This window comes from Micromys minutus (genome assembly GCF_963924665.1).
Source record: "Micromys minutus genome assembly, chromosome: 3".
Lineage (NCBI taxonomy): Eukaryota > Metazoa > Chordata > Mammalia > Rodentia > Muridae > Micromys > Micromys minutus.
In genome coordinates, this window is record NC_137972.1 from 25,102,246 (window position 1) to 25,246,126 (window position 143,881).

Genomic DNA, 143,881 nt, shown 5'->3' on the forward strand with positions numbered 1-143,881 from the left:
CTCTATATTGGACAGAACTCCTCTAGCTATAAACTCTAAACAGAGGGACACACATCTAGCCAGGAATGAAGGAAAAGAATTAGCAAAGCAGAGAAAGGATCTCTAGGTGGCCTGGCAGGGTAAGGGTGCAGAGTCAACACCAGCAACACACCGTTAATAATCCTCTTACATGGAACAAGCCACGTGGACGGTGCCAAGGTCTGTTTGCAGAAAACCAACAGTCCATGGAAGGTGTTTTCCTCAAATTCCCCGCATGAGCACCAAGCTCTACTCACAGAGGGTCAATCAATCAATTATGTTCTTCCTACTCTAACGAAGTACTGATGGAAGCAATTCAGGGGCAGGAAGTGTATTTCAGTTCATAGTCCCAGGGATACAGCCCAATGAAGTTTGAGGCATCTGGTTACATTGTACCTACAGTCAGGAAGCACAGAGGGATGAATGCTGGTCTGAAGGTAATTGTCTCTGTTTCCCACTTTATTCAGCCACCTTATTGAGACTTTACTCACTCCAGTACATGGAATGGTACCATATACAACCAGGGTGACTCTTCCTTCACAGACATAGTGTGTCTCCTTTGTGATAGACTGCACATGCTCTCAAATTGATAACCAAAATAACCATAGCAGCTTAGAAGCAGATCCTTGCCCAAGTAAGCCCCAGATTAGGAGCCTGCTCCGGATTAGTATCTGCAGTATGTTCACAAGGTTAGGTAACAATTACCACTGGATGAACCCAAAACCTGGTTTGATTTTTGAGACAATGTCTTGCTATATGTCTAAGGGTGACCTGGAACTTGCTATGTAACCCAGGCTGGTCTCAAAGTTATAAAACTCCTCTCCTCAGCCTCTAGAGGGTCAGGATCACAGGTATATGGCACTATATTCTGTCCCCAAAGCTTGCCATTACAGATTTTCCCCCCCTACCAGCTCCTAGAAACTACACTCAACTTTCTTTCTTATGGACATCTTTATTTAAGCCATAACAAGGACCTGGATAAGCCACAATCCATCTCCTGACCTATACAGAAACTGTGAGAAATAAATATGTGTGACTTTTAGCCTCTACTTTTGTGGTAAAATCAATACAAGGCAGCAAACATAGAATCTAGATTCAGTCTTTCTGCCCTTACAATATGGCACAACCTTGGAGCTGTGCAGGGGCTGGAAGATTTTTATCTTGTGTATTTATAGGCATTTGGGCATAGAGTCTCAGCTATATAGTTCAGTTGGTCGCAAACTCATGATAAACCTGACCCAGAAGTCCAGTGGTCATGAGTTGCCGAGTCTTCCTTCACCATGGGACAGTGTATTCATTACATTCCTTATTGCTGTGTAACTATCAAGGATCAATTAAAGGGGAAATGGAAATGGGCTCATATTAGCTCACAGTTCCATACCAGGAGAGGCCTGGCTCTGTGTCAGTGTATGGGAGATGGGAGCCGGTCAGATACCCACAGTAGATAAGAAGTCGAGAGACATTCCTACCAAGAACCAGAACCAGAACCAGATCCAGTATAACTTGATCAGCCTGTGCCCAGTGACCCACTTCAGTTAGCCAGGCATGAACTTTTAAAGGCTCCATGATCTCCGGAACAGTGCCACAGATAGGGACCTAGTATTTAAAAAGAAGTGCCTATGCCGGCCATTTTCTGTTAAAAGCATTACAGTGGCTTACAAGTGTATACATCGTGCAGGCTGTGGGAAGGAGGGTAGTGGAGAAAGCCTAGATCATCAGGCCAACCTGGATTTGTCAGCCTTAAGGGATTGACAATTTTAATAGAAGCTGGATGGGGTAAGGGGGTGGGGTGGGGACGATTCCTGTTAGGTAGAAGCAGAAAGCTTAAAAAAGGTGAGAATCTGGCCCTTTAAGGGATAAATTAGTGGCAAAGCTAAAGAGCAGTGTTGAAGGTGCTACCTGATTTCTGGGTTTGTTAATTATGATGTGAGAGGACAGAGACAAATTGAGGGGGAAACTGATTTTCAAGATTTTTTAAAAAGAGAAATCAGGACATAACGATTTTGAAAATCCTCTGGCTTCCCACGTGACAAAAGGTGCTCAGATTAAGAAACCGGCTCTGAGCATATGACGTGGAGAGAAACCCTGCTCCCAGCAGTTGTAAAATCTGTTAAACCACGTGTGGATCAAAGGCCGGAAGGATGCTGAGCCACACAAAGGTCTGCTTCAAGAGACTAAGTTCATGCCAGCTCCTCGCTGTGAATGAAGAGATGTGCAAAGGCAGACTTATACCACTGAACTCCCCAATCTGGGAGCTAGAAAGGGAAGCTTCTGCTTTTACTCTTCAGGAAGGCTTTCTGAGGAGCAACTTTAGGACCTGCTATTGTTAGTTGGACTCAGTTGAGATCTAGAATCACTTGGAACTATGGGCCTCCAGGCATGCCTGTGAAATGGGCAGATCTGTCTACTATGGGTGGTACCATTCCCTGAGCCAGGACCCTGGACTAGAGCCCTGGAGGAAGGAGCTGAGCCTGAGCATCAGTTGTTCTGTTTCTTAATGGTGGGTGCCATGTGACCAGCTGCCTCAAGTTCCTGCTGCTGTCACTTCCACATCATGATGAACTGTAACACTGAAATATGGACCCAAACACACCCTTTCTCCCTTAAGTGGCTTTAGTCAAGGTGCTTTTATCACAGCAACAAGAAAATAACTAAGTGAGGAACTGTCAGTCTTCTACAGTGAGAGGCAGGAGTGCATGCCACCACCAGTTACCCTATCCCTGGGGAGCCTTCTTCATAGAAAGGAAATTAGCATTTCTAGGCTGGCCAGAGAGAGGTAGTAAGTGAGCTGCATCCTCCCCCATGCTAGAGGCCCCCCCCCCCTGTGATAACACAAAAGGGTGAGAAATACTAGCCCTTGGAAGAGAGGGTCCTTGGAAGGTACTAGGCAATGCAATAAACCACAGTGACTCCTAGGTTTCTCAGCCTAGCCTTGGTGTGTGTCTCCTTCTGTCTGTTATTCTTTCTTCATGCTGGCTTTCTCCTCTGCTCTCTGTCCCCACTTCCCAGGCTCCTGCATTGTTCTCCCTTATCTTTCTGTATTCCCTGGTCCCTTTGATGTGAGTCTCTGCCCTGGTTTCTATACTTCTCACCCCCCCCTTTTGTTCTCTCTGCTCCTCTTTTTCCCATCATTCTCAGTCTCTTCTCCAGTTCCTCTCTACCATATTCCAGAACCTACTGGGGCCTCTGAAGACCTTCCATCAACTCTATGAGAATATGAGTAGATTGGAATATTTCAGGACTCCTGGCTAGGTCATTAGGAGGGAAGCCTACACCAAGACCCCAGCCAAGAATGCTTAGAGGTCAGGTCTCCAACAAGAGGAAAATCAATTGACTTTATCAGTTTCCCACAGTCTACTTGCAAGTTAGCTGTGTGGCCTTGGGCAAGTTGCCTAAACTCTCAGTGCCTCACAATTATGTGCACAATGGGAATAATAATGCCCACCTTGTGGGGGCTATTTAAAGATTCCTCCAAGAAGAAGAAGCACTCCCTCGGGGATTCCAGTGTGCCTGGCACAGAGCTGCACACAGAGAAAAACAAAGATGACTGAGATGTGCTCCCAACACCCAAGACAGCTGGGAGAGAGTGACATTTGAATTAACCTTTATTCAAGCAGAATGAAATGTGCTAGGAGTGGTGTATGCAAATGCACTGTGTGCACAGAGGACTTGGTGATGAGCTCTGATTGGGGGAGAAGCTGGAGGGTTTCAAACAGGTGTTTGCCAAATAGATCTGCAACGGGGTGGGGGGGGAGGAAAGAAGGTACTAGAAAGACAAAGGCTGAGAAAGGGGCCCATGTAGAGGAAGTAGGGAGTTAGTAGGGATGCTCTGGGCAGTCAGGATGAAGGATGTGGGGTGCAGGGGCACAGCAGGAAAGGTACATGATGCTTGTCATAGAAATAGTCTGTGGACTTGCAGTCCTTCCCATGATCCACAACAAAAAGTGCCCATTGCATTTCTGTCATGCACATATGGAAACCTGAGGATATTATGGCTATGAGGTGTAGAAGCCTTCTCATAATGGGGCTGGGGAGTGGAGAGACTTCATGGGGGACAGACACACTCTGCTCTTTGCTTTGTTCTTTTCTTCTATTTCAGAATTTTAACTTTTCCCTTCTACAGTTTTTACTACTCCATCCACTACCGCCAAATATTGCAGAGCACACCCGGGGAATTAGGAAGTGCTGGCAGGCTCCTAAAGTGGTGCGCAAAGCTTCCTGCCTGGTCTTGGGGTAATGTGGAACAAAACCTGGCTGGAAGGCAGAGGAAGCTGGTGTGAGTCTGAGGAACCAGCCCTGGGGAACAATCAGGTAATGCACGCTGGGGCTGATCAAAGGGGCCAGAGCTAGGAAAGGCTTTTGGGTGTAGTTGTCCTCAGGGCTTCTTGAGTTCTAAAGCATCCAGGGCCTTGTCAAAGTCACATGCAGCTTGGAAGAGTGCACGATTTCCCCCTTAAAACTGGTCTGACTTTGGTTCTCTAGTGTCTGGTAAGACCAAGACAACTCCCCAATCAAAGCCAAACCACTTTTTGCAGGTGACTCCTTTGGATCAGGGGAGTGAGGAGAAAAAGAATGTGGCTGGCTCAGGAAAATAAACAATTGGTACCATGGTCCTTATCTATACTCGGCCATCAAAGTGCCTCTATGGTTGAGTGACCAAGGAGCCTCACCTTCATACAGAGCCCAGCACAAAGTTGGTTAGACTCAGGCCCAGCCCACAAAGCCACCTGCTTGGCTACCACACTCAGCCCCAGGTCAGGCCTGGTTGATGGAAGGAACTTCAAACTAATATTGCCTCAGTCCCCTCCTCAGCTTTTCTCAGTACTGTAACAGCAAGAGGAAGTCATTTCCTGTCTCTAAGCCGATATCTTCCCACAGGTGATATAAGAATAATTCAGGAATAACAATATCTTGCACCTGCTGCTAAGATTCACAGCCTCAAGTTCTCTTCCCTGTCATTAAATAAATCTCTTAAAAATATTTCCTTGAAGTATAATATACCACAGGGAAAGTTCACACATTTTCATGGGCGTTAACAAGTACATCAAGCCTTATAACCATGCCGTCCAAGGTGCGGACAGACCCAACACTTCTCTCTAGTGACAAGTCTGGAACTTTGGTTTTCATAAAAATCATAGAAATGCTATAAGAATGTGCTTTTTTTTTTCTCTTCCTCTTCTTCCTCTTCCTCTTCTTTTTCTTTTTCTCCTCCTCCTTCTCCTTCTCCTCCTCCTTCTCTTTCTCCTGCTTCTCCTCCCTCCTCTCTTGTCCCTCCTCCCTCCTCCCTCCTCCTTCTTCTTAATCCCAGGTGTGAGAATATGGGGTCACTTTGAACTATCTGTAGCAGCTATGATTTGCCTCATGCTCTTGCAGAGGCCTGGTTTTGCCAGCTGTAGGTAGTTTCTGCGATTGTGTGACATTTAAAATTCTGGGAATTTTTCAGAGGGCATATAAATGCTGGGGCCCTGAGAGGTGGAGTTGGTGATTGTTGATCGTTCAGTGGGGTTGGTTGTAGTTTGTTAGCAGTCATCCTCAAAGAAGAAACAAAAGGAAAGAAATTAGACTCCGTGATCTTTCTCCCTCTCCCTCCTATCTATCCTTCTTTCTCTCCTAACTAGTGTTAGGAGGTGATAACTGGGTGGGTGGGCATGGGGGAGACATAAAAGAATGGGAAAAATGGATCCCACAAAGTAGCAAGACCAGCAACTATACTTCTCAAAAATTCAAACCAACCCAACCTTTTTGCAATCACCCACCACATCTCTGTCCCCAGGAAACTCTGACCTGATTTCTATCTCTACATATTAGTTTTGTTCATTCTAGAATGTGATCTAACTTTGTGCACAATCAGAACAATCCAGGCTTGAATAATAAAAACTAAAGCCCGAGGGTAGAGGATGCCCTAAGACCAAAGTTGGGTGTGCACACCAAGACAGAAGGAAGTTCCTGTGCTAGGCTGAACCAAAGTGGGCTGTAGCCTCCAAGAAGTTACTTGGCCTTTCTCAAAACCATTAGCATTCACAACATTGGTTAAGAAATGGGTCCACTGTCAATCACTGGCAAACTATGCTCAGATAATGTTCTTCATTTGTCCTGTGAGGTTTGGATACATCTCAGGGTCACCCAGAGGGGGAAATGACAGTTACAGGCAAGATTGCTATAGTCACAATGCCAAACTGGTACTCTTCAATCTGGTGTTTTTAGCCCATAAACACACTAATGGCGTTCTTGTCACACGTACCAGCAGTTTGCTTCTTTTAATTGGAACAGCATTTTGCCGCATGAACACACCAGAATTAGTTATTCTACCTGTAATTGAGGCATATCCCAGTGTTTCTGGTGGGAAGTTATGATAAGGATGTTTGCAGCGAATATTATGTTACAGGGCTCTTGTGGGATGGGAGCTTTTGTTTTTCTTGGGTAAGTGTCTAAGAGTGTATAGCTGGGCTATGTGACAAGGGTGTTTAATTTCTGCAAAACCTGTCTGCCTGTTCTCCAGAATGGTTGTACAACCTGGTCTGTCCATCAGGAACGGGTCAGGGCTCTGGAAATCCTGCATGCTAACCAACATTTAGAGTCAGTCCTTTCAAATGCTATCCGTTCTAGTGTGAAATGGAATCTCATGGCGCTTTTAATTTGCATTCTATTGCTGGCAAATGAAGTTGAGTACTTACATAGTTATTGGCCATTTCGATAATCTATTCTGTGAAGAGCCCATTTAATTCATTTGCATGGCTATAGTTTTTATAAGCAACTTTATTTCTTCTATCCAATCCTTGCTTCTGGTCAACACACCAACGGCATTCTCACCACCTCCTTAGATATCTCAAAGGGATCACAACTGAAGAGGAAAGCAAACTCATAGTCTCCCCTCAGTCTCTGTACTGTCATGGGAACTTAGCTTCCATTACTGACACACTCTTAAAGCGGTGACCCCTTTGTACACACAGAGGCACAGACCAGACACTGGAGAGGGCTTTCTGATTCTTCCCCAGTCTCCTCTCCCGATCCAAACCACTTCGCTTCCTCTTTAATCCGTGTGACTCTCTACTCCTGCCTTCACTAAAGCCAGCACCAAACTTCAAATAGATTGTCATTATCACCTCCATTCTGACTCATCTTATTCCCCTCGGTCTGTTGTACATGGAACAGAGTCAGAGCTCATAAAATCACAGGCTTGATCACATTGCTCTGCCACTTAAGATCTCAACGGTTTCCAATAACTTTCAGGATAAGGATGAATTCTTAAAGTTTCTAAGACTGGTGCCTGCTCTAGCATACTGATTTCCTCTTAGCTGTAATTCCAGGCTTTCTCTTGCCCCAGTGCCTTTGCACATACTGAACCCTCTGCTTGGAACTTTCTTTCCTTCCTATTCACCTTACTATTGCCACGTTTTTCTTCAGTTGAGATGTCACTTCCTCAGGGGAGTCTTCCCTGATCCTGAGAGTTGATTAGGTTTTACCATCAAGGGACCTCAAAGAGCCCTATAATTGTTCTTGTATAATCCTTGTCATATTATATACACCAGGAGTACTCCATTGCATATCTGTCATTTCCAGGAGGAAAGGGGCTGTTGTGTTTACCACGTGACCTAAATATCTAACACCACAGATGGATACATAGCCTATGGAGCACAGTGAAAATGAAATGAGTCTGAAGACTAAGGGGAAAAAGCATCAATGGGTCTAAAATATTCAGCCTCTTCTTCTTCTTCTTCTTCTTCTTCTTCTTCTTCTTCTTCTTCTTCTTCTTCTTCTTCTTCTTCTTCTTCTTCTTCTTCCTCCTCCTCCTCCTCTTCTTCTTCTCTTCCTCCTCCTCCTCCTCCTCCTCCTTTTCCTCCGTCTCCCTCTCTCTCTCTCTCTCTCTCTCTCTCTCTCTCTCTCTCTCTCTCTCTCTCTTACACACACACACACACACACACACACCCTCTCTCTTCTTCCCTTCCTTTCTCCCCCTCCCTCCATTCTTATGATAGTATCTTTATTTCCTTGCTCATTTTTTATTATATGTATAACAAGTTGTTAGTAGAACAGAAGCTTTTGGCTCATGTAGAACCACCCCAAACACAGAATTCACATTCCATAGCTAATATATGCACACACATCTTGTTCTTCCAGAACAGTGGAGACACTGCTCAAAGCTAATCCGGCTGTTTTTATTTCATTCCTGGATGCCCACACATTCCACTCACACTTCCACCTCTGGGTTACCAAGGAGGAAGGAAGGGCTAACAGGGAAGGAACCAGAGGCCTCCTCTCCCCAATCCACCTATGGTCTCATGGTTTTGGCAAAGACATACCTGGAGGCATTGCAGGCTCATTTCCAGACCACTGCAACAAAGTAAGTACAACAATTCAGCACACCACATGAAATCTCTGGTTTCCCACAGCATCTGCAAGCTATGCTTACACTCTCGTAGTCTAAGTGTGCGATTATGCTATATGTCTAAACCGTATCCCAAGAGCTCATGTGTACAAACCTGGATCTCCAGCTTGTGGTGCTATTTGGACTTAGATCTTATTACAACTAAGCCATCTCTCCTGCCCCCAGTCACAGACATTTTGACCCAACAGAAATTTAACACAATAAAAATTATATTTTAGAATTTCTGTATCTTAATTTAAAAGTGTTACTAAAATGCTAATGGCCATCTGACCTGCCAGGAAAGTAGTGTCTGTACACTAAATGCAAAGAAGCTACAGTAAAAATACACTTAGTAAAGGATAAGAAACCAGGATGTAAGTGGGTGTGGTGGTGGCACACCCCTGCAAATCACAGTGCTTAGGAAGTAAAGGCAAGATTGGGAGTTCAAAGCCAGGCTGCACTATGTTGGAAGTTCCAGGCCAGCCTGAGTTACAAAACAAGGTGGAGGCTAACTGCTGTTACATGGTAAGACATGTCCCTGTGAAAATGTTGGTTAATGGAGGAAGAAAGGCTAGTGGAATGTGTGACCTCCCCGCTGTCTGGGTCCCCACTCAGTCATAGGCCTAGTGATCTTGCTGTGCACTTGAAATGAGTCTTCTTCAACTCCCTCATTTGTGATCACCCCCGGAGTTCTGTCCTCATGGCTCATTGGGAAGGTTGTATGTGAGTAGTAATGAATGGTAGCCACCCACACTCTGTGTCTCCTCAGTCCGGGTACATGCTTCATTGTCCCACCACAAGTCAGTTGTGAAATACAAAAGGACAGCGACTAGTACTAATCACTTCAAGGTGGTGACAGCACAGTATGCGCAGAGGTCAGGGAACTTGAGTGTAAGGCTCTGTGGGACCATACAGACCACTCTGTGATGATGGCCATGGCGTTACAGTAAACACTCACTAAGTAGATGATATGTGAATGAAAAGTTGTCACGCAATGTAAGATAAGCAGTCATTTCTGGCTTGTTTTTGGCTTTGTTTTGTCTGTTATTTGAGATCTGGTCTCATTATGTAGCCCAGGCTAGCCTCAAGCTCATTCTTCTTTGAGGGCTGGGATCACAGGTATGTGTCACCACATCTCAACAAGCTCACGTGGTTTTGATACATGCTGAAAGCCTCCTGCTCAGTCACCTGGGAAATCCACATATGCTTCACAGGAGTATCCTTGCCTGGATAGTCTATCCTGGGGTGAGACACTTCCTTAAATATTTCAGAGTAAGAGTGGGAGGAGGGTGGAGAAGCTAATGAATCAATCTACCACACTTTGCATAATCTTTGTAGCCTAAATTTTTTAGAAAAATAGTTTTTATCAATTCTTTGAGAATTTCATACTGTTTTGATCGTACTCATCCCAACTCCTCCCCATAACTCCTCCCAGATCCGCCCTTCACCTCCTTACTACCTCCCAACTTTGTATTCTCTTTGTTAAAAGAAAGCTCACTGAGTTCAATTAGAGCTATAGGTATTCTCCTACAATCATCACTGGGGTGTGGCAGACATACCAGGGGGCACACTCTTAGAGAAAATTGACTCTTTTTTTCTTCAAAAGCCATTAACTGTCAACAGCTCCTCAGAGTGAAGGATATGAACTTCTGCCTCTTCTAGTGAGAATGTCTTCTAGCACTGAGCTTTTTATTTAGCAGTCTGGAATGAGCACTCTTTCCTATGTATGACAATTCCAATTAAACTCTCTTCTATAAATATAGATAGGTAGATAGTAGATAAATGATAGATAGATAGATAGATTGATTGATTGATTGATTGATTGATTGACGGACAGACGGACAGATAAATGTGATAGACAAAGCTTATAGAATAATAGGTTTCCATGTAACTTTCTCAAACATCCATGATGCTACCTATCCTACCTTCTGCCCTCCTCAGGCCTCCTCTTCCATCCCTCTTCCCCTTCACAGCATGACTTAAGTGTGAACTAAGCATCTTGGCTCACTACTTTGGTCCACTTTCACCCTTCTCCTAAAGAGACCTGGCACCCTGCCTCATCAGCATGCAACCTGTGAGATCCACTCTGGTGGAGATGAGGCACATGAGCTCAGCCAAGGTCAGTTCTGCAGGCTACTGGGCATGCTCCAAATCCTTGTCCCTGGCCTGATGCCCAGTCTACAGCTCAGCAGGTGCAGAAAGTCTTCTGTGAGTCACAAAAGCCACGAATCAGAAAGCCTCTCCTCGAAAGGTAATCTTTACAGTGCCATGCCTCTCTATGACTTCAGTCAAGCAATGTCCAGTTTCCAACTCTCGTCAAATGAAAAACAAAATGGGAGAGGAAAGTGTCCTCATCCTAAAGTTAAGTTCCTCAAAACTGTAATAATCTCAGGACCTAAACTAGTAGGGGCAGAGGAGAATCTCCCCAAGTTCCATCATCAGTAGAAAGAACTTAATAACTGAGTGGCACTATAGAGCACATATACAGAGAACTCAACTCTATAGGGGTAACCTTCACCCTTCATGTGTATCAGTCCAAGCAGCAGTTACAATGTTCCTACAGGACGGCCTTAAAGTGCCTATTTTCAGATGAGGAAACAGGTTATGTGACTTTTTCTGGGTAACATACCATTAAAACGGTCTAGGAGAGATTTGAACCCGTGTAGTCTATACAAATCCTTAACTATGCTGGCATTTAATTCGCTTCTCCATTAACTTATCCACCCATCCTTCCAGCAGAATTCCATGTAAGTTTGCCTAGCAGTGACTAAAACATAAAAGAGCGTAGACAACCACTCAATATTACTACTGAAAGTGGAGCAGGGTGTGTCTTAGTCAGGGTCTCTATTCCTGCACAAACTTCAAGACCAAGAAGCAAGTTGGGGAGGAAAGGGTTTATTCAGCTTACACTTCCATATCACTGTTCACCAGAGGAAGTCAGGACTGGAATCCAAGCAGGTCAGGAAGCAGGAGCTGATGCAGAGGCCATGGAGGGATGTTACTTACTGGCTTGCTTCCCCTGGCTTGCTCATCCTGCTTTCTTATAGAACCCAGGTCTACCAGCCCAGGGATGGCACCACCCACAATGGGCTGGGCCCTCCTCCCTTGATCACTAGTTGAGAAAATGCCTTACAGCTGGATCTCATAGAGGCATTTTCTCAACTGAGGCTCCTTTCTCTGTGATTAATTCCAGCTTGTGTCAAGCTCACACAAAACCAGCCAGTACAGGTGGGGTGTTGGGGCTGCTTCCAACTTCCTGGGTCACCCTTAGGGTAGCTTCTGTGTGCATAGGTTAGGAAGCTCAGGCAGCACTCAGAACAAAAGACTATTTTAGAAGTACTTGTCAAACACGGCAGCCCACAGATTCTGTGTGCAGACAGGTGAGACATAAGATGCTCAGGCAGCTGGATCAGGCCTCCTCCTCCCTTCCCTAACCCATCATAACTCTTTTCTTCTCAGAAGGCAGAGGTGGAGAGGTGGTTTGGTGAGATCTCAGAGGATTGAACTGGGTACAACAGGGAGCAGAAGGGAAATGGTGGTCACTGCTCAATGTAAAGATAAAAAGGTCAGCTTACCATTTGTTACCCTCACGGTTGATAGACACGTGGAAGGCAAACATTTGTTTGCCCTGAGAGGTTATGAGCTAATCAGGGTTATCAACACTGAGTGGTTTCCTGTGCCTGGGAGAGCACACAAGAGGAGGTAGTTTCTTGGTCCCCAGAACAGCAGAATAATGCTCCCAGAAGTCATAGTTGTTTTGTTTTTAATCTCAGTGCCAGGTGTGGGATCGCTTCCTTTTGAGTTGTGGGCCTGAGTAGCTTTCTAAACAATACATGCTGTTGCCATTGCTTTGATTGCCAGTGGTGAGCTGAACTAAGAACTGCTGCTCAAGATACCACCCGCTTTAGTTACAGGGCACGGAAGTCAACCCGGAACTAAGTTGGAAGTTCCCTCCGTGATGCTAACTTTCCTAGTGCAGAAAGGTACTGAGCAGGTTGGTAGGAAAGAAAGACTCAGCCTTGGCCCACCAATGGACCCAGAATTCTATAATACTATCCTGCCAGGCAAGAGATGCCCACTGATCCAGTAGGCTATCTGAGAGATAACCAACCGCTTTCTCAGGGGAGAACAGTAGGGGGAGAAGGAGTGGAGAGGAAAAGAAGGAGAAGGAAGAGTAGAGGAGGGAGAGGAGGAAGAGGAAGAGAAAGACTGTTGAATACTCAGTCTTCATCCCAGCCCAGGAAACATCACATAAGAAGGAAAAACTGGAAAATGTAATAACCAGAGCACTGAAAGAAGTGCTATGAAATCCAGCCCACTAGGTACCACAATCAACAACACACCGCAGCTGAGGGTACCCACACAAGACCCACATGAGATGGAGCCCCATCCCATCCTGGGAGCTATTGGGGGGGTTGGGGTACCACTTTCTTCAGTAGTGTAACCCCTGGTAAGTTGTCCGTGCTCCAGCTTCTCACCCAAGCACATATAAATAGTCCAACTGAAACACAGCCAGTAAAAAAGAAATAAAACAAGACATGGAAAAAGAGGAGGTGAGCTATTTGGTGAGAGGAAGGGATTTAGAGAGAGGAGCAGGAGGATAAGAAGGGGCAGTGGGAGTGGCTACTCACTATATATATGCATGTTAAAAATAATGAAGAGGCAGCATCTTTTGCTTTTTCCTCCTAGGTTCTGTGATACACTCACACTGGATTCCACAGTGCAATTCTTTAGGCCAAGAGGAGGCCTATTTCCATTCCAGCACACATAGCTACAAGGTCAGGGGCCAGGTCAATTAACTTGGGTTCTCTGACCAACCTGGGGCTCCAGCTAAATCTTCCCCAAACACACTTAATGCAACTCCACAGATCCCCTTCCAAGCTCAGCATTTAAGGGGGTGGAAATGTTTCCCCATGCTGTTCTGCATGGCTTGCTGAGTTTTCAGTGTGTCCTTCTCAGAGTCTTCCTGCCTTCTGCAAAGTCAATGTAGGCTATCAGTTGGGGCAGAAGGTGTGGGGACAGCAGGCTGTGATGTTCCTACCTCTCTCTGGTCAGAAGGCACTCTTTGATCTGGGTTTGCTTCCCAAACTGTTTGCCATGTAGAACAGAAACAGATGGGAGCCAAGGGGATTTCGACATATTTCCTGATGTGTTCAGAGGCTAGGATTGGGTGAAGTTCAGGTTGTACAACTGCAGGACAGACTTGGACTTATTATTACAGTAAATCTTCCTACCCCTGCAAAGTTGAGTTCGTTACATACCTGGTGTATGCTCCCAGTAAGCCTGTGACACCATTGTCCAGGACAGGAACCTGGGAGAAGTTATGTGGCTGAAGAGGAAGAGAGTGGATATTAAAACCCATCTGCCTTTCACAAACTATGTATTATTTTCCATGATTCAATTCTACCCCCAACTTCAGAATTAACAAACAAACAAAAAAAAAAAATGACAAGTGGCAGGGTGGGTGAGTGTTATACCCAAGCCACAGGCGCCTGGCTGCTTCAAGATGGGGAGAGGGCCTGAACCAGGCAAGGTGGCATTGATCCATCCAGCAGGCAATTAGGGATGAGTAGGGCTTCCCAGTGAGATGCACTGACTGATAAGGTGTCCGCTCCAAGGACCATGCTGTGAAGTGTATCCCCCAGTGAAGTGCATCCCCCAGCTAGCACAGGCTGCAGGAGATGCAGAGGAAGCTCCCTGAGAGAAAGGAGGGCGGAGAGGGATTTCTGTCTATGCTATGCTTGAGCTTCAGGTGAGCTACTATGTCCCCCTCTGCCTCTGTTCCCGTTTCTGTATGATGAGACTGATGGTAATAACCCATGGACGTTGGGTGAAGAATGAAAGAGGTGCACGTCTGAGAGAGCACACTGCTGAGAAGGAAGAGCGAGAGAATCCAAATCCATCTGCCTTCACAGAACCCGTATCCTTTCCATCCGGACAGCATTACCCTCTCAGCAGTGAAGCTGCTCTCTACCTGCTCCACACTTCATTAGATCTTCTTCCGAGTGTATCACACTCATGATCACACACGTAAACTTAGAGGAATTGCCATCCTCTTCCAGATTCTCTATGTTAGAGTCCATTGTTATAAGTACCAGAGGTAATCAGGTCAAAGGGGAGAGGCTTCTTTGTTGCTCGCTCCTTTCTTTCTTTCTTTCTTTCTTTCTTTCTTTCTTTCTTTCTTTCTTTATTTCTTTCTTTCTTTCATTCTTTCTTTCTTCCTTCCTTCCTATCTTTTCTTTCTTTCTTTCTCTCTTTTTCTTTCTCCCTCTCTCATTCTTCCTTCTCTCCTTCCTTCCTTCTTTCTTTCTCCCTCTTTCTTTCTCTCTTTCTTCATTCTCTTCTTCCTTCCTTCTTTTCTCCTTTCCTTTCTTCCTTCTTTCTGTCTTTCTTTCTCCCTCCCCTCTCCCTCCCTTCCTCCCTCTCTCCCCCCCCCTCTTTCTTTCTGTGTTAGGTCCCTCTTACCTCAGCTTCCCGAGTGCTGGGATGACAAGTGTGACCTACACTCTTCTTCTATATTCCTTAATCAGAAGTTTCTATCCATGATTGATTGGCTCTTGTCTCTGGCCTCATTTGGCACATCATGATGGGAACACATGGTCAAAAAAGCCACACCTCAATATAAGACAAAGAAAGAGGAGGAGCCAAAGTTCTAACCCCTCTTTCATAGGCATGCCCCTAAGCGAGCTAATTTCTTTCCCCAGGCCCCATTTCTAAAATGTCCTACTACCTCGCAGTGGTGCCATAGGCTGAGCTTTGAACAACACTGGGAACTCAGGATGGCTTCGAACTCCAAGCTGTTATTCTCCACATATATGATACATATGTGGTGTGGAGCAAGAGGAGCAGAGGCTAAGAAATGGAGACTGGGGTTTGGGTGTTTTTGTTGGTTTTTTTAGGGTTTTTTTCTTTATTTGTTTAAATTTTAAATTTTAGTTATTGCCTTTGATTTTTTGTTTTGTTTTTGTTTTGTTTTGGTTTTTTTTTTTTTTTTTTTTTTTTTTTTTGGCTGTAAAACTTTTAAAAAGCCAGTAATCGCCTTTGAGCCTCGTTTAACACTTATGAAAACCAGAAGTGGGACAGAGCATGGCTCACCGAGAAGCGAAGGACTATGAACGCATCTCACTCCCATGGTCCCTTTACTCTATGATGGGTTTATGTGAACTCAAGTCATCACGCCCATTTTATAGGAGACAGAACTGATTGAGCCTTGAGAGGAAATAAAGATGCTGACTAGGACCAATGACCTTTTCATCACATGCCAGTCAAGCAAGCGCCCACAGAGAGCAGAGCCAGCCACTCCCAGGAAAGGCTGCCTGCTTCAGTCTCCCAAAGCTGACAGCCGCATTAGTTCTAACTCAGCCAACAGAATCCTCATTAAGCTGTGTGATCCGGAAGTTCTGGTTGTGTTTCGGGGGAGAGGGATTAGCTGATGTTTTCTCCAGAGGCTGGAGACTAAGAGAGATGACCCCTGGTCACCCATTCTAGCTGTCTAGCATCCATCAGATCTTCTGAGCTGAAGCAGATGTTGCCAATGTCTCCGCCACAGCTGCATCTGCTGGCCTACAGCCAAATGACCCCAGGTGAGAATCCCAGGGTCTCCTGTGCTATCATGAGAATACTTATTTTCAGATGGTGCCCTGTGGGTGGGCTGGCTGGCCACAGGGATAGGAAGGGACATATGGTTGATACTCAGTTAGTGGACCAGGACAACCAAAAAGCATATAGTCTTTACCCATCTAAGCTGTTACAATACCCCTGTTGCACTATCTTATTACTGCGGAACTATTACTTTTAATATGCACATTTGTTGCTTTTCGATTGTTTGGTTAAAATACCCTGACAAAAGCAACTTAAGGAAGAAGGGTTTATATTGTCTCTGTTTAAAGACATAGTTCATCTTTAGCAGGGAAGTCAAGACGACAGAACCTTGAGGCAAGGTCCCCGGTTCACGTGCAGGAAACGGGGAGTGCTGGGGGGCAGTGGTTGGTTTGCTTTCTCTGTTTATTCAGCCCAGGACCCCAGTCTGGTGCTGCTGAAATTCAACCAACCTAATGGAGATAATCCCTCACAGGCAATATTTGAAACATCTCATTGCCAGTCACGCATGCACATCTCTTCGCTGACTCTAAATCCAATCAAGTTCACAGTTAACATTAAGCAACACGGCATGTAGTATCACAGCAGAGAGGGCGCCTAGAAATGACCTGTTCTACAATCTCATTCTTTAAATTAGTTCTCTTGGCATCTCATATAATCTGTACCATGTTCACCCCACTCCAACCTCTCCCAGGTCCACCCCTCCCCTACCTATCCACCTTTTTGTATCCGCTCACCTCCCCCTCTTATACCCGTCAGATTCCATTCAAACTGCTCAGATGTGGGGCATTCCACTGCAGCATGGTCATCTTATAAGGAGATGCAATCTTAGGGAAAATTGTTTCTTCATCTCCCAGCAGTTATCAATTGCTGATAGCTTCTTGGCTAGCGGTGAGACTTCATGCCAGTCTCCTCTCTCCATGTTGGGATTTTGTCTGGCTGCAGCTTTCATTGGTCCTGTGCATGCAGTCATCTCCTGTAAGGTCGTGTGTGCAACTGCCCTCTGCATCCACAAAACTGTTTAGCTGTAGTCATCTGTCACCCTGCCTTACTCTATTTCTGCTCCTCCTCTGCAAAAATTCCTGAGCCTTAGGAGGAGGGAATATGATATAGATGTCCCATTTAGGACTGGGAATTCCACAGTACAGACATGGAAAATTAGAGCTTTTTTGCACATTAACCAATTGTGGACTCTCTGAGTTAATCACCATTTACTGCAAACAGAAGCTTCTCTGATAAGAGGAGAAGCGATAATCTATAGATATAACAATAACTCATTAAATGTTGATTAAATACTATGTCTATTAAACAGAATACTAGTGATGGGTTCTCTCCTAGGGCCTATGACCTATCTAGTCAAATATTCTTGATTTTGAAATATCTTATTGTCAATTATATATATGTGTGTGTGTGTGTGTGTGTGTGTAAAATATAAAGTATATGTTTCTGTGAATGTAATATATGTGATACCTATACATATACGTGTGATATGTATATATTTGCACACATAATTTATTCGAATATGATTATCATTTTACTTTTCTTACTTTCTTATCTATTCATTTTGCCACCCTGGAGATGAAGTCCAGGGCTTCTTGCATTGTTTGCAAGGTGATCAACATTTAAATACACTTCCTGTCCCTAAAATGCTATTTTAGAGAGTGAGACATCCAGTGCACAGTTTGGAGTGCCATTTCATACAGCTGCATTCTTATCCACAACCAAAAGAGATTGTTTATTTTCTTTTGTCTTTTCATCTCAGCAGCTTTTACTACCTCATAATGTTATTGAACGTATTATTTGAGCATCTTTTGTGCCCAAAGCCTTGGACCCGGGCAGGATGGAGTAATAAGTAGGTACCCATATTCATGAGACATTCATAAAGAGTTTACTGTCTCACAGGGGGAGACAGCACCACAATTAACTGTGCAGCAGAGAGAACAGTGACAGCCAAGGAGAGCTAGAGACAACATGAGAATCCCCAGGAAGAAGGGGCATTGAAAGCTACCCATGGATGGCAAAGGGGCTTTGGTGTGGATTTGAACATGTAAGGATTTGAGATAAGAAAGATCACTTTAGACAGAGTAGGAAACACTGGGAAGGTAGAAGAGGTGGTTGACTTTGGGAAAGAGTAAATGGTCCAATTTGGTTGGAACCAGTTGGACCATTTGGATGGAATCATTAGGAGAAAGGCTAGACTTCTACAGCACTGAATGAGAAGTCTGAAGTAAGGCAGAGAAAGACAGAAAGCAGCAGAACATCCAGGAGCCACCATTCACAGCATGGAAGGGAATCCCAAGTTCATAACGAAGCTGTTCTTCCAGGATTCCTCACTCCTCACAGTATCTAGGAAAGCTGAACATTAGATTCTAAAGCCTTGAGATCCAGTTCCCACAGCGCTGCCTTGACTGTGAAAGTCAACATGACCTTCAAACTCAAATGTTATGTCCAGGATGAGCATATGGCTCAGTGAGAGAGCACTTGCCAAGTGTGCAACAGACCCTGGCTTCTACTCCTGGTACTGTAAACAAACAAACAAACAAACAAACAAACAAGTGGGTGATAGTATCCTAAGAAGAGCTAATACTCCTTCACCTGCCCCACTCAGAGCATGAAGATGGAGGTGTGCTTCATATCCTTGACAGGGCTCATTGCCCATTAGACCAGGTGTGTCCACTTAGGGAGCATCCAAATCATCAGGGAATGTAACTAACATGTAGGTCTGAGTTTTACGAAATAATACATTGCCCATGAGCCAAGACCCGAGACTGTACTTGCCATTCTGCTACTGACCATCAGAAAAACATATCTAGTATTGCACATATGTTTAAAAACACTTTTCAGGATAGCAGCTCAAAGTTATGTATGGTTTCTGAAAAAGCCTAGCAGAGTAGGTGGTCCTACCATCACCTTGACAGTCTGGTTGAAGAACCATTAAGGGTGTAATGATGGAGCAAATTAAAGCAGAATGCATGAGTTTCTCTGGGGTAAGAATACACAGCGTGGCATGGGGTAGGTGCAGGGTAGAGAGGCAGTATGTTGAACTCACTGGAATGTACCATCAAGCGCAAGTGAAGAGAGAACTAGGTGTGCTGTTCAGTATTTTGTCGACTTGACAAAAAAAACCTACAGTTATCTGTGAAGAAGGAACCTCAGTTGAGAAAATGTCTCCATTAGACTGGCCTGTAGGCAGGTCTGTGAGACATCTTCTTGATTAATCATTGATGTGGGAGGACCCAGCCCAATGTCAGTAGTGCTGCCTGTGGGCAGGTAGCCCTAGCTTATATAAGAAAACAGGTAGAGCAAGCTACAGAGAGCCAATCATCAAACAGTATCGCTCGGTGGCCTTTGCTTCTTTCTTGCCTCCAGGTTCCTGCCTCACTTCCTTTCACAATATACTATAACTGTAGAATGAACTAAACCCTTTTCTCCACATGCTGTGTGTGGTCCTGATGCTTAGCTCATCAATATAAAGCAAACTAGGACAGTAGTAAGGGAAGACCTCCAGAAATTGAAGCATCCTCTTTGAATGGGCTGACAAATGTCAACACTACCAGGACCAGAGACACAGGTCCATGCTGTCTCGTGACAGCCAGAGGAGTTCATTCGCTGTCTTAGGGAATGCAACTCAAATAAACTGATCCTTGGTTAGACTGCAGAAAAGAATTTCAAGGCAAACCAGTATGAGGCAGAGCTGGAGTTCACTGAAACACAAGCAGAAAACCAAACCAAAAAAAAAAAAGCCCTAAGATGCTCCGGGAAAGAATAGAATACACCCAAGAGAGAGCATGGGTGTGGTGAGAGAGCCTGGGTGGGGACTTCTTAGGGGAAGGTTACATTTTACTAAATGACATTTTTTCTAAGATTCTAAGCACAATGACTAAGAGAAAGAGACATTTTCTCTGGGGAAAGAAGACATACTCAAGTGTGGGCATGGGCTTCTAAAGAGAAGCCTGCAGTGGAAAGCAACTATCTCCCTCTAACGTTTTGTCTGAGATACCGTGACTCTGCTATCGTGTCTAGAGTAATCATTAGAGTTAAGTAGTTGTTTTCCACAACAGAAGTCATAATTGTCTTAAAATTAACTATATAGACCATGCTGGTAACTCTCAAGCTACATTTTTTTTTTTTGGTAAGTGAAATTATGGGGTGGCTCTGGAAGTATCTTAGATGGGGTTATAATCTGGAAAGGGTGACCCAGGAGTCACTGGAACTGCACCAGGGTTTTGGAAGATACTTTTTAACTGTAGAAGGGATTTCTGACAAGATTTCTACAAATTTTCAAATTTCTATCTGGAAAGAGAACAGCCTTTATGAAACTCCAACTCCTTGGGTTGGAGTCCGTGATTCTCAGTTGACTAAAAGCTTCAACAGGGTTCCTAGGTGAGGAGTTCCTTTCACCCCTCACGTTCTATCTTCCTATCCCGCATCATGGTTACTACCCTGAAATGCACACAATAGGACTCCATAACATGGAGCATAGTAGGATCACTCTGAGCACCACTGGGCTATGAGCCGAACACTTTAAACTCGCACACACTGGAAGAGATGACACAGAGATCAGCCCTTAGTAGGAAAGATGAATCAGCTCTAGAGTGAGCGGTCATCATCCTAGACTTGACCTACCAAAGATCAAAGCAAAGCCGGCCCCCAAGGGACGTACCTATCGCTACGACAACAGACAGCGCTCTTAAAGGAGAAATAACAAAATAAGGACTTAGTGAAGTCACAATCAAAATGTAAAAAAATTTACAACATATGTAAAAGGACAGGAAAAGAAAAACCTAAAATAAGAGAAAATGACCACAGCAGAGAAAGAAATTGGAAAGAACATTAAAAAACAGAAATAGATGAAATTTATACTCTCGAATCTTCAGAATGTAACATAGAAAATTTAAAAAACTGGGAAAATGACACCAGAGACTCAATGACCTATAGAGAAACATCAGCCAATCTAGACAGGTTATGTTTGCTCTCACTGATGCTTAAAACTTCTGCAATATGTGTCTGCTGGGAATCCCAGCCAGTACAAATTTCATTTTAGATATTACATTCCTCGGGGGCGGGGGGAACACTGTTTAGAAATTCCATTTAGTTATTTTTTAAAATCACATTTCTTGCTCCAGTGTGTTCATATATATCTTTAAACCCTTCAACATATTTAGAGCAGCTGTCTCCAGACCGCGCCTGTGAATTCCACTCCCCATCACTCACTGTGTTCCTGCTTTTCTTCTTTGAAGCTATGACAGGACTAAAAATGGTCATAGACTTCTTGTCGAAAGGATGCAAGCCAAGGACCCGGGAACTGCACTTGTTAGTACTGAAAGAAAATAAAAGTCTGCCTAGAACTAAACCCAGAGGAAAGAAGCCCCAGCGAGGAGACAAACTGGAGGCCTCAGCGCTGCTGCTGGGAACCAAAGGAAGTAACACCCACCATTGCAAAGTTTCATCTAGAGTAAAACCTGCATTTCAAACAATCCAGAATCCCAATTCTAGATTGTTACTCTGGACAAAGCCTGCCCTTTACTAACGATTGCAGCTTATTTGTCACACTCATTATTTGTCACACTCAGAGCAGACAAATACTGACAGCCATGTTTTATTACTACCCAGCCCATCTTCCCTGGGCAGGGAACCCAGTGAACTTTTCTCTCTTAAAATAAGAGCACAGCTCCTCTGTTCTCATGTAATGCATGTAATGTTCATGCCTGGGTGACCTGTGATTTGGAGCCTTTCTTCTTTTTCTGAGTGTTAAAAGTTAATGGATACATTTGCAGATGCTGAACTGTGACTTTATGTGTGCATTGTGCTTTACGGTGACAGTTATGTGCGTTTGTGTGGTTTCTTTTCTTTTTTCTTTTTCTTTAGGAAACATAATGGGTCTGAGGAAAATAATAAAAAGGCTTTTGATTATGTATTATTTTATAACAAGAAAGTGTGTAACCAATAAAAGACTGAAGTGAACTCAGAGAGAGGGAGAGAGAGAGAACCAAAAGCTGTCTTGGGGCTCAGCTTCAGAACAAGTGAGTCATTTGTCAGTTTGCACCTGCCCCCCCCAAACCATCAACAGCATCAGCAAGTAGATGAAGAAAAAATCTACGTGTGTTGTTGACACCACCCTGAAATAAAAAGATATTAATGATGCTTGTAAAAGAATGGATGGATCACAGGCACATCAGACACAAGCGAGTATACATTATGTGACTTCGTTAATATTAAATTCCGCAGCAGGTGAAACTGATGTGTGTTTAGGGGAAACAGACGAGTGCTTAGCTGGGGCTGGGGACAAGAAGTTGAACAGAGAGGATGTATGCTTATTACATATGGCAGTTTTGTTTGTAGTGATGACTGGTTGGTTGTTTACTGTCAAAATCCACGGAGCTGGGTAGTCAGAATGAGTACAGATTGTTTCTTGTGAATTAAAACTTCAAATGCCCTGAGACCTCATTTTAGAGAAAGTCCAGCACTAGCAGCCTTCCTACCTTAATTTTCCTTCTGGCTGACCTACTATAGTGCTGCGTTCAGTGGGTGTTACATATGTAAATACTGTAGAAATGAACAGATAAGTCCACGTGGATTCATGTCTCTGAGCTTCCGGGAAACCCTCCCCTCCTCAAATGTTAATTCTTCCAAGGAGCATTTCCAGATCCCCAGACTGGTGACTCCCAGAACACTCTGGTCACAACTCTGTCTTGCTGCCACCTTTCAAAATTAAGTATTAAGTCTTTTGACCACTGCTTTAAGTTACAAGAAGCCAACAAATCCATCCTGATAGGTTGTATTATACCACCTCCTAGTCCAGCGTTTACTAATTGCACGCTTCCTACATGTCAAACAGAATGGTCGCTTTAGAAGGTTCTGGAAGCCTCAAAGGCCCTGTTCTATTTAGTTTCTGTTCCTGTTAGAGCGGTCCGAAGAGCCATGAGATCTCATTTCTAGAGAAAGTTCCTGCATGAGCAGCTTTCCTGCCTTAATTTACCCCTGCCAGGGCTAAGCAACAGACACAGGCGTTGTTTTGTAGGGTCTCTTAACTGTTCACGGACATCCCACAAAACAAATTGTTGAGCATCAAAAAGGCAGGTGTGTCTTCTTAGAAGGTCTTAAAAATGGGCCCTGCCTCTAGGAAAATGTGTTTGCGACCTTTTCGAGCTGGGTGCCTATATTTCTCTCTTTGTGCCAGCATCCGTTTATTTTTCCTCTTTCTCTGGCGGCTTCCTTTTTGTCTTAGTTCCGTAGCACTTTCCCAGCGCTTCTACTTGGGCTGGCTCTTCCTTCTTCCCCGGTAGAACTGATCTCCATCCTGGGTTCTCAAAGAGTATCAACCCAGCCTCTTCCCCTTTGCTCCCCCGCCCCCGCCTCCCTGGTGCCCCCGCGGGAAGCAGAGTTCCTCACGAAACCCAGGGGTGGGAGGTGGGCCCTGGCGCCGGTCCGCCCCTCGGTGCGTGTGCGACTGCCTGTGTGGCGGTGACGCGCAGGCGACGGCGGGAAGGGGAGGGAGAGAGAAGAAGGGAGGCCACCGACCGCCAGAGCTGCTGGGCTGCTGGGCTTCTGCGCGCTCACGCTCCCCGCCGCCCGCCTAGGCGCTGGCAGGGCGCAGGCGGCGGCGGGCGGCATGGAGAGCCTGCTGGAGAACCCGGTGCGCGCCGTGCTCTACCTCAAGGAGCTCACGGCCATCGTGCAGAACCAGCAAAGCCTCATCCATACCCAGCGCCAGCGTATCGATGAGCTGGAGCGGCGTCTAGACGAGCTGAGCGCGGAGAACCGCAGCCTGTGGGAACACCAGCAGCTGCTGCAAGCCCAGCCTCCGCCTGGGCTGGTTCCCCCGCTGTCTGCCCCACTGCCAGTTCCTGCAGCCACTGCTCCGGCCGCCGCTGCGGCCCAGGAACCGCTTCAGGACCACGGACAGCTCATAGCAGCCACGCCGGACCCGCCGCTTCAGCACCACGGACAGCCCCTGGCGCAGCCCCAGCCGGCTCCCAGCAGCAGGGTTCAGACTCCCCAGCACCAGGTGCTATCTGGGGCCATAGCTGACAAGGAGAAGGAGCGTCCCTCGAGTTGTACTGCCGCGGGAGCCCTCCTTCAGCACGCATCCCCCGCCGCCCTAGGCAAGGGCGTCCTGAGCAGGAGACCCGAGTGAGTGGGGACGAGGAGGTGGGAGAAGCAAGTGGGTGTGAGGAAATAGGGGGAAATCTGAGTGAAGGAGTGAAGGACTGGAGTACTGGGAAGTGAAGCAGGCAAAAATGCCTTGGTTAAAAATGTGTCAAGGAGAGTCCCGCAAAGGAGGGCTTGAGATCCGTGTTGGAAGGTTTGTGGTGGCTGAAATGACAGGAATGAGCTTTAACTGGTTGTGGATATTGTTAACTTCCAGGAATTAAAGGAGATAAAATTGGGAGGAAGTTGGGGAGCAAAAATTAAGCCAAAGCAGGGGACCATTGAAGGATTTAAGCTAGGAAAAAATTCGGAATGGAGTTTGCATAGTACAACTGTTTAAATTAAGAGTGAGATGCCAAGACAGGCTTGATCAGGTTTAAAAGCTTTATAGAAGCTGGGGTCCAGCAGCAAGGATTAGAGTGGGTAGGATAAATCAAAGGACTGGAGAAATGTGAACAGGCAGGGGAGCTGGATACAGGAAGATGAATAGTGGGAGACAGCGCTGCCCAGGGGAAGGAGCTGTCTCTTTATCTGATGCAGTGGTAGTCAAAGCCAGGAGTGGCTCACTTGGGGAAGCTTTCTCCCTTCTGACCCAAGTGAACATCTTTACTCTGAGTCCCTCCAGTGCCAAATCCAGGCTTCACAGAAACAACCCTCCAGACTCCTGGATGTTTCTGATACAGCTTGAGGACTCACCTGGCTGGAGCTCTCCACTGACTCAGAAGCTTGTCTGGGTTCAGATCATGGGAAGAGAACAATAGGTCGGAGACAGCTGGAAAGCAGTATCTTGAATGTCGTGCCTCTATAAATCTCTGTTGTGGCCTTCTTATGGCGAGCCCTATTCCCTTTTGGTTATTAGGAAACCTCATCTTGGATTCCAGGAGAATGTTAATTGTCCCCACGCAGAGTCTTTGGGCCTCGAGATTTTATTTGTGAGGTCCATGGTATAAGAACGTGGGAGGAGGAGATGAAGGGGCTAGAACATTTTCTCCTCTGTATTAGGAGAGCTTAGTGATTCTGTCAGTGTTGCTTCCTTTGTGACAAGTGAGGGAAGAACAGCCCTGTGGCAATCAGTACCTGGTCAGCACAGCCTTGATGATGTGATGCTACAGGAGAGGGAGGGGCAACTGAGGGGGAACCAAGTACCTCATCTCTACTCACACCTGCTTTATGTCTGGAAGGCACTAGTGAAGACTGGCTTCATTACTTAAAAGCTCACCTCTTCTCTGCCCCCTACCTCACTTTCCTCTCCCATCTAGGTGGAGTTAGAAAGATGGGCCAGGCATGTTTGATTACAGGGTAGGTTTGGCCAGAAGCACAAGAGCTCAGGGGTGAAGAACTAGGATGACCTGGCTTGGTAGACCTGAAGCATCTGATTCAAGACCCATGAAAATCTGTGGCCTATACATCTTTCCGTTTTATACCTGTCTTTTTTCCTCTGGCCTGAAAACCAGAGAGTTGGGTTTTCCTCAATGCCTACATCTCAGCTAAAGGCAACATTCTTCCAAGATATTATATGGCCTTTCCCCACAACAGAGAGAACAATTCTTCCTGGGGGCAGATGTAGACTGGCACTTAGAATTCTTCACTTAAATTCTCTCCTCACGATATCTGGTGTCCTCTTTCTCTCCTATTACAGCCTCAGTATCTTTGCAACTTGTTGGGAAGCTGTGATTGATAGGAGCCGATGTCAGATCTTGTTCTTAGAGGACTTCTCTTTGGCCCCCAAAGGGTCCTAGAGAGATGATGTCATCTATCCAAATGCTCCTGCTAGGAGTCCAGAGGTTGAGGAACCGTCTGGAATCCTTTCCAGACTCTCATGTCAATACCATGTGACATCCTTGTCGATCTGTCTTCTCTACCCTGTTTCTGCTTTCCCATGGAGCAAAAATAAGCAACCAGCGTGGCAGAAGGCAGTGGAAGCTTCTGGGAACATTTTACGAGGAAACTTGTGTCAGGCACTAAGGGGTTCACCATACCATTGACTTCTCCAGAGTCTCCAGCCTTTCCCCTTCTCCCAAGGCCTAGATGCCCAGAAACAACAAGAGTGAGACCATAGTTACCTCACTTCCCTGAAATTTTCTTCCTTTCTTTGTGAAGTAAAGTACACAGATGTCCAGAGACCCCATTGAAAACTGTTCCTCCCCCATTTTTGCCTGACTTCAACCGACGTTTCCCCATAGAACTCAGGAATGAATCACTGTAGCTCATTAACTATGTAGCTCACTCTGTCCTCTCCCCATGGCCTCATGGATGCTTATTCTTTGTGCATAACATATTCCACAGGGCTGGGCTAGATGGAGCCGGAAGCAGAGAGAGACCTCCATGTATAGGGTGAGGGAAGGGGAAGGGACCAGAACCAGCAGTTATGCTCTGAGCCCTACCTGGTCTCTACTCCATGCTTCTGCCACGTCCTGCTCTGCTGTGCAGAGGGAGAAGAAATGGAAGAGGTAAATATTCAGATCACAAAAAAAAAAAAAATATTCAGATCACAAGTGTTCTGCAAAGCTTTGCTTATTCCCCCTCTGTTCTCACCAGAAGGAGAATGTGGATCTATGTAGGTGACTACAGATGGGTAAAAGGTTCAAGTTGTCAGACACTATTAGATACCATCTACACACACACACACACACACACACACACACACACACACACACACAACCAACCACATAGTCTATTCTCTCCTAAAGTCCACTTCTTGCCCAACACTGAGAAGGAGTTCAGTGGTTCAGGAGCTCAGGATCTGGGAAATGATGGACCATTCAGTGATCATCTGATGGGTATTAATGTGTAGCCTGGCCTCTCTCCCTCCTTCAGCTTGGGGACACACAAAGGGGTTGGCCTTGGGATCAAGGCTAAGAAAGCAGCAGTGTGGAGACAGGAGAGAACAGCCATGTTGCAGAAACCCTAGGGGTGAGCATCCTTTCTCTGCCTGCTTCCCACTCCTGCTAACACAACACCCCTCTCCCCGTTTATGCTATTTAGTGGAATCAGCAAACAGAGCTTCTTCCTCTTTGTTTTTTTTTTTTTTTTTACAATCAAGGCCTATGGAATTATTATCTTCTTCCTGACTGGAGCTAGGTCTCAGCCTGACGTGGAAAAGACCTCTTGCCATGGAAGCATATGGCCCTGTGCTACCTTTGTGACCGTAGCTTCTATTACAGCATCCTTGCCCACATGCCCAATCACGTTCTCAGTTGGGATCCCAGGGCTTGCCTGTGTCTCCAGTCCTAGAGGCAGGTAATTATTCACATTGAGGTAAGGTCTGGGCATTGTGCTTCAAATTCATCTTTTTCTCCAAGCTCCCTGACTTCATATGAAAGTCCAAGTGCCCTGAGTACTTACTGTGGCTTTGTCTTTTCCTCTCTCAGCCTCCTGGAACACCCTTCCCTTCATTACTTTCTTCCCTTCTCTCTTCTCCCCCCTTCTTGAATGTTCTTTGTCTTCCTCCCTTTTTCCTCTGTTCACCCTTTTTTCTCTTAAAGGAGATCGTGCCCATGGCTTTATACATGCTAAGCACACGTTTTAGTCTCGAGCCCCCACCTCCAGCACCATATGAAACACACTGTCAGTCATTTCTAAAGCTCCTTAGTATCATGGTGCCTAGGGCGTGGGGACAGCTCAATGATTTATGCATATTCCTTTTAGCCTGAGTTGTCTAGAATGCTGATTGGAGAAAATATCTCTACTGTTGAGTGAGGGTGATCTTCCTGAAGGTAGCAAGTATCTGGCTGGCTCACCCTGAAAGCTCTCCAGAGTGTGGAGTTCTATCCGTGAGCTAAATGTATCAGGTGTTTGGTCCATTTAAAAGCTTGAATTCTGTGCTGTGGGAAAACAGGAAGCAAGTGGTCCTTACATGACATATAACGAGACACATCTAGAAATGCGAGAAATGTTTAAGCAAGTGTAAGCATACTGCAGCTGCCTAGAGCTGTCTTCCCTCTGAATATTACAGAGTAAAAATACTGGGCATATGCAGAAATTTGGAACCAGATGGAAGGGTTTCTTGACTAGAGGTGAGGGTTTATGTCAGAAAACAGTTAAGAGCCAAAGATAGCCAGAAAGGAAACTGTCTATCAGATTCAGTCCTGGGATACATCTGTGTTACATGCAGACATCACTCCTTTCTCTGACAGAGCACTGCTGCCTGAACCATGTCAGTGGGCAGGGGCAGTCTCAGCATGTCTTGAGTCTAGACACACTTTGTTGCCAAAGCCCACTCCTTTGTCTAACCACACCCTGTCCATCTTCTGCCATCAACAGACAGAGGATTCTGAGCAAACTAGTTAGAAAGTGGGGTATGAGGAAGGTTCACACGAGGAGGGAGTGAAACCCTTTCCTCATTCCTGGAAGCTGGTACAGAGCAGATCTTTATAAAATTTGCATGGACCTTTGCAAAGCTCCAGACTGACCCTCCTTCTGCCCTTCAATCCAGAAACAAACAGCAAAACCCCACAGTTTTCAAGACTCAAGCCATCTCCCACCCCATGCCTCATGTCTTCCTTCTCGCCCCCATCTCTTCCCATATTGTGCGGGCAACACCACAGGGCCCCACAGAGCCATCCTGGCACAGGTCCCTCTTGGCCCCAACCCAAGAAAGAGGCACAGCAGTTGGTACTGCTGATTCAGCAAGTCTCTGTGCAGCCTGAATACCAAAGGTTGCTTCCTGGGAAGGTGAGAGAGAGAGAGTGGGCTAGGGATGGGTGGGGAGGGAAAAAGAGGGGTTGTGACATGAAAAAAAAAAAAAGAGCAAACTAGGACCCATAGCTGGGACCTAGGTCTAAAAGGAAACTCAACTCTTGAATTTAAACCCCACTTATTAGGAAGCCAGAACAATCCCCCTACACAGGGGTCCACGCATAAACTTTGTGGCCCAGGACACAGCAAGGCATCAGCTTCATAAAAGATTCTGGGGACACTCTTTACACTGGCAGGTTCTCAACCAGGAGAGCTCTGGCAGGCTTCCAAGCTCAGGACACTGCAGCAACTTTCTGCTTCTCTCTGGAAAAGCACCAAGTACTGGTCTCTATAGGAGCTGCAAAGGGCTCTCTCATGTGTGCAGGAAAGAGACAGCTGGGCTTCACTGCTGGTTCTGAAAGCTTTCATGAAAAGAAGCAGACAAGAGTGTGCTGAGGAGACAAGCTGGGGCTCTCAGCTGGAAAGCCAGGGAACCATGAAGCCCAGAACACTTAGGGTCCAGGTGTCTGAGAATCTGGGATCTCAGATGCACACAAAGTCAGGAGCCCAGTCTCATTGCTGGGGTACCTCACCTCATCCCACTTTCTTCTTTCAGTCCTTAAGAACTCCGAACTATCACTCACACAGCACTATTCTGGGCTTTTATTAAGCACTTAATACAGCACAGTATTTCAGTGTATAAAGACCAAGGAAGGATAAAGGCATCATCTACTCTCACATAACATCAATAGACCAGAATCCACACTCAGGTTCCTTCTGGTCTATTAGGTCACCTCTGGACATGTGTCCCCTTGTTCAAATTTTATTCCTCTACCACCAGGCAACACAAACCCAGAGTATTTCAGAGCTGTGAGTATCGGCTCGACCTTGTCAAGCAGCCTGGCAGGACAAAGCCACTGTGGCCTGTGATCTCTATGAGATGTGACAATTTCACAGCTTGAAAATGCATCTCATGCCAGCTGCAAGCTCTCCTGCAGCACTTTAAAACTGTCTGCCCTTCTCTCAAGATATCAGAGGCATGTGGGTTGTCACCATGCCCTCTGGTGAGAAGAAGGAACTCTGCCATCTTTCCTAAAATGGGAAGAAGCCACAGTCTCCTCAAGGAAAAGGCAAAGTGACCTGCCAGGGAGAACAGTGACCTGTGAGGATAGAACCTGGGAGATTCCTTCCACGTTCCGAAAAAAGCAGGACCAGTGAGTCCTTTCTGCAGACTGTGCCTACTGGGGATGGAAGGTAGACCTTCTCCCTGGAACCCCCACGGGGTGGAGAGAAAGCAGGGAGATACCACAAAGACAAGAGGCCCTTATGATGCTAAATGATGCGAGGGAACTGTGGGGACCCTACTCTCTCCTGTCAGACCTAAAGGAGACTTCTCTCAGATATTTTTCTTAAATGAGGTACTCCTAGAAAAAAGAAAACACATAAAAGATTCTCAGATTTTCTCACAAGTACCTGTGGCTACAAAGCTCCTAATGCCAAGTGTTTGTGTGTGTGTGTGTGTGTGTGTGTGTGTGTGTGTGTGTGTGTGTTTGTATGTATGTCTGTGTTGTGTGTGTTTGTATGTCTGTGTTGTGTGTGTGTGTGTGTGTGTGTGTGTGTGTGTGTGTGTGTGTGTTGGGATTCTGGGTGCTCTGGGAACACACTGTTTTTGTTGTTCTTCTTTGCTGGGATCAGGAGGGTTATGTAACTAAGGCCAATGCTGTGCTGCTGTGTGGTACCTGTCTCCCCTCCCCCCCCTCCGGGCAGGCTGCTATAAACAGAGGGTACTCAGAGTCCCTTCCCCAGGAAGGCCCCTTGCTCTGTGCTGCCATCAGGTTATTTCCAGAGCTACAAGGACTAGAGGACTTCATGGAGTCCTCTGGGGAATAAAGCAAATGTCATCACTAGAGGATGCTTGAAGGCCACCTGGTCCAGGTCTGCTCCACAAAGGAGAAAAATGAAAGTCAGGGAGAAGTGTCTAGCACTTCCAAACTAGTTAGTCACAGGACTGGGTTTAGAGCTTACTCTTTCTTTTTTTCACTAATTTATTTATTAATTAACCTTACATCCCAATTGTCACCTTCTTCATCTCCTGCAAGTCCCACCTCTGTAAATTCCATCCCCCCACTACCTTCTCCCTTAACTCTTAACCCTCTGGCTTTTCATGGTGACAGATTAGAAGAACCCATCTGGATGGTCCCATGGTGCTCAGAAACAAACTTGTAGCTACTTCCTGGGGGCTCAGAGGGCTGTGGAAGGTCCACGGCTGCTCTCCAGAATCTCTTCCCTCATGCCTCAGTTCCACAGAGACTGTTTTGAAGGTTTCCAGGTTATATCTCCTTTGTTAAAATGCCCCTTCTAGGTCAGGATAAAAAACATCCACACAGCTTTATCAGTCTTTTCCGCTTGCACGAAGAAGTGTGTTTGTGGACAATTCCCAAGGCAGTACTAGTCTGAGTGGAAGCAACATGAAGGCATTGGTTGCCTGAAGGTCAGGGCAGGAGGCTCAGAGGCATAAAGGGACTTAAAGAGTTTGCTGAGGACCTAAGCATCTCCTTGTCTTCTATACTGTGTCCTAAGAGTTGGGACCGCTTGAGGGGAGGAGGGAGGGCACAAAGCTCACTCCCAAGGGTGATTCTGTTATATGTGGGCTATAGAGAACAGCCTCCTCTGTGAGGTCATCTTTGGAAGGACTGGAGAAGCATCAGGGTGCTGGGAAAGCTCTTGCTCTTTCTAAGGATCTCGAGATAATGTTTGGGGTGGTAAAATGTCCGATGACCACGTGAGACATGGCTACAGAGCAGGAAGTATGGACTAGCAGCAAACGGGTTGATTGACGGTCTGTGAAACCAAAGATGTGGGAGACAAGAGCGCTGAGTACCCGATGAAAGGATGTATGTTTTTTAAAAACTTGCCAGTCTGTAGAGACAAGAGGGTTTTTGGCTACTGGAGTGGACGGAGGAAGAGCTGACCAGAAGACAAACCCCTCTCCCCATAGTTCACAGTTATCCAGAGAGCACTGAGCTTCTTTTCCCTCATCTGAGCATGTGCAAAGAGCAGATCTGGGGGCTCAGCACTCCAGGCTGGTATGGAAATGAGGTGTACAGTAGACAGCACTTGTCCGTCTGTGATGGATCCCACTGTTCCTGTCTATGAGCAAGAGGAGTTCACCTCTCCCTTCATTCCGGGCCTCTGACTAGTCTCCCAGCCCAGGAAACGCACCAATAAGCAAGCATAAGAAAAGATGCTAATGAATGTCTTAGTCACACACATACCCGTGGAGGGTGAAAGAGCAATCGAAAATGTCTACAGGATGGAGTCCTGAAGTAGGCCTTATCTCTGAAAGTAGAGAAAGACAGGGATGTGACTCATGGTAGATAGCACACAGGAAGCTCTAGGTTCCATTCTTCACCCCCGGGAGGAGGGAGGGAGGCAGAGGAGAAACAGAGTTGGAAGATGAAGTGAGGGTTCACCATTCTGTCTGGGACACAATAGGAACCCTCTAGTCCTGCTCCTCAGCCAGGAAGTCCTTGAAGCATCTCTTAGGCCATGTTAAGGTACCGACGGAGAGTGGTGGACATGCACCTAGTGTGTGTGTGTGTGTGTGTGTGTGTGTGTGTGTGTGTGTGTGTGTATGAGGCTAGGTGAATGTGTTACTGAACAGGGCTTGAAGGTGTACCCAGGGCTATGCTGGCCTAGCAGTGAGGCAGCTGCCATCTCCCTATCCACCCCAGTCCCCAAGTGAGTCCTGTCTGGTCAACTCAGTACCATCAGAAAGCTATCTTTATAGTAAGTCTCCTCCCTTTCTCTCCTCCCCCCACCAGCTAGCTGGTTCTTTCTCACCTCACCTCTGTAAATCCTCTGTAAAACTGGTCCTCCACACCCATCCCCCTGTCACTGGTATTCTATCTGGGAAAGGCTGGACTCCTAGACACACCCCCACCCCGGAAGAGTAAAGCTCTGGGAGGCAGGCCCCCTAGAAAGTGGGCGGTGCTGCAGGTGAGCTGCCTTCGGGAGTTCTCTGTATAGAGACGCAGAGCCCCAATGTTACCTACAGGGAAATACACTAGAGAGAAACCTGTATGATGTTCTCCGCAGACTCTCCCCATTTTCCCTGTGACCAGGGACTGGCACTCACTGGATGCCCCCTCTTTTGACTTGCAGCTCAAACCAGTCCCCAGCTTCCAACAGTCAGGAATGCACTCCAGTCCCATCCCGGGCACAGGCAGGGAACTCCACAATTTCCTCCCTGATGAATGAATGGTTCCAATCTACCACAATTTTCAATCAGTCAGTCCTAAAATTTAACACAATGATTATTTAAAAACAACAGAAACAAAAAACTCTGCGAAGCATTTGGGAATTGTTTAGTTAGGTCTAGTATCAGGATTTCCCTTGCAGAGCTACTGCATACAAGAGGCCCTGCCCAGCAGCTTTGACTATTGACACCGCCACCACCACCACACCAACTCCGAACTCCCACCCCCAGGACTTCCGGAGGCAGGTACAGGCAGTGGGACTGACAGCACTGTCCTTTTACACAACTGCATTCTGACCCTACAGCCAAGATGCCAGTCCTCCCTCACAGACCCAGGTACAGCCTTGCCGCAAACCCTCCCCTTTGCCTGGGCCGTGATTTCTGTCTTACTTCACTGGGCCAATCATTTCCTCCCTTGGCCTGTACTGTACCTTCAACTCACCAAGAATAACGAAGGAGGGCCTTTAATGGGAAAGACAGACACTTCAAGGCAAGAGCCTGGGAAGGTAGCCCGACTAAATGCTCTCCCCGCCCCCTCTCTCTCTCTCCTTCCCTCCCTCCCTCCCTCCCTCCCTCCCTCCCTCCCTCCCTCCCTCCCTCCCTCCCTCCCTCCCTCCCTCCCTCCTCTCTCTCTCTCTCTCTCTCTCTCTCTCTCTCTCTCTCTCTCTCTCTCTCTCTCTTCAGAGTAGGGGAACTGTGGCTGGTGAACCTCCGCAGTGGAATGAAGGGGAATCCCTAAGAGGCTTCCAGAGCAAAGAACCCCGTTCATTTCCATTGGGTCCCCTGTGGCCATCAAAGCTTAAACCTAAAGAGCTGCAGGAGGGGGCTTTGCAGCCAGCCAGTCGGCCTCCGGTGCCTAGAGACTCAGCCCCCTCCCCCACTACTTGCCAGACCCCCATAGGCTGCTTGGTCTCCAAGCCACAGGCAAATCCAGGAAAGCCCTTCCTCCTCCACCCACTCCAGGGACTCCCGGCTGGGGGCGAGAGCTTGGGGGAGGCCGGGCCTGGGAGTGTGGGCGTCTGGCTTGCTGACAACAGCACAGGATCTCCCGGCCCACACGCCCCCTCTGCGCGCCAGCGTCACGCTCCCTCGCGGGGGCGGGCACCCCAGGCTCGGGGAAGCCGCGCGCCCCCACCGCCCCGCGCGCCCGCTGCTGAGTCACGCGCGTGGGGAAGAACCGGATCCCCCCTACACACTGCGCCCCTTGCCGGGCCCTCAACTGCCCCGAGGTCCCTCCATACTTTACTAAGGCCCCAGGCTTGCCAGCCAGCCTTCTCTCCCTCCCCCACCAACCTCCACATCCCACACTTGCTCTCCATCCGTTCATAAACCTCCACCACTGCATGGTGGCCTGCACCTCCTCAGAATTGGCAGTAGGTGTGGGGGCAGGGTCGTCTGGTGCTCAGAGTGCCCTTGCCTAGCCTTGAAGTCTAGCGTAGGTCGGCCTAGGGATTCTCTTCGGAGAATGGGAAGTAAAGGCAGGTACAGGGTCTTGGGTGAAGATGGTTTTGCCAAAGTTGAGATTTCTCCTCAGCAGCTCAGCATTCTCATTCATTCGTTCGTTCATTCATTCATTCATTCTCTCTCTCATCCTTTTCCCCTCCCCCTCACCTTTCTCCCTCACCTCTCTCTCTCTCTCTCTCTCTCTCTCTCTCTCTCTCTCTCTCTCTCTCTCTCTCACACACACACACACACACACACACACACACACACACAGAGTCTTCTTGTGCCCAACACTCCTGCAGGAGAATCCCAGCCTTCATGCTATACGGTGGAACTGCAGTCCTAGAATCCCAAAGGGCCTCCTGGCTGGAGCTAAAATGTTAGGTGATTTGGGTTCAGGATCGAGTTCGAATCCTGACTTGGTGATTGTGACCACTGACTATGGGTACTGCCCTGGTATTTTGCTCTGAGCAGGGGATGGTGATTAGACTGGCAGGCCAACCATGGACCTACTGAGAACTCCCAATGTGGTGCTGGTACTTCCTGTTAACTGGGGACACTTCCAGTGACAAAAACATAGAAAGGAAGTGCTTTTGGGGGAGTACCTTGCTTGTCCACATCCTGAATAATCGAGAAGGCTCAGAACAGGGCTCTCCCCTCCCTCTTATATTTGACAGCCCCTCAAATATCTGAGGACAGTTTGTTTCATCCCCACCTCACCCCTCATTTCACACCATCACCCTCTTCTCTCAGACTGACTGCATCCTAGAATTTCCTCCCACGCTTGCCTTTGAGATGACTTTGCCTTGCCCCAGTCATGCCCCAGCACAGAACAAGAATAGAGCCTGAAGGCAAGAGGGCACATGGTCACATAGCTTGGGCACAAGCAGGCCCTCCTCAGGCTCTGTTCCAATGCCACAGAGTCTGGGAACTGCTAAGCTTGGGTGGTGGGCCTGAGAACCCACTAACCTTCCCAGCTCTTGACGGCAGACAAGACCACCAACCACACTCAAGTGTCAGGGTGCTCTAGCTCTGGGCTTTTGGCCACCTCTACTTGTGCAAGGTACTTTGCCCTCCCCTCCAATGTTTGGACTTTTCATACAGCCCTGCTAAATTACATTCCATCAGTCTAGTTATGTCCTTTAATTGCTTTTAATTTGTTTTTTTTAAATACATAGTACATTGATGTCATTTTTTTTTAGAAATTGAGAAGGATATACAGTTTGATGGAGTATCTTCCCCACCACTTCACCTTACGCCCACCTTACAGCATCTGGTATGAGCAATTTTCTCATACATACATACTTCTTTTTACACAGATTGTAGTAACTAGCTGCTGTTCTGTACTCCCCCCCCCCCATTTGCTATCAGTAGCTTCTGAGTTCATTGCACAGCCATGAATCTTAGCTCCTCAGAGCCTGCTGGTCATTTTGGAAGGCAAATTTTGGACAGCTTGCCTCTGTGTGGTCATTTGTCGTATGCTTTCCTGTTAGCAAGAGAGGTGAAAGACAGGCAGCCGTTATTGAGGGCCTCCATTTGAAATGCCCCGCCTCATCTCTTATGCTATGAACATTGGTAAGTTGCAGTTGAAGATCCAGGGAGACTTGGTTTCTTGGGTGAAAAGAAAACTCTGGTTTAGCATGCTTTTGTTCATTGGGGCTCTCTTTGCTCTCAAGGTTGGAGAAGTACCCCAAATAAAATGAGGAAAACTCACACTGTATCTGGTGAGTTAGCTGCTCTAGAGAAAGGGCAAGTAGAGAAGACTAAAATTAAGAAATGTGGGACATGAACAGATGTTGGGAAGTTCCCACAGGTAAGGTAATCTTTACACAAAGAGCTAGAGAAAGGAGGTAGCTTCTTGGGGTACAACCAGACCAGAGCCTACGCATGCAAAGAGCATAGCCTGAGGCAAAATCAGAGAGCTTGGTGGCTGTCTTAGTTCTGGTACTGTGATATAAATACCCTGGCAAAAGCAACTTAGAAGAGAAAGAGTTTATTTTAGCTCGGGCTTTCGGGTTACATTCCATCCTTGTGGGAAATCTAGAGAGCAGGAAGCAGCTCTTCACACTACATCCATAGTCAAGGAGCAGACAGGAATGAATTAATACATTGTATCCATGTGCCAAGCTCACCTTGTCCAGTCTTACAGAGTTCAAGATCCTCTGCCTAGGGAATGGTGCCACCCAACAGTGTCCTTCCCCTTTCAATTAAGGACATCAAAATAATCCCTCACAGACCAGTCTGATTTAGACAATCTAGGTCTCACTGAAACTGCCTTCCCATGAGAACATAGACTGTACCAAGTTGACAAAAAAAAAAAAAAAAAGAAAAAGAAAAACATCGTCACAGGGAGGGTGAAAGGTGTAGCAGATCTGTTAAGAGATTCTCGACTAAGATTCTACTCTATTCCAGTCAGTTTTGGAAATGCATATGGACTTCCCAGGCCTTTAAGTGGCTGACAGACTTGCTGGAAGATAATATCCCTGCCTTTAGTGGGTCAAGGTCCCCTGTGGATGCATCCCCCACAAGATGCGGTGGAGCATTCTGCAGTGCCCAGTGCAGCCTACCTAATGAAGACCTCTGCCGACGATACCAGGGAATTAAGGCCTATCGTGAAGTGTTGAGAAAAATGGACCCATAGGATAATTTTGAGCAAAGAATCCTTATAGGGAACTTCGAATATTGAGAAGATATTGGAGAGAAGACAGAAACAGGGAAATTAGGTAGGAGGTTTGCAAGCATCCAAGAAGAGTGTGGCGGTAGTAAGAGGACTGAGGCAGTGGCAGTAAACGTGGTGCTGGGCTGTCCAGTGAGTAGATTAAAGACTAATCTAAAAAAGTAATTAGTGTGGTTTAGGTCAGGAGCTATTGTCTTACAGACCTGGCACACCCCTTGCAGCCAGCTCCTCTATAGGTGCTGTTGCTCATTTGACAGACCACCTCCTGTAGGCTGTGATCTTCACAATGGTCTCCCTGAGGAAGAAAAGGAATCACAGGCAACCAAAGTTGTAGGCACTAAAGTCAGTTAGATACTTACTATGTGGCATTGGATCCTCAGAAACCTGAAAAAAAAATCAAATCAAAATAAAACAAAACAAAACAAAACAAAAAAAAACAAAAAAAAAAAAAACAAAAGAACAACCTCACTTGCACTGGAGGAACTGAAAGCTCTTCAGACCCTGAAAGGGCTGGCTGCCTCTCTATAGTATTAGTAATTTCCCACTCTTTTACCCCAAATGACAATACAGCCCCGTGCCCTTCTTAAACCTCACCTTACAGCGTGCACCTGAGAGAGATGGAGGTTCGGAATGAGTTCAGTGGTGGAGCCAAGGTCATCAGAAGGGCAGGTGTTAAAATTCACTCAGGTGAAAGTTGAGAGGCCCAGCAGACTGTTGAGTGGGCCTCTGGGTGGTCTAGAAACAGAAACTTGAGTCAGCTTTTAAGTCTTTGAGACTAAGCAATACCATACTGGTAACTAAATAAGGGGGGTGGCTAAAGAGGACCTGGTGGGGGGCAGAATCCTGGCACACACCAGTGCTGGGAAGTGGGAAGGAGCCGAGATACCATTGCCAAATGTGGGTAAGAAAAGTTCCAAATGCCAGGAATTGCAGCAGAGGCTGTTGCTGCTGACATGGCCATGCCTAGTCAGAGAAGGAACTGACCAATGCCTTCAGCAATATTTAAGCAAACCTGACCTTGAAAGAGGGAGGGTGATGGCAAGGATAACTGGGGTGAGCTTAAGGGAGAAAGGAGAGGGGCTTAAGAGAAAAAGCAAACCCAATGTAACACACGGGCCTGATTTCATCTTGATTTAAATGAAGCAACTGGAAAGTGACATTTTTTTTAAGGCAACCAGGGAAATTTACATGCAGACAAGGTATTAGAGATTAGAGAATTACCATTAATTTAAGTAGGTGTGATAATGATACTGTTATTATATCTTTGAAAAGTTCTCACCTGTTAGAGATGCATGCTGAATAAGATGATGTTATTTCTGGGGTTTGTTTTAAGGGAAAAAAAATTACTGCACCAAAATACAGGGGTGAAGATTATCTAGCGGTGTTTGAAGTTTCCCCGGGAAGGAGTGTGAAAGGAAAACAGACTGTAGAGGATTGCATAGGGCGTGTGAAGTGATCTCTTTGATGAATTTTTGACGTAGAGAAGCTGTGAAAACTGGGATGACAGAGGGCCTGCTCTTTAAAATGGAGGAAAGCGTGCTCTGTTCGGCGTATGCCAGCCAGCTCGGTGTACCCGCCACCCGCTGCAGGAAAACTCCTAAGCACTGCAAAGCAATCAGCAAAGACTCCCGGAGGAAAGTAATGGTTTAATCACTGTAAGTGCACAGGAAATGTGAGCATGCACTTACCACGGGGTGGGCGCTGTAGAAATGCCCCACAGATTTTCTCTTAATATGTCCCTAGTAAAACATAATGAGTCTGCTCCATTCCACAACCCAAGCCCCATGGGGTTGCTTTTCGAATTGAAACCCAGGCAGCAGCTCTGGTCTTGAGAGCCTCTCTTCTCCCCTGCCTCCCGTGGATGACCACAGTCGCAAGCATCCAAGCCCCCCAGAGAAGGTTTTACAAAATGCTCCTCTCTGGGTATCTGTCCTGGACTCCGTCACAAGGGAATGCTTATAGAAAGGGCTCAAATTAACCTCTAGGATTCTGCTTACAAATCATTAGTCTAGATCAGCCCAATGCATTCATTTGCCAGCACAAACTCCCTAATTCCATGAGTGGAACAGAGGATGGAAACCCAGTGCATTGCTGAACTGGAAAAGGGAGCAGGAGAAGGAACAGAGGGTATTTTGGCTGGGGACAGACACTTTTATTTACATTCCCCATGGAGGAGTCTACAGGAGGTAGACTGTATCTGCTGAGCAGGTTCTGCTGCCACCATTGTCACTGGAAACTCATCAGCAGACCAAAGAGCCTGCTGTTGTGTATAGCACGTATCTCCTCGTGGTGAGGAGATGAACAATAAATATAACAAGGAAACTTAGATGTTGCCATCTAAGCTCAGAAGAAGGGGAAGAGGATTAAAGGGAGGCTGGTAAGAGAGCTGTGCTGCTAGGCAGGACTCCCCGGGGAGGTGACATTTGAGCAGAGAGAAATTTAAACCTACAGGAGAAAACAGGTGCCTGGTTTGGCTGACAGCATTAGGACGCCCTGGGCTTGAATCCGCACAAACCCTGGGCTCTAAGACAACCGTGTGCTCTAAGGAAACAAGAAAGGGAGGAGAGTATGGAGACCTGGATAGGTAACAGCAGCAAAGATGAATGGAACCGGGCTTGGGAAGGGATTTCCAGAGTAGCTGGTGGGTGGAAGACTCATGAGAAGTCAAGGGGCCGCTGAGCAGAGGAATGATGTCATCCAATAGCACGTTAAACAGATGAAGGGCTAAGAGCCAAAAAGAGAGGTCGCTCACTGCTCTTCCGGATTCATCCTGAAGTAGTTAATTTCTGTTGTGCATGACATTGATGGGCATTTATTACCTCGTTTATCCACATGGTCCTGGTGGTAATGTATCACTATCCCTATTCCACAGAGGTAGAATTTGACAGACAGAGAAATTAGGGTGACCTATCCAAGGCCATAGAGAATAAAAGATCAGAGCCATCTTTTGGCCCTGCACACAAGTTCTACAGTCTGTTAAATCCTGATGCAGCTGTCTCAGACTTGGGGAAGAGTCCCTCTTCCCCAAGCAAAGCCCAGTCTGGGACATAAACCAGTGTTTAGGGACAAAAAGGCCGGTGGTGCCACGCTCATATGACAGTTGTGCATGATGTCATAGCTGTGAACTTGGCCGTTGGCCAGCTCATCTCTGTCATGCCAGGCGGCAGGACTGGTGAATGTTACCCACATGTAGCCGCGGGGTGATGGCTTACAGGTCATCACAGAACTTTGACTATGTCCATGGTGTGTATGATCGAGAAGGTTCATGTAGGTGATAAAACATCCTTGGTTCAACCTCAGTGCACACAGATAACACATATGTACATATGATGCTGTGTGTGAAAATGTGGACAAGGAGGGCTACATGTCCGTGTGTGTGTGTGTGTGTGTGTGTGTGTGTTCGTATGTGTGAATCTTTGCCCACCTAAACAGGTGTACACAAGTATGTTGAGTGTTACATTTTGACTGATTGATCAGAAAAAAGTAGGTGTTCTGTGAGCCTACAAGTTTGATGTGTTATGTGAGCACTCAGAGGTTGGCTAAAACTATGAGAGAGGTTGGTTGAGGTCCAATGTTTTTGTCTAATTCTAGAGCTTTTTCTATGGAAGTCATAATAAAGACACTTCCATTCACTGCCCAGAAGCCACTCACCCCACCCCTCATCCCCCATAAAGGCCTGGAGTAGAAGAGTGGAATCTAATGGATACCAAAGGCCGTGTGAGGTTATGCAAAAGGCACAGCTGAAGTCTTAGCCATGGCTCCTTGGGCAGTTATCAGACCCCTCTTAACTCTGGTTTTCCATCGTCCAAATGACACCAGTGCGTAGTTATAGGTATTAACATAATGTATTAACCAGGCTGCGCTATTAAGAATATATTAGGCACAGAGCTCTTCTTAGGACAAGACTGGGAGGCAGGAACACTGCACAAACACAGGTCTTATCATTGGCCCGACCTGACCATTTCTGACGACATGAGCACAATTGAAAGAGGGTGAATTTTAGGTTCCTGAAGCTCTGGTGCTAAGCAGCAGGGTTCAGGGTGAGGCAGCCTCTGGAGCTGTCACTGGCTTGATGGCCCTGATTCACCCTATTAAGTCATCTTTGCTGGGCAGCCGGGCTTGAGTCTGCCAAGTAATGAAGAGGTATCTTTTGAGGGAATCTGGCGAGATAAGGTGAAGGCTCAGCTCTGTAACCCGTGCTGCTGCCATACCAGAACTGGAAGGCCACCTAGCTCCTGGGGCCCACATTAAACCAGACTTTGAGCTGGACAGCTGACTGCCTGGGCTTGCAAAGTAGAAGCAGAGAAGACAGCATGAGCCCTGGTCTTCTGAGGGCTAGGGTAGATTTTGAGAAGGGAGAAGGAAAGGTAGGTGAGAGTTGGTGGCTTACTCAACTTGCAAACCGACTTTCTGTTCTGAGTAAATCTCCCCAAAGCCTTCCAGGTGAGTATAAAGTGGGGGTTATACTCAGGTGACATATGGAAAGGGATTAATATGCCTTGAGCCTGTGGTAGCAATGATGAATAGGTCCATATGTCTAGAGCATGCACTGGTGCTTTCATTTGTAAGTGTGTGTGTGTGTGTGTGTGTGTGTGTGTGTGTGTGTGTATGTGTGTGTGTGTGTGTGTGTGTGCGCGCGCGCACGTGTGCACATAAACTCTATTGATTCCCCCATTGCTTTCCAGTCCCTCAGGAGCTAGGATTTATTTATGGATTCTGTGACAAGTAGCGGCTGCTCTATCATGTGCCTGGCCATGTCCTGCACTGGATGTGGAAATGAATTGGCCGCAGCAGTGGCTCTGGAAAACTCATTCGCGGGTAGGGAGCTGTGCAATGCATATAAACTCTAGCAATGCACCAGGAAAAAAACTGGATGCTGCAGGCAGTTAGTCATCAGAAGCGCCACTGAGAGCTCGCAGGTACGTGCTTCAGGTCGTCTCTTTAACAGCTGAGCAACTGGGGCTCAAAGAGGTCAGAGAAGCTGCTTGTGAATCCAAAGCCATCTCAGTAAGAAGACAACCTCTGAAGGCAGGTCTCACAAATCTATAGCCTACTGCTGTTCTTGGAACCATGCCTTCTGCTATGATTTTAGACAAGGCCTCTGTGAAATCTCTCTCCCCATGAATGAGTGGCCCCCCTCTCAGCATCCCATAACTGGAAACCCACAGCCACGCCATGGTGTGAGGCTGGTGTCTTAAAACCGAGCCCCAAACTCAGCATGCCATGAAGTCTCTACTTTAACAAAAACTGCAACATGTCCAGAGCTTGGAGACAGTTCTCTTCCGTCTCACAGAGCCTGAATGCCTGAATGAGAGAGGTCTGGCTGGCTGTGACAGCGAGCCTTGTCTCTAGGGTAGTCAGCAAATGGCTGGCAGCTGAGGCTGGTTGGTGGTTCCTTTCTTGATGGGTCTCTGCAGCAGCTGCTTGGACTTCCTCCCGGTGCTGGTTACCTGTCGTTGCGTTTTTTTTAAAAAAAGGACCAGAAAGCAAAATAGCTCACTCCTCTGCCAAGGAGAGCATGAATGGAGGATGTGTAGGAGTCTCTGACCACTGACTACTGCTGGAGCCGAGACCACTGGGAGCTGGACCATTCCCTCATTTTGGCAATGAAGTCATTGGGAATTCCCATGGGAAGGTACTGCTGAGGGTCTGAGAAAGACCTCAGACTCCAGCGGGTGGACAAGAGAGGAAAGGGGAGGGGGGGCTCCTTTAGAATCCACTCTTCCGGGAGCTAGCCAAGGAAGAAAGGAGAGTTGACTAGTATAGAAACCATGGGTTTGTGCTGAAGGTCAGTTCACAATATATCTCAATATATAAAATCTGAAGGTGGTGTGACCTTTAGGAGGTGGAACTTAATGGGAAATGATTGGGTCATGAGCTTTAAGAGATTAACGCCAGTCTCCAAGCAATAAATTAATTCCCACAAGAGCAGATTAAGTCCCACAAGGGTGGCCTGCCATAACTTCGCACGGCCTCTCTCAGCTCTCTTGTCCTCATACCATATGAGCTCTGTCACACACACACACACACACACACACACACACACATCTTGTGCCAGCTGCCATGTTTGGTACAATTAGGGAGACCCTCCCATAGCCACACTGGCTTGGACTTTCCAACTTCTAAAATCCTGAGCCTGGACTGTTTGTTTGTTTGTTTGTGATACATGCAGCATCAGGAAATTGATGACAATAACAGAAAACAGACTGAAGTGATTTCACATCCCTTACTAATTCCTTCCACCATGAGGAAATGGATGTAAAGTCCACAGCATTAGGAAGGACTGAACATTCATAAAGACTCTCTGTACGCAGGGAGCAGTGAGGTGGGGTGGACTGCCAAGGGACTCAGCAGGCATCTCCTCTCTACAGGAGCGGGGCTGAATGAGATGGGGCTAGGTTTCTTAGTGACAATCAAGAACTTTGGATTGGAACGTTTAGGTGTTTCACTTAAGAAAGTAGAGTTGACTTTTGACACAGAGTCTTGCTCTGCAGCTCATCTGTCCAGGAAGTCACCGCTTACCTCATCTCTAAGCAGTGGTTTTTCTACCCATGAGTCATTGGGTCATGACCCCTTTGGGCGTCGCATATCAGATATTTACACTGCCATCTGTAACAGTAGAAAATAATTTTAAAGATGGGGTCACTGCAACACGAGGAACTGTATCAAGGGTCACAGCATTAGGAAGGTGGAGAACCACCAGTCTGGGGTGTTCAGATTGCAGGTGTAAAACTCCCAAATTGCTTTTGTTTTTGTTTCTGCCCCATGGAGGAAACTCCCCTTCCCCAAATTAAAGCTAGTAAGCAGCTCTGATGCATAAACAGAGCATATCATACTTTCATGCAACAGAAGGCTTATGATCTTCCTTCTCCACTTTGCTCTTAAGTTTGATGTTCCAGGAGTGGCTGATGGGTTGCCAGGAGACCAGCCTCCTCCTCATGAGGACATGATAAGCTGCAGGGTACTCTCAAGAAAGTCTGTCTAAAGGGGACAGGCAGATGCCTTCTACCCAATACTCTGTCAGCCATCTTTCCTGGTGGCCAGAGTAGGAAGATCTGAGGTTACCTCAAAGGAAAGTGAGAAAGCATCAGGGGCTCCAGGTAGAGATGCCAGGCCCTGGAGCAGAGACTAGTGATATTAGCTGTAGTCATCAGAAGAGTCTGGCCCTACACGGGGCTTAACTTCCTCTCGTGGTGATTTCCCATCTAGAGTCAAATCCCTACCACTCAGTGAAACAATTCGGGGACAGGAGCCTCGTTTACAACTATCATTGCATCCCAAACAATGCATCCCAGAGTGAGCGATGGATGCATGCAGGTGTCCAACTTCATTCAACTCAGGTAGTTTCTGCCACACATCCCAGGAATTCTCAGGCCCAGCTCCCAGGGACTCTCAAGCCTTGAGCCCATCTCCCTAGTTTCTCCCATCCAACTATCCTACCCCTAGGTTTCTCATTGTCCCATTTTCTGGCCCCTGCACTCCTCCAGCTCAGTGATGAGCCATCTGGTCTCTGCAAAAGCAATCTAGCAGGAGGAAGCAGGGAATACGGCATCTCCTCCTACAGCTGGGAAGGAGGTTAATACTCAAGTGACCTGGGGTTGTGGGTAGATGGAGGATTTAATGATGAAATGGCTTAATAGCCTCTGGAAAAGAGTAAGAAGGGAGAAGGGGGGAACACAGATTTTTGTCTTTTTCTCTTTTAAAGTCAGTTCTCCTCGGATGCAGCTATATACAACGAAATCCACTCACTCTAAGGGCATGAGCTGATATGCCCCGACAGACATCTGCCGCTGTGTAACTGCTGTCATTATCAAGATGTAGAGCATTTCCATAGCCCCAGATAACCTGTGTTCCTTCTGTGTCAGGAATTTCCTGTGTCTGGCAGAAACAGACCCTCTGCCTTTTCTAGACTGGCCTTGGTTTACTGGAACATGTTGGAAATCCATCCATATTGGCGCGTGTCGGCTGGTTCTCCCCTACACAGCATGTATTCTGCCATACAGATATATTACAACTTGGTTGACCCTTTAGCAGATAAATCGGCATCCAAACTGTTCCTTTTTCTCCCCTACTATGTGTCTCTGCTGCTATGAATAGTTTTGTGACCCTATGTGTTTTTATCTTGAGTAAAAACAGTTGTGGGGGCATATGGCAAGAGTGTATGTGACTTCATAGGAGACTGCCAGACTGCCTTTTTGCCTTCCCACCAGAAGTGTGGAACTTCCAGGAACTGCGCAACCATGCCGACACTTGGCACCGTGGTCAGGAATGAAGGGCCCACCTACATGGCCTTTCCCCTCATGATGTGCCTTTCTATTTACTTGCTGTACTTGTTTCTCTTAAAAGCCCTCCAAGGCCAGATGTTGCTGTTGGCCTGGTAAAATCATTTGAGAACAAATAAGTGGCTCATGAATGCATAGGGATGTGGGGACTTACAAATGCCTGGTGGCTGTACCACAAGCCAGCAGGAATAGGATGACGGCAAGACCTTGGGTCAGGAAGAAATGCTATTTGGATTCAAAGGCATATGGACTATACTCAGGAACATGGACCCTTCACATGGACAGGCTGGAGTGATCTGACCTAAAACAGCCTTGGGCTGGTACCCCAAGAAACCCCAGGATCAAACCTGCTATTCCTTTCTTCCTGTCTCTTGGGTTCCCTCACAGCCTCTGGAATGCAGTTCCTTCAGGTGGAGATGGTTCTCCAGAAGGGTGGGAAGCGAAGTAGGAAGAGAGAAAAAGGAGAGAGAAGCTGTGTCCTGTTGATTAGGGAACCAGGTACAGACCCTAGGACAATGTCAGGGTAAGCATCAGACCTGAACAGACAAGATCACGTGAGGCTGTAATTCCTAAGCCTACTCATGGTTTCCTTCTCAGGCACAACTACAACGGAGCCTTAGCCTTTGCCAATGTACTGAGAGCCAGGCTTGTGCCAGGCACAGATTTCAATTTCTCAAAAGGGCCAAGGACACGATCTCTTTACCAGCCTGTTGAGCTGCTGTTGTACCTACGATATCGCCAGCCTTGTGACTGTATTCGCCACTTTTCCTGTTGCCCTGACCCAATACTGATGCAATCTACTTATGGGAGGAAGTGTTTATTTTGACTTATGTTTTCAGTGAAGGAGGGGTCGGTCCATCACTCAGGTGGGAGGATGCAGTGGTTAGGTCGGCTGGGTTAGTGTCAGCAGGAGTGTGTGGTAGGGCTCCTCACATGACAGGCAGACCAGGAAGCAGGAATCTCTGGTTTGAACCAGAACTGAGTAGACTCTTCTTCACAGGCTGGACTTCATGTCTAAAGGGTCTACAGACTTCCCAAACACGATGGTTACTAGCTAGGGAAGCAAATGATCAAGCACATGGCCCTGGGGGATTTTATGCTGTGATAAGTTTGGGCAAGTCTATTACCCCTTTCTGGTTGTAGGAAAGGGGCTGTAGTTGCACACCATGAAGAGTCAAGGAAAGGAAACATGTGTAAACTTGACACACCACTGGCAATTCACAAACACAAGATGCCTCTGTTTCTTTCTCTACTGAGGGAGTTCTGTTGGGGGATAGGGGTTTTGTAAAGATGAACAATCGTATGTGTAACAAACCGTTTAGGAGCAGCATAAAGTGATAAGACACGGTTGCTGGTGTTTTCTTCCACTTTGAACCATCGTGTCTGTTGTCTGACACTTATTAGTTAGTTACCTACCGTCCATCCTGATCACTCAGACCTGTGCTCTCCTGGCTTTTCCACTGATGTTCCTTGCGTGGTCCAGGCACTCTGTGTCAGTGGGAACTGGGGCTTGCAAGGTTGTCATTCCTGAAATGCCATCCCTTGGCTGGGCAATGGGCTGCTTGTCTGCCTTTGTGCTTGATGGCCCTGCCAGGAAAGCTAAGCCTCCTATGGACATAGCAAAGGCTGATGGGCTGGGATTGGAAGTAGGGGAGGCTTTGCCTGCATACTCGGTTTACAGGTCTCACCTCCCTCCATTGCTGGGACACTGCACTCCCCACTGCTTCCTGCAAGACTCCTTCCTCCGACTCCCTTTTCAAGCCTGGAAGTTCTGCATATTATTACAATGCCTTTTGGTTCCAGACAGTTTTCTATAAAGTTTCTGATTTGTCCCAGAAAGCCAAAGCTGAAGGTGAAAGGGGCGGGGGGGGGTGCTGGAAGACTGGTCATAGGACAATTCTAGAGACAATGATTCTACATCCTGGGTCTCGGTTCTCATCTGTGGACAAATGGTTAGAGCCAGATATTTAGTTTTCCTCCTCCTCCTTCTCACTATTATTACTGGTTCTCCCCATCCCTCTCTCTGTAGGGGGTACGTGTTCACATGTGCATGTCCCCATGCACGTGGAAGTCAGAGTTGACATTGGATATCTTCCTCCATGGATTCCCTTTTGGTTTTTTGTGGGTGGTTAGAAGCAGGTTTGTTGGGGGTAGATTGGAAGCAGATTCTGATTGAACATTGGCTGGAAAGCTTTTGGGGATCCTCCTATCTCTGTGTCCCGGCAGCTGGGAACCTGAACTCAGGTCCTCGTGTTTGGGTGACAAGCACCTAACTCCTGAGCCACCCTCCCAGCCCCAATTATGTCTTTTTAACTTATTCTTTGTCCATATTAGACATTGAATTCATGCCCTTAGGCATGCTTTGTTCTCTCACTGAGCAATGCCTTTACCCCTTGCCCTTTTATAATGCCATATTAGTTGAATAACAAATTAACAAATCTAGAGTCATGGGCTGTATCTTAACCTATAGTTGACAATCTTTTAAACTAGAAAATTAAAGACAAAACCCATATGGGACTCTTGAAGTGACATCTGTATTCATGTTGGTTTCTGACAACCTCTGTTTCCATCTAAGTATACATTTAGTTTTAATGTATTTACAGTAGTAACATAAACATAAATTTATAGTTGATTTTTTTGGTCACTGTCACACCAAGCATTGCTTTTTCTCTTGTACTTCTGAACTCCCCCTCCTCTTCTTTTATCAGCTTCATCTACTACAGGAACCAAAGTTAACATCTTTTGTCTGCACATAAAACATGGAGTGCACACATGTAGAATTCACATTTGGGGATGTCCTAGTTTGCATTCTGTTGCTGTGATAACCACCATGACCAAAGGCAACTTGAGAAAGAAAGGGTTTACTTGGCTACACTTCAATATAACAGTTCAACACTGGGGGAAGTCAGAGCAGGAACTCAAAAAGGAGCCTGGAAGCAGGAGCAAGGCAGTGCCATGCACTGGTTTGCATCTTGTGGCTTACTCAGCTTGCGTTTTTATACAACCCAGGACCATCTGCCCAAGAGTGATGCTGCCCCCAGTAGCCTGGACCCTCCCACGTCAATGATTAACCAAGAAAATGCCTCAAACAGACTTCCCTACAGGTCAAGCATTTTCTCAATTGAGGTTTCCAGATTTCCCCTGATTTTCCAATTTAGCCCTAAGCATGGACATCTATTCACAGATAAAGTGATGGTGTTTTTGGACAGGCATGTAATTACAAGGTATGGATGAAGGTTCCACAGGTATATCACCCATTCCTTGCTGCCTGGAGAATTGTTCCTAGCTGTTCTTTCTTCCCACAAAGTAATGCTCCCTTAAACATTTGGAATAAATACCTTTTTGAGAAATATTTGAATCCTTGCAAGTATAAAATCCCAGAAGTGGTATTTCTGGATGGGAAGACATGTCCTTTCTAATCCCCCCAAGCAGCTTTAAGAATTCAGGCAGAGCAGAGAGCCCCCATCTCCTTCAGCCTTATAACACTGGGAGTTAGCAATCTTGTTAATGTCTGCTCATCTGATGGATGGGCTAAGGTACCTCAGTGCTAGCTTAATTTGCATTTTTGCCAGTTACAAAGCTATGTGGAACATCTCTCCATTTATCTATTGGCTCCTTAGATTTTCTCTTCTTCCAAGAACTATTTCCATACCTTTCTCCCCTGGCTTTGTTTTTCCCTTGTGGATGCATTGGAGCTCAGTGTAAGAAGACTATTAACTTGACAGAATAACCGAGAGAAGAAACTTAAGGCACAAGACTCTCATCTTAGCAGTTTTAGAAGTCACAGTTCAGCATGGCAGGGAAGACATGGGGACTGGAGCAGCCTAGACCTTGGTGGTGGGAATCACAGTCTGTGGTAGTGTATAGATTTGCAGCGTGGCTTTATTCATATGCGAGAAGCTCAGGCAGCAAAAGACAGGACCAGAAAGAGCTCCCAGGTACCCACTTCTGTCAGCAATGCCTCTTATCCTAAAGGCTCAACATCCTTCCCAAACAGCAGCAACAGTGAGACCAAGTGTTCAAATATGGGAAATATCAGACTCAAGTCTTAACACCTTCTGTTCACCTTCCCAGTCTATTGTCTTTGACTTGTAATAGCATTGGCTTATGACAATAGGGTTTTACTACATAGGGTTAGCTAGCTTTGAACAAGTCATATGGCTCAGGCCAGCCTCAAACTGATCCATCTATCTTAGCTTCTGACATACTCCAATGCCAGCCCCCCCCCCCATAGCATCTCTGTCTTCTGTTTTGTTCAAAAAACCTCTCCAACTCATACACTATAGTTCTGTTTCCTTCTGAGTCTTTCTTGTTTGAACATGTACTCTCTGTGTGGTTATGTTTATTTATTTAAGGTAGGCCCCATTATTCCCTTCTTCCATGGATATAGCTGAAGGTTGTGTCCTGTATAGATCTCTGATCTCAGACCTTGGGGACTTTTACGAGGTGCCTGGGTGGCAGATTCCAAAATTGGGTCTGAGGGGGGAGCTAGGGTCTGCTTCTCTGTTCCCTGAAGACATAACTGTCCCTCTTCGTTGTTCTACAAAATGTGCTTTAAGTAAAGTGTTGGTTTGGACAAGGTACTCTGGAGCAAAAGGAGGTCTGAACCCTCTTTTAGATGACACCGGATCCATCTAGACTTAAGAAAGGAGTGTTGACAACAGGACAAGGTAACTTGACCAACAAGTGTAGTATTAGCTCCAAGTTGGCTCAAAGCAGGTACCAGAGTCACAGTGTGTTAGCCAGGAGGGGACAGTGGCAGCCTGCAGTTTATATAGGGACCTGGTGCTTGTACACCCGTCAGACCACATGATCAGAGTCTCTGGGGTGCAGAACCTAGGTACTGGTATATTTAAAACTCTGCTGGCTCTAATAGTCTGCTAGGGTTGAGAATCACTTTCCCCAGTTCAACTTCCTGATCTCAGTAAAAGTGCAAGTTGTCTCAATAGAGGAGGCCGATGGAGGCCCACAGAAGTGAAACGTGAACACAGCTGGTCATCCAGAGTTCCAGTGAGAACCCACACTTCTACCCTCTCGCCTCCACCAAGCATCTTGCTGACATCTCTCACCAAGCAGCACACCCCAAACTTCTAGGAGGCAACATGGAACGCATTCATTCGGTGGGCTTCTACAGTGGTTTACAGATGCCAAGTCCTCATGTTTAGACCTTGTTACAGAACTTCTGAGGAACAGAATCATAGGAACTAGAATAAAAGAGGGCTCCGTGAACACTCTCGGGTGAGAGCCTCCTGTAGCAGTGCACACGGCAGTATAAGAGCAGGAGACCAGAGAGACTGTGCTAAGGGCCTCGTGATTGAATCGGCCCAGGAATGATTGGGGAAACTTGGATGAAAAGACAATGTGTTCTGTACACTCTTCCAGAGTGTATGGGGTGGGGTGAGGGAGGGGGTGATTCAGGTAAAGATGCTGAGGGGGGAAGATGCTGAGGGGTCTTTCGAGCTGTGCTTCGCCCGCCTTACACTCTGACTTTCTCCCCGTCTCTGCCTACAGGAATGAGACCGTGCTGCACCAATTCTGCTGCCCCGCCGCTGACACCGAGCAGAAGCCTGCCTGCTCCGACCTGGCTTCCCAAAGGTGCGAACTGGACCTTCCTCTGCTCCCTGCCACCCTCCTTTCTGTCTGAGCTCAGCCTCCAACACTAGCTGCTTTGGCCTCCTGTTAGTCTTGTGTGGTCTGTTCGCTGCTTTTCTCTGCCTTCCCATCCTCCCATTTCTCTTTCCTTCCTCTGGGCCTACGTGAGCGATTCCTTCTCTTCGAGGTCATTATACCCCATTGCTCTACCCCCAGCCATGTTCCTTCCTTCTGATCAGCTTGTGAAAATTATGGATTCGGCAAACAAGAGGAATGATTTTGACCGGGTGGCTGGACTCAGTAGGTGTTCAACCCATGCACTCTGCCTGGCCTTCCTGTGGCAGATTCAGTTTTCCTACCGATCTTTCTCCTTCCAAAAAGGGGCCAAGGAGACTGACTTTAATTGTAAGGATTTCTCAACCCTCGCTGGGCTGGCTGACAACCTGGAGAGGAAGGGCAGTGGAGACACAGCCGGGCTTGGTGTCACTGCCCTGTGCTGTCCTCATTCTGTCTAGGCCAATCACACTCCCTCTTGTCTCAGTCACCTTTGCTTGTGGTTGTCAGGCTTTCACCACACCCCGTCTGTGCGTCTCTCCCTCCCTGCCTTTTATCGGCCCTCCTCTTCCTCCTCTTCCTCCTCTTCCCTCCTCACCCACACTGTCATCACACCTGTCCTTCATCTTCTTGAAGTCTCTGCCAATCTCTCACGTTTCTCTCTCCTTCACTCCACATGTATCCCAGCCCCATCTCGAATCTCCAGACGTGGAAATTACATTAATTCTTTAAGATCCCTGGCCCTTAGTTCCCTCATCGGTATAGTAAGTAGGGGGCTGGGTCTGTCTGGAGAGTAGTGTTTACATGTAACGTCACTGATCTCCGAGTAGCTCCATGAGGCAGAGCACAGGTGGAGAGGGAGAGGATGATTCATGGACAGTCCACAGTCATAGGTAGTCAGTACCAACACCTGGGCTGGAACTTGGGATCTTGAACTCTCAGTACTTATAGTTTTCATATTTGAGATTTCATGATTCTATACTTGTGTCCCTTTTACTCCTTAGAAAACAACAATATATATATCACATACATACACATGTACCACACACACACACACACACACACACACACACACACACACACACCAAAAGGCATTGCTACTCAGATGTCCTTAAGAGGAGTAATAGAAAAAGACAAGACTCTGAGGCAGATACTAGGGCCAAACAGAGGGACACATAGTCTGGGTTCTTAAATCCAAGACTTAGGGAGAGGTGGGGGTTCCCTGAAGCTGGCCAGGATGGAGAAGGAGAAACAAAATGGAAGGGCTAAGTGTGTTCCATTTCGCATGGTCTCTCCCAAGTTTGGGACATAAGACACACAAGGCTTTCTTGGTCCCTTGAGAAGTCCTTTGCTTCCATCCAGAAGGACATAGGGATAAGACCAAAGTGGAAACAGCTCATCAGGAAGTGAGAAAGAAGAGCAATGGAAGACACAGAGGAAGGGAGGAGAGGAAAGAGGAGAGGAGTTCTACGGGATTTGGAGTAGGGGACAGGTGACACCACAGGATGAGAGGGCACTGGCTCCTTCCTTTGGATGGTCACTGTTAGTTGGCAGAGGAGAAGTGGCCTCCTGCCCAAGCCTCAATGCCATCTTCAGTGGACATTGTGCCGCTACTATCTAAGCACAAGACTCCCTTGGGAAGGGTGAACAGGGATGCTAAGGCCCAGGTGGGGCAGACTCTTTCTCATCTTCCAACCTCATGGTCTTCTGCGTCCTGCTGCAAGGCTCCCCTGGACCCACCGTGTCCAACAGTATCAGGAAGGAGTGCAGTGCCCTGTAAGGTGAAGGTTTTCAAGGCTCGGAATGGATGGTAGGAAAACCCTTCCCTTCCAAAGGTTTGTGTGTCTCTGCTAGAAGTTCAGGCAGTAGGCTTCGAGACTGGAAGTGCTGGAGGAGGAAGAATGAGAAGTCAGATACTCCCAGGAATGTTTCAGGAGGACCTCTCAGGCTCCTTCATGGACCAGGGCATCATTTTTTTGCATGAGACAGGCAGACATCCCAGCTCAGTGCCCTGTCTCCAGATTTCAGCTATGGTCCTGTGTGTCTGGTTTATAGTTTCCTACAGTCTGTTTTATCTATTGGTCTGATGCCAGCTTCTTGGATACTTTAGGAGGACAGCTCAACAACTCATGTGTCTGTTGGTTTCTGGGAAAACTCTAAAATAAGACAAATTTTCTCCCACTAGAATCCCAACATCTGCTCCTGAGCCTTACATGGCCTTTTGTCCCTTTCCTTGGACCAGGCATCCCAACTCCAGGGACAATAGACTAAAGTTCCAGAAAGCTCATTAAGAAGACCATGTCAAAACCAAAGACTAGACTAAGAAGCTGGTACAGCTATGCCAGAGCCTCCGGACCACCCTTAAACTCCTTTCCATGGCCAGACTGGTTTCCTACCTTCTCTGTCAGTCTCCAGACAGAGGATGTCTGCAGATAAACTTAACTGGTCTCAACAGAAGACTTTGAGTGACAAAGAATCCAAAACCAGTCAGTAAGCTCTTTTATCTAATTCTGAAAGTTCCTTCTCTTCTTTTCTCTGCGTTCCAGCTGAGGTCAAGGTCAACACAAGTTCGTAGCATATCATTCTCCTATTGCAGGGCTGAGTTAGGGACCTACCTGTTTCTTAATCCTTGGACTCTTAGGGGACGCAGGAGCTTACCTATCTATTCAATTGTGTTATCTTGAGGCCAACACTGTAGACAGAAAGTCACGGGGTTCTAGAGGGACCCACATTGGCTCCCAAAGAAGCAGAGAAGCCCAGTCATAGGGAAGAGAGGAGAGCCTCCCAGGGTCCCCAGCTGGTAGCTGTGTCAGGAATGACTCTCTCTAGACCTAGAGCCTGCCAGTGAGTGCTGTCTGTTGGGGAAGGAAGAGCTGAAAATGAGTACATCTGAAAGCTTGTCTGTGAGGAGGGACGGGGACAGGCACCAAGGAGCCAGGTGCAAAGGAGCTGTTGTGGACTGGCAGAGGGTGCGGAAGCAAGATGAAGTGGCAATGGTGCAGTGGGAGCCAATAAGACTGACTCCCACGCAGTTTGGGCAAATGGCCTATGCCTGCTAGCCAGGAAAGCGAACCCTCAAGTGGGAGCTTGGGGAGCTAGAGGAGCCTCACTCTGGATCATCATCTCATTGCATCCCTTTGACCAGGCAGGAAACAGCAGCTACGAGCCAGCTTCTCCCTCTCTCCCCAACACTGGCTGGGGACCTGGTGCTGGCCCCCTTCCTTCCTCCCTTCCCCCTCACTACTCTGAAAACAGGGCTGTGCTCTGGGAGCTGAATAAGCTCGTAATTGCAGCTACCAGTGACATTCAGAACAATGGATGACCCAAGAGCAGGCCAGCCGCCTCTCAGCAGCTCTCAGAATGGCAGCCCACTTCTCTCTGTGGGTGGTAATGGGACTGAGGTGAGGACGGTTGGCTTCCATTAGAGTAATGGGAAGTGGGTGGCAGGGCTGGCTTGGGGCACAGGAAACCCAGCAGGAGGAAGAGGAATCCACAGCTGGAAAGCCTGGGGCCCCAGCATCCAGAAGAGCATTCTCCCTTGGTGCCTGCTCCATCTCACCCCTTTTCTAAGCAGTCATGCCAGCAAACTCACGTCTGCAAGACAGATACGATTTCTAAGTGCAAGAAAGAACTCGTAGTAAAAGGACTATGGCCAGTGAAATCTGATAGCAGAGCCAGGTCCAACTCCAAGGCCTAACCTCACTGGATGCTGATACTGGATGTCCCCCCCCCACACACACACACCTCTAGAGCTCAAGGAAAATCCATATAGCCATTTTATTTTATCTTAATTCACGTATATTTCCTTTTGAAAGTCCAGTGAGTTGCAGAGATAAAAGGAGAAATGTGAATGCCCTCCAATCATACAGCATTAATTACCAATATTATCCGAGTGAACAACCTTCTACTATTTTGTTTCTCTTGTCTTGGGTTTTACATTTTCCCACTTTTAGAAGGAGAAGGAGGAAGAGGAGGAGGAAGAGGAAAGGAAGGAAAGAAGAAAGACAGTGTAGCCTGCATTCCCCTCTGGTATGCAGCATTATAGTTTTTCCAGGGCCTCCAGTCCTAACCAGGCTTTCCTGGTCCTACCATACTTGCCTTGGGTAATAACTTACATGCCTCTTACCTGGTAACCAGCTGACCATCGAAGCCTACCAAACAGGTCTTAGAGATCTTCAGGATGCTGAACCAACTTAGTACCCTCAAGGCAGGATCCTTCTGGGAGGACTATCAGGCAAGAGATCCTGCATTGGCCCGGGGAAACCCCTAATTCATCCACCTCCAGCCTTTACCCAGCTGGCTGTAATGGGCCTGAAACAGATCAATGGACCAGCTTGTGTTTACTAGACAATTACAGTTTTCACATGTCTGTTCCTATAGTCGCTGGAGGCCCAGAGGCTGCCTGAAACCTCACCCACTGATTTAGACCAGCCAAGGGGGTCATCCAGGCCACACTGCTGGGGGCATCTTCCCATGATATCCTTCAAGATACCTGGGGCAACCCCTTAGCCTGCCAGACCCCTGGCCCTGGAGACTCAGTGTCCTCACACCAGGAAGGCAATGTGTGGCAGAAGAGACAAAAAGGATCTTCAGAGATCCTGCAGTGTCCTGCCCTGATGCAGCACAGCTGACCTCAGGTGGAAACTTAAACCTCCCATATATAAAATATGGGACAGAGAAAGGGGGGATTAAACAGGGAAGTCTAGCCTTGCTCCTCACTGGGAATTCTAAGTATCCTAGAGACAGCATCCATCTGGGTCTGGAGCCGTGTAATGGAGCAAGGAGCACCCAGAGGGGTTTGGTACCCTTCAAAAGCAAGGGAGTAGTGAAGTGCTCACCAGTAGAAGATGGATGCAGGGAGAGTTCATGACAGTCCCATGTGGAGCAGGTGACAGTGACAGCTCGAGTCATTCAGATTCAAGCTCAAACCTAGGCATGCTGCTTACAAACTTAACCTCGATTAAGTGACTTAATGGCTCTCATCTTCACCAGTGTGAGGAAGGGACAGCAAAAACTCTCACCTTTGGGATGTTTGGGGAGCATTAAATATGATGACTAGTTGGGAAGGTGCCTGGCATGTCCTAAGAACTCAGTGGGTGCTAACTTCTTGAAAGCTGGACTTTCTAGAAATAGCTTGATGGTATTTACCTAGAACACACAAGACCCTCACTTCTACTCCAACATACACACACACACACACACACACACACACACACACACACACACACACACTCAAGGCGTAGGAGAACATGATTTTGAGAAGTGTTTATATCAATAGCCAAGGGTGGACGAGTGGAAGACAACTTACAGTATGAAGGTGTATTTTGGCTGAGTTTCAAAGGCTACAGTCAATGGTCATGTGGTCCCATTGTTTCTGGGCCCCTGGGAGTAACACATATCATAGAGGGAACATGTGAGGGTGGAAGTTTCTTACTTCATGGAAGCCAGGAAGGAGAGGAAATGGAAGGAGAGATGGGCTCACGGGGAAGAAAGAGAACACAGAAGAGAAAGGGTTGGGGTATCACTATCCTGCTAAAGAGCACACCCCAGTGCCCTGACTTCCTCCCACCAGACCACACTTCTAAATGTTCCTCTGCTTCCTAGCAGAGCCACAGGTTAGGAATCGACACATGGTTTGGGGTAATACTTCGGGTCCAAATTCTAACAGTAACTGCTGGGCCCCTCAGAGAGAGGTCCTTTTTTTTAGGTATGGGAGGTGACGGGCTCGCCAGGAGGGACCCTCATTTAAAGAGGTCTGTCCTCATCTGTGACAAATACAGTACTGGCTGAAAAGAGCCTGATATTCAGGACAGAGATCATAAAAGGATTGTCTCAGATGAATGCCACGCAACTAGAGCAACAGATTTGGGGGATTTTCTAGACATCAGGCAGGAGATGGAGAGGTTAAACCAGACCTGGGATGTCACCATGGAGGTTATGATGACACAGAGAGCCAAGCATTATATCAGAAAGGTCTCCTTGCCAGCCCAGAGCTTGCCTGTCTGCTCCTTGGAGAGGAGAAATTAATTTAATCTTGGAAGTGAAGGGTTTATGGCTCAGTCCTGCCCTGCAGCTGCCGAGCAAGCTGGGTTCTCTGAGGCGTCCTCCCAAAGTCAATACGTAGTGGAGAGGCTCTGGACACTGCGGCAGGCTGGCATTCCTTCCAGCCAGGACTGCGGGGAAATAGGGGAGGCGGCATGATACTGTAGATACTGTTGTTTCCTACTGGAGCAAGGAAAACCAGGCAGGGCTCTAGAAAACCAAGGGGCTCCAGGGATGCAGTAAGGAATCTTGCTCCATCTCCACAGTTACTGAGAGAGTTCGAAGCAACACTTACTCTAAGGGTGATGCTGCTGTTCCCAGCTCTGAGTCCTGCAGCGATTACATTTCAAAATGGCCACAGTGACCGATAGAAACACTTCCAGTTTCCAAAGGTTTCAGTGGAGGGGATGGCATAGAACAACTGAACAACTTCATGGTAGTGGGAGCCTGTGGTTGGGCTTGACTATGGGATTATGGAAGGCTGGGAAGCAGAGAAAGAGGCAGGAAGCAGTGGCTGGGTTTAGCCTCCAAAATCCTGCTCCTGGTGACTCTCTTCTGCAGCCTGGCCTGATCTCCTGGTATCCAGAGCCTCCTGTCTTGGTTACTTTGCTCTCCTCACAAAGAACCCTGACAAAAGCAACTTAAGGAAGACATTTGGCTCATAATTTGAGGTTAAGGTCTGCCATGGCGGCAGCCATATTGGGGCCACAGTTGAGGAACAGAGAAAGAGGAATGCGTGTTTGGCTCCCTTTCTCCATTTTGTACGGTCTTGAACTCCAGCCCAGAGAACAGTGAACAGATCTTCCCACCTCAGTTGTTCTAACAAAATGATCTCCAACCATCCTGCCCAGAAGTCCCATCTCCCAGGTGACTCTAGAGCTCACTACATTGATGACTGAGATTAACCGACCACCAGCCGAGGGCTGAGACCTTAAACCATGGGTCTGGGAGTCACTGATAAATCAAACCAAATCAGGTACCAGGCTACAGTTTTCAGCAAGCCCCTTCTCCATGTCTTCCTGAGGAAAGGCCTTCCCGTGGCATGTGGGTTGTACTAAGCCCATGAGTAGTTTTCTTCTTTAGAACTAGCTCAGGGCAAAGACAAAGAATCAAGGTGGGTGGCCAGGGTTGGAACAACGATGGGACTCTACAGGTGGCAAGACACAACCCTGCCCTGTCCCATGGATGAGTCACATGCACAAGGTTTGGGCAGTCACTCTAACAAGCCATGCAAGGGTTCCCTGTGGATGGACAATTGATTCTTCAATTGCTGGGGTTACACACAGCACATGTGCAGCTGGAAATCTTAAGAGCAGCCTGTGCCGACTGTGACATTACATAAGGGTGTATGTATGTTCAGGGAAGCTTCTGGAGGCTCATCATCAGGCTGGGGGAGACAAGGGTGTCGGAAGACTGGGGCTTCCTGAGGACTGGCTAACAGATGAAGCAAGGTTCACCGTGCTCCTCGGCTGTCTAGCAGGAGAAATAGTAGCTTGTGAAACTGTGTTGTGCGGTGGCAAAGGGCAGCAAAGGGTCTCAGAACTCAATTTTAATGGCAGATCTCCACCGTGCTTGTGGGAACATGATGTACTTGGCGCCATGAAGATTTGATATATGAGAAAATTAGGTTTGGGCTGGGGTCTAGGAGAGGCATTGTCCATAGGAGATTTTGAGACAAGCCACCTGGTGTGTCATGGGACCTGGCAGATGGGGGATGGCTCTCCTTGCATGGAGAAAGCAGGGACCGGTGCAGAAAGCAAGGCCAGCCATCTATGGCCACCTCCATGACCTTGGCATGATAGGGCAAGGGCTGGGGCTCAAACAAGAAATGACTCTCACTTTGACAGGAAGCCCTGGAGAAAAAGCAAACTCAACAGTCTCTCATAAGGCAGCTGTGCGGCCAAAGCTTCCATGAAACCAGCAGGAAAAGCAATTAACATCTCTACTAGGGCCCTAGGGAGCTGGTGGAGCAGGGCTGGCACCACCAGAGAAACTGTGGCTCGAAATGGAGGAACCCCCTCTCCCCCAGGGCTTCTATGCAGATCTGGCTTCCAGATTGGGTCATGGCGGTCAAGAAGCTGTGGGCTAGGGAGGCTTATGTTAAATGCTCGCAGGAAGGCATGGGAGGCTTATGTTAAATGCTCGCAGGAAGGCATGGGAGGCTTCTGCACAGGGATCTGGGGTGGGCTAAGGGTCGTAAGCAAGAGTGGAGGTGGGAAAGTGTGGCTTCTGGTGGTATAAAGCTCAAGAACTAGAAAGCCAGCTTCTCTTTTCTTCCAGATATTGAGGCACCTTGTCTGAAATACTGCTGAATGGTGAGGAAGCAGAGTCCACTAAGAAAGGGTGATGCCCCAATGCCAGAGAGCACAGAAGGAAGAGAGACCAGTTCTGGCCTTGTTCTGCCCAGCTTGTGTAGCATTTTTCAGTCTTCTCTCCAACTTGGTTCTTGTCTGTCACTAACACTGGCCTTCTCTAATCCCAGCTCTTCCCCGGTCCCATCTGGGGCCTGAAAAGACAATTGACTTCCTACGCTCATTCCTACCATCGAAAACCCCTCCACTGATTCAGAGAAAGGAATGTGTTTCCGTAAAGGATGGAAAAATCTTGAGGAGATGTGAAGTATTTTGTTAGCTTTTGTCTAGAAAATGCTTTGTTTCTTTGTCCCAGAAGAACGTTGAGAATGAGTAGCAGAGTTGGAAGTGATGGAGTGTGGGTGTCCAGGCCCTCAAGAGGAGCCTCCACATGAGAGGGGAGTCCTTCAGCTTTCAAAACCCTTCCAGCAAGCCCCTGCTAATTATTGTTATAGCTACTGCAGTGGTATAAAAATATACACACCTGGCCCTTGCAGAGACCAATATCTGCTGCCCCTGACCCCTGGGGTAAGTGTACTTTCTCATCACCTTACCCCAACAGTGTGCAGGGCTGCCAGGCAAGCTAGCTTCTGGCTGGAAAAAAGTGGTCCACTCTCCCAACAAAGCCCCCATCCCTTCTCCTGTTTTCAAGTTGCCCCTGTCCTTTCTAGCTCCTTAAAGCTGCAAAGTATGACCTACTAGGGACTCCTAAGGAGCTGAATGGGGACCGTCCCTTCCTGAGTCATCTCCCTGGTAGAGCTTTATGGACACAGTCTACCTGTGAGGTCACTCCATCTTCAGCTGACCTGAAAGGGAAATTTTCACATCCCCATCTTTTTTTCAGATGAGAGAGCAAGGCATTGGGTATCTGGCTGCTCAGTTGCAGAAGCAGGGACCTCATCCCTTTCAGGCTTTCTGACATTTGATTAAGCATTCCATCAGCACTAAAGATAATGACAAGCCTCTGCAAAGCTGTCTGGAGCTTCTTCTAAGCATCTTCCCTGTTTCCAGAGATACCTGCAGCCCTTGGCACAGAAACTTTCCCATGACCATTGCTCTGTATAAGTGTTCTCACTTGAATATGTGCATGAAAATCCTACAGCACAACATGCTAGAAGTGAGAATGTACGCATTTTCCTGGGAAGAGAACCTAGATATTTTAGTTAAGGCACTTAGGTCTTGGAAATGATTTATAGGTCTGAGAACAAAAGACAAAGATAATCCTAGCCGTCCAGAAAAGAGGAGAAGCAGCAAGCTTGGTCTCCACTGTGAGTGTAGTCAGCATACTGTGACTTCAATGTGTTGACTCTTTACTTGCATTGCGATGGGGTGACCAATCCCATGCAAGGTCCAAGGGCAAAAAGTCCACCAGTCTTAGGTAATCTGTGGTGGGAAGTCTCACTGGGTCTAAATGGACTTTTAATAACTCTGTTTCAATTGGTCATGTGGACATTCCCCAGAAGGATGACTTGGGGGCAGATAGCTCTCTATTGATGATGTAGTTTGTAGTAGGAATGATCGCACACATAGCCAAAGCACTCCCATAGCACTCTCAGTAGATGGGCAAGAAGCCAATCCTTGGACGACAATTGAAATATCACATACTGAAGCATACTCCTGTGTCTCTGCCCTTGGGAAAGTAGTAAAGATTAAGGAATATATATCTACCCATCTGTCCATTCATCTATCTACTAACATTTATTATACACATCTTATGAGCCATCCCAATGTAATAGATACCTGTGGTTTAAAGGCGGAGGTGCTCATGGAAGTCTAATGGAGAATAGAGACACACTGAAAAATAATTAGAATGTCACTACTGAAAGAGAATCAAGTGTCAAAACTTACCCTTCCAAAGTAAGAAGGGGGATGTGGAAGGAGGTTCAGCTCTTCCCACAGGCACTAAATGAGTCCTGAAAGAGCTCACAAGGAGAATGGTGTAGGTGGAAAGGTTGTGCAGGAAGAGAAGGATCCTGAGAGATGCGCGGTGAACTGAAAGGACTCGGCAGACTTGGTTACAGCGTGGATGACTGGAGAGGTCAATCAGTGGGCTAATTATAAATGGACTTTTTCCCCCCAGCCCTGGAATCATTGAGGAATTCTGGGCAGAGGATTGCATTTTAGGAAAGTGGCTCTGACAATAGACACAGTGGACTGCAAGGAGACATCACAAGAAACCCAAGAAAAGACATAGGCCAGGATGGGGCATGCATAACAGGTGTCTAGTGACACTCAAACCCCAGGCCAATTCCCACCTAAGTGACCCTATTAGTATGTGATGTTTAGTTTTGAAATGTGGGTCATCTGCTGCTGGGTACATGTGACAGTTCTCTAAGCAGCTGACTGTTCCTCAGTATCCCAAAGACCACCACTTTCCATATGTAAATGACTATACTCTCACGTCGGGGCTAGATTATTGGTGCCCTGGACCCTTGTAGACATGTGGACCTAAAGTCACATGGGCAGAATCTAAGCTTTCTCAGAGCCCTTTTTTTCGGTGCCACCTACATTTTGCTCTTTTGCAAGTGGGTGCCCAAGACCAAGGAGGAACCTACTGAACAGTTCCACTCACACACTAGCAATGTCCAGGGAAAGTGCATTGTCCCTGGGCTCAAGGGAGCTGATATCAACTCCATCCCCTCTACACTCTCAGAGGCAAGAGAGTAAGGAAGCTATTTTGTCTGCAGAACGAGTGAATGACTCCATTCACAGAACTCCTGTTAAGGCTAGCCTGCCTAGAACCCGACCCATTAAGGAGCTGCAGAGACACAGCCTATGTCCTGGAAGAAGTATTGCTATGGGTTCAAATACAAGGGGATGTGCACCTAAGATCGCCATCTCTAGGTTGGAGTAGGCAGTACTCTGTCTGCGATAGTTTAACAAGATGGTTCCAAAATGAAAGCCCCAGCATTTCTTTCAATATCTGTCTAAGCAGGGAATAGAGCCTTTACGGGTTGCTTCTTAGACACAAAATAAAGGTTCTGAGCCTTCTGCTACATGGCCAAGAGTCTAATTCACAGGTTTAAACAATGGACTCTAGACAATGTCTATCCAGGGAAAGTCACACTGTGATTGGTACCACCAAGTAGTCTGCATGGAGTCAGTGAGCAGTGAGGAGCCAACAATCCCTCAGGGGATGATGCTCAGAACCAGGATCATTTCTGTGCATAGAATTGGTAAGCATCAAGGCAGCCGATCTATCTGAATGGCTGGCAATGGCCATATGTTATATAGAGAGCCTTGTTATTCAGTTTTGTGATGGCTAACAGAAGACTAATTGTGGAGAGATGCCTTTTATTCAGAATAGTTCGTGCTCTGTGATTTGACTCAGAAACAAACCATCCCCTCTATTTATTAAGGCCCACGTGTGCTCTAGGCACTGGGTCTATATGCTCTATCTGTTCCTTATGGCAAAGCCCTTCAAGGCACTTACCCATTCCACAGATGAGCAGGTAAAGTTGCAGAGAAGGTGGCTCACGGACAACGCTCACACAGACAGGAGCAGAGCAGAATTACAATTCATGCTTCCTAATGGTGATGAGCATCTCCTTCTACTATCTAATCTTGACCACACTGGTGAGAGCAGTTCAGGGGGCTAATGGCCACCTCCCATCATGTTGCTTATAGGTGAGCCTATGGAAGGAAGGCAAGGCCAAGATTTATCCACCAACCTACAGGGTCATGGGGCAGAACACAGCCATCAAAGGATAACAATTCCATGAAGCCTCTTGACAGGCGCATGTCAACAACCAATGATAACAAATCTCTATGTAGCCCTGAGCAGTGCCCAGTTCCCTTGAGGATCAAGTAGCTGTAGATGGTCAGGAGCAAAAAGCAAGAAAAAAGGGTAAGAACATGTTTCTGCCTAGCCCTGGAGGCAAGGTGATCTATTTGTGGGTAAGGGCTATTTCCATACCCTTAGGAGGAAGAAGAGATATATGCTATAGCAAGAGGTGTTGAACTGGGATGGCAGAAAGAACTTTCTGGTGACTATGGTGAGAAAACATGGGAGATGTCTAGGGTGCCACATCCCACCATGGAGACTGTCCAGTGGCCACACAGGAAGTGACAGACTGGAGTGCTGGTTGTGAAGTGATGCTCCTTGTGGCCGAGGCACGCCCATGAGCTATTCTTTATCTGTGTCGAGCAAGAAAGGCTGGGACATCTGGTAAAGATGGGGACAAGAGGATTCTTTACCGCACGTCTGGGGGTTTTGACACTATAAGGAGTATCTGTCCCCCAAGGGTCTTCTAGCACAGTTTAGAGTACCTGTGCAGGAAAAGTCTTGGAAAAACTAACTCCTGGGGTTTCTCAGCTTTCCGGTGCTAGGGCCACCTCTCTGCTCCTCCTCCCTCGCAGTATCTCACTGTATGATCCTAAGGTCTCCTCCAATCATGACCTTCTATTGCTGTCTGCTGTAGAGCATTCTCCAGACCCTTGGTTCGCTTCATGTCATACATCAGCAACTGTGTGCATTTATCATCTGCTCAGCTCTCAGCAGGGAAATAAGAATCAAATAGAATCCAGGTCTCGGCCTCTAGGAAGGGACAGTGTAGAAGGAAGAGTTCACTCAGCACGTGGCCTGTGCTAGCCCTCTTAGTTACTAGACCCCTGTGATCCTCACTGTAACCCACTGAGGTCAGACTTGTCCTTTCATCCATAGACTCCTGCGTTCCTTCCTGTAACTCACTAAAGTCTGTAGTAACCCTGGTCAGGCCGATAAGGAACACCAGGCTCAGGGGCAAAGCACCATGACCAGTGCCACACAGTCAGGGCTGGACTGGAGCTGGCTGTTGACCACATCACTGTTCTCTGTTGTGTGGTATACAGGGACTCTCTGAGGATGGCACTCAGTGTTCTAAGACAGAGAAGGGGAAGCTCCAGTCATCCTGAGGAGCTTCTTAGAGAAGGGTTTAGCTCTGGGCCTTGAAGGAGGCGCAGCTTGGAGGCTAGTAAAGAAAGAAACAGCCTGAATTACTAACATTGTATCATCTTAGGATAGGCAAGAGGGAGGCAGTCATAGCTCACCCAGCTGCAGACTCCATGGGAGGATAGAGGAACCAGCAAAGAACAGAGAGGCCTCTCTAAACCCAGCAGTTCAAGCCCCCTCCTCTCTATAGGCCCAGCCCCAAGCCTGGCCTCTGATATCACCCCCTAAAAGCCATCTAAAGATATAGCAAGTCCCAGTTAATGCTCCAAGTGATGGTCATGGAGCCAACCAGTGACTACCGTAGTCCTTAGCACTGTGTTCACAAGCCAGGCAGTTTGAAGATGTGCAGTAACTCTACCTTTCCACTTCCCATGAAGCCTGCACAGTTAACATGGCCATTTCCTGACTGTGACCAGGTGCCTTAAGTTACCTTCCAGGGTAGCCAAGATGCTAAGACAAAGACCCCAGATGTGAGCAGAGTCACTCTTCACCATTCTGGTCCTGTTCTGACTCCTAGCCCTAGGTGCTCTCTCTACTGGCTGTACACTCCTAATCTCAGGTTTACCCCTGCCCGAGGCTCTTTCTAGCCATAAAAGCCCTTCCCTAGAGGGGCGGCAGGAGATATCCCATTAGCCCCCTCTCACTGAAAAGGACTAGCACCAGGCAGGTCAGGCCACATGCACCATCCCCCTCTCCCCCAACCGAGCACCGTTGCCTTCTGTTCACAGTGATGGCTCCTGTGCCCAGGCCGGTGGGGGCATGGAGGACTCCGCGGTGGCAGCGGGGGCAGCCGGCAGACCCAGTGCCCATGCCCCGAAGGCTCAAGCCCCGGAGCTACAGCAGGAGGAGGAGCGGCCAGGGGCGGTGGGCTCCCCACGGGCTGGCCCCCTCCGCGCGGCCTCCCCTGGCCAGCAGCAGCCTGCCCTGGCGACGGCGCTCTGCTCCCACACTCCTGCTGCCTCCGAGTACGAACTCTCCCTTGACCTAAAGAATAAACAGGTACCCAGGGCCTCCCAGGGTGGGTGGGGAGGGTGGTTGAAGGGCCCTGCCTTTGGGAACTGTCCAGGGTGCTAGGGACCCGCAGGTACAATTTATTTCTATGTTTCTCCCCAGCTGAGCTTTCTAACTGGCCTTCCCTAGAGACCTGTTCCTCCGGAGGCCATGCTAAACTCCCAGCCTGACCTTTATGGAGCAAGGTTCTCATCCTGCACCTTGTATAGTATATCCAAGGGCTCTGCCCTTTGTAGGATGCAAACCTCTAAACAAGTAGCTGCCACCAGGGGAGTCCTCACTTCCACTTTACCCAGAAGAAATAGTTTTATTTCTGTGCCTTCCACGGGAAAGCCCAACTCTAGCAAAATAAGGTGCAAAGTCAGTCTGCATTATAGGTTGACAGGCCAGACCAGTCTTGGGCATCCAGAACCTCCTACTGGGAGAGGGACACATGCCTAGAGGCAGATGCAACTGTTGGCGTCTATCGGGAAACCGATTTAAACCTGGAGAGGTAGATCTGGGATCCTCATGGCTCTTTCCGGAAAGCCCCGGAAACACTCTGGGTATTGCTTTTCTCCATCATTGAGATTGGGAACTAGGCCTTCAGTTGCTGCCAATAGCCCGGCTAGCTCTGTCATGTGAGGGCCCCAAAGAACACAGTTTTGGACTGTGAACAAGGCAAATCCCCGTAAGCCAGGAGGACCGAGTAAAGCCAAACTTTATTCCTTTTGGGAGACATTGATGCCAAGCTGCCATCCTGGGTTGGGACCAGCAGTGGGCAATGTGCCTGACTTTGACTAAAGCATTTTGGCAAAAACCTTCATGTTATCTGTGTGACAAGACAGGATTATATGGATTAGATGACAACATACACAGGTGGGTTTTTTTTTCCAAAAGTAGAACTTGTGAAACAGAAACAAACCCCCAATTCGCTAGCGTTTTCTATCTGGTCAACATCCAGGGAACATGGACACTGTCCTTGGTTCTGCCTAGTGCCCTGTTTTGAGAAGGCACTGGATAGAAATATGAGGGTTATAGTTTTCAAAGATTCCGATAAGGCTGAAGAGCAGCAGCAAGAACATTAATCACTGAATCATCCAAGATGTGTTTTCTTTTTTAATGGACGGAAAGATGCTTCAAATAAAAGTAAATCGGAGAAAATAGGAAGACTTCTAAAATTCTGCTTATAGTCTTGCAATGCCCAAAGCATCTTGTCGGTGTTCTGTGTATTAGCTGAGAACATGACCTTGGAGCAGGAGCGTGGGGCTTTGCTTTGGCATAAGCTCACAGACTTCCACTGTTAGTAAGGTTGAGACGTGTGTCACTCATGGCCTCTTGCGAGGTTAGGGGTCCTCAGAGAAGATCCCTTAAAGCCACAGGACAATGAGGTGGACAGTCAGCAGTCCTAGACCCCATCCTCCTTTGGTTCTTCTACATTCTGGATGCAAAATGAGAACCCTGAAAGTCCTTAAGAAGGTAAACAGAATAGGTTATGGTCACATGAGGAAACCATAGAGTAGAAGACAAGTTTGAAACCTGGAAGGGCTGAGGTATGGAAAAGTGAGGAGATGTGTTTTCCATCCTTCCAGGAACACACAGAGGTACTGACATATGAATGCCAAAGATGGAGAGTGTTTTAGCTTAAGGGTTAGATGCAGATGCCTGGTCAGTGAGGTCCTGGGCTCTTTCTCGCTGGATGAAGCTCTCTGAGGACCAGGGCAGTATGGCCTGGGGCACGGGCAAGCTGTAAGCACACTCCACCATTCTCTCTGCCCCTCTGGGACAGGACCCATGTTTTGTACCCTCCCCTCACCCACCCCCAGCATCTAGCCCAGTGTCTTGAATGTAGTAAGTACTGGGAGAAGTTGGTATTATTTTTTAGTAAACATGATACATGAACCAACAAGGTTTCAGGCACCAAGGAGAAAAGTCAAGGTTCTTCTGCACCCCTCAGGAATTGCAATCATATTTAGAGTCCCATCAACCCAACCAACCCAACCAAAGAAGGCCTGGCTTGAGAAGAAGTTAGTCAAAGTGCTACCTGACTTGCTGAGAGATGATGGAGAATTGGACAGGTTCAGATCTGACTGATGATTTCCTAGTGGGGAGCCTGATTCTAACAGATGGACTGATTACATTTCAGGTCACTAGGACTGAGCCAGTATATCATGTGAATTTAGCCCGAGGAGCAGCTGGCCTCCCTTGAATTTTCTATCTTTCTAGACCAACCATAGGTAGGGCAGGCAGAAGAAGTGGGCAAAGGTGCACTGAGGAGACCAGAGCAAGTTAGTTGAAGCATGACACACATTCACAGGAGACTGAATCCCCCTTTCTCTGCTAAAGAGCTATGTGGCCTTGGGTGATGTGTTTGCTTCTCTGGGCCTCAGATTTCTCATATGTGTCTCTGAGACTGTGTGTGCTGTCCCCTTTGCATATGTCTTTGAAGTTCTTCCTCTTCCCAATGCTTCTGCCCTTGACCTCCTAATTTTCAGCTTATTGGAGGTGCTTCCTCACCTCTCCGGAAGCTTGCTGGCCCCTCGGCATTATTGCCGAGTGCCCAGCTCAGCACCTGGTATTAAAAAGATGTTCTGTGGTAGAGCACTCTCATAGCTTATGGGGCTCTGGGCTTTATCCCCGGCACCACAGGGAGGTGAAATTAAACCATGGGGCAGAGCCTCTTAAAATGAGTAGAACCCTAGTCATTATAGAAGGAAAACAAAGTATCAGATGTCACAATAAATATCACTTTTAGGCCAACTTAAAAGTTAACTTTCAAAATGTATGAAAATATCAGAGCTATCAGGGAAAAAAATCCAAAGTTGCCCCGAGACTGAAGAGGAGAATAACTTTGTGACAGAAATGGAAATGAGTCTCAAGCTTAAGCCAGGTCCTAAGTGCTTATAATTCTTTGAGAGACAGGGATTAGTATTCTGACCCTGCGGTTACCCACAATCACATGGGGTCCAGCAGTTCTCAGGCTTGGGGTTGTGGGTAACCATGGCCTCCCTGGTCTTCCCTGACCCAGGCTTCCCTGTCAGCCAGTGGAGACCTAGAAGCATTTTTCTGACTCTTTACATCATCTCCATCCTTAGCCCTTACTGAGATCGCTTCTAACTTCTCTCCAAATCCCACCCTTTCCACCCCACTTAAGGCCGGGCCAGCCTACCTCTTGCCTGCACCCCCTGGGTCACCTCCTGCCAGCTCCAGCTTCAGCTGAACCTCTCCACCCTGGCCACCACAGCACAGCTGAGTCATCTCTGCAAAGTGCACTTGTGACCACCCTGCTCTCTGCTTGAAACCCTCGATGGCTGCCTTTATGTGCAGTCCAAAAGCTTTTTTGCATCTTCCCGCCACAGACCGGAGCCCACTACAGGGTCCCTACGGTTCCTTCTCACAGTCCCTGAGTCCCCCGGCTAGCCTTTGCCTCTGGCTCTTTGCACAGGCTGCGCCCACCACTGGAAGTGCTGAACCTGAGCTGGCTCCGCTGATGATGCTTCTCAGGTGGTCTCAGTTTATGCTTAGTTCCCTCCAGAAGTTCCAAGCTGGGTGAGCATGTATAAAGAATGCCCATAGCTTACACGGCTGTCTGGGAGTCGCCCCCACTCACACAGAAAAAGGACCACGTTGTTCTCTGCCTCATGCAGAGCTGAGTGAACAGATTGTTCTTTGAACCTCTGGGGATGGGGGTGGGAGTGGGATGGAGGTGGGGCAGAGGCTGTACTTCATAGTGGAATCTACATGGACACCATGTGGTCCCAGAGTGTTACACTAGCCGCTGCTCTGCTCTTGGCCACAGCACTCAGCATAGTCCCTGGGTTCTAGGAAATGCTCAGCATGGAATGAGGGGTTGAAAGACATTGATCTGCCTCAATCTGCCCTGCACCTCACCGACCCCTTTCCTAAGACCCTGCCCCAGGAAGAGGATCTCTTACCCTACTTCAACACCCTTGACCCCTTCTGCCCTGCTCTGTTCACTTCCTCTAGCAACGAGCCCTGGGGCATGCTTAGTCTTTCTGAGTAAGCATGTCTGTTCTATACACCCTTTAGGAAAGCAGCTATACCCACTGTACTAAAGAAGGCCTGATGTGATTCCCAAATCCTGCAGCTCTCCAAGGAATTTGCACCCTGCTCTCTGCTGTGGCTGCCTGACAAAGAAGCCATCTTGGCTGGCTGTCTAGACCGTAGAGCTCCCTGATCTTGCCAAAGCTCAGAGCCATGGACCTGTCTGTGGTCAGCAGCATCCAGGCATTGTTTCCCAATCCAGGTTCCATAGATGTAACATTTGGTCCCCTTCTTTGTCATATCCTCTAGACCCACGCTTCATAGTCCCAGCCTTACCCTGAGGCACCTTGCCAAGAAGTGGTTGGCTAGGTTTCCAAATCGCCTCTCCTCACTGAGCCTGTTTCCTCATTTGTAAACTCTGATGCTGTGCTGACACATCTTTAGGCTCTTTTTCTCTGAAGGAAGGTGAGAATTTTACCAGGCTGTGGAGGGTGGGGTAAAGAGAAGACTACGCAGAAGTGGTACCCTACTTGGCTTCGTTTCACAGTGTCTTAGTCAGGGTTTCTATTCCTGCACAAGCATCATGACCAAGAAGCAAGTTGGGGAGGAAAGGGCTTATTCAGATTACTCTTCCACATTGCTGTTCATCACCAAAGAAAGTCAGGACTGGAACCCAAGCAGGTCAGGAAGCAGGAGCTGATGCAGAGGCCATGGAGGGATGTTACTTACTGGCTTGCTTCCCCTGGCTTGCTCATCCTGCTTTCTTATAGAACCCAGGTCTACCAGCCCAGGGATGGCACCACCCACAATGGGCTGGGCCCTCCCCCCTTGATCACTAGTTGAGAAAATGCCTTACAGCTGGATCTCATGGAAGCATTTCCTCAAATGAGGTTCCTTTCTCTGTGATAACTCCAGCTTGTGTCAAGTTGACACAAAACCAGCCAGTACACACAGAAAGGGTGTTACCCTGCCCCTCTCCATTCACTGTGTGAGACCTGGTGACACCATAATGCAAAATCCACAATTCCTTTTGCCACAGAATTAGTCTTTCTGGTTCCTGGTCATCTCTGGTCATCACAGAAAATTACTTGTGTAGGTTCTACAGGTCAATGCGCTCAGCCTGACCTGCTGTTCAAAGGGGAGCAGCTTTGCACGTGGAATCTCTGCTCTCGGCCTGATGTTTGAGTTTGCTCTGCAAGGCCCAACAGCTCATAACATGGCTTTAATGTTCTCCATGGAGAAATGAAGCCAGAGGAAACCATCCCTCATTTTGAAAGAAGACCCCACCCAGCTCAGGCTCCTTTTTCTCTTCTGTCACTTGCTGTCATCTCCCAAGGTTCCCATCAGGCTCAGCCACCCTGAACTCTGAAAAGGGGGAGCGTGTTCTAAGGACACCGAGAGCTCCTCACTGCTGCTCCTGACAGAAGGTGGGAAACCATTCTCTTGGAAGTAGACAAGGTCACAATTTATTATTACCTATGAATCATGAGTTCGGGGAGAAGCGAACAGACCTGTTCCTTGTCCACCTGTTTCTTGTGCACTCCAGACAGCTACATCACCCCTTAGCTCTCCACATGACCGTGACCTGGTAGGCCTGACCTTGGGCACTGCAGAGTTCCTCAGTCCTATGAGGATCTGTCCTAAGGAGGAGGAAGGGTGGAGAATTTGGCTTCCAGCCTAGACCAAAGCAAAAGTCTGGGTTTTTATTTCCCCCAAGCATTGGGGAAAAGTTCATTTTGCTCTGGCCAAACTCATTTACCAGACTCCAGCTGTGTGTTTGACCCAGTACCAGGCACAAGGGATGGCTTTGAGGGGCAGCATGGGAGTGCTGAGAGTCCAGAGCCAAGCCGGGGCTCCGTCATCTTTGGTGGCTGTAAAGGATGGGGAGGTAGTACTGGAAACAGCTGGAGCCAGCAGGAAATAGCTGTGCGGAATGACTGGAGCAGAGGGCAGGGAAGTAATAACGAATTCCTGTGCTTTCCAGGAGCAGCTTCTCTGTGCTAGGCACCTGCTTGAGTATCCAGGGTAAGGAAGCACAGCAAATGTCTCCAATAACTGATGCTTCTTTTGAGTCTAGGGTGAAAAGAGTAAACAAAGAGAGGGGTGGGTAGTCTAATACCCCCCCATCCATTGAGAAACAGAGTGTCAAAGACCAGTTTGAACAGCATTCTGTATTGGCTGGCTGGCTCATTAAGACAGCCTTCTGGAAGAGAGAGGGACACATTTGGGATGGGTCTCCGAGAAAGGGAAGCATATGTACCTGGAGAAGAGAGGCTGAGCCAGGGCCCAGGAAATGAGGTTCATGTGGCTAGGGAGAGTTGGCAGTGGGCTGGCTACCACATAAGCTATACAGAAAGAACAAGAGGCAACCTGACCTGACGTACTGGGCTAGAAAACAAGGGAGAAGCGTTTCCATTTGCTGGGAGTGATAGTTCTAAAACAACAGAAAACCCATGCTTCTATCTCATTTTTAAAAGGTAGATTAGGTACATAAGTGTCAGAAGAAAGAAGCCACAGAAGCAGAAATGATCCTGCCTCGGGGCTCTCAGGGTGGCCCAAGTAAGTAGTCACAATGTCACAATGTGGCAACATTGTTGCAGAAAAGGAGGAGAAGTGAGGACTTCAGTCTGACAACTCAGAGGACTGGGCAAAGTAGGATACAAGGAGAAACACAACACACCTAGACTGGATGGTGTAAGAATCAAAGTTCTGAGAGGCAAACGAAGAAAGTAGAGCTGCTTGGGGTGAGGTGAGGCAGGACAGTGGCTTTGTAGCATCAGACAGAGATACGCGCAAGGCGTAAGGATCATGGGTCAGAATGGAGATGGATCTGAGATTTACACATAATGTCCATTGTTGTCATGTTCAAATAGTTACCATTGGCTAAGCACACACCACATGTTGAGAGCCTCGAAGTCTCGGTTAAGCTTCACAAGCATCAGGGTCAGCAAAATTGGCCTCATTTGATGAAGGAGAGATGTTTAGAACATGCCCAAGTTTCACCATCACAGAAGAGGGAAATTTGAAGGGTGCTATTTTCTTTTGGGATGTTTTCTCATTAAGTTACAAGGGCGATACTTAGACAGTGGACAAGCCATGAAGACAGTTACTGGGGGATACATTTGGAGTCCTGAGAAAGCCTCTCTCTGAGATGCTTTCCCTGCTTAATTAATTGCTAATTATCAGGCATCAAATGCTGCTCCCTCAGATTCCCAACATAGAAAACATGGAAATTGCTCTGAAATGGATAGGAAAAAAGGGAAATGTATGTAGAGAATTAAAAATGGTAATAAATTGCATTTGAATTTTGCATGCATGGGATGCTATAGGTAGAGTCTAGGGCTGGTAGTCCGGTTTAAGACAAGGGTTCTGAGTGTCAAGGAGGTTCACAGGAGGAGCATTAAGAGTCGCAGAAAGGAGGAAAGAGAAAAGAGAGATGATCTGTGCTGATGAACCCGGATAGCTGGTCCTCTTGAACATCACTTCAGAGGACCTCAAAGTTGTGAGATACATAGAACAAGTGAAGGAGGTGGAGCAGGAGGCAACTCCTCAGTAGTCTGTCTGGAAAGGAGGCAAAGTATAAACTAGTCTTCCAAGAGGTTCAGCGGAAAACAGAAAGAAAGTAAGTTCCTGCCTTGTGCACAGCAGAGTCAAGTGGAGTCCTTGGAAAGCAGGAGACAAGCAGAAGATAGAAGGGTGAAAGCTGGAAATGGTGATAAGAACAGAAGGCTGAGGGAACATCCATAGGAGACAGATACTGTGGGATTGCTTGTTCTGGGTCTGATGGATAACCTGGGGGAAATTTGTTCTTTCATTCACTGCACAGGATGTTGACTGTGTGCTGGGTGCTGTCTGAAGACTGAGGATCAGGCAGTAGAAAAGCAAGCAAAGCCTTTGCCGTCACCAGACTTTGTTTCCCTTCTGTCTGCATCACTGGGACCACCTGGCTCTCAGAGACAAAAGCAAGGGAAAAAGAAGTTTCTTAGTTTTAGTTCCATCACAGTAGGCAAGGCATGGAGCAACAGCTCAGTCCACAGTGGTGGGGGCATGTAGTTGGACTCTTTGCAACACTGTAGAGGAGGAACCAGAGACTGTGATAAAAAACCAGATCCTGGGTATAACCTTCAAAGATCCATCCCTAATAATCAGCTAGACTCCACCTCCAAAAAGTCCCATAGTAATACCAAAACGTCTCAAAATGATCCCACCAGCTCAGAAATGAGCATTTAAAATATGGGCCAGTGGGAGCTTCTTACGTTCAAGTCAAAACACTCCATCTGTGGATATTATAATACAAAATGCATTTAGTCCAAATTTAAGCATAGCTAAGTCTTAACAGTTCCAACACCATTCATAAGCCCAAGTCTCAAGGGAATGGGAACAAAAGAGAGGAAAGAGAAGAAGCAAGTATGTCAAAGTACATGATATACTTGAAAACAATTGTCTTTATTAAACTGAATCCTATGGACAACGAATATATTTCTCCCAAAGTTAGAAGGGGGAATCTAAACCACAGGGTCTTATGAAGACTCACAGCAATCTCTTAATTGTGAGCTTCTGTTTAAAACATAATGAGTTACATACTTCTAATATTCATTAGTACAAAGTAAGTATTCTCATTCCAAAAACTTTGTAAAGAAAACATAGAGATGAAAGGTAGAAAAAACTACTGCAAAACCAAAACTGAGCAGGGAAAAGTCAAGTTTTCTCTCTCTGTCCCTGAGAACTGGTAGCTGTGATGTCATCTGAACTCTATCAAGCTCAGGCACCCCCACCAATGCCCACAGGTTCCCTTGGCAGACAGATGTTCTATATCCCCGGCATCTTGAGCATCCTGAGGTCTTATTGTATCTCAGGTTTTTACCCTCAAAGTTTCATGCGTCTCTCTGTCAGAGAATGCCTGAAGTAGGGATATGGCCCCATTAACCTTCCAAGCCTTCCTTAAAAATATGGATCTAAGCCTCTGTGACCTCATAACTCTTGTATTCTGGATGCTTACAAACCCAGCACCATGTAGATGATGCCAAATTCTGCCCAGAGCTTCAGCAGTAGCCAGGCTTTTTAGACCACAGCTACAACCACCGCCAAGTGCCTGTGTGGTTAAACCTGGGAAAACACTTTTTTAGGCAGTCCTTTCCAAGTGGAATGCCCCAGTGTCATTCTCTTTTCAAAGGTAAGGCTTTTGAATGAGTTTGCAGTTTTACAGCCTGGGGTCTCCAGCAGGTGGTCTTGCCACTTTAAATGTGCCACTGTCTTAGTTCAGTTACTGTGACTGTGATGAAACACCCTGACCAAAAGCAACTTGAGGAGGGGAGGATTTATGTCACTCACAGTTCCAATATAACAGTTCATCATCAAAAGCACTGAGGGCAGGAACTCACACAGGGCAGGAACCCTGAAGTAGGAACTGATACAGAAGCCATAGAGGAATGCTGGTTACTGGCTTAGTCTTCATGGCTTGCTCAGCCTGCTTTCTTATAGAACCCAGGGCCTCCAGCCCAGGGATGGCACCACCCACAGTGGACTGGGCCCTCCCCCATCAACTGCAAATTGAAAAATATGCCCTACAGGCTTGCCTACAGCCTGATCTTATGGAGGCATTATCTCAGTTGAGGTTCCCTCCTCTCAGATGACTCTAGGTTGTGGCATTAACATAAAACTATCTAGCGTCTCTGCTGTTGTGAAAAAACAAAATTATATATATTTATATACATACATATACCTATACATACATATATATATATATATATATCTTTCTGTGTGGCTTTTGTTCCAAATTATGACTACATACCTGGCTGAAAGCCTGCCACAAAAACCATATCATAACTTAAATGCTATGCTGTCCTGAAGTTACTTTTAAATTATGTCTCACTTAAAATTTCAGGGTACAGGCAGAATGCAAATAAGCTGTTTTCAGGCTGTATCCAAATGGCTGAAGCCAGTTCCCAACAGAGTTCTTGTTCCCATCTGAAATCTCATGAGTGCAGCCTTCACTGTTTTTACCACCATTCTAGCCTCCCAAGCCTCAACTGATCAACCTCTGCTTACAGCATCCTAAGGGTTCTGGAACTCCTATCTCTAAACTCTTCCAACTTTTTCCTACAAACTAGTTTCAAAGGCCTTGGACTCTCATGGGCAGGGTTGGTTTCAGTAACAACCTCTTCTGTGGTACCAGTTCACTGAACTGGTTGGTGTTGCTGTGACCACAACACCTAAGGTAGACAATTTAAAGAAAATAAAAGATGTATTTTGAGGAGGTTTGCTCCACCATGGTAGAGAGAGCACAGCATAGCAGCTCAGCTCCATGGTAGGGGATGTTCACGTCATCAGAAAACAGAAGCTGATAGGAAGGCTGGCTATAACCTGTCTTTTCTTCCACCAGATAGACCCTAACCTCCTTCAAATGCTCAACACTTTCCCAAAAAAACAGTGCTACCAACTGAGGGATAAGAATTCAAAGTGCAGTGTCGGGGTCAGGGAATTGTTGCACAAACCACTCAGACACTGATCTCAGTCAAATAGGGAAGGTTTATTGAACACCACACCCCAAGACTGATCGATCAGGGACATGGTCCAGATTCTGGAACTGAACTATGACTCTGAGTTAAGATCCTGCAGGGCTTTTTAAGCCTGACATCTAAAAACATCTGTGCCAACTTAGTTTCTCAATCAGGATTCAGGGAGAGGGGGATTTCCTTAGGAACATGTTTTTGTTGTATCCTGCTCCCCGTTGGTTAGGGTATTCAACTGTGGCAGGGGACTTGCCTTGTCTGACTTTCATGTCTTAACTTGTCTACCAGGATGGGATTTGTCTGACACACTCGTCTTAACTTGCCAGCCAGGGTGTCATACACATGTCACTTTCTGCCAAGTAGAACGTCAGTTCCCAGGGAGGTCCTGGGACCTTAAACTTTGCTCGACCTCTACTCAGAATGGAAGTCTTATTTTAAATAGTTTCTTATATCTCTGATACTGGGGTCCATCCCAGTGGCAGCTTATAAAGGCAAATACTACAAAAGCTTACACACAGGTTCAGGAAGTGCTGCTGGGTGGCTGGCTCAAGTCCAAGCTTATTGTGGGTAACTAACTATACAGAGAAGTTCTACTGACTTCTATGGTGATTTGTTTACAAGAGTACAGAACGTAACAGAATATGTAGTCAACTTGGCATTAAAAGTTTCCTAATAACAGCAGAAACATTATGATACAATTTCTTTATAATGTCAGGCTAGCCAGGTAACACTTACCTAGGCCTTAACATTTTACTTTGACCTTAACATGGGCCACTAGGAGACACATCAGATTTGGACCATAGAAGATTAAAGTGTCGGAATGATTTGGTAGGACAGGGACAGGAATCTAAAGTTTGGCTTTTTTAAATAGCATAGACATTGTTCTTGAAGATAGACCCTCTTAGAGCCATCTTGCCCAGTCTTCTGCCTCTAATGTGACAATAACTATCCTGGTTTGCTTTCAATTGCTATAATAAGCTTCTTGACCAAGGGCAACTTGGAAAAGAAAGGGTTTGTTCGGCTTACAGGCCACAGCCCATCATTGGGAGAAGCCAAGACAGGTACTCAAGGCAGGAACCTAGAGGTAGAAGAATGCTGCTCACTGGCTTTTCTTTTCACAGTTTTCTCAGACTGTTTTCTTACAAGACTCAGGACCATCTCCCCAGGCATGCGACACTATCAGAGTGGGCTAGGCCCTCCCAAATCAAGCAATAATTAATAATAATAAAAACAGATACTAAAGGCTTGCCTGCAGACCAATCTGAAGAAGGCATCTTCTAAATTAAGGTTTTCCCTTCCCAGATGGTCCTAGACTGTCAAGTTGAAAACAAAACAAAGCAACAATAAAAGAGTCAAAATTACCTAAACCAATACAGTACCATACCAAGTGAAGAGATTCTATACCACATTGGAGCTACCTTAGATAATGACCTTCCACAGCTTCTTTCCCTTGCTTATGGAGTCCTATTACCTGTCAAGATTTCCTTGGGTCTTGGTTTCTCCAGGAATTAGAAATGGGAAAGAGATGTGAAATCTGGGCCTTGAGTGACTGACTCCTCATGGTTCTTGAGAAGGGATCGAACAATGGCGGTAAAGGGGGTGCTGTTCATCTTATTCTCAACAGCATGGCAGTTTGAGACACTCAGGAAAGCATCCACCTTATGTTTTATCTTATTTCAGAAGGTTTGCCCACTTGCATCAGACCCCCAGGACGAGATTTTCCTTTTGGTTATCTGAAAGTCAGTTGATTGGAAACATGTTTCTAATATACTGAGAACTCACAGGAATAATGTCATCACATTAATTAGGCCAGCACAAATTCAAAGGGAGGAAATCACATAGGATAAATGCAACAGGGTGAGACTCATTGGGGCCATCTTGGAATTCTATCTACCGCTCAGCTGGGGGGTAGCCTACTTGGTTTCTCTATATTGCTCTTTGTGTACCTCTAAGAAACCTGGCTTTCTGCCTCAAGACGTCTGCTCCTGCTCATGCAGACATCATTCTAGAGAGAAAAGAAGAATTATAGCTTGGTTGGTTCTCAGTGCTGAGCTCTAGCATGTCCACTGAGGCTTAGAATGGAGATGCAACCTTGACTCAGGTAGGAAAGTCCTGCAAAGTTACTGCCCTACATGGAGAGAACCCAGTCGAACCATGTCCAGACTACTGATGTAAAGAACCCAAGAAAATAAATGCATGTTGTTTTGACCTGCTGTGTGTTCAGTAATTTGATAGACAGTATTCTTGTTGTGATTATTTTTTAAAGCAGTGTTCAGAGTGAACCCCGTGGCTTTACATGTGTTAGGCAAGGCCTCTGTCACTGAGCTATGTCTCCAAACTCACCCTGGAATGCTTTAAATATCATCTTAAAGACTCCCCTGCAGCACACAGATCTAGTACTACTGTAGTGATTCCTTGTGATGCTTAGAGCTTTGTACCAGTCATCCCAGACACAGCCTTTGAGGGCTTGAGTAGATCAGAAAGCAGCGAGAATGCCGTATGGTGGGATGGGCTTGCCTTTCCATCTGCTCCTGTGCCCTTCCCCATCCTGGTGCCTGGAGGTTGTCAGACTGGCAGTGCTGGAATGACCCTCAGCCCGTTCATCCAGACCGTTAGTTGCAGAAGGACACTGTGTAAGTGGAGGGCAAGGATGGGCAAAGAATAATTTCAGAGTCCAGGTATTCAAGGGATGTACTGGAGGCATCTACAATACTAATAAGCCTACTTCCTTAAATTTAGCCTTTATTTAAATGCAAAGCTTTCCACGGGGCATAGTTAAATGGTCAGTTGCTTCAGGGGCTATGGTGCAAGGAGAAATTTCTACCAAGTCTTTTAAAACCATATTTTTTTACTTTATATCCCAATTGCACAATCCTGTCCCTCCTCTCCTCCTAGTCCTATCCTTATAAATTCCCCCTCTCCTCAGAGAAGGGGAAGCCCCTCCATGCCTTAGGTACCACCCCAGCCTGGGATATCTAGTCACAGAAGAACTAAGGGCATCCTCTCCTACTGTGGCCTATCCAGGCAGTCCGGTTATGGGAACAGGATCTAATGCAGGCAACAGAGTCAGAGACAGCCTCTGCTCCAATCGTTAGGAGACCCACAGGAAGACCGAGCTGCACATCTGCTACAGATGTGTAAGAGGGCCTAGGTCCACTCCTGCATGGTAAGAGGGCCTAGGTCCACTCCTGCATGGTAAGAGGGCCTAGGTCCACTCATGCATGGTAAGAGGGCCTAGGTCCACTCCTGCATGGTAAGAGGGCCTAGGTCCACTCCTGCATGGTTTTTAGCTGTTGGTTCAGTCTCTGTGAGCCCTCTTGGGCCCAGGTTAATTGAGTTTGTAGGTGTCCTTGACCCCTCCAGTTCGTTCAGTGCCCCCCCCCACTCTTCCACAAAGCTCCCCAGCTCCACCTGATGTTTACCTGAATCTCTGCATCTGCCACCATTGCTGCTGAATGAAGCCTCTCAGGAGACAGCTCTGCCTGGCTCCTGTCTACAAGCATAGCAGAGTATCATTAATGGAATCAGGGGTTGGCTCTCTTAAGGTGATGCCCCTAGTCCTTTCTTGAGAAGTTTTGATAAAGTAGAGAAAGCAAGAACTCAGCACAGAGAAAAACAGAAATTCGGAGATAGAGAATAGAGATGAAGGAAATGAGGCAGATCCCTGAACACAAGGATGCCATGGGGACTCTGCTCAGGTTAGATGCTCTAACCAACCCTGGCCCTGGCTGCACAGCTCCTATTGATATGAACAAAGGTGATGTAAACTGTGCTGCCCTGGAGGAGATTCTACTCTTGGGCCATGGTCCTTCTCATTATGTTGACATTTATTGAGCACTTCCCATGTGTCAGAATCTGGGCTGGGGGCTGGTGATACAAAGACAATCAAACCCAGATACCAAGCTGCTGGTGCCCCCAAAGGAACATAAGCAACCCACGCAGTGAAGAACCCATCGTGCTGAGGGTGCCGTGGGGTGAGCAGGAATCACAGTAGGGGTTTTATTTGCTTGACTGATCGATCTTGACATCACTGTTTAATTTTTCATGTTTAATTATTTTTAAGTGTGCATCAAGGCAGAAACAATAGTGTAATAAACTCCCATATAGCTATCACCAAGCTCCAACCATCTTTATTAATGTTTTATTAATATTAATGTCATGCTAGCTAGTACATTTTACTGTATTTTAATATACATTCAAGATAAGTATTTTTCTCATAAATAATGCGTGCATCTCTGGTGTAAGCATTCTTTAATAATCAGGAGATTAGCTAAATGGGACTTCCATCCTAACACCTCTGTCTACCGCTACAGGGGATATCACAAAATCCTGAGTGGAATCTTCCATCTTGCCCCCAGGAATCTTTCCAGGGACATGGCATCTCAGAAATGTTGGGCATGGGGTCTTTGGATATAAGATCCCAGTAGAGCAGTGCTCTTGTGCACTGGGGACCCACAACTTGGGTCTCATGGTGGTCTGTACTGATCTAATCAACATTACCTCCATCTTCCTTAACTGAGTCCTTCTCTCTGTCCCTGCTGCAGATTGAAATGCTAGAACACAAATACGGGGGCCACCTGGTATCCCGACGCGCCGCGTGCACCATCCAAACCGCTTTTCGCCAGTACCAGCTCAGCAAGAACTTTGAGAAGATCCGTAACTCGCTCCTGGAGAGCCGCCTGCCTCGGCGGATCTCCCTGCGCAAGGTGAGGGCGCCCACAGCGGAGAGCCTGGTGGCCGAGAAGGCGCTGCTGGAGAGCTGTGGGCTCCTGGGGCTCCCGCTGGGGCGCTCGCCCTCCCTGCCACCCACCTTCGCAGGCTCGCTCACCGAGCTGGAGGACTCCTTTACCGAACAGGTTCAGTCCCTGGCCAAGTCCATCGACGACGCCCTCAGCACCTGGAGCCTCAAGACTATGTGCTCGCTGCAGGAGAGTGGCGCGTACCAGCTCCACCAGGCGCTGCACCCAAGTGCGGGACAGCCAGGCCTGGAGACCGAGACGGCGCGGGAGCCAGAGATCTGCCCAGGGTCTGGAGATGAGGCCGGTGGCCTGCCTCAGGGTCACAGCGGTACCCTCATGATGGCTTTCCGGGACGTCACTGTGCAGATCGCTAACCAGAACATCTCTGTTTCCTCCTCCACCTCCCTGTCTGTGGCCAACTGTCTGGGCACACAGACTGCCCAGGCCACAGCTGAGCCTGCGGCCGCCCAAACTGAACACGGGGACACCGCGACGCAGGAGGTCTCAGAAGTCCCAGCCTCGGAACAGATGGACCCACCCGGTGAGGACTCGGAGGCAGTGGAGAGCAACGCCCAGAGCGCACAGGAACCCATGGTGGTCGAGGCTGTGGTGGAGGAGGCAGTGGCTACAGAAGCAGAGGAGGAAGAGGAAGGGGCCGCGCAGGCAGGGAAAGGGGCGGAGGCCGAGGGGGGCGACAACTCTGAGCAGTTGAGCAGCAGCAGCGCATCCACCAAGTCCGCCAAATCTGGCTCAGAGGTTTCTGCCGCTGCCTCCAAGGAGGCCCTGCAAGCTGTGATTCTGAGCTTGCCACGCTACCACTGCGAGAACCCAGCCAGCTGCAGGTCCCCCACGCTCTCCACAGACACCCTGCGCAAGCGGCTGTACCGAATCGGCCTCAACCTCTTCAACATGTGAGTGAGCTTGGAGCCCAGGGAAGAACAAGAGGGAGGAATCCTGGAGGTCTTGAAGGGTACCACGTCGTCCCGACAGCATCTTCCCAGGGCTCACCCAGGCAATATGTGCCTAGTTTGATACCCCTCGCCCGAACCCCCAGGCAGTGTTTAAGAAACACACAGTATATTTTTTTTTCAGGTGACCAACACATTAAACATAGGTTTTTACAGCTATTGCCTGCAAAGGTAAATCGGTGGTTTGGAAAATGGGGAAACACAGAGTTGAGCACAGACAATATGAAGATTGAGCAGAAATCATTGAGGATGAAAATGATGTCAGGGAAACGGTGTGATTTCACCGGGGTCACAAAATGAGGAAATGGCAGAGACTGGAGAGATGGTGTAGGGTCCCGGTGGAGAGCGCTCAGTTGGCAAGCCTGAGTTCTGTCCCCAGAACAGACGTAAATGTGGAAGGAGAAAGACGACCCCACAGGGTTATCATCCGACCGCCGGTGAAAGCCATTCCCTCTCCCCACAATAACAATTTATTTGAAGGTAATTTTTTATGAAGTAGTGGAATAGGTTAGAGGAGAGAAAGACAGAAAGGAAATACAGAGAGAAGCCAGTGGAAAGACAAGGGATTAGGAAATAGAGAACTTAATGCCTGCCATAACTCAGAGACCCGATCAAGGCTGTATAGCAAGAACTCGGGCAGGGCTACACTGAGGAAGTAAACGCTTCTATCCCTCTGAGATAGTCATTAACCCTTCTTCCCTTGTAGCAACCAGCCCAGAGCGGGAACCCTTTCCTCTGCTCATTCATTCGTATAACTAGAACTGTCAGGGCCGTAGCACACAGATGAGTGAGACACAGCTCCTGGCCTCGCAATGCCCACTGCGGTTCACCGCACATCCTCGGTCTTCCCCGAGGTATCTAGAGATGGTGAGCACCCTCCTTCTATCGCAGAACAGCCAACAGGCTCACTGGAGGGTCGAAGGTTGCACACCGTTCAGCTGTTAGCAAGAGGTAAACTGAGGCGAGGTCAGAGCTGTCTGCCTTTTGTTGTTCAGGCTACCACCCTGTGAGCACAGCCCCACCCAGCACTCCACCATGACGCCCCTGCCTCCATCACTTCAGTGTGCATGTGAAATCAGATACCCTTATCCTTCAAGACTGTGATTCCCAGCCCATCCCTAGTGAAGCTGTATCCCCTCCCCCTACAAACGGGAAGATGGTGCCTTTGCAAAACACAATATAGGTGAAGAGCTAGGAGAGAAGTCACAGGCTTGGGTGTCCTGAAAATGGCAAGCATTTGAGGAAAGGTTCCTCGTGATTACTCATTTCCTCTGACCCAGCGAATGCCAGCTCCAGGAGCTGCTAAGGTGTAGGCTAGAGAAGGAGCCTCCCCAGCCACCTGGGGACTATAGAGGCATCAGAGCAAGACAGGGACAGAAGGAAGCTTCCCTGCTTGTTCTGGGTTCTTGTTGAGTTAGTCCTTCTCTTCTCAACTCAAACCACATACCTGTCCCCAGCCCCCACTTCACCCCCAACCTCACTCCCTACACCTCCCCAGCACCCTCTATCCCACTCCTCTGTGAGGTTCTGGTAACAGTTATTCCAATGGGAAGTCTCAGGATAGGCCTGGGAAGTAGATTTCAGAGGGTTTATGGGATACAAAACAGCAGCTCCCAAGCACCCTTGGCTTCCTCTCTCCTCCCAACTTCAACCCTTCTGCAGAAATCCGGACAAGGGCATCCAGTTCCTGATCTCACGTGGCTTCATCCCTGACACCCCCATCGGTGTGGCCCACTTCCTCCTCCAGCGGAAAGGCCTCAGCCGCCAGATGATAGGAGAGTTCCTAGGCAACAGCAAGAAGCAGTTCAACCGTGACGTGCTGGAGTGAGTGCCTGCCCTCCTTTCATTCATGCCCTGGACCCAAGAATTCTCATTGGTTCTTGGGAGGTGGGACCGCTTGCTCTGGCTTCCTGTGTGACTATGGGTACCATTGTTCATTTGATGGTAGGATGAGCCAGGAGCCTTTGGGTGCTCCAGGGACACCCTAGGGCATGAGAAACAGGAGTGGGAAGGGGGCATGAAAACAATGAATGAATTGTACAGCTCAGACCCATTTCTGCTTAGTGACAGCTCCTTAGCCTACCATCTGCTCTGCGTCTGCCCCGGCAGTTCTGGGACACCCTTGACAAGGTTCATTTTGATATTGGTAGGCACAAAACGTGGAGACAGGGGGCTAAACCCAGGGTTATTAAAACAGGGAAATATAAAGGTTCCATAAAGATGTATCTACTGACAAAATCACCCCCAAAAGTGCTTATGCCTCAAACTCCAGGAAATGACTGAAGTAAGGTGAAGGGACAGTTTCAGCTGTGCTGGTTTCTGAGCTGCTCAGCAGCTTCGTCTCCAGAGAGCAGGGTGACACTTCTCTGGCTGGAGAACAGAGTCTTGGAGCCTCTTCTCCCCTGGGAAAGGGGAGGAGGACCCATAGGTTCTGCTCCAGGGCCCTGGGAAAGCCTGTCCTTCCTGTTCTCATGAGAGGGACACAGGGCCAAGAGCTTGGAGAGTCACTGTGAGTTTCTGGCCAGTACTCCGTGGATGATCAAAGAGATGATTTCTCTTCACAGAGCAGCCACAGCACTCCTGCAAAGCAGATATGCCACAGGTCTTCTGTGCCCCAACCTGTGAGGATGGGAGAATCTGGCCCTGTGGCTGGACCAGTTGTTCCCTGAGAATGAGGTTAGGTATCCTAGCACACTTCATGGTCTAAAAAAAAAAAACCTTAAAGGTCCAGATGGCAGCTCCTTGAATGCTCTCTCTCAGTGTAGGCAGGACAGTAGAGGCTTGAGCCTTGTCTGAAGTATCTCAGCCTCCCTGGATGGCATTGGCTAGGCAGAACCAATGCTTCGACCCTGCCTCTCTGGGAACTGGGGCCTGAGCTTGCCATTTCACACTAGAAGAGTAATGAGAACTGATGAACTCTTAACAGTTCCCATTTGCTCTCTTTCTCCTTCCTCCCTCCAGCTCCACTCTCCCTGTCCTGTCAGCTCTGTTAGTTGGTGTGTCCCAAAAGGATGCCCAGGAACTGATGTAGGGCCACCAAACAATTCAAGAGGAGAGAGACTGCACTTGATCCTCTCCCCACGCATCCTAACCCCGTGTTCCATCTGTGACCTTCTGTCCCTTTTATTTCCACTAACTTCCTTCTGCCCAGCTGGCCCATGCTCCCAGGAGACTTTGATTGTCTCTGTCCTCTGGGAGACATGAGCAACCCTGCTCCCCTCTGGGAGACATGGCTTCCCTGGTTTGTTGGTTTGTCTTTTCTGACATGCCCCATCACCATACAACATGGCCGTCACCAAGCCCACATTGATCTGGAACATGTGGGACACAGGTTTTATGCTAAACAGTGCAGTGAAAGCTAATTACCGCTCTTCCCTGGAGACAGGCCATGGGTGAGTCGGTGGGCAGTAAAAGCTTCAGACGTGGCCCTGCTGCTATGGCCTGTGCTAGAGAAGACCAGGCTAGCGAGTAAGCTGACAACCTCAGAGTCTAGGCTTGAGCCAGACCCACATCGGCTAGTATTTCTGGTGAGAGGGGGCTGGTGGGTAGATTTTAAGAAACAGCAGTCTCTGATTCTGGGTGCTAGGTAGCTTGAGGAAGGTATTAGCTTAAGTCCTTTTCCCTTATCTGCAAGATGGGAAAGTTGGGCTGTGTGATCTCAGAAGTCCCACCCACCCTGCCCTGGAGTTCTGTGAAATCTGTCATCCTTCCCCTTCCTTAGAGCATTCGCTGATGCATTAGGGCAGATGATTCTCTGCCCTAAATGTGGAGACCGTGCTTTGTCATCCTGTCAAAGACTCAGAGCTGCCCTTAGGCTTCAGGGAAGAAAGAAATGACCATTTATTATTCATCTAACAAACACTGAGTGCCTGTTCTATGTTAAGAGTGGGCCTGGGCTGCGCATTCTGCATTTGTATGTGGAAATAAGCATGGCTTTTGGTCTCAGGAAACGTACACACCTAAACACGGATGGGGATGAATGAGAGACTATACATTTTTTTAAGGCAATGAGGAGACAAGGCTTATCTGCTGGCATCCTGGGTGTGGGGAGAAGGGTGGAGTACAGAGGGGGGCATAATGCTGTGCCCACAGGTACCCTATGCCCCATGCTTTACTCTGCAGGTACAAACCCTGTCCCAGAATCTGAATTTCTGACACACTCAGCCTCTGGACTGACTCAACCCCACAGAAAAAAAAAGCCCTATACCCCAGGTTCATAACTCCCTAGTTTGTGCCCGGGATATACTAGCATCTTCCTGCAAAAAAGGCCAGCATGAAGCAGAGAAACAGAGTCAGGTGTCAACATCAAGAGCCAGGTCTCTCCCTGCCACTCCATCTGCCAACACCTGGGGACATTAAATAATCGTCTTTTCCCTTCTTACTCCCAGTGGATGGAAGCCAGGATGTAACAGCTGTCTGGTGTGGCTTTTCCCAGGCTGGAAAGTCTTCGCTGGGATATTCTATAGCCCTCCCCTCCCCTTCCCCTGCATGAAGGCATTCAGCAAGTCATATCTACTTTGTACATAGCTGTTTGCCAGACAAAAGGACATAAATCGCCCATGTCCTCGGAGACTGAGGCATGCCAAGCCACAGAGTTCCCCAGCAAGTGGCAGCAGGTGGAAAGATGGAGTTGGAATGACTCTCAGAGGGCAAATTCTTATTTCAGAGGCAGCATTAAGACCCGTGAGGGAAAAGAAAAGGCTGGGAAACCAGAGCAGGAGCTGCCTCGGATGCGTGACGAAGTCTGAGCATACCACCATGAGCCCTGATACTAAAATGTGGTCCTTGGCGTTCTTGGTAGCTGATGGTCCTGGGCTCTGGGCTTATTTTCCCAGAAGACACATTTCATTTGAATGGGACGTGTCACAAGCTCATGTACCTAAGCTGGCGTTGTTGTCGTAGAGGGTTGTAGAATCTTTTGGTATCTGCCTGGTTTGCAGATATAGGGTAAGGAGGGTAGAAGCTTATAAAGCCCAGTCCTGGTTCTGACCCTATCTCTCTGCCTTCTGATCTGCTGAGATGTGAGCTAATACCCCAATGCTCTCTACCTTTAAGCTTCCTGACCCAGCTTTTCCAGCCATCCCGAACTGTATCCCCTCAAACCGCGAGCCAGAACAAATCCATTCTCACTTAGGTTGTTTCCTGTTGGGTGTTCTATCACAGCAATGAGGGGAAAAAATGGTTCTGAGCAGTGGGGCCATGGCTCTAGTGACAGGAAGACCCGGTGACAGGAAGAGAACATGGAAAAGTTTGGAGCTTTAGGGCTAGAGAAGTCTTAGAAACCTGTGTGTAGAGCTGTGAGCCATCACAGTTATTTGAAAGAACAAAATGCTGATTAAAATACAGATGACAAAAGGTCTAGTTCCTGAGTTTGCAGAGTAGATCCAAACTCTACCAGAGCCTGGACTCGAACCAGATGTTATATCTGTTAAACATGTGTCCTACCCAGATTCTGAGCTTTTAGTGAGACTGGGTTTAGAAGTAATGGACCCTGGTTTGGAGTCAGCATAGCCTTTGAGGAGTCTGGCATCGTCGTGAGTCACTGCAAATATAACGGACGCTGTCCTGAGGCCACCGTGGACACTGGAGGCAGATGTGAAGGTGCAAGGGTTGGCATTTGCCATGCTGAGCCGTGGTTTTGTGTTAATCCCATCCTTTCTTGCCAGAAACATGTCACTTGTCTTTGAATTTCATGGGGGTTCACAATTAAGAGACTGCCTTGAATCTCTGAAGAGATTTTTGAGTTTTGAATTTTGAATGCTGTTGGAACTGTATGGCTTTGGTGGCTTTGATGGTTGGTTACACCGGATGCATTTGGCACTTACTGGGGGCTAGAGGTAGGATAGATGGTCTGAATGTGAAATGTCTCCCACAGGGCCATGTGTTTGAACATTCAGTTCCCAGCTCATGATGCCCTTGTAGAAGACTGTGGAACCTCTTGGACTTTGGGCCTACCTGGAAAACACAGGACTGTAAGGGCAGAACTAGTTGGTTATAGGACCTGGTTCCAATCCATGTTCTCTGCTTCTTAATCCACTAAGATGTGATTAAGATGCCTAAAGCTCCCACTATCACCAAGCTTCTCTATACCATTCCCTACTGTGGTGGACTGTGCTCCCCCCAAACTGCAAGACAAAATAAATTCTCCCTCTCTTAAATTGCTTCTTGTCAGGTATTTGGTCACAGTGCAAGAAAGCAACCAATATAGAGTGAATTCTATTAGGCTTGTAATCAAATAAGAATAAAGCTATCAAAGAGCCAAGGCCACTCTGAGGTATTGGCTATTTGTCTTTGACATCCGTGTTTGTTACATAAAAATCATAGTAATCTCCTGAATGACATCTTTTTAAGCGCATGTGACGTGTTGAACTGCCTGAGACTCTGGAGGATTTCTATAAATGTTAGCAGTTTCCATTTTTATTTTTCCTACCTAAAACGGAGACACATTAGAACCTTTGCCGCTGCTTTTTCCGAGCACAGGAGCTGGAGAGTGCCAGATCTGGTTTGATGTCAGATCCACTCATCAGATGAGAACTTGCCAAGGAGACATGGGAAAAGACAGGAAGGGACTGGCTCCTTCTGGGGACTGCTCTGTATCCTGAAGACATCCCTTCTGGATGTACAAAAGAGACACCTTGCAAGTCCAGGCATATATAAGTGCTAGGCAGGGCTGGGATCTTTTAGGGCTAGCAGTGCCCACCGCTCCGCCCACCCGCAGTTTTCATGTGGCTGGGAATTTAGCTCTGCTCTATTTCCTTCCTGAAGTGTCCGCTTCAGCGGGCTTGAAGGCCAGTGGATAGGGGAGAGTTCTGGGCCAGCTGTGAGCAGTCTCTCTTCTAGCGTGGATGATTCTTTCCAATGTGAATCACATGTATGAGGAGAACATCGTTTTGATGAGGATGCTCTAAGGGCGGCTTTAGGGTAAGGCCGCCAGCAGGACGTTTCTGGCATGCTCCTTCCTCCCCACCCCCCCCAGTCTTCTCCTGTGAAGTTCCAGTACATACTGATCAACATTTGATGTTGGAGTCAGATTTTCATGACTTCATTTCCACCAGCATGCTTCCGTTAGCCAGAATGTAACAGACTTGTTCTTCTCGGGACATTTTTTTAAATGAAGACAGATTGTCTGTCAATACCCAACAGTCTGGAAGGCTGTGGCCTTTCTGGCTAACAAGAAATTTTTTGAGAACATCTTACGCACTCATTGCTGTCATTTCAGAGCAGACCGTTCCAGGGCCTAGAGGAGGGGAGGAAAGAACCCTGTAGGAAAAGGTTTTAGTGTATTTCCTTGGCTTTGACAAGTTCTCTTCTATCACCCAGAGGGACAAGAGGGGTGCCTTTTAAAAGTGCTGTCTTGGGATGATATAAATACCACCATGGTAAGGCATTTAGTATGTGCAAAGCCCTAAGCTCAAGTCCAGCCACTATCAAAGAAAGAAGAAAGAAATGAAAGGAAGGGAAGGAAAGGGAAAGGGGGAAAAAAAGTGGTGTTTTTCCAGATTCATATCTGACATCCCACTTCTCTGGGCACCCTACTCTATCCCTGGCATGGACAGATAAGAGCTCTCTTGAACAGTAACTAGTCATGAAAGTTGAGGATTCTCTTACTCCCCGAATTGGAGACTTTGTGGGCCCCAAAGATAGGGTGAACAAATCCAGACATAAGGCACATGAATTGGAATTTTACACAAATAGATATCTCCAGCCTCCTCTCTCATAAAGGAGCACAGGAAGGGCCATCCCCACACTCTGGGCAACCTTCTATTGGAGGCGCCTACCAACTACTCTACCATGAAACTTCTACAAGGGACTTCCAGGAGGTCAGCCTATCCTGATGGTTTCCACGAGAATATCTGTGAAACACACACTCTTTCGAGTATTCAGGATGTGCCGAGGGTGGGCACAGTTCCAGGAAACTCCCAATGGAGACCCAGCTATAGCTCAGTCCTCTCATCTTGCCTGGGTAGAACAGACCCAGAGAGAAGAACTGACTTGTCCACTGGCCGGTGGAAATTGAGCGGAATCAGGCGCAACTCCAATCCCTCTTCTCCGCTTTATTTGCTACGCTCTGATCCTCTCAGATGGGAAAGAGCAGAGCAGAGAGTGTAATTCCCGAGTCTCACGAGGCCTGCACTAGATCCGGTTTCTTCTGCTTGGTGTGCATTTTAAAGGGCCCGCAGATGGCTGGCTGACGGTGCCATTGCAGGCAGGTAACTGCTGATATGGAAAGGGGTGTTCTCAGCACCTCAGCCAAAAGGAGCTTCAACCCGTTTACCTGTCAACATGTCAACACAGGCTTGATCCGAAGAAACACAGTCAAAGCCATTACTAACTAAGTCCCCCATGCCAGGACCTTTGTGTGCGTCATCTTCTTAAGACTCATACCAGCCCAGAAAACAGGACAGGCATTGTGTCTGTTGGGGTAACTGAGGGAAGTAAGGCACGCTGAAAGTAGTCAGTAGCTTGAGCCAAACTGCTGCACAGCAGGAACTAGATTCAAACCCAAAGGCTTGACCTCTTCTCGTGGCCGGCTTTGTTACATTGTTACAGTCTTACTTCCCACAGCCTGAGGCTCAGACTGGCAACATCAGTATCACCTGGAATTCCACTGAGGCTGCGCTCTGCTCCAGGCCCACTGAAGGAGAAACTCTGGGGCCCAGTAATCCGGCCTTGATATGAGCGCCAGGGGATTCTGAGACATGTTTGGGACTCCTGATCCCTGCCCATGAAGATGCTGCCAAGTTCAGCAAGAGAAAAAGAATCTGTTCTGGCATCCACAGTGACTGCCGATTTGTCTGGGCAGTGACAGTGGAGTGCTCTTGATTCCTGGGTCTGTACCTGGCAGTCATCCTTTTGGATGCTCTTTATGCCCCAGCACCACCACGGCAACACTGGTTGGTCCCTGAGTCAGTTTCCTCTCATTCTGTTTTCTTGGTCCTATTCTCTTTTCTAAAAGACCTTAACAGAGCATGTTATGAGTTCTGACCAGAAAAAAAAAAAAAAAAAAAAAAAAAAAAAAAAAAAACTCCAGCGGATGAGGATATTTTTAATTAAATTGTGTAAGCAAGCACTGTAGAAGAAAAGAAGGGTTTGTGTGTCTTTTGGCCTTTCCCCTGAAGCTCAGCTACTTGCTTCCTCCCAGGCCTCAGCTGGGCCTCACTGACAATATCTTTACCATCTCTTCTGGCCAATTAAAAAATCCCTGCTGTTGCTGTTACCTATTTTCAGCTCCCAACCAGTTCCTTTGTCTGCCAGACACTGTCTTGCTCTCCTTTAAAAAAGGAGAAAAAAAAAAAAACCCTGAGATGACGCAATTCGTTTTGATCACAGTTGTATGGGATGCTTCATTTCCCCGAAACACACGAATTGATTGTGTGAACAGGTCAGTGTTCAGCAATTTGATGCAAGAGTGTACTGTTCATACAGATGTAGGAACAGCTGGTTCTCTTCTTCCACATCCTCCTGAGCTGTTTGCTGCAGCCCTTAAGCCCCCCACCCACCAAAAAAAAAAAAAAAAAAAAAAAAAAACTCATACAGGCAAGAAAAAAGCCCAAGCAAACCTTTCTCCCCACCCCCACCCAGATTCACTGGCTGATCCGTTCACAGCCCTCCTGAGCTCTCTTGAAAACAGTCCAATCGGTGCATGTCCACACACTTCCATTCCATCACACACTCAGGTGCTTCTGCAGCTGGAGGAGGCAAGAAGCACATGTGACTCATGCTTCTTCATCCCAGGCCAGCATCAGCGTCCTCCAGGACATCTCCCTGGCAGAGGTCTGGTGCCAATTCCAGATCATCTTGGCAAAGAATACTAAGAGATCCTAAGCCCCTGGGTGGGGTTTCCAAAGGTCCCTGAGTTTCTTCTCCAGCTAATAGTTTCTTCAATAGCACAGGATTCTGCTTCTTCTAACTAATTTCCACTCATTCATATAATCATTCCAGAAAGGTTACTGCTTCCTATACGCTCTAGAGAGGCAAAGATGAGACCAGCTCACCTATACCGAAGCAAAGCTAAGAATCTGCATGTTCTAACCATGCACAGAATTTTTAAAGCAGACAGAAGACAAGTCCAGCAAACCATGGAAACTGGGGAGACCATGGACATTCGAGGTTGGGGTTAGGCAGCATGAAGTCAAGACTGCAGGAAGGAGCCAGGAGGAAGGGACAAGAGGAGCGGAATGCTAAAGAGCCTTCTCTGTTGGGAAACGTCATACAAGGGATGCAGAAGGTTCTGAAGAAATGCAGACAGGGGAGCCAGCAAAGACCATGTAAGTGTCCCAGAAGAATGGTTCTCAAGGATGGCCTGAAGGCAGGGAGTAAGAAAGAGCCAGGTCACTAGCCACAGCTTTGGTGCAGCAGGAGAGTCTGTGGCAGTTGTGGGAGGAAATCAGAGAGCTGTGTCACCTGGAGTGGGTACCTGAGTGGGTGAGAAGTCAAGACACTCATCTTTGCATATAACTGACTGTGCTTGTGCCCAGGCTCGTTGCATTGCTGCAGATATTTCCTAGTTACACGCACATGTAGTTTCAGTTTAAAATGGAAGGTATGCTGTACCTCAGGACATCTCATCTGCAGAACAGATCAAACTTGACGTTGCCACATATTTGCTTAAACAAGCCAAACTGTCAAATATCAGCTAAAGCAAAGGACGTGCAGCCTGCCGTCTCTTCGAGAGAAGTTGGAACATCCTACATTCTCACGATTGTCACCAGTAAGGATGTTCAGACCTCAGATGACTCAGAGGTATCACTCATGTTCCGCTGGGATGCAGAGGCAACGGGTGATGAAGTTGCCCCCGGCTTGGTAGCACTGTCATTGACTCTTGTAAACAATGGAGACAAGCAGTGAAGACCCAGCAATAAGGGGACTCGCAGTAAGAGACAACCTAATGAACTCCGCGCTACAGACACCAGTGGGGGGCACTGGAATCAACAAGACCTCCTAGAGAAGGATTTTTAAGACAGGAAAAAAGACCTGGGAGTCACTTCTAAGACAGTAGAGGATGGTATCTAGGAAGAGAAAGGAGTCACCTCAGAAAGAGGCAATGCTCCCCATACCCAAAGGCATGACAAATAGAGTCCCCTGAATTTGGCGACTGGGTGACATGTGGTGGCCTTGGTAAGAGACATGTAACAGGCTAATGAGAACATACACTGGACTAAAACATGAAAGGAAACCAGGACACAGATGTTTTCTTGAAGTTTGGCCCCAAACAAAAGCAGAGGCAAAGGGAGAGATGGAGCGACAGGAAGCTATCAGCACAGGCTTTTATCTGTACACTAAAAGAGACACACAGTGGGTCTTGATAAGGGTTTGCAGGGCTGTGGTGTAGCCCAGTGGGTAGACTTGTATGTAAGGCTGTGGATCTACTACTGGCTTTGGATAAAAAGAAAGAAAAAAAAAAGAATGAAGGAAAGTAGGAAGGAAAGAAGGCCAGATAGAGAGAAGGAAGCAATTAGTAAAAGAGAAATACAACCTCTTCAGTTTAGTGTCCCAAGTTAAAGCCTCAGTCTAGCCTCCTGCTCGCCATAAGTACTGTTGCTAAGATGAGGGACTCATCCTGACCTCCTGTGCATAGCTCCCACACATTACCCCCTCCATCTTTCAGTTCCAGGTTCCTGTAAACAGTATCTCAGACCTGCACTTACCAAAATAACCTCAGCTTCAACCTAGACTCAGCCATAGCACTTCTAGTGGAGACCACTGAAGTATCATCTTGACTGGGCTCCCTGCCCCTCTTGCTCACTGCCCCTCTTGCTCCCTGCCCCCTCTTGCTTTCTGCCCCCTCTTGCTCCCTGCCCCTCTTGCTTTCTGCCCCCTCTTGCTTTCTGCCCCCTCTTGCTTTCTGCCCCCTCTTGCTCCCCTTCCCCTCTTGCTTTCTGCCCCCTCTTGCTCACTGCCCCTCTTGCTTTCTGCCCCCTCTTGCTCACTGCCCCCTTGCAGTGTTCAAGATAAACTCTAGAATCCTCATAACTGGCAGGTGAAAATCCTGTTCACCCTGAGCCCCTATGTCCTCCAGATTCCCCTCCTCTCTGCTTTGCACCCTCGCCAAACTTTTGTGAATGCTTGGAATTCTTGTCTGCCACAACCTTGGTGTACCCATCAGCCGCCTCAGCCCCTTCGGCCTACCTGCTTCACCTCAAGAGCACAACTCATCTTTCAGATCTCAACTGAAGTCACATGCCCTCTAAGAGTTCTTTATGTACAAAGAAATCCAAATAATGTCTTCTGTGTCTTCATGTGAAACTTGTCCTTTCTCTACGTAGGACCTGTAAAGGGTGTGAAGAATTTTAGAAGATGAAAGGGAAAAGCCCAAGCTGCCCTTGATCATGTGCTCATCCTACCCAGTCCTGAGGTCACTACACTTAGCTACAAAGACATAGCTTTGGCCCTGCTTTTAAAACATGGCCCCCTGTCATTTTCAGGGTTTCTATTGCTGTGATAAACATCATAACCCCAAAAAAGCATCTGTGGAGGGAAAATGTTTATTTTGGCTTACAGTTCCGATTTACAGTCCATTGCTGTGAAAAGTCAGGGCAGGAACTCAAACGAGGCAGGACTCTGTAGACAGGAGCTGATGCGAAGGCCACAGAGTGGTGCTGCTTACTGGCTTGCTCATCATGGCTTACTCAGCCTGTTAAACACCCAGGACCACCACCCAAGGATGGCCCCACCCACAATGAACTGCTCCTTCCCATAGCAATCATCAGTCAAGAAAACGCATTATAGACTTGCCCACAGGCCAGTCTGGTGGGAAAATTTCCTTGATTGGGGTCCCCTCTTTCCAAATGACTCTAGCTTATGTCAAGTTGACATAAAACTACCCAGTGCTGCATCCCAGAACAGAAACTAGCCACTCTCAGATGGTCTTTGGCCCAGCCTTGTACTTAGGAGCCATTTAGTGCATGTGTTGAAAGCAAGACAACCAGCCAGCCTCGCCCAGAGCACTGGGAAGGCCTAGGAGGTAGGAGATGAAAAAATAATCTAGGAATATGAATTATCTTGTGAGGGTATATGCCAGGTAGACTCTGGAGTGGAAGGTAACCATGAAACCTCCCTGACAACAATCAGGAATCTCCTTATATATCCATGGCTACTGACTGTTTGAATGTGTCCAGATGTCCTTCAAGGCACCTCTCAGGCCTCCACTGTGGAGATAGAATCCCTCAGGGAGAACCAATTAACACCAGTCACTGAGAAGCAGCAGGGACACTAGGGAGATGGGGAAGGTGGTTACACTTGCCCAGTAGTGTTTCCTGAGTCTGTGCAGTCCCCTACAATCTCGTCTCTGAAAGTGTTACAAAACTGGCAGGTAACAGTTAATATCTCATAAAATCCAGAAGGTTGCCTTGTTCTTTTGGAGTCGTTAGTCGCTTCTCTTATAGCTTAATAGAATACTTGACAGAAGTAACTTCAGGGAGACACATACTTTAGTTCACGAAAGCTGGGAAGCCACCGTAGCTGAAGCAGGCCCACCCACAGTGGCACGAATGTGAGACAGCAGCTCTTAATGTCTTGGGGATCAGGGAGTAGAGATGTAACCAGAAGCAGGTTGCCAGGGATTTCTTTGTGCCAGCTATGTCCCAAGCTCCAAAGGGTCCATAACCTCCAAAACAGTGCCACCAGGTGGGATCCAGGGACTCAAGCACCTGGGATTGTGGAAAACGTCTCATATTCAACATATAACATGCCTTAAAATAACCTTCAACAAGCAAGGCTCCAGAGGAGGCCCCCATCTAATGCCCCGTGTGCACATGAGGAAGCCCCAGCAGGAAGGAGCCTCGCAGAACCACAGGGAAGCCTGCTCTCCTAGCTCTGGCAGCACTGGGCAAGCCTCTAGGTGGCCCAAGAGGTGCTTTTTGTAAAATGAGGAGATGAGAAGAGCCAAGAAGCCTGTCAGTACTCTAGGGATGCAAGGTGACCTGTCCTGGGTCCCAGCAGAGATAAGATTTGGCAAACTGATCAGCGCTCTGTTCTCTTCAGGGATGCTGGGAGACAAAGGTGGAAAGGGGGATTTTAAGCACTGGCAGATGCCATAGAATAAAAGTGTGGAGAAAAAAAGTGAGAAAAGTAAAAGGTGAGGAGGTGCCAGCCAAAATCTATACTGAACGCACCCATGCTCTTAGGGTTATGGGTGACAGTCCCCAAGATGAGTAGTCTACACGCCACAGCTGGCCTCCCTGTCAGCTTTCCCAGGAGAACTCAGACCCCACCAGAAAAACATAGAGTGACTCCTCAAATTGCAGGCAGAATGGCGACTGATCATCAAAGGGAGGTGACTTCCATGTCAGCCAGAGTGCCATGTCCTTGTCTGCTGCTGTTGGGAGTGTCTTTAGGTAGTATTGCACTGTGCTATCATGGTGACTGTGAGCTCTGTGTCCTGCTTCTGTGACCTGCTCAGGGATTAGCAGCATTGAGATGAGGGTGGGGCAGGTCCTATGAGTTCAACGTGGCTAACCCACAGCTGGGTGAGAAGTGACTTTTCATTGTGAAAGAGTGAATGCTTTGTCATGGCTCAGCACATCCTTTTCCCTTCCCACAGGGCTTGGCAGCCAGAAAACATTAGGATTTCTCCCCAGGTTGTAAGAGTTCCAGGAGCGCACCTGCTATCAAACAGGGATGCTGTAGTTAAGAGCACTTGCTGCTCTTGCGGAGGACCTGGGTTCAGTTCCCAGCACCCACATATCAGCTCATAACGGCTGTAACTCCAGCTCTAGGGGACTCAAGACCCTCTTCTGGCCTCTTATGGACCTGCATAATTATGTTACATGTACATACATACATATTCTCATACACATAAAACATAAAGCACTGATCAAGGTGCCTCACAGGGAGGCAGGTTGCATCTGTCTGTAATCATAGCCCATTGTCCCTTACTGCCCCCACAGAGTAATCTTTATAGCCTGGGAGGATGAAAGCACCTTCCCATGCAAGACTGGTCCCTGGAGCTCTGTAGTGGCTAGACTCACATTTCAAAAGCTCCCCATGGGCTGAGCTTACTCCTACCTCCAGCCCCTGGCTTCCCCAATTTCAAGCATTCACTCAGAGAGCTAATTAAAGAATGCAGATTCCCAGGCCAGCCTCCAAATGTTCTAATTCACTGGATCCGGACAGAGTTCAGAGAGCTGCATTTTAACTAATACCCTCACAACTCAGGGCTCTCAGAACAGCCTAGAAGATTCTGAATTAGGGGCATTCTGGGTTCATGACAGTCTTTCCACCCCTGTCTTGGGATGGGAGCCATGTTTCACCTGGCTGCTTCTCCTGAACAAGGACGGTTTAGACCTTTGGCTCATTACTGGAGTCCTTAGCCACAGTCCCCGAGCCAGTGAACCGGTGAGTCAGCAGGCTGCATGTCACCTGAGTAGAGGACTGGAAACTAGGCCATTGTGCTTGGCTGGGCAGATCCCATTCCCTTAGATGCCACTTCCTTCCCTGTCTCCCCCATAGAACCCTGATCCCAGCAGCCACTTCCCTGTGTAGGAGACAAACCTGGCCCCTTTCTCTGTGGCTGTACCTGCAGGACTCATGCTACAAAGGCTCTGTCTCCTCCCATATCTGGCTTGGGTTCTGTGTCCAGATCACATGGGCTCTGTCTCTCCTCTGCCTCTGTGTCCCCTTGCTCGGGCTGTTTCCAGGATATCAGTTCTATAGGGTTCAATGGCTGGCTCCTGCCTGGGCTGAGCGATGGGCACCCACTGACCCCATGATGCTGTCTTGCAGCTCACACTGAGCTAAGGAGAGTTCAGTGCAGAAGCAAACACTCGGATTTCCACTGAGAAAGTAGAGTGGTCTCTACCTGGGCAGACTTGGAGACTCTGCCATCCAGGCAACCTTCTTCAGGCTTGGCAAGCCTCTTGCCTCCATGTGCTTCTTAATCAAACCACTAACCCACCCTGACAAGCTTGAGATGAGATGGAGAGGAGCCCAGCAAGCTCAGCCAAGAGTAGCTGTGGATTTACCCAGGGTGGGGAGAGGAAAAAAGAAGCATCCTAGTCCCTCCCAGCCCCCCCCATTCTTTGCAGTCTCTGGGTTTGACCTCTTTCCTTACTTCCACAGTGGGGTGACAGAGTCCACACACCTTTATACCCACATCATTGCTGTATGTCATCTTTGGTTTCTCCTGACAAATGGCAACAGAGTTGAGGGACTTTGGGTCTTCTGAGATCATGGAAGTGGATCCTGCTCAGAGCTTGTCTATACCTCAGCTGGCCGCTCTATAGCTGCCTGAGGAGTCCTTGTCGGGAGTGCTGAGTACTGAGTGACATGCTTGACTCACAGCTGGGAGTGGCCTTGAAGGACTTATGCCCACATCATTGTGTGATGCTGTCTGCCAGGAAAACCAAGCAGACAAGGGCAGGCTGTGACGGAGCCAATAGGGAGGTAACTAGGATGGCATGTGACAGAGATGACAGATGTCAGCTCTGGGAGCCTGTGGGCACGTGGCAGCCATATTGTGATTGCAGACATAGTCTCTCAGCAGGGAAGTCCAATGTTTGAAGTATGGTGTCTGCAACATGACCAAGCCTGGATTCCTGTCACCCCATGCAAGACCCTGGGAATAGAATACCCACAAAGAAACTGAGGCAGAAGGATGGGGGTTGATCAAACAGGGAGAATGCTCTACAGGCATTGTCCTTTCCAGGCAGCCTAAGAAAAGGGTGTGCTAGTTAAGGTTTGCATTGCTGTGAAGAAACACCGTGAGCAAGGCAACTCGTATAAGGACAACATTTAATTTGGGCTAGCTTACAGGTTCAGTTCATTATCATCAAGGCGGAAGCATGGCAGAGCCCAGGCAGCCATGGTGCAGGAGGAGCTGAGAGTTCAGCATCTTGTTCCAAAGGCAAACAGGAGGAAGCTCTCAGAGCACCACACCCACAGGGAGATGCTTCTTCCAACAAGGCCACGCCCACTCCAACAAGGTCTCACTTCCAAATAGTGCCACTCCCTGGGCCAAGCATATTTAAACCACTACAAAAGAGGTCCAGGAAAGACTCACCCAGTCAGAGACCTTGGTGTGGAGAAAGGGACTCCCCAACCATCTTAACAGGATATATGATTTAAAACATTTATCTCCACTCCATTTTTATTTTATTTTATTTTATTTTATTTGAGGTAGAATCATTATCATACCTAAGGGATCCTTCTGCTGTAACATTCTAAGTAGCTAGGACCATTAAGTGTGATCCACCATGCCTGGCTTGTTCCAGTTAGGAGTGTTTGTTAACCCCTTGATCCTCTGGGGTTCAGGGAGAACCTGGATCCAGAACAGAAAGGTCTGTGAGACAGATATGGCAGCCAATCGCTTGCCTCCTAGAGCTGCTGAATGGGGTGTGAGACAACAGAAGAAAGATGTCCACCAAGGTTATTCGGAGGAGACCCCAGACTCCAAGATTCCTTCTCCATTCCCTTCTGGCTAGAACCATACCAGGTCTCCTCATCCCTCCAGGGTGACGTCACCTCACTCTCCTACCCCAGTTCCAGAGGAGTTGACAGGGACTGACCTTACTCACCACCCCCTTCTGCTTGCCCTCAGCTGTGTGGTAGATGAAATGGACTTTTCCAACATGGAGCTGGATGAAGCCCTGAGGAAGTTTCAAGCGCACATCCGCGTGCAGGGGGAAGCCCAGAAGGTAGAGCGGCTCATAGAAGCTTTCAGGTGAGAACCCTTTCCCAGCTCCTCTCCCCATCCTCCAACCATCCCTGATTTCCTGGGAAATAGGAATACTGAAGAAAAGCTGCCATGATTCTGTGCACAGAGACACTACTCAGTGAAGCCCTTCTGGTACAGGCGGGAAGGTGGGCTGAATGGAACAGCGGAACAGAATCCTTTAGAGAATCCTCCAAGCTGGAAGCCACATGGGACCCTCCCAGTGGATGCCCCTTGCTTACCTACAAACAGATTTTACTAAGCACATGTGGGAGTGGGTATTGGAGGGTGGACAGCCTCCTTGATCCCCAAATCCCTCAAGAGCTGTGACAGGGGAACTCATGGTCCTAACCCCTCTCCCACCAGCCAGCGCTACTGCATGTGCAATCCTGAGGTGGTGCAGCAGTTCCACAACCCAGACACCATCTTCATCCTGGCTTTTGCCATCATCCTCCTCAACACCGACATGTACAGCCCCAACATCAAGCCTGACCGGAAGATGATGCTAGAAGATTTTATCCGAAACCTCCGAGGTGAGGAGACTGGACTGGGTAGGTGGGGTGCGGGTGCTGCACAGTTCAGCCCAGTCCTGTTCCTTTTAATCCTATGGCTATAGGCCCGAACTGCAGATGTCATTGTCCCTGAGGACCTAGTAATCCCTAGCAGACTGGGAAACTTGCCCACTTTCCAGCAAACTGAGTCTCCAGGTACCACAGCTTTCCTCAAAGCAACAGGACCCTATAGCAGTACCTTCTGCCTTTTGTGTACTGAGGACCATTCCCACTGGGTGACCTGGGGGTCATTGGTACTAGTCTAGTGTCTGAGTTGGACCAGTCCTTCTCACCTTGTGACTTCGGGGAAAAGGAATTGGGAGTAGAGCTTCCGGGTTCTGCGTTTCTTGGGTTCAGCCTTGCAGTTCCTTGAGAGCATCCGGCAGAGAAACCTTTCTAATCGATAACCTGCATCTCTCACAGGCACCAGATCAAACCTATCAGCATATGATGCATGTATCACTGGGAGCTCTGGGCATTAAAAAATTCAAGGTGCTGGGTGTGGTGCTATGCACCTGTAATCCTCGGCACATGGGAGGATAAAGCAGGAGAATTGCTACTTGTTAGAGGCCAGCCTGGGCTACAGAGTGAGTTTAATTAAGGCCAGCCTGGACTACACTATAATACCTGGTCTCCAAAAATTGAAACAACAACAACAAAACCAATCAAGTTATGTTTGTGTGTATTTAATAAAGTAAAATAATTCTACAAGGTTTACTACAGAAGAGCCCGCTCCCGTCACCTGCCATCCCCTCGAGCCTTACTTTCAATAGTTCTTGGTTACTTATTGACTTATTTTATTGTGCTAGGATAGAAGATGGGGTCTTCTGAATGCTAGACAAGCCCCCTTCAGCTGAGCTATATCCCCAGCCTGATGGCTATGTGTTTAGTGTTCCTTCAACATCAATAAACGCCATGGTGTGTCTTTCTTCAGAACCCTTGCTATAAACACAGACTATATAAGAAATATAAATACAACAGTTTGTATTCACGGACACCATGTGGTCACATTTGTGAATACAAACTGGCCATTTACATCGCCCCAGAACTTTCTCTCTCATCCCATCCCACCTGAGACACTGAGATGACCACCATTGTGCCTTCCAGTGCTGTCTGGTAGCCTTCTTGCTCCCCGAGGTATAGAAATGGACCCACACAGTACATATACTGTAATATTTGGGGTTATTTTTTACTTAATAAATTTTTATTTTAAGCATTGTTTAAATTTTCTAGCATGTAGAGGGTTTCTTTTTCTTTTCTTTTTTTTTTTTTTTTTTTCATCCACTTTCCTCAACCACCGCCACTAACAAACAGTTCAGGATAGGAACGCTTGAATACGCACAGCCCAAAGGGGTTTCACAGCATCATGGCTACAGTTTTCCATCTCCCTTAGACTGCTGTTTCCCTTTGTTTTCATTCTGGCTCCTGTGTTTCCACCACTAAAACATCTGTCAGACCCTGAGTGACAGACCCATCTGGGCTGCACCCTGGGTCTTTCTTCTCTTTGCCAGTGCCACCCTGCCATCCCCTGTGCTGCTTTTCTGGTCCCTGGACATCACAGCGTTTTCATTTTTTAGTTGTTTTCCAAACAAAGGACACACCAGAGACAAATCTGCCTTCTTCTGCCTTCACGTGTGATTGGGAGCTAACTGGAATAGAATGCAGACTGGAAATACATAGGTTAGATGTGAGCACCCCCCTGCTCTGCATTACCAGAGAAGTATTGGCTCTGCCATCCCAGTACCTGGCCTCTGGAAGGTTGTTTGTCCTCCATGTCTGAAAGCTTATAGGTTCTTCTGCTGTTTGTCTTTGTGTAGAGAGTTTTCACAATGATGTGCCTTTTTCAATCCACTGCTGTCTGAGGGTCAATCATTTTAGCCTAAAAACACATGTGCAGCTGTGTGAAGTTTTCTGATACATAGTTATCCTTCCATATCTCCAAGAAATTGTTTCCGGAACTCTGTTGGGTGCTCAGGTTCCATGCTCCTGTGCATACATGTACATGTGTGTGTGTGTGTGCACGCCTGCGCATGCATATGCATGTGTGTATAAATTCTAGTATAGATTCTTCACACACCCTCCTTTATACTCTGTCCTCTCTAGATGCGTTATAAAGCCCAATACCATGTAAATGTGTAAACAGTTTTTATACTATATTATTTAGGGAATAAAGACAAGAAAAACACATCTGTCCATGTTTGGGACAAATGCAGATCTTGGAATGCTTTTGATTGACAACTGATTGAAGAATAGCTATGGCTACAGAAGCCACCCAGTGCAGTGCACTGATCACGTGACTTCTCCATGTTCTCGCCGCTCTCTTAATTCTGTGTATAGCAGTTTTCTACACGGCCCTTTTCTTGACTTTCTGGAAGATGGTTCCTCAGGCTCACACTTCACATCTGCTTCCTGCTCCTCACTCCTAAGTCAGCCCACGTTTCAGTTCCATCCAGTAGCTTCTTTGCTCGCTAAAGGTTAGCAGTCTAAAGCATTGGGAAGCAGGACAGGGCAGGCTCTCCTTGCCTGTGCCACCTCCAAGCATTGGCCTCCTGTTTGCTTCCTGCTCAGCTCTTAAGCTCCCACTGAGGAAAGACTCCTAGCCCCCATTACACAAGCTACTTGGCACCATGTCCCCTGCTAAAGGCTCCAGGAAGACCCAGGGAGAAAAAGTCTCAAAAAGGCTGAGACAGATGATTTTTATGCTCATGGGGAGACACAGGATAAGGCCAAGACAATGGAAGAACAGAAGCAAAGATGTTAGCAGGAGCCTGGATCAAACAGGAAAGAGGCCTGGGAGCCAGGTGCAGAGGACATTAGCAGACATGGCTGAAAAGTGTATCTTTCCCTTGCTGACAGTGTGGAGTCAGTTGGTACAGGTCAGAGGCAAAACACAATCAAAGCCACCACCTCCCTAGTACCTCAATGTAGAGGGAAATGGTGTCCCTCTTGTCTGAAGCTCTTGATGACCCTTCCACGTTGGTAGGTGTGGATGACGGTGCTGACATCCCCAGAGAGTTGGTGGTGGGCATCTATGAAAGGATTCAGCAAAAGGAGCTCAGATCCAATGAGGACCATGTCACATATGTCACCAAGGTGGAGAAGTCCATCGTGGGCATGAAGACGGTAAGTGCCCACACAAAGCAGCACTCCCTGCAGCTCTTGACCTCTCTCCTGTGGTGAACTACTCAGCCAACCATCTTCCATTTCCTGTCCTGTCTTTTTCCCTGAAACTCCACCCCCTAATCTCTTCCTCACCTTTCGCAAAGCCATCTCTCTATTAGCTGTGGATTGAGCTTGTGCTGGGTGCCGGGCACTTTGTCCTTTTCCCTTTTGTGTCATTTCCTCATCCCTTTTGCCCATGCTGCTGTTACTAGGGCAAGATGTCAGAAGGGGCTGGCCAGTGAGCTAAGGTTGAAGCATGTGGACAGCCAGTCAGGAAAGTTTAGGATACCCTTCGTAAGAGGCAGTGGACAGCAGTCGTGCCTGCATGGTCCTGATGAGCAGACAGGCAGAAAATGAACTACGTAGACTGTAGCTTGTGGCGATCTGGGCCCAAGAAACATGTTCTAATGGGCAGTGAGTTGTAAGCTGGCATCCCCTATGGCTCTCCATGCTACTGGTACCTTACACTAAGTGCAGAAAAGTCAGGGACGCTTCATGACTTTCCCACTGGAGGAGTCTCTGAGCTCTCCTGTGAACTCCCTCCTCTGTGCAGGAAGGATATCACCGCAGAGCCTCTAAAGCTGAGGGCTCGGCGCTTGTCTGTTCTGCAAGCCAGTTGATATTTCAGCTGCTGGAATAGATCCCAGGGTCCTTCTAATCCCCTCTCCCTTACACACTTGCATTTAGGTGCACAGCGAAGAAATGGGTGAGGATTTCACGCATGCGTAGTCATGGGGAGGGAAAGGCTGGCGGTGGATTTTGAACATTCCAAAGGCTTATTTCGATTTCTGTTCTTTATCCTTCAATCTCATTACACAGGCGTAGTAAATCCTTTCTCTGAGTATGCTGCCCAGAGGCATCAGGAAGGGAATAGAGGCTCCCAGATGAGAGGTCATGGGTCAAGTGTTGAGCCTCCCATAGGAGCAGAGCCCATGCCCACTCCTTGGCTGGGAAGAGGGTCCTGGGGCTTCTGGGAGCCTCACTCCAGAGCTCTGTCTGGGTTCCAGGTGTTGTCCATGCCACACCGCCGCCTGGTTTGCTGTAGCCGGCTCTTCGAGGTGACCGATGTGAACAAGCTACAGAAACAAGCCGCACACCAGAGAGAAGTGTTCCTCTTCAATGATCTGCTGGTGGTGAGCAGCACAGGCCGGGCCAGGGCATAAGTGAAGCCAGTGCTGTCCCAAGTCCCTACCTACTGGGACTGGGCAGGGCAAGACTAAGTAGAGGGGGCACTGTGCAGGGTGGACCAAGACCACAGCTGTGGTTATGATATGCCGGCTCCTACATGATACACCAGGTCAATGTGAAAATAAACCAGACCCCAGACAACCTCTCTATGATACCAAAAACCTGGAGTGAGGCACACAGCATTGGCATCACAGTCCTGCCTGAGAGGTCATGAGAAGGACACTGTCACTAGGTCCAGGAAGAGGCTGAGTAGCATGTGTGTGTGTGATACATTTCTCTCGGAAAACAGGTGTCCCATCAGTAAATCAGTAATCCATCCCACCGTGCACGGATTTGTCCCAAGTGCTAAGAAGCAGGCAGGGGTGAATGGGCTCCACAGAGTTGTCCTCTTGAGCCTTCTCCGTAAGTGAATCACACGGAAACTTGTGCAGGATCCCACAAGGCACCTCTCCCTCTTCCCATCCTGCCAGTCTGGCCCAAGTCCTCCTTCTGTAACCAGAATACCAGAGCACCCTGGTGCCTGTCACTCAACATCTTAAAACTGTCTTCCATCCCCTCCCAGTCTGTTATATAGGTGGGGAGGGGACACAGCAGTGAGCCATTCTGGAGCTCAGCTTTGCCCCTCAGTCAGGCATTAATGTGGAGGATTTGTGATGTCCACACTCCTCTTGTTCCTACCCTTGCTCTCTTTCATTGCACATGGAAGTTTGGACTAGTACAATTATCGAAGCCCGGAGTCTGGTTAGTGATGCTAATTAGTGATAGTTAATACTGTTTGCATTAAGTAGCCCTTTATTCCTGCAGGACCACTGGGTCTAGGGGCAGGGGCTTAACTCAGAATAAGCAAATCATTGACAGTATGTGTGGACAGACAGTGATAGTGTATATTTATATATGTACTGGTTTCCCTTCTTCTTCTTCTTCTTCTTCTTCTTCTTCTTCTTCTTCTTCTTCTTCTTCTCCTTCTCCTTCTCCTTCTCCTTCTCCTTCTCCTTCCCCTTCCCCTTCCCCTTCCCCTTCCCCTTCCCCTTCCCCTTCCCCTTCCCCTTCCCCTTCCCCTTCCCCTTCCCCTTCCCCTTCCCCTTCCCCTTCCCCTTCCCCTTCCCCTTCCCCTTCCCCTTCCCCTTCCCCTTCCCCTTCCCCTTCCCCTTCCCCTTCCCCTTCTCCTTCTTCTTCTACTATAAGGAGTACAAATGGGTCTGTATTATACAGGATGTTAAAATGTTCCTCTCAGTTCCTCCTGTCTCCTATCACTTCCATGTAGCAGCGGTACCTTTCTGGAGCGCACAACAGGGCCTACCCTCTACCAGGCTCCAGTGGGATAAGAAAGAAGTCCCATCTTTGCCCCAGGATCCCCAACCCCAGAGGTCTCTGATCTCATTTTCTGCACGCTCCTGGACTGCTCTAACACCCCAGCCCCAGGAGCTGCCTCCCACTGTCCAGCCCTCTTTTCTGATTGCTCCCTCCCTTCCCTTCAAAAGCTTCTCTGGGTGTGGTGACCTCCCTCCCTCTCTTCAAGCAGGTCTGTAATTGAATGTGGCCTCCCCTGTGGCTCCTGCCCAAGCAAGGCAGTCTGCCCCAGCACTTCACATTTCTACTTTTATCTTACCTTCATCAAAACACGCCCAAGTTTCTGAAATTACCTCATTTGTGCCTTGCTTTGATTGTGCTGGGTGGGCAGCGGGGTTTGGATCTTAGCTATCTTCCTCCTCCATCACATGAGCCCCTCACAGTCGGAGTTCTCTCACACCTATCCCTCTGCATCCTCTGTGCCCAGCGCATAGAAGTACTAAATCAGATATAAGTTTACATATTGAGCAACCGATGAGACAATCTCTCATTTTAGGCAGAAACGATTTAAAAGAGAAGAAGAAGAAAAGGAAGGAAACCATATTGAATGGGAGGGGTGCTATGAAATCTATAAAATGGTGGTGGGACTGGGTGGCTGGGTTGCAGGGAAAACTGGGGCCTGCTTTTAGTTAGTGCGTTTAAATGGGACTTTGAAAGGAAGCCCTCTCTAAGGAGCATCTGGGTTAACTGAAATGAGGGGTGGAATCTGGCCATGCAGAAAGCTGCAAAGAGAGCTGCAGAAAAGGAATAGCTGCTGTAGGACTGAGCTGGGCTGCTTCAAGGAGGCCAGCATAAATCCAGCATGGGGCAGAGGTTAGATTTGGGAGGACTTACAGGACGAGGCTTCTAATGCAGAAGTACCGTGTTCCAATAGGTTTTAATCAGTGCGGGCTTTTGCGTACACACCCCCAGGTGGGGGGTTGTTCTGATGTGAATGGGTGTGTATCTTTATCTACTGACAATGTTCACAGTGTCTCTGGGTGTTGTTGCTTGTCTATGTGCACGCATATTTACAGGAGCCCACTCATCTGTCTCTGTCCCTCCCCTGGGCAGATTCTCAAGCTGTGCCCAAAGAAGAAGAGCTCCTTCACATACACCTTCTGCAAGGCAGTCGGCCTGTTAGGCATGCGCTTTCACCTCTTTGAGAATGAATGTGAGTCCTGGGGCCTGGGAGATGGGAGCTTTCCCCGCACCTAGCTGCCCGAGCCTTCCTGCTGCAGGGAGCTCACTGGTGGGGTATCCCTGGCTTCCAGATTACTCCCATGGTATTACCCTGGCAACCCCACTCTCGGGCTCTGAGAAGAAGCAGGTGTTGCACTTCTGCGCCCTGGGCTCCGACGAGATGCAGAAGTTTGTGGAAGACCTGAAGGAGTCCATTGCTGAGGTGACGGAGCTGGAACAGATTCGGATAGAATGTAAGGATGGGCCCCGGTCCCCAAGGCAAGGAGATGGGGTTCTCAAAGTCAGAGGCAGCCTGAAAACACCTACCTCTGCCTCCTGGGGACTGTCGTGTTCGTACTGTCCCAACACCAGCCCTACTCCCTTCCCCTGAGCTCCTAGGCCCACTGCAACATCCCATCCCAATGTGGGGTTGCTTCACAACTGAAGTGACCCCCCCCACCTCCCAGAGTACACACAGATGTATGCACCCCTGCTAGCTGCATGGGGTTTACTGGGCTTTTCTCACCTAGAACACTTCAGTGTTGGCCAAGACAGCCAAGGAATCTGATCCAGGCAGAACAGATCCAGTTCCAGGAGTGAGATGCTTCAGATAGATCCTGATTATATTCCAAGTAGCCTACAAGGGAGCTCTTTTGTCCCCTTTGAGGAATGAGGCTCAGGGACAGCAACCATTGCTAGCACATAAGCAGAAGTATCTACAGTTGAGAAAGGCACTTAGCCCATGGTCTTTCTGCTACAGGACTGACATAAGAGCTTATGTGTATGATCTCCTAAGGAAACACTCAAAATTGGTCTAAAAATGAAACCCACCAGGATGGAGTTGCTACTTGGGGCAGGGTTGTGCACTGAGTGCATGCTGGCTTTGTAAGGCATTGGTTTTCTTAGACTCAGAGGGATCACAAACAAACTTCTTTCAAGGGTTGGACTAGTTAAATACAGGACCCAGTTTGGCTATTCATTCTTGAACATTCTTAAAAGTATGTCTTGAATTGGATTTACTTTCCTCCTGGTCAAAACGTCACAAATGGTTCCAAACTGCTTCGGGAATCGTTACCTACCTGGCCTCAGGTCGACTGAGGGAAGCACTTTTCTTCTAGCCTGGCAGCAGCTCAGGAGTCCACACTCAGAGCAGCAGAAGGGTGGATCCAGTCAGAATCCACTGTAGCCAGGGGTGGGTGAGAAAACAGCCTCTAAAGATGACCAGGGGACAAGAAATCCAGACGCAGCATATGCAGAGGGCTGGCCTTTTGTCTTCAGACCAAGGAAAGTTGCGTGACCACGTATGACAGAAAAGAGCTAGCCATGGAGGAAGGCAGGAGAGAAAATAGTAAGGAGGCAAATGGGAGCCACAGGAACTGCCGTTTGAGTACCTGCTACGTGCCTGGCACTGGGCAGGCGGCAGGACCCATGATTTAATTCCTACAACTTCCCATGCGTGCATACTGTTCTCTTCCCAGTACAAGCAAGGAAACTGAGGCCAACAGAGCTGAAAAGGGGAGTCCAAGTCCTCACAGTGAGTGACAGTGAGAATCACACACGAATTCCCCCAAAGCCAGGAGGGCCCTCTGAGAATCAGCAAGCACCTAACCCTGAGACGAGCCATACTACACACATGTGGCGGCTGGTGTGGTTCCAGCAACACAGGCAAACTGCTGGTGTGGACACTTCCTGCTTGCTCGGTGTCCCTGGATTCTAAACATCCAGAGAAACAGTAAAGGAGACCCAAGTGGATAGCTTTAATAAAGGAAACTTGAATCATGTCCCATGGAACCAAGAAGCTGAGAGAACACATTAATAATACCTGCCAAATCAACATGGATGGCAGCTAGCCTTTCTCTAGCGCCATTGGGAGAATAAACTGGATAGTCACTAGTGCAGAGAGGCTCTAGTGGAGGGGCAACTGGGATGTGTATCCCAGCCACACAGGTTATGGAATCTCCCCCTTGGGAAAGCACTGAGCAACATTCTGCAGGAAACTCAGCCGCTGTGGGGTGGGGCAGCCATCCTGCTACTTGCATGTGGACAGACCAGATGTTACCAGCTGTGTCTAGGGACTATGCTACATTGTCTTGCACAGCGTCCTATGCATGGAACACTTGTCCAAGTAAGGACTCGCTCTGTGTTTTACCTCAGGAAATCTTCCGAATGACATGGGGCAGTGAGCCCATCTGTCTCCTCAAGAGAGGAGCAAAGAGGCTAAGGAACCTGCCTAAGAACCAACAGTAGGGGTGCCAATCCCAGCAGTCCACCTCCTGCCCCACACCAGTCTCTCGTGACCCCTCTGAATCTCTCCATCATCATCAGGCACAGACAGAGCTGTCAGAGAGGTTTAACTGGTTCTCAGTGTTCTGGTGCAAGAACAGAGTGAAGGGCCCTCCTATCCAACCTCCTCCTGCTCTCCCCGCATCCCCTTGCACCCCAGAGCTGGAGGTGTGAGTGCTGCCTCTGTTCATGTTTCTTCCTTCCTTAGGGGAACTGGAGAAGCAGCAGGGAACAAAGACGCTCTCTGTAAGGTCTGCTGGAGCCCAGGGGGACCCACAGTCGAAGCAAGGATCACCCACAGGTGAGACTGGGCTCTTCCTTTACCACGACCCCCACCGTGCAGAGGTCACCACAGCCCTGTGCCTGACTCTGGGGGCTTTGGGTAGGGCCACGCTGTTTTTCCAGCCTTTTCTTTCCATGGGGAAGTTCCAGACTTGTGTCCTTGACCTTTAGTCCTTAGCTCCGTGTGGAAAAAAGTGACAGAGAAATGTATCCGCTTTGCAAACTGTCCCGAAGTCACTACTTGCCCCTGGAGTCAGGCCAAGAGCCTGGCTTCAATCCAGATGAGCCTCAAACTCTATTTAAGTGATTTCTTCAGATTAAATTTCCCCTCTATCTAAGTGGAGCCAGAGAGAGCTTAGGCTTTAGTATTCCGTTAGCTCAGCCCTTGAAGCCTGATTACCCCTGCCTGACTCTATCCTTTCTGCCAGCTACCTCTCTCAGACTTGCCCACTGGTAGAGAGCATGGGAGGTGGGCTCTGCACCCCCTTCATAGCTCCTGAATATGGAGGCATTAGAAGAGAAACGGGAAATGTTTAGAAAACCCACACACAGCTCACGCATTAGCCTAGACATTCCGTCTGGCAGCCCACACTAAGAGGTTGTAGTGTCAGAACTGCGAGCATCCACGGGCACAGGACAGCTGCTTGGGCTAAGAACACAGTGGACTCCTACAGTCCCAAGCCCTCCATACCTCTCCAGCTGGTCCCAGTGCCAGATTAGGAATAGATAGTGTCCCGGGGACTCATTGCAGCAGCTAAGGAATGGCATTTCTTTTCCCAGCAAGGCTTTGGGCTCTCTGTGCTGTGGAAAACATCTCTCTGAGATGCCATCTATCTGCATCCTATGTCACCATAACCAAATGCCACCCACCTAAACCAATAGCCCCCTTCTCTTTCTAAGGGCCCAGGATATGGGTCACTGCTCACTTTCAGGGTTGCCAGGACTTTGCCATCTGTTCTCAGCTGACATTACTCCTCCCGCTTCTCTTGCGGGAGCTGCAAACCTGTCAGATCTGGATGTGTTGCCCGTGGTGTCCTTGACTGTGCGGTTTCCTTTGCACTTTGGGAAACAGAGTGCTGAAACCTGCCATCCTGGGGATGGGGGGCAAGAAACTCAAGGAGCCCAGGTTCAGAAGACCGTAGCCAGGAAATGTCATCAAGCCATTCCTAGGGGTGCACAGGGTCCCTGAGGCATTTCCAGTAACAAGAAGATATAGGCCTAGTCACAGGCTGCTCTGTGGACAGCAAGCACTATGGTGAATGTGCCATGGGCCTTTAGACCCTCAAAACTCCACAGTGCTAGTAAGCCACATTGACAATAGCAAATGACAGCCAGCCCCTCCTCCAACGAACCCATGAGGAAAAGAAGTAGATTTATGTGGTGCCTACAAATCAGTGCCCCCTCAAAAGCTAGATTTCCAAGATCATGCGGGCAAGGATTTGACTGGGAGAAAAATGACTCCCCAGTACAAATGTCAGAAAGAATTCCAGAGGCCTCCTAGTCTGTGGAGGCCCAGAGAGGTACAGCACCTTACTCAAAATCACACAGCTCCGAGGTGGCCTGGTGGGGCTCCTGGCATAGCAGGAAGGTCCCCTCGGAGTGTGTGACATACCTACTGTCTTACTACCCATGCCTGCCAGAGGGCAGAGATGATGGATGGGGAGGAAAAGGGGCCGGGACTCCAGGCAGGACCAGTGGAGAATGAATCCTGTGCTGTTTGCATTCAAAGCCAAGAGGGAAGCGATGGCAGGAGAGAGAGCAGCGGAGAGCTCGGGGGAGGTAAGTGGAGGCCTGGTGGCATCCAGGTGAGTGACCCTGTGACCACCCTGTCCCTCTTCTCACGTCTCTGTTGTTTCTCTTCTCAGGTATTAATCAATGCCTCCCCAGCCCGACTCACCATTTTACCAATTTCAAGAGATACAATTAAAAGTTACCGCTAGCATGGGTAACACCATTCTCCCAGCGCCTAGTTAAGCCGCAAGCACTGCCAAACTGCTCCCCAGCCAGCCGACCCAGCCCACTGCCCTCCAGGGCCAAGCTCCCAGCCCATCCCGGGGAGATAAACCCACAAACACTAGTGGCCCTCCCTTCCACGCTCTTTGCACACCCACTGCCCTCCCTCAACACATTGCTCACTATCCCCCAAAATATGTGCTGTGTCAGAGACTCAGTGGTCCCTTTTTAGGTCCTCCCAAAGTCATCCCCCAAGCCAAGTTCTCCATGATCACTCCTAGGGATATCCGGATAGCTCCTGGGGAAACTGGAGGGCTGGGGTTGAGACCGTAAGGAGGAATTTCTCCCTGGGACAACTAGTCTCTGGAGAGGTGGCTATGGGGTGGGGTGAGTACAGGACAAAAGGAGGCCAAGCAGGGTTCGGGTACCTCAGAGATTTTCCTAGGGGAGAGAATGACATCTCCAAGACACAAAGGAAAGGAGCCTAGAAGTAACAGCTGGACCCTGCCTGCCAGCCCCAAGGCAGCCCCTAGAGGCAACATACACTGCCTCCCATATAGATCGTCTCCTTGGCTGCCAGGCCTTGAGGGCCACCAGCTGCTTATAGACAGTCCTCTCCCATGCCCACCAGCAGGAGGGCTCCCCTAGATGTAAGGGAGATGCCCACCCAGCAGCCTGCCAAGCCCTGGGGAACCACAGGATACCTGGGAGTTCAGTTTCTCTCTGTCCCTGCACCCTCCCCCCCACGTGTTTCTGGAGGAGGCACCTTTACCCGGAGGAGCTTCCCGCCCCAGCAGCTGAACAGCCCCCAGGGTGGGTATTCCATCCCCTGCCCTGCGCCCGCATCTTCCCGCAGCTGCCCATTCTCAGCCTTGCAGATAACCCTAGTCACCAGCCCTCCAGTTCGTCCTCTTGGGGCTACCCAGGGAGAACCAGCCATATGGTGCCCCTCTTCCCTCCTAGCTGCCCAAAGGGGCCACATGGCTATCTGCAAGGCTGCCTTGCCCCTCCAGCTAGCTCCAGGGATCCTGCCAGCCTCTGCTTTCCTAAACAGAGGGCAATCTGGCCACCCCCATGGCCTCTCAGCTTGGCCCTAGTTCCCTCTCCTCTGGCATTGCTTGGCCAAGCCCCTATGGCAGGCGCTCCTCCATCTTCTCTGAGCTATCGTGACTGCTACTCATGTTCATCCCCCATCTCCTCTCTCTCTGTCTCTCTCTCTGAGGCTTTTCACTTACTGAGTCTTAAAGGATCTGAGTTGGTATGGGGCTGTCATGCAGATGAAGGGAAATGGAAATTGTGTGCAGGCTGGGTTGTGGGCCACATGGATGAGATGAGGAAGAAGGAAGGCTCACTGGCCCTGGGCTGGGTAGCCCAGCATTGGTGTCAGGCACAAGGATACTGTGAGATAGGGGTGGGGAAGCAAAGGGGATGAGCCTAGTCAGGTGGTGTCTGGCCATTTTTCCTGGCAACTTATTCAGAATCCTAGTAGATACGAGATTAGCCCGTGCCCTGAGTTAACAGTGGTGACATGCTATTCTGCTTACGATATTACCCCAAGAGGACAGAGATGCTGGCCATTCCCTCTGATGGCTGTGTGTCTCAACAGCCAAGAACTCTGAACACCTCACCTAGGATGATTTAGCCTGGGGAATGCTGCCCAGGAAGAGGGAGAAGATAGAGAAGAAAGCCTTGTAACTGTCTGATTTTGGAGCTGGGCCTTAAGGATCTTAGTGACAACTTAGGGAGCCTTATGGGAGACTGCACAAGTCTAGGAAAGGAAGGGGGGTCTCTGAAATTACACTTTTAGACAGTAAACAGGACTGGTAAATGCTGCTCTGGGGCTCTGAGAGAGTGTGAGCTGTTTTGGTCCAGGCATAAAATAAGGACTTCTCCCCTGCAGCTCTAGAATGCCCCTCTGTGCCCGAGAAGTTGGCCTTGCAAGGTGGTACCTGAGGACAGACAGGTCTAGGAAAAAGCACCTCCATAGAGAACGGTCCCAGCCACCCCTGGAAGGCCCATGTGTTTGGAGAAGATGGTGGCATCTCACAGCTAGCTACCAGCTAGGGAGATGAAGGATGGGAATGAAGAATTCTATCATTCTCATCCCCTTGGGTCCATTTCTTCTACCTCTTCTGCTAGCAAGAGGGCACTGGTTGTGTTCATACTCCTAGAACTACATAATGGGTCTCAGATGCAGGTTAAAGAGGGACAGACTGTTGTGGGTTAAGGACTTTATTAGAAAAGTTATTAACATCCTGGACAGAGGCAAACAGGCAGACAAGAATGTGGCATGGCTCTAAGGAGAGGCCCCAGCCCCAGAGACAGACCATAAATGGGGGTCTACAGAGAGGAATCAGGGTCCACATGGTAGAAGGGTCTTCCTAGAAGTGTCTGAAGAAGCATGAGCCTGCCACCAGGCTCTCTGATTCACAGGCAGGAGTCAAGAATGTGTGACCACACCAATACCCACCCTGATGTTAATGCACGTCTCTGGGTGAGAAGCCCTGACACCTGGAAGCCTGTTAGCTCAGAGGCAATGTCCAAGGCTCAGAGGCAACGCCCCGAGGAGGCACATCTCGGTGTCTGCTGCTGGAGTAGTTATAGCCTGGGCAGCAATTCCAACGTTACATTCTTAGGATAAGTCTGCCCTGGGCCCCTGTTCCTGACCCATACAATGGACCAAAATAGGAGGTTTCCATCTCTCAGCTTGACTGAGACAGGAAAGTCATGGGGGCTTGACCCTGCCCTTGACTATCTCAGCATCTCTCAACTACAAAGGCCATGGCTTCAGGGACTTTAGGACAGAGCAAGTTAGGTTCACAGGACCCCTTGAAGGTTCCCTGGCATTCTGGGTTCAAGCACCTTAATGCTAGTAATGAGGCTTCCTCCTTAATCACACCCTGGGCCACAAGGGGAATAGCCCCGCTTCTCAAGCTCAGTGGGGAGAGTGTAAATAGGAAAAACTTTACTCTGCAGAATCATCTCCCAGGAGATGAAACTGGGGTATGGAGAACCATGATGGTGGTTGGTATTCTCCACGCTACCACAAAAGGGTAGCTTGAGAAGCCATTCCCCCGTGGGTAGAGAGACCAGCATGGGGTCTGGGACGGGTGTCAAAGCCGGGGAGAAAAGCATCCTAGGGGCAGCAGGCAGGAGAGGTCTGAAGGGAGGCTCTGGGAGGCTTGGGTGGCCAGTCCCAGCAGCTGGGAATTAGTGGTAACATTTCATGCTTCTCTGGCTGTTTCTAAACTAGGTGTCAATTCACAACAGGCTTCAAAAGTCCCAGCACAGCCCCAAGTTGGGGGCCGAGAGGGGAGCACCAGCACCATCACCACCGGCATCACCACCACCTCCGTCGCCAGACCCACAGCCTAGCCCCCTGAGGGAGCAGCCCCTGCCGCTGCCACTGCCACCACCCACACCCCCAGGCACCCTAGTGCAGTGCCAGCAAATTGTCAAGGTCATTGTCCTGGATAAACCCTGCTTGGCCCGCATGGAGCCCCTGCTGAGCCAGGCTCTATCCTGCTATGCCTCATCCTCCTCAGACTCCTGCGGCTCCACACCCTTGCGTGGTCCAGGCTCCCCAGTTAAGGTCATCCACCAGCCTCCACTGCCCCCACCCCCACCCCCATACAACCACCCTCATCAGTTCTGTCCGCCAGGTTCCCTGCTGCTCCGGCGCCGCTATTCTAGTGGCTCAAGGAGCCTGGTGTAGGCTCTACCCTTAGCACCCCGATGTCCCAGTGCACCCCGATGTTCCAGAGGGCTGTCCTTCAGGAATCTGGGCTGCTCCTTGGCACTCCTCACATCTTGGCACAATGCCTTCCTGGCCACTGGCCACTGTTGTGGAAAGAGAATGCTCTGGCAAGCTGGTTTGCTTGACCCAACCATCCTCCACTGAGCAATTTGAGTACCTCACCACAAATAGACACCACCTTCTTCCTCTTTCTAGGGGTCCCACATGGCCAGATGGGCCTTCTCCTCTGTATTCACTACGCTCCCCCAATTAGACTGTAGCCTAAAGGAAACTGAAGCCAAGGGGCCTGTGGGCTGATTGGCTTACAATCTTGGTCTATTAGTGTCCATGGCTTGGGCCAGTAGACAAGAGCAAAAGGCTAGACATGCCAGCAGCACACCCCAGGACAGGGTCAGGCTACCCCCAGCATAAGGTGTATTTATGGCCAAGCTGAGTCAAGAAAACTATACCCGGTTCCCTGGAGAGGCCTAAGCGCAGGAGAAGGAGCTGTCTGCTGCGTTCCATTACTCAAAGACCAGGAAACTGGTACTTAGCTTCCCAGGGATGTTGGCTCCCTTAACCATGTCTGCTCTCCTGCCTCCCCTAGTCCCAGGAAAGATCGGAGAAACTGAGGGGGGCAGAGTCCTCAGTTCAGTGTGGGTCAGTTCAACATGGCCCTGGGGCCGTGAGGTCATGTCTGCAAAGTGCACTTTTTAAGGACAGTTCTTGGTTTTCTGGCCTTAAACACTCGGTACTGGCCAAGTGTGCACAGGCAGTTAGATACCCACGGACTCGTGTGAGAACCAGGCTGATGACTTCCTTGTGGAAACAGAAGCAAAGGGAATGGCGTGCTGGTCTGGCCAGCAGAGGTATGACTTGGCCTGGAGTCAGGGCTTCCTGGTGTATGACTCTGCGGCCTCTGTATACACGGACAGGGTGAAGCAGTGGGCTTCCAGAGTCACTGTGTCGCCCTGTTGCCCTAGGCCTTGAAACAGTCCCTCCCTGAAAAATGTATGCTAGCTTACAGCAGGGCCGGCCTAGAGTTCCTGGACCTTTGAAACTGCAGAGCAGAGCAGGGCCAGCTTATCAGACCTACTGACCCCAGAACCAGCACAGGTAGCCCTGGCCCTACAGAGCCCCAGACAGATGAGGCAGCCCCAAAGACTGCAGAGGTGGTGTCATGGGCTGTCACGGTCACGCTGTTTTCAGGAACCACCTGTCATAAGCCAGGCCAGCCTCCTTTGTCCTATGCCAACAGTCATTTCTGACCGTCCTCAAGGTGTCCTCCCACTGGTTTTAAAGTTTCCCAAGAGGCAAGAGGCACAGTGAACGTGGCCATAGTCAGAAGCGAACTGGCTATCTGGACCCTACTATCCACCCCAGGATTCAGTACTCTGAACCAGATAGGAGGCATAAGCAACCCAGGCTTTTAGAGGGGCCAAATGTCACCGTTTCACATGCATGCATATATGTGCATGCATATGTGTGTATGTGTGTGTGTTCACCCAGAGGTCACTATAATGACATCCAGAGCATTTCTGGCCTATCCCTGTAACTTTTTGCCAATATACGATTTCTCCCAGAGGCTCCCTGCCTGTTTTTCTGAGTTGGCTGCCTTGGGCCCTCCTGAAGCACCCATACTTCAGAAAAATCATCAGAGTCTGTCAGACTGGAACAGCTGACAGATGAGTGCCATGCTTAGACACGTCACCCATCTGGGCCGGAGCACAAAGGGTTAGAGCCTGGGGAAGGCACAGAACTGTGGCTGTGACTGGATGCACGAGAGTGCTGAAATTGAGGGGAGTTTATGACTAGTATGGAAGACATGGGGTGTGAAGGAGTGTGAGTTACGGATGTGTCTAAGCATGTTTCTGGAGTCGAGGCCATGGTGTCAAGGGCTGATAAGAGGGACATAGCCCTGGATAGCCCTGTTCCCCTGCTCACACCTGGCCTCTGTCTCTCCCACCTCAGCTGAAGCCTGACTTTTCAGATGAGCTTCAGTTCATCAGAGGTTTGGGGGCTGGCCCACCTGTGCAGGCTCTGAGAACTCGGAGTCTCTGCACTGTGTGTACCTTTTCTCCAGGGAGAAGCTTGCCTAGGGTTACCGCAGTAGCTCACCTACACCCTGCTAGCCTGAGCACAGTCCTGCACAGGAAGCTATACTGCTTGGGGTCATAGCATGGAACAGCCCTGAGCTGGCTGGGCTTTGAGGCCCAATAGTCCAGAGCAGGAAGAAACTGGCCCACCTTATTGACAGGCAAAGTTAGAGTTGCATCTGTCCTATCAGCCAACCTGCAAATGGTGGAATTCACCTGTATCTTAGTCCCTAGAGACCTGGAAGGAGCCTCCTCTCCCTCCCCATGGTAGGATCTCCATTTTTTTGTAGAGGTCCAGAAAGGTTCTTGAGAATCCAGTTGTCTCAAAATGAAGGGAGCAGGAGAATGCTGGCTGAGCTCCAGATCCAAGCACCCTAAGGTGCCCCAGTCCATCAACCCTCTAGGCCTTACTGTGGGGAGCCTGGGCCCCTCTTCCATTTTATCCATTTGGCCCTAACTCCAGAATCAGGTGGGAGGTGAGACCCAATGTCTTACCTCCTTTTAGGCAATCCCACCTAATGGAGTCCTGTCTTGGCAGCCTTTCCTAGAAGCTGGCCTGTCTGTCTTCTCGTCTGCAAAGATGTCTTGCTCCCACAAATATGTATTGGTCCTGGGTCTTTGATTGCCCGCATCCTAATGTTCAAAGTGTGCCAGGGTGTCTCTGTTACCCAGTAGAGGTTCCTGATGTCATTCATCTGTCTGTCTGTGCATCAGCTGTCCATCTTCCAGCGGCACCTCTCCTCCCTGCTCACCCCTCACCAGATGGAGTGACAGCTCTCTGGGGACAGGCAAGGTGACTGCACTCAGCAACTAATCCAAATGGCAAATATTTTGTAACAAAATAGCCCAGAGGTATTTTATCTGTTCAATTCCTAGAGTTTTAGAGATTCTATTGAACTGTGTCACTTGAGCAAACCTGTGTCTGTTGTTTCTTTATGGGGTGTTCGCTGGGGGTGGGGAAACCACCTTAAATTAAAATGTCTCTCTTGCTAGGGAAAGACAGTATACTGACCCTCAGATCTTGAGGTTACTCAGCTCCTCTCCGACCATGGCAATCATCCCTTTCCCCAGGACAGATCATGTCTTATGGTGTAACTCCATTAGGAAGCCCCGTCTTAAGAAATTGAGGTCTAGGTGCTAGAATAGTAAGATGGGTGAGTGGAAACCGGGGCAGAGCTGAGGTAGAAGGCCAGAAAATTGCTCTGCAAGTGCAACCTGCCTCTATCCCAACTAATACATGTGCGCATCCAGCGGGGGAACAAAGCCTGACCATCTGCTTCTGATTTTCACGGACATCCACACCCAAAGTCTGACACCTGATCTAAGGGATGGATAAGCAAACCCAGGATAACAGGCTTGGGTGAAGGAACTGTGGGGCACTGTTGGGGTAAGAGCCACTAAGCACAAGAAAGACAATGTTTCCAAAGCCCTCCATGTGTCAGGTCTCCCACTGAGAGCTGAACAAGAACCCGAGGTTCTGAGAAGAAGAAAAGAGCCAAGTGGCTATGAGGTGGGTTCAGAGATGAACATAGTGGCTTTTCTCCTATGATTCCAGCACACGGGAGGCTGAGGAAGAAGGATCACCACAAATTTGAGACATCCCTGGGATACACAGTCAGTTCCATGCCACCTAGGAATATGAAGCGAGATATGGTGTCAAGACACAAACAAAACATATGTCTCGGAGGCCAAAATAAAAGCCTAGTGAAGAAGGGTTAACTTGTGTATTCACAGCTAAGAACGTTGCACACTTCAGCTCTGTGGACAAGGCAGGAGGTCACTGGGGTGATTTCTCATCCATGCATCAGAGGGCCTCAGCCATGCATCAGAGAATCTTTTCTGAGGAGGAAAATGATTGGTACCTGCAAAGAAGATACCCAGCTTTCTAGGTGACCAGATCTGAAGACCCTGACATCTAAACAGCTCCATAGCTTATTTCCATGGACCTCTACTAAAACCTTTCCCAGGAAATGGGAAATTCCAGAAGAAGCAGATACCAGCTTGGACCTGTCCCATCCTGGGAATTCTCTGACCCAGAAAGCAGAAGACTGGCCCCTTGAGAGCATCTTTGAGGGGTTCAGCTGGGGTTAGGCCTGGGAGAGGGCCTAAGGCCAAGAGGCTAGTAGTCAACTTCACTCTCCCAGCATTCTGTCCCCCAAAGTGCAGTCCAGGAGAAAGGATACCTTCCAGAAAGAAAAGGAGACCAGAATGTTCCAGTGGAGTCTTTGGGCCCACCTGTTCTAGGCCAATGTCTCTGATGGCATTTTGTAAATGGAAGATTCACTCATTGGTGATTGACTTAGAAATCTTCTAGGGCTCCCAGGATTTCTGGGTTTCTGATTTAGAGTGAGTAAGATGCTGGTTCCACGGTTGATGAATCAAATAAGCTTGTTCACAGCTGACAAGCAGTGGGTGGGAGGAACACACATCACTACCAAACCTCTGCTCTCACGGGTACACAAGGCAAGGTCCACGGGGACAAGAAATGTCCAGCTGTATCTACACAGCGTGGTGACACGGGAAGGGTGGTGGAGACAGGTGTTAAAGTGGGTATTCAAAGAGACTGCCCAAAGAGGACAACTCTTCTAGGTCAAGGTCAGAGAAGCAATCTGAAACTACATCTACAGGGAAGAAGAATAAATGCTTTTTTTTTTTTTTGGCAGTAGAAGACAAGGCTATCTGCCAAAGGACTATGTTAACATATAAATTTACCTACATTGAAAAAAATTCCACTAAGGTGTAAATATGAAACAAAACAAAAAAAATAACAAAAACAAGAACACCCTCTTAGGAAATCATAGAATTGGCCTTTTAGAATATCCAGATCAGATGATTGGCAGAAGCCTGGACCAAAGAAAAAAGGGCCTGAAGGTGGGCGGGCAGATAGCTCAGAGGAGGCAAAGCTGGGGATCAAGCCTGCTGTGGGACTCTGACTGCCCCCCGTGGAGCTGGAAGGCAGACACTTGTGGGTTGGGCCTAGCCAGAGCAAGATACCATGAGTCTGATGCCCTCATGAAAGAAGCTCTCTCTGTCTCCCCCGTGCTCTGACCCTCAAATGCCCACAACCATCCTTCTGGGCAAACAGACATCTGACAGACTGTCAAGAGCCTTGTCCACTGGGCCCCTTCATTCACCTCCCACCAACTCCTTCCTCTGACTCACAGGCTCTTATGACCACAGAGGTCCCAGCTGTGGCTGAGTGAGGGGACACTGTGAGAACAGTCCATCCCAGGGAACACACATAGAATTCTCTGAAGCAAGGTTCACTCCACATCCTTCTGAGCAGATTCTCTAGATGGTAGAGAGCTATCTCCTCTAGAAGTACTGGGGCCCCACGACAATATACAAGAATTAAAGCAAGATCATGTTCTTTACTGTTCCCCTTTTCTTCCTAGGTAGGCAACCAGGCCCAGAGCCGGGCCTCTTGAAGTACAAAGGTTAAGTGATCTGTGATGGGGGAAGGGACAAGTTCAGAACTGTTCCCAGTAGGAAAACTCCATCCTGAACTAAGCCAGAGAATGCAGACACTAGACATATGCAGGAGGAATGGAAGACCTTCTGAACCCTACTTCCACCCACCCCCCTTCAACAGGTCTGTGGGCTTTGCTCCCTAGAGAACCAGCCAGCCCTTTGCAACTCAGGGCTTCCTGCTCTCATGACCTCAGATTGAGTGACCTCAGGCTGGATAGACTCTAGGAAATCCAGGGCTAGATTCAGGGAAGGCTAGAGACCTGACTCTTACACACACACACACACACACACACACACACACACACACACACACACACACACACTATCCCCACCCCTGTGTTTCAAGCCTCCTGGATAGATATGTCTTACTCTCCTTTCCTAAGAACCTTATCTTCTTTGCCTACAAGACATCTGTGCTGTGAACAGTTGCCCTTGACATAGAAGATTGGGGTGAGAGAGCTATGTCCTGTTTCACACAGGATCTTCTGGGATCATTACTTTAACTAACTAGGTTAGCTATTCTTGTTTTTCTTTTTCAAAACAAGATTTCTCTGCATATCCCTGGCTGTCCTAGAACTCACTCTTTAGACCAGGCTGGCCTGGAACTCATGGAGATCCACCTGCCTCTGCCTCCCGAATGCTGGGATTAAAGGTGTGTGTCAGCATCATCTGCCTAGCTATCTTTCTTGTGGAGACATCAGAAAAAGAACAACAGAATCATCCAAAATACGTAGAAGGAAATGCATAAAGAAGACAGAAGCAGAGCTGAAGTAGAAAATGCTATGCAATAGGGAGATCTGAAAGATTATCTGATGGTCGATGAAGCTGACAGACATCTAAGATGGATCACGGCTAAGCCAGTGGGTGAGTACAGAAGTTAGAGCTGCAAACAAACGCTACAGAAACTGCAAATTCATTAACTACCAAAATGCTTTACCAAAACATAAGACCAAATAAAGTCAAGTATGGCAGTTTATGCCTTCAATCCCAGGACCTCTTGGAAGGCTGAAGCAAGAGATTTGTGAGTACATGAACAGCCTGGGCTGCGTAGTAAGACCATTTCTCAGAAAACCAAAAGTTTTTTTCACATCCCGGCCATCTTAGTTGGGGGCTATTCTATGCCTAAGGCGGAAAGATGGTGGCCAAAAGCAAACAAGCTCCAGAGGGGATCAACTCTGGGCTCTAACTAATGAGCAGCAGAAAGTACATGCTGGGTTAGAAACAGACTCTGAAGATGATCAAAGAGAGCAAAGGACAGTGGTTTCTGCTTGCCAACTGCCCAGCTTTGACAAGAGCTAAAACAGTGACTGATCAAAGGTATTCCCCATCAGCACAGCGCCAATAATACTGAATTGGGCATAGCATGCAGAAAATGCTTTGGCATGCACACTGGCTGCCACTGATCTGGGGCCTTCTGATATTATTACAAGCATGCTGGCACACACTGGAGAAAGTTAAGTAGGAGACATTTTTCTTTCATAAAACTTGCCAGAGTTTGCTTTTTTTTTTTTTTTTTTTTTTTTTAGCCCTAAAGAAAGAAGGATGAGCAAGACATTCTGAGACAGATGACAATGACAGTGTGTTTTTTTTTTTTTTGTTTGTTTGTTTTTTTTTTTTTTAAAGTCAGTGTACCTAGTCCCCAAACCTCTACCTGACACTGGGTCATGTGAGTGAATGCATTTTATGTACACTCAGGGAACAGAGAAGGCTAATCTCACGCAAACCCCTTAAGACAAAACTAGTCCCAGCTTTCTCGTTTATAAACCCAACACAACCTGAAGAACAAAAAGACCCTTCTCCACGCTGCTCATAAGGAAAAGAGCCTTATGAGTCTACATACAAAAATTACACACAAAGCGTTAACCATCTGAGCATGGCATTGAGTGGCCAAAACCCAGCATTCTGTGACCAAGTTGGGTTTGTCCCAGTAGAAAAATGGCTCAGTATTAGAAAATTCTATTCATATATGTCAGCATGCCAACGGAGTAGAAGATCGTCTAACAGATGCAGAAAAAGAAGCAAGTTAATTTCACCTCTTCTTTCCATGTTTTTTTTTTAGTGCCTGATCTTTGAGACATGTTCTTACCTGCAGCTCCACTGGCGTTGAACACATGACCCTCCTGCCGCAGTACCCCCACGCCCAGCTCAGCACTTTTTATTACTTTTGAATAAGGCAGAATTGGAGCCAATGAAACGCCATCACTTAATAAATACTGTCCCTCAAACATCTGTCCCAACTGTCTCACTCAGTAGTGAAACATTACGATTTTTGTCAAAACTGGGAAGGAGGCAGGATCCTGCCTTGCCACCACTTCTAGGCACCCAGTGATGAAAGACAAGAAAAAGAAATTAGGAGCCTTGCTTGGGAAAACATGGCGACGAGTTCCAGACAGCCCATGTGTCTGTGTGAAAAACTAATAAGAATCAAGTTGAGACCACAATAAGGCAGAGAACTCAGATCTCTTGATGGCTGGCTGCTCTCTGGCTGTCCTGACAGCTCCTGTGTCCCCTGAGACCCTTCTCTCCAGTATAGCCCTAACCCAGCCAGGAGAGCCCGAGGCCCCTTTGGTTACTCCCACAAATGAACATCCTGGGAGGATGGACAGGTCTGCCTCAGTCACGGGGAGTGGTTATTGGATCTGGCCTAAGGGCCAGGCCTTGGGTGCTAATGTAGCTTCTGTCCTCACACTGCTGGGACTGAAACGAACAGAGCAAGCCTCAGAATATGTCTGTCTCAGTCCTGGCAGACTCTTGTCACAGCAATGGGACTGGACACTGCTCTTGCGGATAGAGCTCTGGCTTTGGAAACCAGTCTGTCTGTGCCAACTCTGTGCTTACCTGTTACAGACTCCTCAGAGGGGAGACGCAAGTCCTACTTATCACAGAAGGCGGAACCAGAATGATGACCCTGGGGCATCAGCCCATCTCAGCCCAACATGACCTGCCAGACCTGCTTGGCTGATTATATTTGTTTCGTGAGCCCATGTGTCCTTCCTGACCTCTCTCCATGGGTGGTTAACAAGCTTTTCATCCTTGTCAGATCCAATCGGCCCTCATTACTTCAGTGAGCAGCTAAATCAACAAAGAAGCAATGTGGACTCGGTCACCAGGGATGTAGCTATGTGAGAGCAGAGAGTGGCAGAGGCAAAGGCCGTGGGTCCCTCAGAGTGAGTCAAAGAGCTGTGGAGGCACCCAAGAAGGGGAAGACAAAGGAGAGGCCAACGACACAGACCGGAAGAGTACAAATGAGCCAGACTTTACCTTCCATAGTCCAGGCATCAATGAGGCACTCAGTCTGATTTCTAAGGATGCTTTCTAGGCTCTGCCAGCAATCAATCTAGATAGATAGATAGATAGATAGATAGATAGATAGATAGATAGATAGATAGATAGATAGATTTTTTAAAGGGAGTTCTGCTTTCATCTGCCACAAGGGGGCAGAAAAGAGCTCCATACCAGCCCCAGCTGCAATGGCAGGATTTCTAAGAATTTCTCTTGGACCTCTTCTTTCCTCACTAGCAGATCCAATGAGGATGAGCAAGGAACACATAACAGTCTAGAAGGAGACAGGAAGGGCTTGCCAGGAGCCAAGGAAACTAAAGTGCGGGGAGTCCACGGATTCGCCTTCTCAAAAGAAGGCGGGACTGCTCAGAGGCAATCTGCATGGAACCCACATGCAGAGGTCATGGACTGTTGTTTTAACTATTGGACATTGACGCTGGGTGGTGTGTATCTACGCATTCTTTCTTGGGAGTAGTGTTCTGTGCCTAGGACAGTGTCTTCAGGATCCTATTCCCTCCCCTTTCTTTCTCCCACCATGAACTCACCTGCAGCCTGCTTTCCTGAAACCCTCAGAAGCCAGAGGTTGTGTTGTATGACTTAACAAGTGGGAAGGAATGGCTAGGAAGGAACCAGACAAAAAAGAAGGTAAGGAAAAGAGGAAAATGTGTGTGTGAGAAAGTGGGGTGGAAGGAGAGGGGAAAGACAGAGAGAGGGGAGAAGAAAGAAAAGGGGGAGAGGAGGGGAAGAGAAGGGGAAAAGAAGGAGGAGAAGAAGAAGAGGAGGAGGAGGAGGAGGAGGAGGAGGAGGAGGAGGAGGAGGAGGAGAAGAAGAAGAAGAAGAAGAAGAAGAAGAAGAAGAAGAAGAAGAAGAAGAAGAAGAAAAAGAAGAAGAAGAAGACATCTCCTGTCTACAGACATACCACCCAGGAAAAGAAGAGCTGGGAGCACTCTGGTAGGTAGAGGCTAGAAAAGAACTTAAGGCATGTCCCCAATCTCAAGCACTTGCATGAGGTGACCTCCCGCCCACAAAACAGCTGAAGTGGGATGAGACAAGGAAGAGGCACGGATGTAGTAGCAGGTGATCCATACAGGCTTGTTAACTGCTGCAGGGGTAAGGCTGGAGAGGCTCTCCACAGCAGAGAGCAGCAAGTCTGAGGAAGGTCTTGGGCTCTGACTGGCTGTGCAACCTTGAAAATATCACTTTGCCTGTCTGGTTCATTGTTTTTTAATCCAAAAAGTCAGGATTTTGAGTTCAAAATACTTGGCAAACACAGCTTCCTGGAGCACAGTTGGAAAGGACTGAGAGGTGACAGGCTGTTCCAGCTGAACAGAAGAGTGGCTTCCAGAAGACTGGCAGGGGTGTCCAGAGATCTGGGAGGTCTTAGCAGGGTGGAGCAGAGGTTATCCCTGGGAGGAGCTAGCCTTGACCAGGTTCCTGGCTCTGTGAGTCACCTGGCCTCTGGTGCTTCTTACAAATGAGTCTCTTTCTCCCAGGCAATGAGTTCTTGCTTGGCTGGAGAGAGCGAACAGTTTTTTGCAGAGGAGCTCTCCTGAGGTTGATGCCGCCCTGGCTGGGGCAAGCTGGGGTCCGGTGTGATGAGTCTTTGAAGGCGCTAAGGGCAAAAGAGGCAGGGAGTGGGAATGTCACTGGGGTGGGCAAGAGAATGCCCTCTGTGGGTACATCATTGGGGTGGGCAGTTCCCAGAAACAAAGTCAGGCACTCAGGGCTAAACTCAGAACAACAGTGAGAGATAAGTGTATGAAGTCCAGCTCCAGTCCTGACTAGAACAACCTAGACGATCTCAGGTAACTGGCCTAACTCTTCCATCCCTCTGTCCCCTCAACTCTCCTCATCTGTAAAATGGAGGAAATGAAACAGCTTATGACATAGCTCTTGGCACAGGGCAAGTGATATATGAGTGTTATGCTTCTCACTACTACCCTTCTAATTACTACTGTTATATGCCCCTTTAAGTACTTTTCCAGTTACCTGTAATGCTGCTGCATCGTTAAGATGGATCTTGGTGTGTCAACCACCTCCCCACCCCAACCCCCACCCCTACCCCACTTCTGGCCTTGAATGTGGCTGTAGTGATGAGCACTGGGAATCTTGACCTCATTATGACCGCATGACAATGAGGACATGACATGCTCAGGATGTAGCTATGAGGACACAGGAAGAGACTGGACTATGGCTTTTCCTCTGCCAAACCAAATGCCAGCAGCTCTCATCTCTGTCCTTCCTGATATGGAAGAATTCAAGAAGCCCATTTGCTTGAACCACCATCAATCAACTCTCCCCTACTATTGGGCAATCTGACCGTGACAGACAAAAATCAATGTCTTTATGGGTTATTGGCAACGGTTTCTTTCAGGAAGACATACCTCAAGCTACACAGAAGCCATCTTCTGTGTCCCAGTTGGGCACAAGAAACCAGGAGCCAGAGCGCACTTGGAAGTTTTCCTGAGCTCTTTAACCCTACTACATCTGTCCCCATTTTGATCCTTGTTTTCTCTTAACCATTAAGCACTTCACTCTTGGCTAGTTGGCCTTCGAGGTCAACCAGATGTCAGATTCTGTGAACCTAGGATTCCAAAGGCCTGGTCTTTAAAGGCCTTAAAGATCGCTATACAACCACAGAGCTTTCCTATCTAGAGAGCTGATGTGATCCCTAAGATTCCCTCAAGGGCCTTCTTCACTGAATCCCCTCCACATCCATGGCCACCTACCTTCTTGAAGGAGCCCTGGGTCTTCAGGAGGGTGATGATGATAAAGAGAGGTACACAGGCCATGGAGGAAAAAGCCAAGAACCATCCGATAGAATATCCCCAAGAAGGGTACATGTAGACATTGTTGTATTTGAGAGGTGTGTACTTGCTCAAGGAGAAGAAGAAGGTAGCCTAAAAGGGCGAGGGGCAGAGTGAGACAGGAGTCACTGAGTCCCCTCCCCCACAGCTACACAAGGACAGAGGAGCACCCAACCACACTGGGGGTTATCTGAAGTAGGACAGTTCTGTTGAGCCACCAGTCCCAGTGACTGAGGCAGGTGTCGAGTGTGAGTTTAAGGAGCTCAAGCCAGACAGGAAGAGGCCTGTCAGGAGTAAGTTGGGCTGTGAGGGCTGAAGCAGAATGCGGATGGATGAGAGGTCCAGTAGGAAGGAAGACTGAGGGACCAGCCCCTCTGGTTAGGCTGCAAAAAGCCCTCAGATATCAAGATTTCTGCAGGCAAGAGGGAGACATGGCAGTGGGTAGGTGCATACCAGGCAAAGACCAGGAGTCAGGAAGAGCCAAGAGATCTTCACTAAGGGCCATGGCCGATAGCCAATCATGTCCTCCACGTTGTCATAGAAACGATCCGCCCCTGAGCCAGCAGAGTGAGAGGAAAGGTGAGAACCAGAGGTAAAAGCTTCTTGGCCTTGGGAAAGACTCCCACTCCTCCCCCAGACCCAGCTGTAACAGAAAGGGTAACATGGTGAATGAAAAAAAAAAAAAAGCAGCCGGCCTCTCACAGAGCAGCAGCAGCAGCTACTACCCACAGCTACTACCCACAGCTACTACCCACAGCTACTACCCACAGGCTGCTGAAGCAACCTCTGCTGCCCTGTCTAAGGGTGAAAAGCGTCTGCCCTATGCACACAAGTGTATAGGCCTGAAGAGCCAGCCCCAGAAAATCTTTACTGATCTGTACTGTGGAGGGGAGAGAAGCCAGAAAAGTACCAGGAATAGAGAGATTAGCACTCCTGATTTTAGGACTGTGAATCCCTCACACTGGGCACTGCCAGGTTGGGCTGCACTTAGTGAAGGCATTGACTGACTTTGCGTGTGACAGCTTCCACACTGGCCCTCTTTCAGGCAGAACCAGTCTCCTTGAATGTGAAGAACCATTCACTGGTGGCCAATACTGGGGGATTCCTCTAACCCAGGCTTGCTGCCTTCCCAGGGACCACTGTCACTTGAATGCCAACCCTCCAAAAGACCAGAGCTTTAACTTCTAAAAGCCCAACCTTCAAGACCAATATTGCCAGGAGGTATGTCTGTCTCCTTGATTGAGTTTATTTGAACCTTTGAGAACAAGAGTTGCAGAAAATTCAGACAGATATCTAAGGCTTAGGGTAGGAAGAGGAGCCAACTCCAAGGGCAGAAAAGGTCACCATAGGAATACCAGGGCTGTGAAGTAAGAACCTTCTATCTGCTCTAGGCCTTGTGACATTAGCACCATGCCCCAGCCTGTTGCCAAGGAGTCTGTAAGACCTCTACAGAAGATGGCCCCTCCATTTAGTTGTGCAAGCTTAGGCCGAAGAGCATCTGTTCTGAGCCTGCCTTCCCGCTACATAAGGCCCATATATAGGTCTTGAAATGGCATGTGACATGCACAGTGCAGTGTCTGGAACCCCAGCTGTTGCTAATGGCTTAGACATCGAGGCACTGGGATTGTAACTTAGTGATCTCACAACAGACTCAACAGAACCACCTCCCTGCAAGAAAGCCAATGACAATAACAACAGGGAAAACTGATTTGAAGGTATGAGGACCATCCATGGAGTGTTCAGTGCTCAACAAAGCCAGCACAAGTGGCTTGGCTGTTGGAAAGGCAATGAAGGAATCTGAGGGTGGGCATGGGGGGAAATATCAGGCCAAATGCCCCTAAAGGTCCCCTCTTACTAGAAGTTCACTAATGGAGGAAGCCTATTCTATCCTTGATTTAAGTCTAAAAGACACATTGAGCCTCCAGGTATGTCTGACAGCCCTAGAGAAAGGAATCAGGCTATCCCGACCAAGACACCCATCCTGGACAGAGCCTACCCTCATCAGCCCTGGAGCATCTTGTTCCATAGCCACCCGCCCCACTCACCATACACCCAGCCGATGCAGATCACCTCAAACAAGGAGAGGAAGAGTAGGCATATGCCGCTGGAGGCGTAGTAGTCAAAGAGCTGAAAGATGTACATCCCGCCCTGCGGAGGAGAAGGGAGCTGAGCTTGGGCTAGCAAGGTGTATTGCTCTGCTCTGCCCTGCCCTGGCCTACTCAGAAGAGAGGTTTTACAGTTACTAGGAGTCTGCACAGCCTGGTTCTGCCATCAGGAACTACCATCAGCCTCGGAACAATAATCTCTAGTACCTCAAGGTGCTGGAGGTTCGGGAATTATAGTGGTCTATTATTGCCCAGTATCCCCACATGGTGGAACTGGTACCCTCAGGCCATTCCCTTTGGGTGTGGTAATCCTGTATAATAGTGTAAGCCTAAGGAAGGGTCTTAGCCTGAACATCTGTCAAACTCAAGAGAAAGCCTGATTGGCTGAATGGAGAAAGGTGCCAGGAGCAGAAACAGCCTTCCTTGCAATCAGTGAGGGAAATCTGCCTAGGGACCAAATGGCTAAGGAAAGGGAGATGAAACACAGAAAAAAACATGCCCAGCGATGTTACAGGTAGATTCACAAATTTCACAGAAGCCAAAATAGCTTCGGACACTGCTGTCATCTAACCCTATTCAGTCCCCTTTGTGCTTAGGGCATGTGTGTGTGGCTTCATCACCAACAGTTAGATTCCAGTGAGTGGGACCTTCAACCTCACCATGAGGGGAGGGCACAAAGATTGTAAATCCTTGGGCAAAAGAAAAAAATGGTTCTAAGATTCACCAGCCCCAGGCTGTTCTCTTACCTCAGTGACCAGAAGGAGCCCTATCAAGTAGCCCACAATGGCAACAGCGAGGATCAGCAGCTCCCGCCGGCCACTCTTACGGAGCTGCTGAGGAAACATGTCCATGGAAGCAGTCACCAGGCACTCCATACAGACAAACTGTGGGCCAAGAGTAATGGAAAGAGTCAGTCATGCAGCCAGAGCACAGGTCATGCCCTGATCTGCCCCTACATGACCCTGCTATGCATCACGCTATTTGCCTGTGCAAATGTTAGGGAGGGGAGTCATCCCAGTAGGGAAGGTTGGAAGAGGGGAGGTTCTGTACCCCAGGTCTAGGAATAATAAGGCTGAACCATAAGGCTGGGGATGGGCATCTGTGGAGCAGAAGCTCTGGAGGCCCTGAACAACCCATCAGAACACCAGGCAAAATACTTGAACCACAGTGAGACCTCTGATCCATGGTCAGAGAGAAGGTGAGTGAGGAAAAGTGCCATCGAGAGGAGCAGAAGCTGCAAGAGGGACCCCAGACAAAGACGCCATACCTGGCTGTCCAGCCCTAGAAATAGGAGCATGATGAAGAAGAGGCAGGACCACAGCTGGGACAAAGGCATCATCGTCACGGCTTTGGGGAAAGCAATAAAAGCCAGCCCAGGACCTGCCGGGCACACAGCACAGCTGGGTGGGCTCCAGACCACTCACTACCTGAAGAGGAGCCCTCTCTTTAGCACCATGTGCCCCCAGAAGTGTGTGAGGACATCTGTGTGCATTTTGCCATGCCTGTGAGTGCCATGAGGGTTTGTGAGGGTCTGTGAGCTGTTAGCATCTATGAGTGTCTGTGGGCTTCTAGGTGTGTGTGCATCTGAGTGTCTGTTATTGTCCATGAGCATTTGTGATCTTCTGTGAATGTTTGTGTGCAGCTGTGAGCATCTGTGTACAAGTGTCTGTGTCTGCATCTGTGTCTGTGAACATGTGTGAAGTCTATGAGATTCTGTGCATATCAGCATCTGCATATGCCCCGAGATTATATGAGGATCTATGTGTATCCGTGAGTACCTGTGAATGTGGATTTCTGTGATTTTTTATGTGCTCGTATGTTCATTTATGAATGTTTGAGTGTCTGTGTATGTATGTGTGAATTTATATGTACGATTCTTTGTGAATGACCAAATACATCCATGTGCTTCTATGAGCATCTGTGTGTGCTGGTGAACATTTGAGCTTGGACTTCTGTGATCTTCTATGTGTATTTCTGTGTATCTGTGAATATCTGTATGGGTGTTGAGCATTTTTGAGTGTCCATACGAGTACGGGCTTGTGAGCACCTATGTGTGCCTATGTGCAAATCTAGTGCATCTGTGAGCCTTTGTATGTAGGTATGCAGGTGGAGCTGTTTAAAAAAAAACAACTTCAACTCTATGCTGTTCCTTGGGACAATTACACACACACACACATACACACACACACACACACACACACACACACATCTGATTCTCTCCCTTCTGCATACTTCTCTTCTCCTTTCCTCTTTTCTCTCCCACAGTTGTAAAAGTTTTGTTTATCACAAACACACACACACACACACACACACACACCCCAAGCCCAAGCTAAGAAAAGGTCCCTGTCTGGTTTGGGGACTCTTCCCTCTTTCTTTCAGGAGGGGTCTGTTCTCTGACTCTTCTTCCCTGAAGTCCCAGGCAGCGTGTGGAGAGTGCCCCTTACCTGACTCAGCCACTTCAGAGATGGGCACGCCCTGCTCCTGAGACATGAAACCCAGGATGGAGAAGACAACAAACCCAGCCACAAAGCTGGTGGCACTGTTCAGGAAGCAGAGGGCGATGGAGTCCCTGTGGAATAAGTGAGGTCAGGGATGGGGGAAGGAAAGAGAAAGAAGAGAAAAGGCAGCCCAAGAAGGAAAGATCAAATCCAAGATGGAGGTAAAGGATGGTAAAGGAGGAAGAAGGGGAAGAGAGGCAGAAAGACACAAAGGAGGAAGCAGGGAGCATGATTTGGCACAAACAAAACAAACACCAGATGTCAGGGCAAGAGGAGACCAGTAAAGCCAGGAAGAGAAGCTGGGTCTTGGGAAGGTGTCCACACAAGCCCTGCTCAGCTCCCATGGAGGCAGGCTTGCCCCCCTCCGCCCCCGCCACACAGCAGTTCTCACCTGTAACAGTTATTGTGGTACTTGTTGTAGCTGCCCAGGGCCGTCAGACACCCCTGGCAGATGGCAAAGGAGAAGAAGATCTGGGTGCCCGCATCCATCCACACCTACATGAGGCCAGGACTAGAGCTGTGCTTAGCAGAACTCAGCTCCTCCCTACAGCACAGTCCATCTTAACATCCCAAGCAATATCATGCCTGCATCCTACGGCCCGTTGACTTGTCCTTTCTTTGATGCCACCTTCCCATAGGCAGGACTCATTTTCTACCACTCTGTGGGTGCTTGAGAAGTCCCAAGTGGGTGGCATCTACAGACCCAGGCAGTACCTAGACTTGGTAAAGTGAAGGGGACCCTGGCGTTCATTCAGCCAGCATGTCTACATGGCACCTTATGAACTGGAACCTAGTACATGGGCTACCTCCTAAAAATATAAAGAAATCCACCAAGAAGCACAAAGAATGTGCTCAGATAAGCCCTAGAGAAGGAAAGACAAATGGCGGACACATTCATGAGGAGGCGCCCAGACCCACCCGTAGTGAACAATAAAACAACCGGTAAAATGCTACAGTTGAGTCTACAGAGTTACCAAAGAGTAAAATCCATTCTAACGGGGCTGGGGTATTGGTGGCCTGAGGAGCTAAACTCAATCCCTATACGCAGGTTAAAAAGCCAGGCGTGGTGACATGCCTGTGCAGGTCTCAGGAGCTCCCTGGCCGGGCAGTCTGGGCTAAGTCCCAGGCTGGTGAGAAATACACTGGGGATGGGGGTGGTGGGGGTGGAAGTGGGGGTGAACCAACCCTCAGGGGGTGGTGGGGGTGGAAGTGGGGGTGAACCAACCCTCAGATGTGTAATATGCAGGAAAAAAAATATTGTACCTGTGCTAACAAGGATCGACTATTCCCTTAGCACTGTTCCCTGTCTGGACACAATAGAACAGCTATTTCTAAAAGCCCTGATATTGTGTCATTGTAGGCAACCTAGAGAAGATTTAGTGTGCGCGGTAGGAGGAGCTTGGATTGGACACAAAGACTGCATCGTTTCTCAAGAGAGACCTGAGATCCTGTGGATATGGTGTCATGACAATCACCCCCAGATACTGTTAGACTATGTGTATTTAAAAGTAGACACCGCCTCAGTGTGGAGGCTGGGGCTCAGGGTTCAGCAGGGCAGAGAGATGGTTAATTTTCTCCACTGTGCTAACCCCAGCACCAGGTAGTACCTAGCACACCTAATAACAGCACCAGGTAGTACCTAACACACCTAATAACAGCACCAGGTAGTACCTAACACACCTAATAACAGCACCAGGTAGTACCTAACACACCTAATAACAGCACCAGGTAGTACCTAACACACCTAATAACAGCACCAGGTAGTACCTAACACACCTAATAACAGCACCAGGTAGTACCTAACACACCTAATAACAGCACCAGGTAGTACCTAACACACCTAATAACAGCACCAGGTAGCTATCAAGAGGCCCTTGGGATATTTTTGTGGAATAAATTAGGTTTGGTGGGAATATTATACAGACACTGAGATGACATTTAAATACCACCTGAGGGTAGTGGAAGGAAGTAAATTAACATGCTAATGGCAGTACTGGGATTTCAAGTGACTTCCATTCATGTTTCAAACAATTCTTCCACGATATCTAGTTCTTCCCCAGCTAGCATGTGTTTCTCTTAAACCAAAGCAAAAGCAGTAGAAGACACTGAAAGTTCAGTACAGTCTGAGGACAAGTATCCCTCAACAACTGCCTTGTGGTGCCCACCTGGGGGTCCTTAAGGCGGAGCAAGTCTGGCTTCAGGTAGAAGATGATGCCCTGGTAGGCTCCAGGAAGGGTAACACCTCGGATCAGGAGAATAATCAGCATCAGGTAGGGGAAAGTGGCTGTGAAGTAAACAACCTGGAAGGCAAGCAGGCAAAGTCACTCCTGGCAGGAGTACACAGAGGCAGCCGGGAGCCAGGGAGTCTCCAGTGGTCATCCTGCCCTGCCTCTGCCTGTCCCCAGGCAGAGCCGACCACACCACAGCTCAGACCTCCATATGGTCAGCTGATGGCGAGCATATGAAACTTTCCACACCTCCCTTTTCACATTCCAATTGGTCTTACTCCCCAGGAGAGCGTGGTGCACATCGGCAGGGAGGGGAGGAGGGGAAGCATGCAAGTGGAGAAGACAGAGAGAGGAAGAAGCTCCCAGCCCACAACGTTTCAGAGAGGACTTTAAGTCCAGAACCTGGTCTCTTCCATCCACCGTCCTAGGGGCCCTTCCCAAACCCCCTGAGAGAGGGCGCCTTTCCAGGAGGAAGGGGGACAGGTTTGTTGACAACCTGTGGGTGATCCAGATTGTACTTTTCCAGATTACGATTGGTTAGCAGCAGTGGCCCGTGAGCATTTTGGAGACTGACCAGGGATCCCACACTTCCCTGACCAGGTTGTGTCTGTCTGGGTACCACCACCATCATTCTTGCCTTTAGTGTTATTGCCTTGCTTAACCAAAACCCAAGGAAGAAGGAGTATCACCATTCAGTTGTGAAATGTCCCTGGCAGGCTCACATGTTGAACACTTAGTTCCTAGCTAGTGGTGCTATGCTGGGAAGTTGTGGGAGTTTTGGACAAGGACGAAGATTCTTCCAACCCAGCTCTGCTTTCCACCCAAGCTCTTTGCCTCCTGGTCACCATCATGTAATAACCAGCACCATCAAGTTCCTACCACCATAGTCATGATTCACACTCTGCGTGACATAGTTGTGACTACACTCCCTAAAACCCCACACTGAAACCAACTTGTCCTTCCTTAAGGTGCTAGCTAAATCAGAACACTCAGTACCTGCCAGTCTCGTCTTTGAGAAGTAGGAGACATCATTCCCGGTCCTCCAGACTGAAAATGAAGCCCAAGTCTGAAATCTCACTACAGAGCAAACCCACTGCTGCCTGTTCTTGGCTTAAAGCCCCTCACTGATTGAAACTTACCCCTAAAGACGGTTCTGTTTGCTAATTTGTGTGGAAACTCTTCGTCATGATTTATTTAAATGCAACAGGCATGTCCTAAGAATATGTGACCCTGTCATACATAATGGAGACAGATACACAGGTGCACACATGCAAAGAAGAGTAGAAAGCAACCCCTCCTCCACCCCATCCTATATTGCTAATGGCTTGGAAACCAAGGACCTCCAAAAGTGGGACTCTTATAGTTTATTTTGCTCTAAATATTACTTAGATAAACATATCTTTTGAAATCTGTTGGGGTAACGAAAAGGGAGACTCCCCTTGTTTTGAGTTAAATCCCATGTTTCTGTAACCTCACCTGCTCTTACATAAATATATCTCTACCAGATTGTTCTTTCTGCTCTCCTGCGGGAGTGGCGGGGAGCTCTTTCAAGCGTCTCTGGGGAGTCTATGACTATAAGTACTTACAAGGAGCCAGGATCCCTTACCTTGCCCGTAGACTTGACCCCCTTCCAGATGCAGAAGTAGCAGATGATCCAGGCAAGTAGGAGGCACAAGGCCAGCTCCCAGCGCAGGGACCCCAGGTCATGGATGCCTGACGTAATACTCAAAACCCGTCTCCTGAGGAATTGGGAAAAAAATAAGTAACCAGTTGAACAGCCAAATGGGACAATCTGCTTCTGTCAATAAGTCTCCTGATTCAGAGCTGACTGGACAGATGACACTCTTCAGGGCTGTCCCATTTCTGCCCTCCCCAACCTCTCCATGGTCATGCCATGCTTCCACCTGTGGTCTGAGTGCCCCTGGGTGTTAGAAGACCAAACCACTGTGTGTCTACATCATCCATGTCTCTCTGTTGGAGAGAGAGAGAGAGAGAGAGAGAGAGAGAGAGAGAGAGAGAGAGAGAGAGAGACAGAGACAGAGACAGAGAGACAGAGACAGAGACAGACAGAGACAGACAGAGAGACAGAGAGAGAGAGACAGAGAGAATAGACACATGCATGCAGAGAAAAGTCAGAGATGACACAGGACCGGAGGGAGGTGATGGAAGTGTTTTAACATCTAAAGATGAGGATGGAGATGTGTTTGCCTAGGAGAGAACTCAGATAACCCAGAATGGGCAGGGAAGAGGGCATAGGCAGATAGGAGAGTGCTGAATGTGTGCAGTGTGAATCGGTGTGAGGACACAGGTAGACCACAAGGAAACGCACGTGATACTCATGGCCTGTGGGGTGGGGTGTTTGTCATCATGCAGGAGAGTAAAGGGCAGGCATGTCTGCATGTATAGATACTAGTCAGTGTCAAGCTATCAAGTGGACGCTAGTGAACCCGTCTTAGAAAAGCTGCGCACTGCCAGCTGCTGGGAGATGATAAAGGTGTTTCCTATGGCTCTGTGGACAGAGGTCTGGGAGGTGTGGGGGCAGCTGGAGTGTGGGGATGGCGTAGGAGGACATGGCCATGAGATGCAGATGGGAAAACGCAAACAGACAAGCTAAGGCTTGGGGTAATCATGAGGGTATAGGCTAGTCAGTAATCAAAGCTAAAAGTGAAGATTCCCTTATCCCTACATGACATCTGTCCACTGGGCAGAGGGAGTAGTAGAGAAAGTATGCAGAGTCTTAAGCATGCACCAGCAATGCTCAAGTTTGCACAATCTAAATATCCAGGCTCCCTGCTTTTACAGCCCCTGGCCTATAGCAACCGGGCCCAGGACCTACTCCCAGAATTCCATGACGGGTGAGGTGAAGTTCTCGGAGTAGCTCACTGCTCTAGATGACGAGTGGTTCAAAAAGTCCACGCAATGCTCTGTAGGGGACAGGGTTGGGAATGTGTATCAGTTAGGGACCAGATGAGGAACAATGCCTTTGCACTTACCTTCTGACCTATCAAATAGACCTTCCCACCGTTTCTAGACCAAAGAGATTCCTCAGGAACCAGGATATTAGTGGGGCCAACTCCTCCTTCTATAGCCTGTGTTCTCTCCATTTGTCCCCAGTGAGTCTGACCACTCCTGTGAATACCCTGAAGTTCTTCAGAACAATACAGACTGCTCCCGTCAATAGCCTGCCTCTGGCCTGCCCATTGTGCCACGCTGGTCTTTTTCATCCTACAAAGAACCTAGCTCCAGCACTGAACTTTCCCCATACTGTTCTCAAGATGGACTCAGCTTTCTCTCATTACTCTGTAATTGCTGTACTGTTTTTTTTTTTCTCCACCCATCATTGATCCATCTACTTCTCCCACAGCCAAACCAGACAGTGTGGGCTCCTATCTGCCCTTACTTAATTTCACAGCATTTGACACATGAGAGGTGCCCAGAAACATTTGTTAAATGGAGACATGTTATAGCTGTATAATAGGCCCATTACTTCCAACAGTGGTGGCTCTAGAGTTACACAGAAAGGCCAGCCAGTAGAAATGAAAGCACAGCCCACACGGTTCAGCTGTAAGGCACGGTCTGCGATGTGCTCTGTCACCAGCCACCGCAGACTAACCTTATGAGCAAGGCCCGATGGCAGGGCTGATGCACAGATACCTGTGTTCCAAGGGTTGGTGCAGGTTGTCCAGGGAAGCTCCCAGGTAAAGGAGCTAAACAGGTAGAAGAGAGCCCAGGCAAGGATGATGATGTAGTAGATGTTCAAGTAAGATTCAATGACTACAGATGCCATGCCAATGCCTACGGGAGCAGAGCAGGTCAAAGAGATCAACACAAGCAAAGAATTTCACAGAGGGCCTGCCAGTCGCATGAGTCCCTACACCAAAGTGTATTTCATCTTCTTACATGTGGTCCCAGCATGGTGCTAACTGTCTCCCCTCCCCCTCTGTGTTTATCTCTGTCCATATCTCTATAGCTCTCCCTGCCTGAACTCTCTCTAGTCTTCTGTCACCATCATACATCACTTGTAAACCGAAAAGTGGCAAAGCAAGAAGGTGCGGGGCAAGCTTGGCCAGAGCATCCGAAGCCACTGGGGCTATGGCAAGAACCTGGTCGCTTTGGTGAAAACATGCTATGGAAATTTTCAATGTGACCTTAGCTGCAGTGCTCTGCTGGGCTTTAGCCCCATTAGAAGTCTCCCAGTTACTATGAGGGGTTAAGACCCCAAGAGGTGTAATTGGCAACTAGCCTTGCCCTTCCACAGTCTTTGGTCAGGTAGCCAGGGTACCCAGTTCTTATCAGGTACACACAGTTTGGTTCCTGTCTGGAGACATAACCCAGACAGCTTGGTTCCTGGTGTTCCTCTAGGGACTAGAGTGAAGGATGAACCCTCCCTGCATCTGAGGTATAAGGGATGTCTCATAGCCAAGGAAGCTCTTGGGCCTTCTATGGCAGCCCCAAAACTGGCTAAGCCACTAAGGGAAGCTGGTAAAAGATACCCCAGCTGCTTGTGTCCACACAACAGGTCTACAGAGAAGAGTAAGGTGTCCTTAATAGGGGCAAAAAGAAAACAGCTATGGGGTCCCTGGTTTAAACTCTCAATGAATAGCCCTGCCTTCTTTATCTGTGGAATGAGGTCAAGGGAGTGATAGAGTCCTGGATAACAGCATGCACACAAAGTGCACACAAGAACCACATGAACACTGACACATCTGGGCTCCACAGATGCTGGCTCGCAGCAGCAGCAGCAGCATTCGTGTGCCTGTGAGGTCTTTTGAAGCCTGTTTGGATCATGATATAGAGTCAGAGACACTATTTTCCTTGGGCCAGATGAACCTTAAGGTTCAAGTTCCTGGCTGCATCTTCCAACAGCCACATCTAATTTGGTACCTAGAATTCTATACTCTTTCTCTTGGCACATCCTCTTCCTTGGGCATCTAAATTTTAGCCTCAAGAGACTCATTTCACATAGCACAGGACAGGAGAGCTTGACAAGGGCTTCTGTATGGACAGTGGTTCTAGGGACAGGACAGCAAGAACATGGACAATGAGTAGAGGTAGGCAGATGATAGGTCCAAGGGCAGAAAGGGGGAGGATGACGCTCACCTTGGAGGAGGGGACAGATCTTCCTCCAAGCAGTAACACTCCCCTGGCTGCTATACTGGCCCAATGCCACCTCCAGGAAGAACACAGGGATGCCACAGCTGAAGAAGAAGATGAAGTAGGGGATGAAAAAAGCTCCTGAGAGGGAAAGAAAGGCAGAGTCTGAGCCACATGCTGCTTCCAGACTTTGAAATCCCCTCCAGCATCTCTACCCTCAGCCCTCCCTTCTCACAGAACCTCCAGGGTCTCCCTCTGCCTTCTGCATGCTGTCAGGAGTGCCTAGCAGAAGATCCTGACATGGGCTCCCAATAAGTCAGGCAAAGTCTTTGGAGGAAATGAAATGACTCTTGAGATGGGAACTTGCATAAATGAACTATTTACTGTGCTTTACAAATCAAACCATGTATTAGTCTTGAAAGAAAACCATTATGTTCTGCATAATTTAGTATGCTTATTAAACTATCAAGATGACAAAGCCAGCTTGGGAGCATTCTTTTCTCACTGATCGATTCCCCCTGCCCCCTCCCACCAGGGCTTTCCCAATCTCTGGAGCTGTCTGGTCTGCCTGCCCTGCAGCAAATCCTACAGGAACCTGCAGAGCTGCTGAGGTCCCTCCAGGGGAGAGGATTCTTTTTCAATTTAGCACTTTGTTGGTGCTTTCTATGTGAGTCCTTTTTCCAAGCTTCACCAGCACCTACCCCTCGGGAGTCAACCTCTCTCAAAGAGATTCTGCTCTCATCCCCCTTTACAAATAAAGAAACAACCAGGCCAGGTTCAAAACACAAGAACAAAGGTGTAGCTGAGGAAACAAACACACCAAACCAGGTATCCTAACCACTAAACCATAGTGCCTCAGATGTCACTGCTCCCACTGAGCAGAAAAACCAGGGAGCACAACGAGGAAGAGCACAGAGCCCTGCATATCCTTCCAGAAGCTTCCCTGCCTGCCTGCCTGCCCTCCTGCCTGCCTGCCCTCCTGCCCTCCTGCCTTCCCTCCTGCCTGCCTGCCTGCCCTCCTGCCTTCCCTCCTGCCTGCCTGCCCTCCTGCCTGCCTGCCTTTCTGCCTGCCTGCCATCCTGCCTGCCTTTCTGCCTGCCTGCCTCTCTCCCTCACACCCTCCCCATCTTTTGGAGGTTGGCACTAGGATGACAGCCCAAGGCCCTCATGTGCACAGTGTGCAAGTGCTCAGCCATGGGACTTTACCCCAGCTCTTCTTTCAGAATCTGCTTGGTTCTGTTTTATTAGATAAGATCTCACTATGTTGTACATCTTATGATGCTCCTGCCTCAGCGACCCAAGTACTGGGATTACAGGCCCCTCTCTATAGATTTCTTGTAAGCACACACATTTGTTCTTTACAAAAGTTACAACATGTTATTCAACCACCATTTTTAAATTCCGGTCACAAACCTCTTCTTGTCAATAAGTAAGTGGCACCATTTCAGCACCCGTGAAATGTTCGAGTGCCCAGGGGGTGGTATTTTGTTGGTATTTTAACACTGGACTTTTAGTTTTGTGTTTAGGTTTTCGTCACGGCGAAAAGCGCCTGCATCCTAACACACTTTTCCAATTTTGCTCCTTCATACAAATTTTGTTAGGCGTGATTGCCAAGGAATTCCTCTTTTCTTGGTGTATATGTGCGTGTTGAAGTATATACAATGTAAGGATATATATTTTTCATAAGTGGACGCTCCCAGTGCTGTGCGTCTGCCTCCAGAGCTTCATCGTCATCCTAGACTGAAACTCTGTGTGCAGTAAACATAAGCTCGGCCCCTTCTGCCCCTGTGGAGGACATTCTACTTTCTGTCTCTGTGAAGTGCCGACTCGGAGCATCTCACATACGAGAATGGAGCCCTAACGTGTATCCTGTTACATTTGCTTCATTGGCCGTATCTTCAGATTCACTCATGCCACAGGCTTACCCGTTAAAGGCTAACCAATGGGGCTGCAGAGAGATGGCTCAGCTGTTAGAAGATGTGCTGCTCGCAGAGGACCTGGGCTCAGTTCTCAGCACCCACACGGCAGATCACAATTAGCCATCAGTTCATTTCCAGGGATACCCTCTTCTGACCTCCGTGTGTACCCGGCAGATAAGGGAGTGCATATGCACACACACAGGCAAAAGAGTCACTCGTGTAAAATAAAATAAATTTAAAAGAAAACTTTTGTATAAAGAAAGACTAACTAATGCTCCTTGTGTATACACCCCACACTTTGAAGTAGGGCCCTTCACAGGAAGTCCATGAGGGCACATGGCTCACAGGCCCTTCCCACCAGCTGTAGGAGTATCTTTCTTGTGCCCTGGAATGTGAGTTTTCACCCCCATTCAGAAGAGGCAGAGTGTAGGAAGCCGTTGGCGCCAATACACGAGTGGGCGCGTGACAGCAGAGCCCTGGAGACCCAGAGACAGGCTTTTCTCAGGCCCTCTGGAGATGGATGGAGGCTGGTTCCAAGTATGGTACAGGGAATCCTTGGCACACGGCTCTCTACTGGGCTTCCAACACATCAGCACTACAAGTGTCCTACCTTCACATGGGCTGATCTAATCCTAGCTTGGGATCAAGGCCTGGCCACATCTCATGGTGTATATTCGGCTGTGTACATAAACAGCCTGACAATGTCCATGGGGACCCTAGCCATTGGGAATTCAGCCTGAGGTTATTTTAGACTCTCCCTTCCCCTGTTCCAGTCTACTTTAGCCAATGGCCCAGCCACTGGCTCTTCCCTAAACCTCAGAGTCAGCAATAAGACTTACAGAAAGCTCTGTCTGGAATGAGGCATTTCTTAAGGATGCCTAAGTTAAGTGACTCCACTCTCTCACACCCAGAGATGACCTCATACAAACTCATTCTTTTTCTGCTCTTTTGAAAGTCTATTCTTTTGGAACAATTTTGCTTGTTAAACCAATAATCAATGAACCTGTCTACATATTTTAATAAAGATGAACTTCTATCAAGTAGGGCCAGTGGTGGGAGGGCAGTGAGTCCTGTTATCACAAGGAGTTAGAACTATTCTAGCCTAAAGCAAAACATTGACATTTGGGTTCATCTATGACATCATGTTCTCATATAAATCTATCCCCAGCTTGTCTAGAATAAGTAAAGAACTACCCTCTGGTTCTTCTTATCATTTTTCTAGAACCCCTAAAACCATTGACTCCAAGGTGAGAACCCAGGCCTCATGTAGTCCTTCCTGTTAAAGAGGAGGAAAAAAGGTTGACACGAAAGCCCACCTGCCCAGCTGTAGTCAGCCCCTGGTGGCCTTGAGAGAATATTTTGATGTCAAAACTCAGTGTTCAAGCCTCTCATATATATATATATATATAAAAAAAAAAAAAAAAAAAAAAAAAAAAGGACAGTCCTAGATACAGGACTCAGCCACAGCTCCCAGCTCATGTTAAAATGTTAGACTGTCCTGTCAAGGGTGTGATCTGAAAAGGCTGTACTGCTCTTAATACAGATGCAGCTTTTTAAAAAAAATTTTTTTTGATCCACAAGAGGTTGCCTTCATCAATGCCAAACCTATGTCAAATGGTTAGGCACACCTGCTAGATATTTATCAGGTTAAATATAACTCGGGTTTCGAAGGCTTTTCTAAACACTGCTTGTCTCCTCTTCTGATATTTATATAATAAGAATAAGTCACTTGTGCAAGAACCACCTTCCAGACCCAAGAATAAATCCAACCAGTCACAAGGGCTCCCTCTTCCACATTCTTCATGTCTGCTTAGATGTCACCCAGGAGACCTCTCCCTTTCCTTTCTGTCATTCCCCTCGTCACCATGACATGCCACATGTATTTCCTGTCTGTGATATGCAGCTTTCCTCAGGATGCAGCACATGGACCAAGTTCTGGCTTGCATAAGAGGCCTGCATCCATGAGAGTTGAATGAATAAATGAATGAGCCCCATTAGCCGTCATCATCTCTGGGAGTGATGTAGAAGCTAAAATCCCAAGCCTCATGCTTCTCACTGTCTCACTTAAATCTCACCTAGTCCTGGACATTATATCACCCCCCAGTTCCTAAGTAGGGAAACTGGAGGTTAGAGGTGGAGGTGAGACCCAACCGGAGCCTTCCAGATTCATGGCTGTGCCCCTTTCATGTGACCACACTTCCAGGGAAGGAGTAGCTCAGCTGGCAGGGTACAGTACTTCCCACCACACCATCTGAACATGAACTCACCACCTCCGTTTTTGTAGCAGAGATAGGGAAACCTCCAGACATTGCCTAGCCCAATGATCTCCCCAGCCACTGACAGCACAAACTCCATCTTGTTGTTCCATTGGCCTCGATCCTTCACCTGGTCCTTGTCTTTCTGGTCCATCATCTCTCCCTCCTCAGGGACCCAAGAGACCACAGGATATCCATCTTCATGGACTGCACTCTTTCTGTCCATACTGGATAGGGAGGCCCTATAAGGTAAGGCAGGACTGTGAGCAGCAGAAACCTGGTGACGGAAGAAGAGGACTGTTTACACACACACACACACACACACACACACACACATCTCTCTCTCTCACACACAGACACACACACACACTCTCTCTCTCTCACACACACACACACATACACATACTCACACATGTACACACACTCAGACACCCTGCACACCCAACTCCCTTCACCCTGATTTTTCCCGCCCATATTTGTTGGCATATTACCTTTCTTCCCATGCTCTTGATGACATCTCTATCTAGTGACACTCTGCTCTCAGAGTTATAAGGCTGAGCCAACAGGGAGCAGATCTTAACTTGCCAAATCTTCCGCAGACAAAGCAACAGACAGGGCAGGTTTTCAGTGGTCAGAGACTTGCCCAACACCACCCAGGGGTAGAGCCGTGGTTAAAACCCCATTATAGCTCAGATCCCTTTGGACCTTTAGAGCCGGCCACCACCCCAGCTGGCCCTTCGGTCCAGATCTTCAGTACACTGTGAATAACAGCAACCTGGCCTCTGGGTTAAAGGGCAGGTGTGGCCGAGGTGGCTCACGGACCTTTCCTGAGCAATTGTAATCGATGGAGGCCTGGTAAACATGGGAGCTGGCTCAGTGCGAGCTCTGATTGGGAGGGAGGGAGAAGGTGGGGCCTCTAAGTAAGGCCATCCAAGGACAGGATTGGCATCAGGTCCAGCTGTAGGCCTTCAAGGGAGGCTGTTTCTATGTCTGTCTGTCCTGAGAAACGTAGGAGATCCTAGGGCCAGGAGGGGTCACTCAGATGGTGGTCATTTCAAAATGACCTCAATCAAAAGGCTGAGTGCCCGGCTTTTACAAGATCAGCCTGGCAGGAGCTACCCAATGTGACTGCTGCCATTCCCCTCCCCCTGCCCTCT

The 143,881-nt window shown here is 48.2% G+C and overlaps 2 protein-coding genes across 3 annotated transcripts; one reads left to right on the forward strand and one right to left on the reverse strand.

Annotated features, from left to right (window-relative positions):
• Positions 1-23,594: 23,594 nt before the first annotated feature.
• IQSEC3 (IQ motif and Sec7 domain ArfGEF 3) lies at positions 23,595-114,948 on the forward strand (the record flags this gene model as incomplete). 2 transcript variants are annotated; one of them, XM_080913662.1, is made up of 14 exons in its annotated part: positions 23,595-24,115; positions 50,982-51,065; positions 65,168-65,438; positions 80,491-81,596; positions 83,316-83,477; positions 99,190-99,312; positions 99,670-99,836; positions 102,838-102,977; positions 104,024-104,149; positions 106,608-106,707; positions 106,808-106,969; positions 109,207-109,299; positions 111,010-111,059; positions 114,487-114,948. In XM_080913662.1, the coding sequence occupies 14 exons, from the start codon at positions 23,595-23,597 to the stop codon at positions 114,946-114,948; spliced, it is 3,567 nt and encodes a 1,188-aa protein (XP_080769788.1). The 2 variants fall into 2 exon arrangements, with proteins under 2 accessions (XP_080769788.1, XP_080769789.1); XM_080913663.1 differs by having other exon boundaries at positions 114,504-114,608.
• Positions 114,949-125,286: 10,338 nt separating this feature from the next.
• On the reverse strand, positions 125,287-143,241 carry SLC6A12 (solute carrier family 6 member 12; the record flags this gene model as incomplete). The annotated part of the gene is made up of 15 exons (XM_080914532.1): positions 125,287-125,430; positions 126,548-126,718; positions 127,079-127,179; positions 128,671-128,773; positions 129,477-129,614; positions 129,998-130,110; positions 131,175-131,299; positions 131,620-131,723; positions 133,394-133,528; positions 135,063-135,195; positions 136,293-136,380; positions 137,111-137,251; positions 138,557-138,691; positions 142,737-142,966; positions 143,216-143,241. The coding sequence occupies 15 exons, from the start codon at positions 143,239-143,241 to the stop codon at positions 125,287-125,289; spliced, it is 1,887 nt and encodes a 628-aa protein (XP_080770658.1).
• Between the last annotated feature and the right edge of the window lie 640 nt (positions 143,242-143,881).